The 142,853-nt window shown below is 51.4% G+C and overlaps 1 protein-coding gene across 4 annotated transcripts; it reads right to left on the reverse strand.

Moving 5' to 3' along the window:
- Positions 1-360: 360 nt before the first annotated feature.
- Positions 361-93,182, reverse strand: ACTN1 (actinin alpha 1). 4 transcript variants are annotated; one of them, XM_045901077.3, is made up of 22 exons: positions 92,804-93,182; positions 42,558-42,672; positions 38,512-38,631; positions 31,543-31,629; positions 29,640-29,727; positions 28,986-29,064; positions 25,452-25,533; positions 24,047-24,132; positions 16,711-16,803; positions 15,131-15,361; positions 13,291-13,438; positions 10,329-10,479; positions 9,754-9,862; positions 9,075-9,215; positions 8,079-8,261; positions 7,641-7,775; positions 6,270-6,449; positions 5,455-5,601; positions 4,468-4,548; positions 3,934-3,999; positions 2,552-2,710; positions 361-1,093 (listed from the first exon to the last, which is right to left on the reverse strand). In XM_045901077.3, exons 1-22 carry the CDS (start codon positions 92,906-92,908, stop codon positions 935-937), a joined length of 2,745 nt encoding a protein of 914 aa, XP_045757033.1. In that variant the 5' UTR covers positions 92,909-93,182; the 3' UTR covers positions 361-934. The 4 variants fall into 4 exon arrangements, with proteins under 4 accessions (XP_045757033.1, XP_045757031.1, XP_045757030.1 ...); XM_045901075.3 differs by lacking the exon at positions 4,468-4,548; XM_045901074.3 differs by lacking the exon at positions 3,934-3,999.
- Between the last annotated feature and the right edge of the window lie 49,671 nt (positions 93,183-142,853).

Raw genomic sequence — 142,853 nt, forward strand, 5'->3', positions numbered from 1 at the left:
ATCACAGGAGCCTTCAGAGGAAACCACCTTTTCTTTCTTAAAATAAAGATAGCGACATGTAGGAGGATGGAATGTGCCAGGGTCAAAAACCTATTAAGGTTGGGTACAGTGGGCCCCCATCATCCTTGACCCACGCACCCTTCTGGAAAAGTGAGCAAGGAGCAGGCCAAGAGTGGTCATGGGAGCACTGTTGCTTTAATATGGTGTGTGACAAGTAGTATCGAAATTGTCCACACTCTCCAATCTTACTCATTTTTAATCGGCAATAATTAAAACTAAAGGAAAAAAAGTGCGTTAACCACAACCTCTGGGCTTAAAAACGAGAAGACAAGACACATAAATTCTTTTCCTTAAAAAAGAGCCATTTCAAAAGATTTTCTTTAATATCATAAAATATTTTCATGGACAAGTGAGCTAGCAAACACACATGCACCAATGTGCCTTCTGATGAGATACCCCCCTACCCCACCCCACCCCCCGCTCCCACATCAAGGTGGACATGAGATTGGAGAAATGAATACAGCAGATGATACAGAGAGAAAAAAAAAATCGATAAAAAGTACAGAATAGAACATTGTGCTTGGTTATTGTCCTATGTCACAACAAAACAAAACATTTCGGTGCAAACAGTTAATTTTTCCTCTTTTCCATTTAAGTCTGGTGGAGAAAAAAATACTTTTTCTATAATAAAATATGTGGTTTTTTGGCTTTTTTTTTACTTTTTTTAACATAACTTTTTTTTTCTTTTTTGCAGAAAATAATTTTGTAAACTGTCACTTTGCGGGCAGGGAGGCTCGATGCCACGTGGGTCCCGGCTCGCTGGGCTCGAGGCTGAGCGAGGAGACCAAATCCCGGCGGGAGAGGGGGCAGCAGGGGCGCAGGGCGGGGGGGGCGCACAGCGGGCAGGGTGAGGGCGCTGGCCTGGGCGGGCGCGTTAGAGGTCACTCTCGCCGTACAGCGCCGTGGAGAAGGACATGTAGTCCAGAGCGCCCGGCACGGCATCAGGGCCGCTGTAGGGGGCCATCCTCGCGATGCAGTACTCGGCCTGGTCGGGCGGCAGCTCTCGGCGCAGCTCGTCCACCGTGATGTAGTTCTGCAGAGAGAGCGGGCAGGGCCGCCGGGATGTCACTGGGGGTGGTGGCAGCACCTCGCCCCATCCCCGTCCCCTCCTCCTGCTTCTGGATACAGAGACGTGCGCGCGCGCACCCATGCACATGTATATCACGTATACATTTATATACGCACATGTTTATAATGCACGCACTTGCATACATACACACGTGTGTATATACAAAATGCATGTTCGTTTTCAATCTCCTGTCGTGCCATTTCCATACCTACTTTGGCCTGTGTGCAAGCTAATTCAAGCGCCAACTGCACCTATAATTCCATGTATCTCTCTAGTCTGCAGCAACCACGGGCTGGGGCAACACCAGCAGGGACTCCGGCTGGGACGCACACCCGCTCAAGTGAACACTCTGGAGGTCACGTAATTTCAGCAAATGCAGTGAGCATCCAAGCGTGACATCGCCGTGGCGGACAGCTGTCTCCACCACGGTTGCGAGATGTGGGCCTGCCCCCACCTTGCCTGGTCTCAGCCCAGGTTTCTGTGTGTCCGTGACAGGTCTACTGGGAAGTTGCTTCTTTTAGGAGTTTTAGGCTCCAGAACAGCTCACTTGAGGCTCTGACCCGCAAGGTGGCCCCCCAGCCCCATGCCCTACCTCTGCCAGAGTCCCCTAGGAACCAGTTTCGAGGAGGGTAGGGTTACCCCTAGGTCACTCCAAAAGTCAGGAGCCCAGGCCCCTTTCTGGACCTCAGAGACCCAGAGTCACTTCAAGGAAGTGGTTTCTGAGAGTCATTCCAGCTCCAAGGTGCTAGGACTCTAATAGGGTGTCCTTAAACTTTAGGAACCGACCTTTAGGAACCTCTATTGGCTCAGTCTTTTTCCCTTATAGACTGAGACATTCCAGAAATTATGCTCCCCATTAGCTTTGGCTTTTTATAACTCAATCTTTTCAGTCTGGAGGAAAGATGGCAGAAGGATTATCCTATGAATTTTACAGAAAGGAACTCTGGCCTCTAGACATCCCCCGCTTTGCCAGTTTCCCCTGGTATTCCCACTGTTCCATTGCCAGGCAGGGGACTTGGGAAATTTGGAAACCGAAACTGACTGCTGCTCAGGGTAGACCAGTGCGAGACATGCTTCCCTCCCGCTCCCCGCCTGTGCCCGGCACGACGTAAGGGTGAAGTCTGAGTTCTCAGACGGCCCTTCCATCACTCGGTCACGTCCCCACCCCATTCTACCCACCTCTACTACTCATCGCTCCAGCCCAAGTGCGAAGGAGTCCCGCTCCCTGGCAGGAGACACCCCCTCACCCCCGTAGGCTCATATTGTGTCCTAACACCTTAGCTGATCCCAAAACATTACAGAAATGGGTGGAGGTGGACAGCAGGGGGAGGCCCAGTGGGAGGAAGGGGCCACGGGGTGCAAGTGACCTCCCCTCCAGATCGGAGTGGACCCTGCAAAGCACCCACGCCATAGCAGACCCACCTTGTCCCCAGCCAAGATCTTGAAGGAGGCCATGACTTGGTCCGCTGTGTCTGTGTCGGCGGTCTCCCGAGACATAAAGTCGATGAAGGCCTGGAACGTCACTACCCCCAGGCGGTTGGGGTCCACGATGCTCATGATACGGGCAAATTCTGCCTCTCCCTGGAGAGAAGAGCCAACCCCAGGCCTGTCAACCTCTCAGCCACAGGCTGCTGGGAATGTCTCATATGGACCTGAAGCCCCTGGGGGCTCAAAGTAGCCTGAGGCTGTGAGAGGGGGGCACAGCGGCCCCCTGACCTGACCTGGGCTGTCCTAAGGGCATCACAGGGACATCAGACCCAAGAGCGAAGACCCCGTTCAGGCTTCCCACACCCCACAGGTTCCCGTCGGAGCAAACGACGACAGTCCTGCCAACAGCTGTCGAGGCTGACGGCACGGGGCATGTACCGTGTGCCAGGTGCTCTTCTAATGGCTGCAGGCATTTCGCTTCTTTTCACCCTCCCCACCACTGTATGGCGCAGGTCCTTATTCCTTCCATCGGGTTTCCAGACGAGCAACCGGAGGCCCAGACAGGCTTGGTGACTTGCTCAAGGTCACACAGCCAGCAGGTAAAAGAGCTGGGGTTTGAGCTTGGATGGTCTGGCTCCACAACCTATGACCTCCCCACACTATACTTTGTGTGTGTCAGACCCATGCACAGCACTCACGGAAGTTCCTTCAGTGAGCCCTGACCGCAGTCCTGCTGGGGTCCCCTCACCTCATCCCGGTCCCCAAGCTGGTGATGGCAGAGCTGGGATTTACTCCTGGGTTCCCTGCGTCTCAAGCCTGTGCCCTTGCCCGGCCCGGGGCAGCCAAGCTCTGCCCTTTGCACTGCGGCCCAGGAGCTGCCTGACTGCCCAGCTCAGGCCCCCGCTCTGCTCAGAAGGCCTGCATGAGGGCACACAGCTGAGAAGACTGTGAAGGCCAAGGGGCGGCAGGCGTGGCCGGAGCCACCGCCAAGGCGGAGGCAGAAACCTCTGTGCTTCCTGAAAGATGAAGTCGAGCCCAACCCGACCCGGGAAGTCCAAACCTCCAGTCCTCCCTGCTAGCCTTGGGGTCAGCCCCACCATCCACCACGGGAGTGAAAAAGCCCATCTCCACAGTAAGTGCCAAAGAATACGCCAGCACAGAGACCGAGGTGAGAAGGCCAGACCCCTGGGACACACACAGGTCACGAGGCTGGGCCCAGCCTGCAGGGCGCCATCTTCCCGACAGACCAGAATCGTGAGGCCCCTCCAGTGAGAGCAGCCCCTAGCCTGAGGGCTTCCAGCCTGCCCTGGCCAGGACTCGGCTTCTCTGGCCAGCTGGCGGGCCCTCGTCAGAGCAGAGGGCGGGGTTTACGTTACCATGTTGTAACCCATGGAGATAAGGCAGGCGCGGAAATCATCCGTGTCCATCATGCCTGTCTTCTTCTGTGGGGGCAGTGGCACCGAGACACCGGAGGGTCAGAAGCAGGAGGAGGAAGGGCCGGCCCAGGGCCAGGAGGACAGGGCGCAGATGGCCAGAAGGGGAGGTCGAGGTGTATGGTTGGGGGGTGGTTAGGAAGGGAAAAGGAACACAGGAGGAGACACATCCACAGGAGGAGAGAGAATAGGGAGAGGCAAAAGTCCGTCCACAGGATGGAGAGTGACAAGGAGAGAGGAAGGTGGGCCCCGGGCAGGTTCCCACGAAAGACGACCGAAGGCAGAGGTCAGAGCAGTTGGAGCAGTGGGAAGAGGAGCCCGACATGGGCCAGACAGCAGGAGAGGACGAGCCCCGAGGCCCACAGGAAAGGGGAGACAGGGAGATCCAGACAGAGAGAGAGAAAAGAAAAAGGAGAAACGCGTTATTTCTCGGCCCGGATGCCACCCCTGAGTGTGCTCCATGCAGGAGGCGAGTACCTGGGGGTCGTTGCCAATATCATAACCCAAGCTGATGAGGCAGGCTTTGAACTCCTCGGGACCCAGCGTGCCGGAGTGATCCTGGGGCCGCCGTGCGCCAGGCAGCGAGCCATGCGGTGCCAGGGAGGTGGAGGCCGTGAGGGGAGGGGGTGGGCCATGCCCCGGGTGGAGGGTGGTGTGTGTGGGGAGACACGGGGACAAAGGCATGCGGGTGGAGAGGGTGGAGGGTGGAAGGGGCGGGGGGGGGAGGGGAAATAAAAGTGCACACGGTTAGACACACGGACGAGGTCCAGAGGGTGCCCTCTCCCTGGCACACGCAGCCCTGCTCTGGGAAGCAGGCCAGAGGGGAACACGGTGAGCCACAGGGGTGAGAAGCTCCCCCAGAAGGGCCCGGCCCACCCCGTGCCCAAGGCCCCAACCCGGCTTTCCAAGGAGGCTTCACCCACCCAGGAGGCTGGAGGACAGGGCAGGAGGCAGGGGCGGTGGGCAGCACTGAACCCCATGCTCTGACCCCTCTGGCTGCCCAGAAGCCCCAGGGCACTGGGAGGGCCGGCCCATGTAAAACCCAGCCTGTCCCAGAGCCAGGATGAGAACCTAGGACAAATAATGCTGATGCCCCACAGAGTCTCCCAAAGACTGCTGGGGGTGGGGGGAGGGAGCCTCCCTGAGGCTAGGGGAGCCTTGCTCCCAAGGGCTGACTCCTTGTGGCCAGAGAGCAAGGGTCGGGGCCAGAGATCCTCTCTCCACTCACTACATGCACTCTTGCTCCGCAAAAGCAGGGACAACACACCGGGACAGGCTTTCTAAGGCCCGCTGGGAGGTGCAGTCAGGGCAGGCTGACTCCCTGCTCTCCCTTCTTCTCCTCCTCCTCCTCCTCGCTTGCCCAGGAACTGGCCCAGCATGGCTGCCCACCTCTTGGGCAGTGCCCTCCAGGGCCCTGGGGCAGGGGCTGGGGACTGCTCTAAGTGCGGGCGGTGGGGCTCTCACCCGGTCGAAGTGGTTGAAGGAGGCCCGGAACTCATTCATCTGCTCCTGGCTGATGCCCTTGGCATCTCGGGTCAGGATCTGATTCTCCACTTCGTTGATGGTCCTGGCGATGGTGGTGAGGAGCTGCTCCCAGCCCACACGGATGTGCTGGGGAGCGGGGATGAGGAGCCTGTCAGCAAAAGGGCCCCAGGCCTGGGCCTCGGCCGCTCCCGGCTACTCGTTCCCCCAATACTGAAACGGCCCAAGCAATCAAATCCGGACCGCCAGCCAGATTTACAGCATCACCAGGACAAGGACAACACACCAGGACAGAGGACCCAGATGATGAAAGGGGAAGCAAAGGAGGGCGCTGGCCTCCACCTGAGGCAGCAGAGACCAGAACTGACAGCGTGAGTCAGGTCAGGAAGGAGGGCCCTGCACATCCCCGCTCTAGCACCACACACACACGCCTTCACGGTCCAAACAATTCACCACTTGGAGAGCAGGTGCCTAAGCCAGTGTTTGGAGACCACCTGCATCTGAATCACCAGGGTGCTCAGCCTCATCCCAGACCTAGTGAATCAAATCCTAGAGCTGGAGCCTGCGAGTCTGCATTCTCAACAACCTCCCTGTGAAATTCAGAAGAGCCTGAAGACCCAGAGCTCCAGAGGGGAGCAGCAGCGAGTATCCCCTCACTCCCAAGTGAGAGTTTGTCCTCCTGTGATGAGCACTTCCCTTGGAAGATGGGTAACTGCCCCCTGCGCCAGCCCAGGGGGTGGGGAGCAGAAGGGGATATGGGGCTCCCTTCCCGGAGAAGCAAGGTCGGCGCCACCCACCTCCATGGTGTAGTTGGTGTGCTTGTTGTCGAAGATGAGGGCCTCCTGGATGAGCTGGTGGTCACCCTCCAGCTGGTCGATCTTGGGCTTGTAGTTGACAATGCTCTTTTCATACTGTCGCAGGTGGCTGAGCTGGTCTTCCAGGGTCCCGTGCATCTCGATGGAGATCCGCCCGATCTCCTGCTCACCCGGAAGGAAGTCCTTGTCAGACCACCCCACCTCTGTCCCTGGGGTAGGGACTGGGGCACCCAGGTCATCGGTCAGCCCCTCAGATGATTCTCGGTTCCCACCCCAGTACCAGGGAACCCATCAGTGGTCATTAGTCAACCAAGAACAAGACACATTGAGCAGGGACACACCTTGGTGTGGCAACAGCATCATAAAGGGGTATGAGAAGAATTGTCATTACCAGATGACATACTTCCCATCTCTCGGGTGCCTCTCAGCCTCAGAAAGGGGCTGCAAGGTCAGCTCCTCACCTAAACGTTCGCTCCTCTGCTTGCCATTCAAACTCCCCGCCCAAGCCTTGTTCCCAGCTATCACCCACCTCAGGGACTCTCTCTCTGCCCACAGATCCAGCTTCCTCACAGCCTCAGAGCACCTGACGCGCCTCCTCAGTGGCCACGCACCTGCTGTTCTGCCCCCACAGGGCCTGCCTTGGCCTGCCTCGATCCCACCTGCCCCACGGGCCAGGCCTCATCCCCCTTTCTGTCTTGACTTCATCTATGGAAACAAAACCTGTTTGTAAAAGCCTCAATTGTGCACTCAATTTGACCCAGCAAATATTTCCTAAGCAGCTACTACGCACCATGTGCTAAGCAGGTGGGGGTGGGGTGCAGGAGAGACACAAACATGAGCTCGACATGGTCTCTGCCCTCAAGGAGCTCAGAGGGACACCATGCTCTCTAACCCAAGCAGGGCCCCTTCCCTGATCTACAGCGCCCCAGGATCTGGCCCAACAACTCAACAAAAAAATTCCATGCTCGCCCGAGGCTCAGTTCTCTCTCTGGAAAGATCCTCTCTTTGACAAAGCTCTCTGCTCAGGAGGAAGGGAGACCTGCTCAGTCAAAGAAGCCAAAGGATAAATCAGCTAGTCAGTTCCCCAGGCACTCATCCTTCTGTGGGACTTCCTCATGTGGCTCTTTAATGGCAGCCCTGGGTGGGTCTTTGCTCACAAACCAGAGATCGAGATCAACCCACTGGCCTTCCCTGACAGGCTCCACACCCCTGTAGGGCAGCAGGCCCATCATGGGCTTGGGACAGGCATTCCTCCCGGGGTCCCGCCTAGGAGGAGACAGGGCAAGCCTGACGGCTGGGATGGTGCCCAGAGGGGCAGAAGCCCCCATCCCTGCCTCCCGTGAGGGGACGCACCTCCATCTTGGTCTGAATCCAGGGCCCAATGACATTGGCCTGGGCTGCGAACTGCTTACGTAGCCTCTCATTGTGTTGCTGGCGGGCGTGCTCCTCTGTCAGGGCCTGGTCCCTCCGAGGCACCAACTGCCGCACCTGGGGTGGGGACAATCATGGGACGTGGGCAACGGGCCGGCCACCTGCCCCATACTTCAGATGAGGAAATGGAAGAGGCACGAAGGGAAGGGGCCAGGCAGGTATAGAACAGGAGTGAACACATGGACCTGTTCCAGAAACTCCATCGTTCATTAACTGGACCGATGAGTACTTACCGTGTGATAGTGAAAAAAATAAGATCAATAAAAATCAATAAAAATCAACCAAAAAAGGGGACAAAATCCCTGCCCTTATAAAACTTTCAATGGCCCAGCCAATGCCCCACCCAGCCCTTGCACTCACGTGCTCCCATTTGCCATTGATCTCCTGAGGAGTGATGGTTGTGTAGGGGTTGGTGCCCGCCATGTTGACGTGGTAGGTCTGGACAATCTTGGACACCTCGTTGTGGATACCCAGGATGGCCAGACGCTCCTTGTCGGCATCAGGGAGGGTGGCCTTGAACTGCTCGTGGGCTGTGGTCAGTCCCTGGGTGCGAGAGAAGCACAGTGACCGGTGTCTCCTGTGGGCAGGATGAACTAAGGGAGCCCTACAGGTCCCAGGGTAGAGGGGGGTGGCAGGGCCACTGAAGGCCTGGCCCCACCCCAGCTGGGAGACCCAGAGGCATCAACCAAGGATGCTCATGGCTGAGAACCAGGCGGGCAGGGCCAGCCATGGGGAGGTGAAGGCAGAGCCATCAAAGCAATAGCTTCATGCTTAGGGCTGGTGAAGTCAGGAGCAACCACCCTAGAGTGTACCCCATCCCACAGTCGGGTCAGGGACAAGGGTGCCCCAGGTCTGCTCCCCAGGTGACCCTCCCCAACCCAGGCTTCCTTTGCAAAATCTTTTAAATCCAATCCCCTGCAGCTGTATAAAAGAATGAGGAAGCTATTAATATGCAATGAGCTCCAAAACATTAAGTTAAAAACAAGGATTCAGAATACAGTATATAATTCTGTGTTAAAGAGGGTATGGGGAAGAACACATTAATTAATAAATAAATACATGAAGAACACAAAAATAAATATAAACTAATGAATAAATAAAAAAATGCTTGCATATGCCCTTCCCTCTGGGGAGGGCACTAGGGTAGGAGGGAGAATTTACAGCATATCCTTTTCATCTTCTAGATTTTATACCATCTGCATATATTACCTAATCAAAATACATAAAATGTAATTCGTTCAAATGTATAAAATCCTTGGCCGCTATCCCCATCCCCACAGAGCAGTTCTGCAGGAGCGAGGTTTGCACGGGGGCCTGGGGGAGCCGGCCTCTGGGGGTGAGGGGTCTGCAGCACACCTGGATCTCCTCGATGGTGTGCACGATGAAGGTGTCCTGCAGATCTTCCATGGCCCCCTCCATCCAGTTGTTGAAGGGTGCGGCCCGCTTGGCATACTCCAAGTACAGCTGGTCAATGGTCTCCAGCAGTTTCTCTGTCCGCTGGGGGTGACAATTGAGGGGAAGGGGTGGACAGGGAGATATTCAGCAGAGTCATATCCAGAATCATCACTCCCTGCCCACTCCCCGCGCCCCACCCCGCCCCGCCCCAGGCCTCCAAGACCCTCCTGGCCAGCCACAAGGGGTCTAGGTCTGGATGCACCAGACTAAGTCAGACAGAAAGACTAGGCTTTCTCTGGGACACTGGTTCTTAATGAGGGATCTACAGACCCTCCCACATTTGGAATCACCCAGCCTGGCCCCCGGTCTGACCTGTAGAATAGGAAAGTTCTCAAATGGCTAGGGTTGGGCTGCGAAGTGCACTAGACCAGGAGGAGGAGGTGTGGTTAGAGCCAGAGAGGAGGCATCTCCAGCAAGGCAAAGCTCAATCCAGTGCCAGGGTGAACCTTCGACAGGCAGGCCAGAGCAGGTCCAGGGAACCCAGCGGAGCCTTCTGGCTCAAAGCAAAGGGACTCACAAAGCAGGAAGAGGCACCCAGAGCTGCTAGAGGCAGGCCTCCCTCTCCCTCAGGGGCCCTCACCTCCAGAGCTTCCCTCCGCTTCTGGGTTAGGGCTCCCAGATTGTCCCACTGGTCACAGATCTTTTGGCACCGGGCATTGACACTGGGTGAGTCATAATAGTCCAGCTCACTAGAAGGCAAGAGACAGGAAGGGTCCAGTGACCCGGGTTACCTCCAGGACCTGCTCTCCTCCCTGGGGCTGGAGGTGCGAGAAGCACGGGGGGGCCTTCTAGGTGCCCCTCCCACCCCCCAACTCCTTGGCTTTCAGAAGACTGCTGGGAGACAAATGAAGGCCAGTTCTGTCCGGGGCCCCTGGCACACCTCGGCTGGAGGCGATGCCAGTCTTGACCCCAGTGCCCCACGGCAGGGAGCCTCTGAGGCCCAGCAAGAGCTCTGGCCCTGCACTAGTTCCAGGAAAGGACCAGATGCCCTCAGCAGTAGGGTCACGGGCTCATTCTCCGCCTGGGGGGACACTCAGTCTTCTGTATTGATGCCCTTCCCACTCGGGCGCCCGCTGTACCCCCGTCCTCGCCTCTCACAGCCACACCTCGCCTCCCACAGCAGCCCCAGCCCTTGCCGCGCCTCGCCTCGCCTACTTGAGCTCCTGCGCAATGGCAGCGATCTGCTCCACGCGGTCCTGGTGGGCGGCCAGGTCGCTCTCAAAAGCCTCGTGCTTCTTGAGCAGGGCCTTGATCTCCGAGAGGGTGGCAGTCTCATAATCCTTCTGCCGGAGCATAGCCTCTTTGCCTGGGTTCAGAGAGAGGGGGTACAAGGCTGAGCAGAAGCCGGAGGCCCCATCTTCTTGGCCCCGACTGTCCACCCCTCGGGGCCCCAAGAGCCCCATATCCGGGGGCACGACGTCCCCAGATGTCCACCATACAGCGATCGATCATCTGCAGCTTGAGAAAGCGATGTGCAGCAGGAACATCCACTAAGAGGCCGAGTCGGGGAAGTTCCTACTTTCCATGGAACACGTACGGGGCCACGAGGAGTGGTTACATACGAAGACTACACAGGGCTAGGCCCCGTGGTATAGCCAGGAAAGAACCACCCAAGCACCTCAGGGGTGCCCCATCTTTAGAGCTTCTCCAGCTATTGTTGCTAGCCCCCAGCAGCCCTGCAGGGACCCCTCCCCTTAATTACTCTCACTGTGGTCCGCATGTCCAGTGCACTCTACACAGAATCCAACAGTGGCCAGAACCTTCTCTGTCAGGGGCACCGCCCTCTCTTTAGCAGTGGGGCGGGGCTGGCATGTCTTGGATTTCTGCTTCCCAGGAGGAAACGGGATGAGAAACGAACCTCCTGGGACTGTTGTTACATGATGTCTGACAGCTGTCCCGTGAAGCGTCTGGTACAGGACAGGGGCCGCCCTGGCCTGGCCTGGCCCGTGCGCCCACCCTCCCCATCTGGGCCCATCAGGGATGCTCAGTCCTGCTCAACAAATGAAGGCTGGGCTGTGGAGGCTGGAAGACGGTGCCCGATGTGGCCTTTCTTTCCTTCCCTCTACTTTTTTTTTTTTTTTAAGAATTTTTAAAGATTTTATTCACTTATTTGAGAGAGAAAAAGCATGAGCAGGGGGAGGAGCAGAGGCAGAGGGAGAAGCAGACCCCCATGGAGCAGAGAGCCCAATGCAGGCTCGATCCCAGGACTCTGGGATCGTGACCTGAGTCGAAGGCAGACGCTTAACTGACTGAGCCACCCAGGTGCCCCTTTTTTTAAGATTTTATTTTTAAGTCATCTCTACACCCAAGGTGAGGCTCAAACTCACAACCCCAAGATCAAGAGTCTCATGACAGCAAGGCGCCCCTCCACTTTTTTTTTCTTTAGGTCAGAATAATAATATGACAAGTTTAGGGGGAAAGAAATTACAGCTGAGCCTACTTATCTACTCCATTCCCATCTTTCCTTATACAGATGCTATGTTACAACCAGCAGGTATATGTAAGCTGTCTTTCCTGCCTTTCAAACATTCAGCAGCACATCATCAGTCTCTGCTCCGGCTCCAGTTGCCGCATGTGTCCCCTCCCGTGGCTGAGCCACCACTGGCATGACCACCTGCCACGCTACTGTGGGGCATCCAGGCCCCTCAGCTTATGCTATTAGAGAGGGTCTCACGGCAAATCTCTCTGGACATGTGATTTCCCTACGTTCAGGGTTAATTCTTTAGACAGTCTCAAGAATTCCCGGGTCGGCAGGCAGTGCCACGGCTAGGTGTGGACGTGCGCAGCCACACTGCTTTGCCCAGAGGTGGTGCCAGTGTCTACGGCCCATACACCAGCTGGTGGCGGGCCGGCTGACGGGGCCGGCCCCTGCTCTGTACCTTTCTGTGAGCTGCGCCTTGGCCCTGGAGCGGACATGATCGAAACATGTGGGTGAGCTGGTGCGATCCCCCCTTCCACCCTGCAAAAGACTATTCCAGGTGTGATTTTTCTTTCTTTGGAGTTAACTTCAGCTGCCAACAAGCAGACACCAGACATGGCCCCAAGTGCCTCCAAGTTGGAGTAATGGAGACATGCGTGTGTTAACACGGCAAAGGCTCTGGGTCACTATAACGGGAGGCTGGAAACAGGAAGAGGGAAGGCAGAGGAGGAAAAATGCCCAGGGCTACCATTTACGGAGTGGGCTCTATGTGCCCGGTGCTCAGCTAAGCATAAAATGTCCTTATGATGTTTACTCCTACAACAAGCCTAGGAGGAGGCATGCTGAGTTGAACAGTGTCCCCCCAACTCATGTCAAACCAGAACTTCAGAATCTGACCCTAATTGAAAATAGGGTCTTTGCAGATGCAATTAGTTAAGATGAGGTCATAGGAGACTAGGGAGGGCCCTAAATCCAATCAATGACTGGAGCCTTTATTAGAAAAAGGAGAGACACAGAAGCAGCCATGGGGGGTTGGAGGCAGAGACTGAACTAAGCCAGTGACACCAAGGATGACCAGCAACCACCAGATGCCAGGAAGCAACACGGAGAGCCTTGTCCTCAGAGCCTCCAGAAGGAGCCAACCCTGCCAACCCTTCTGCTTTGGACTCCTCCTGACCTCCTCCTCCTGAGAAAGAACGTTTCTGTTGTGTGAAGCCACCCAGTGTCTGGTCCTTTGTACCGGCGGCCCTAGGAAGCTAACACAGGAGAGGGCGCATGGTCATCTGCATGTCACAGATGAGGGAACGAGACCTGGGGGCTAAATCGCTGGTCCAAAGTTACTCTGCTTCTAGGTGGCAGAGTTGGGATGAGAACCCCAACCTAACGGACTCAGGGAAGAAGACATCATCACAGTGACCAAAACCAACAATGAATTACATATACGTAGCATCATCCTATCCCAGGTATCCATTCATTCCGTTCCCCTAAACCTATGAAGTTGGCACTGTGATTATCCCCACTTTACAGACGAGGAAGCAGAGACACCTAAAAGGCTAATGAACTTGTCTATTGACAAGTACTGGTAAGAGACAAAACAAACAAGCAGCAAGAGAGAAAGAAGCCGTAGCTGGCGCCTCAGCTGGTGGAGCACGAGAGCCAGCACCCCCGGGGGGAAACAGGAGGCTGGGCTGGCCTCACCGTCCGTCCAGGCCTCATGGATTGAGGCCTTCTGCCGGAACTTCTCTGCCAGGTGGTCGAGCCGCTCCAGCCTCCGGATCTCATTCAGCAGCCACTCCTCGTAGCCCTTCTCCGCCTGCTCTAGGCAGCCCCAGGCATTGTTGATGTCCTGTAGGGATGGGAGGCACAGGGTCAGCCCCTCCTGGCCCCCGAGACCCACCACAGCTGCCCCATGCCTTCTAGAAGAAGCCCCTTCCCCATCTCAGCCACGCGCACCCAGCCCCACATTGGTGTTTCCCAGGCTCCTGGGCACCAGGCCTCCTGGGCTGGGAGCGAGGCCCCAAGTCCACAAGGGTCACCCAGCTATAGGGCTTTGGGCGTGCAGCTCTGTGCGGAAAGAGCCCGAGGCCCTCTGTGGCCCAGGATGCTGACCAATCACAGAGAATGTAGGGCCAGCCAGGGGAAAAGAGCAACAATTGAATGAGGCAAGCAGGCATGGGAGCCTCCCAGGCTCCCCACATCTCTGGATCTGCTCATGGGCTCTGGGCAGTAGCCTGGAGCCTGCAGAGACCCTGGTCCGGGCGAGCTGGCCAAGCATCTGAGGACAGTGACAGCTGCTGAGCACAAACCCACAGCCCTTCAGACACGGAGCCACCCACAGGGTCGCTCCTACAATTAGTACAGGGTGCCCGCTGGGCAGATAGGGGCTGAACCAGCCTGCATGCCACCTGGAGGCCCCGGGGATGGGCTACATCCACCCGGAGGAGGGGGCTCTTCTAACTCACACAGAGCACCCTCTGTTAGCAGGGGCTCTAGCCACCTAAAAGTTGCTGTTTTAGCCTGGAATCTGTAAAAAGACAGCCGCTTTCCAAAGTGCAGATACAATGGCCAGAGACTCTTTCCTCTCCTCCAGGGTCCCCCGGGATCCCGCCTCCTTCCAACGGGCTTTGCCTGTCCCCGGCCCCTCCCGCCTTATATGCCCACGCCTCCTCATGACTTCTCATTTTAAAGGGCAAAAGCTCTATCTTGGTGAATTCTTAAATTTTCTTTTGCATGCTTCCCTGGCTCATAACATTTCTTCCCAAGTCTGAGGACAAGGTAAGCGGGAAGCAGTAATAACTTAAGTAACCTAAATGAAGAGAATTTAACAACTCGGAAAGCCATTCACAATATAATTTTAATTTTTTTTTAAAAAGCAACTTATCAAATAACATGCTTTAGGATTTCCTTAAAAATTATATTTACATAGACTAAAAGAATCTTTTCCAAAAATCTTTTCTTTTTCTTAAGGAGGCTCTGTGCCCAGTATGGAGCCCAACTCGGGGCTTGAACTCACGACCCTGAGATCCAGTCCTGAGCTGAGATCAAGAGTTGGATGCCCAACCAACTGAGCCACCCTAACATTTTTTAAGTTGATATTGGGTAATTGAGATTGAGTAATTTCTATTTTCTGTATTTTGCCTATTTGTATCTTTGAAATATCCAACCAAAAAAAAAAAATCCATTACATTTTTTATATGGTAATACACTTTTTTTAAAGTGCTTAAAAAAGATTCCACGGCAATAAAAAATTATCTTAATTGCTATTGAATCGAGCCCTGTTTGGTTCAATATGTCAAGAGGCATTTTGTTTGCCAAGATGGTTTTCTGAGGGGTGGGGGAGAAGGTGGTGCTGGGGGGTCCAGGTGAATATTCTGGGGTCTGGCAGGGCAAGTTGGGCCTGGAATAGTGGGGGGTGTGGGGGTTGAGCCTGGGGGGCAGGCAGGGGAAGACATGTCCTGCCCTGACCGGGAGCAGCTTGGGGCTGGAGGTGGCGGTCCAGCCTGGGGGGGCGGGGGGGGGGCGGGGGGGCGGCACTCACCGAGACCATCCTGCCCTCAGAGGGCATGAAGGCGGGTCGGTTGCTGAGGCGCAGCTTGGTCTGCAGAGTGTTGAAGTTGATCTCCAGCTGGCACTTCTCCTGCACTTTGGGCGGCTTGTGCAGGCGCCGGTAGTCCCGGAAATCCTCCAGCTTCTGCTGCATGGCGTGCATGGTGTTCTCCGGCGCCCGGTTCTCCAGCCATGGGATGGTGCGGCGGATCCACTCCAACAGCTGGAGGGCGGAAGGGGTGAGGATGCTGGGAGCGGGGGCAAGGGCTGCTTCCCTCTCCTCCTGATGGCCGTTTGGCCCTTCCCACGCTGTGGAAGCTGGGGGGAGGGCTCTCCTGACAGCACACTCTGTCCCAACTGCCACTCCCCAGCCACGAGGCCAGGTTCCAGGGTGCTCCTTCATGCAGCCTGGCCACCAGCCTCCTCTCTGCTAGGGGAGGAGGCTAACTCCACCTCCCGGCTCTGCCAGAGCTGGTGTAAAGTCAGCGCGACTAGGAGCAGACCCGAGCTCCGGTTCCAGCTCTACCACCTGGCTGGGCCTCCGTGTCCTCATCCGTACCAGGGAGGGGTACACAGTTGTTTCCCGAGGCCCTTGTCACCTGGCCATCTAGAATTCTAGAATGAGGATCTCTGACTCAAAAGGGAAGAGGCCGGCTTCTGGGGCACAGGCAGGGAACAACCTGGGTAAGGTGATGACAGTGGAGAAGCTGCAGGGGGAGTGTTGGTGGTCACAGGAGGCAGAACGAGCGCCTGCAAGGTACCAGCCTGTCCCCCAAATGAACTCACTGGCATAATGACGGGGACCCCATGGGGTTAGGTGCTGTGAGCCTCCACCAGGCTGCAGAGGGGTGACCGAGCACCGTGAGGTGCCAAGGTGAGGAGGCTAGAATGGAAGAGCAGGGATTAAGCCTGGCACCTGGGTTCTTAGTATGCTGGATGGCAGATCCACCAGAGGCTCAGAAGGCTGAGTTCTTTTAAGGAAGAAGCAAGTGGATCCCTACAGCATCTGCTCCTGGCTCAAAGCCTAAAGTGACCCAAATAGAGTCAATGGCGAAACCCAGAACAGCAGACCCAGCACTATCTCCTCCTGTCCCCTGGGTGGGCCCAGCTGCTAAGCTAGCTTGAGCCAGCACAGGTCCCTCTCCAGGTCACATCCTCGCAGAACCAGGCGTCCTCCTTTTCTAGGCCAAGCCTCTCACAGAACAACAGTATACCAGGCTAGAAAGGCCCCTGAGATCTCTTTCTTGGCTTAGCTCTCACTTGAGAAGTTAAAAAAAAAAAAAAACAAGACCCAGAGAGGTGCAGAGTTTGCCAGGCTCACTGTTTGTTGGTGAGAGAAAAAGCCGGGGACTCGGCTCGATTGGCGCCCCCCTCTGCCTCCTGGGAGAACGAATGGGTGAGGAGCGGAAGCTTCCCTGGATCTGCTGTGCTGAGACCAAGGACTACACCCAGCCTCAGACTGTGCCCCAGGGGTGGGTTTGGGGGGACAGGTTCTGGGGGCTCCCTCTTCCCCCAGGGTGGGGTAGCAGAGCCTGGCTGGAGCCAGGCCAGGAGAACCCAGGAGGTACCCACATCGCTGGCCAGCTTCTCATAGTCTTCCATGAGCTGCTCGTTCTCCTGGTTGACGGCCAACACCTTGCAGATGCGATTGGCTGCTGTCTCCGCCTGGCAACAAGAAAGGTGGGGAGGGGGTGCTCACGGTCAGCCCTGGGTAGCAAGAGCTCTCACCCCTGCAGCTCCACGTGGCAAGAAGGCAGCTCTCAGGGCTTCGAATCCACCGCCTCCTCGCCAGCTTCTGCCAGCCCACGCTGGGTCCCACGGATCAAGGGAGCCCAAAGAGAGATCTTGGTGGCTGAACTGGGGGCCCCTGGAAAAGGACCTGAGTTTGAGGCCAATCATGCATGTTGGGAAGACACTAATGTGATGACTGATACAATCAAAATGTTCAGGTAAAGAGGTGAGAAAATGCACACCCAGCCGAGAATCCCAAGTGGAGGCCCTGGGGATTCTGAAGGCTCAGGCTCTCAGGCTGAATTGGCCAGGATCTTGGGAGATGCAGAAATTCAAAGCTGGGAGTCTGGAATAAGGTGCCTAGTGAGAAGCAGCAGGGCCTCTCAGGATCCCTACAGAATCTGCTCCTGGCTCAAAGCCTAAAGAACATCAGAGAAGACTCGGAGACCCTCTATGGCACGAAGGTGAGATATAGGACCAACCCAGAACAGGCAGAACATCCAGAAAGCTAGGCGCCTGTGGGAAGGCTAAGTGCGGGTCTTGCGCTGAGGGAGTGCTGGGCTAGCAGATGCCCCACATGGGTCCTGGTGACGAGAGGAATGAGAGGGGACTAACTGGAAATCAGAGGCAAAGGCCCAGAAACTCCAGGGGACACTGCCTTCTGGGGCCATGGAGGGCACTGTGGACCCAACACCAGCAAGGGCCACATGTCCCTATATCACCAGGCGCTCCGGTAATTTTTAAAATCTATCTTTTCACATCATGACCCAACTACAAGGGGAGGGGAACTCAAAGCCTTTTTGGGGGTCCTGGGATAGAAAGACAGCCTAGGGGTGGGAGCAGATAATGCCGATGAAAAGACAGATATGGGGCCCTAGAGAAGGGTGACCCTGCAGATGACAAGGGCTTAAGGGACAGAAAGATGGGACCTCACAACTGGTTGATGAACAAGACAAAATGAGTTTTTATTGCAGCAAGATAAACAGAGGCTAGGCATAAGGCAGAATTTCCTGAGAATGAGGGTGCTTTGAACTGAAAAGAAATAATTAAGATGTAAATTTTTTTTTTTTTTTGCAGAACTTTTCAAATAGGATACATACCCACTGATTCATGTACTTGGAGGGCCTGCTGGGATGTGTGTGTGTGAGGGGGCAGAATGAGGTCAGCATAAAGGTCCTTTAAAGCTCAAAGTCAAGAGATTGCACCTCTAGGGTGAGGTGTCAGAACAAGGAGGCCTCCACCAGGTCCAACTGTGGGAATGGCCAGAGGGTCTCCAAGACAGGATGGGTGCTTTGAGTCCCAGGTCTCAAGACACTGAGGCAAGGAGCCACATCCTTAGACCCTCACCCCTCTGCCCTCCAGCCCAACTCTGCCCTGGAGATGCCATGGCCACTTTTCATGTAGAACTCCTGATTGATCATCCTTCCTCTTAAAAACCAACAGGTAACTACAGGGAATCCCAAAAGGTGACAAGGAGGGAAATTCCTTCCCTGTGGGGCCCTGGAAAGAGCAAGGTCATAGGGAACAGGCCGACATGCCCCACAAGGAGGGCTGGGGGTAGCAATCCACCTGAAGTCACTAGGGCCACTTCCCTTGAAGGCTGGGGAGAGGGACCCGGGGGAGCCAGTGGTCTCTGTACTGACATAGGTAAGCTATGTCCAGCATGGTGACCAAGTGGGTAAGAATCAGAGATGGCCACGCATCACAGGCAAGTAGCAGTTACCACTGATACCATAACAAGGATACCATGTATCATTACTGTGATATTTCATGGATAAAGCCCTCCTTGGTTTTCAGAGAGGTACCCTCCTGATTCATCTTGAAATCCTGGGCTCAGTGGTCCTAAGCTTTGACTTGTGTTCACTTTGTCAAACCGGCAGACTGAATGAGGCCTGTGTTTGTGGAATTTTAGGAGATGGATCCTGGGAGCCTCCCTCGGGAGCCCCGCCCATCCCCCCGGAGCCTGCTGCCTGTTCCAGGGTCAAGGCAGGCTCCTTTGGATGAAGTCTGGGGGACTTGCCCAGTGGCCCACCTGGGGATTTTTCACAGAGACCCGCCTCTTTCCCAAGCCTGCAACTCAGCCTGCCCATGCCCAGGTGGCTTTACCCGGAGAGACTGAGAAAACTGATCATTATAACCAGGATATCTGCCTTTGGAAAGAAAGCACAGGCACCACAGAAGAAGAGTACTTTCTTTAGAAACGGCAATGGCCCGTCTGCAAACTCCACCAGGGGTGCCTCCGCCCTCAAGGGACAGCCCCGCTCCCACAGTTCCCTTTAGGAAAGAAGCAGGCTCCTGGAATCCTGATTTAATTTCAGGGGAAAAAAAAAAAAAAGACAGGTAGAAAGTTCAAGACCTTGACCCGTTTCTTTCGCTCACTGTGTAACTCCCCCTGCAGAAGCCTACAAGGTGACACCTGCTTCCACATTGGTCCCTTTACAAAGAAGGGTTTGGTCATCCACCACCCCTAGCCCAGGAGGCCACAGAGGCCATGCAGGGAAGTAAGACCTTTGGGACATACCCGCTGAGGTGGAAGGCAAGTGAGATCCTTGGCTGGGGGGGGATGCCTACCCCAGTTGTCCCACTTTCTAGTTTTCTAGAAATTGTTTCTCCTGTAGCTACAAGAACTCCATCACTACAGGGGATTTAGGAGAGAGGTACCCAGAACCACCAAGTCATGAAGACGGCTCAAAGGAGAGATTTGTTCTAGGGGAGGAAAGATTCATTCTCTGAGAGAAAGAGAAATTGAAGCACCATCAGAACACTGACCCTGGAAGAATCCTTCCTGCAAGAGGAGGGCTGCTTTGGAACCGAGAAGAAGAACCAGACTGCCCAGCCTTTCTGATGTTAACAGAATTTGCATGAGATAAAGGACATAAGCACAAATATCATTAATGGGCTGAGAAAATATTTTTAACGCTAGGCAAAAGGATTACTCCTAAATGCCAAAGGAAGACTTCTAGAAATTTGTGTTTATCTTCCCTTGGTTTGTTTTTTCATGACTTGCTTTAAGTTATATTATTATACAGCTTAACACAGAACGATCTGTTTGGTTTTATGATAGTGTTGTTTTTCCCAAGTTAGGGACTATTATTCCTGGAGTACTAACAACTTAGCTATCCCACATGAAACTCAGCTATCCCAATCCAGGCTGCTACTCTAAAAAGCAACGTCAAATTCGCTGGTCCAGGTAGTTAATTAAGGTGACGTCTAACATCCAAATGTGGCCAAATGACGCACAATGGCTCTGTCACCCACCATCCACATGAATGCCACCAAAATGTCATCTGTGACCTTTTTAGTCAAAATTTCCCAAATCTACCTAGAATTGCCCATTTCCTTCCTCCCACAGCTCAGCCCTTCCCTGTGTCTAAATCAGCACCCAGCCCCGGTGTCCCCACCAGCGGGGCCCGTGGGCAAAGGGGCTCAGCTCCCCACCTGCCATCTCCCACTTCCCCTGGGTGCCTCGCTCTGGGCAGCGGGAGAGCCCCGGCCAGCAGGGCTAACTCGCCCTCCCCTCGCAGCTATGCTGTCACACCTCCAAGCTGTCACATACGTTGTGACTGCCTTCCCCACACTTGCCACCTCTTCACTTGAGGGCCCCTACTCAACCCTGAAGACCCCCAAGCTCAAGTTCAAGAAAGCACGCATGTTGTGCAGCCCTGCAGCCCTCCAGCCTGCCCCGCCCCCGCTCAGTCTGCAGCAAAGCGGGCACTGATTGGACCGCAGCTATTGTTGGCTTCTAGGTGTAAGGGCTTCCCCCAGATGGACCGTGAATCCCTTGAGGGCAGGAATGGGGTTTCTTTCCCGTAGGAGATTCACAATGTGAAAAAAGCAACTGACGGGCCAGAGAGATGCAAACATCACCATCTACTCCTGAAAGCATCCAGAAACACCTACAGCAGAGCTAGTCTGTGCCTTAGATGGTTATTTCTCACGATCGTTCCCAATAGACCATGAACTTTAAAGCACAAACTACATAAACAAAATCTGTTGCTTTCTGTTGATTCTATATCGACACGGGGGAAGAGGAGGGGAAAAGGAAACTGAGAAAGAATCAGAACCCAAACCAACATGTCAAACAGAAGTCGGTCCTCGTCCGACAAGGAAAACCAATGATGTGCACTTGCGTGCCATACGCCTGTACGGGTATGTGGACTACTTGGCACGCTCGCGCGCACGCGTGTGGACACGTGTGTGCATGCAAGGCACTCCGCTGCCTTTCTAGTTCCACCGTCCAAGGCTTGACAAGAGGAAGACAGTGGGGGGATGGAGGGCCCTGGGCATGGGTTTCAGGATATGTCCCCCGGCTGGCACGAGACATGGAGACGGTCAAGACAAGAAGAGTGTGTGAGTCTGAAAGAACCCTCCTTCTTCCATAGGGGAGGGCGAAGCTTCCCCTCCCCCCGCCCCGGCCCGCTTGGCTCTAAGCAGTTGCCTGAATCCTTAGAAGCGTTCCGGGACGACTCTGGGAGAGGCTCTCGACCCAGGACATGAGAGGCACACCACCCTTACCCCACCCCCAGCCCCACACTGGTGACCTTGTCCTTGAATGTGGACAAAAGGAGCGTGAAATGGTTGCAACAAGGATGAGAGGGAGGGAGGAGGGCATGGGGGGAGGTGGCATGAGGTCTGGGAGGGAGGAAAGCAGGCTGCTCCATGCACACGCACATACGCACGCACGCGCGCGCGCACACACACACTCCCGTCCGAGCACCATCATCAGCCAGGACACAGGGAAGGCCAGTGTCAGCAGGCATGAAGCCCAGGACAGAACCCTTGGAGGAGCAGGGGAGGGAGGGGAAGAGCTGGAAAGAGGAAACCCCCACAGCAGAGCGCCCTCTAGCTACGGACGCAGGCAAGCGGGCCCTCTGTTGGTTATCAGGGCTGGGGGCCCGCCCCCGAAGTAGAGATGCTGCTCACAGCCTGGCTGAAAGGTTGGGGGGTCAGAGGGGCCAGAAGAAGCTGGCAAGACAGCAGCAGTGGAGGCGGGACAGAGAGAAACAGGAAGCAAGAGGCAGACCAGAGAAGAGGTTGGAAGGGGCGGGAGATCTTGGGAGGGCCAGGACACCTGTGAGGAAGCCTCCACCCGGGACAGCTCTCCTGTCTCCGTGCCAACGAGGCGAGGCCCGGAAGGAAGGCGGGGAGGGTTCTGGGTGCCCATCCAGCCAGGGAACAGGGCTGCCGCTAGCCCATACGGTGTTTCTGTGGGATGGTTTAAAGGCGCCTCTCCCCAAGGCACTTCTAATGGAAAACTATCATACTGATAGGTTAGGGCCTATTTTTCCTGCCCTCTGCAGGAAATATTCACACCTCCATGGTCTATGGGGCACCCGTGGCACCCCTGTGGAGTGTGCAGCCTGCACCACGCCCATGGCAGGCCTGGCTGGGAAGGGCGCTGAGCCTCTGGCCTGGATACCAGGGAGAAGGCAGGAAGATTTCCCCCTGCCTCTCCTGCTGGGTAATTTCAGAGGGTGGTCTTGCCTAAGCGGGAAGGAGAGAACACAAAGGGGTCCTGAATGTTTCAGGGAGTAGTCAGGAAGCACAGCCAGGAGTTGTGCCGCTTGGGATAAGGGCCCTTGACTCAGGATCCAGGGAAGGAGCTGAGACCACAAGCTCCCTTCTCATCTGTGGCCTCCACTAAGCCCAGCGTGTACGCACAGAGACACGGGGGCCAGCCAGAGGCTGGGGCTCTCGGGCGTCTTCAGGTGTCCTGGCCAAGGTTCAGAGAACACAAGAGGCAGGGGGCCTTCTCAAGTCCCTCCTGTCACTGCAGGGGCCGTGGCCCCCCGGGACTGTTGCTGGAGCATCCCGGGAGGATGGAAGAGGTGGGCGGAGGGTGGCAGGGAGAGCGGGCGAGGCCGAGGGAGAGCTCACCTTCTGCGCACCCAAGAAGGCGTGGCAGTGACATGAAACAATAGGTCACATGGCCTTCCCATCCAGCCTTAGCGTGCCTACACATCTGCACAGAGAAGGAGAAGAGGTTGAGAGGAGAAAGGGGGGTGGCAGCAGCACAGAATAAACCCAAACAGCCATGGCGGCCAGAGAGAACACAGGATGGTCGCAGAGACAGCAAATGAGGGGATTGGCAGAAAGAGGAGAAATGAGATGGTGGGAGGGGAAAGTGGTGGGGAGGGGAGAGCACAGACCGAGACAGGGAAGGGGGAGAGAGGGCAGAGGGGAAGGCTGGGCAGAGGTGCAGGGAGCACCCCCATCATGCATTTGGAGACAGGTCACTCAGACTCCATGCGGAGGGTGGGAAATCTGCCTGAGCACATCCATGTGATGGGACAGGTCCTCGGCCCGAAACCACGAAGCCCGGCCTGTTGTGTTTCCAGGGTCCTGCCTGTGAGAGGGGTCTAGGAGAGGGGCTTCTGCTCCCTGAGCTAAGCCTAGTAACAAAAATATTCAAATCTTCAATGTCTGCAGTGTGAATGGGTGCTCTTTAGTTGTGGTACCCTTGTGCAGTGCGGAACCTGCACAACTGGACTTTAAACTCAGGCCTCCCTGAGCAAAACTGAGCCAGAGCATTTGAAGGGGCTCACAGCTGCCCACCTCCCCCCTCCCCCCGCACTCCAAGGGGTTGTGCTTATGTCTGCGAACACAGAGTACAGAGTGACCCCACATGCGGGTCCCAGGCAGGATATAGAAGGATATAAAAGGCACCAGGGCCCAAAAAAGCTGTGGACAGATTTGCTAAATCATGCCCGTGACTGGGAGAAAGGTGGGGGCTTCGTGACACCTTTGTAAAATAGGTCAGTGGAGACAGGAGATGCCTCCGCAGGGGAAGCCCCGCGGCTCTGTGAAAGCCTGTAGCTTCAACAAAGGTGGGCACAGAGGGGCTGTTGCCCACTGTGCCTCCCAGGTGTCCAGAACCCCCAGCCTGATTTCACACATGTAGCTCTTCCTGCTCAAGCCGGGCCTCTGGGCCCCAGAAGGCGAGCTCTAGCCCAGGCTTCTCAGAGACTGTAGAGGAAGAGGAGAGAAGGAGCGGAGATGCAGGGTGGGAGAGAGCCGAGCAAGAGCGTGCGCCACGTTGGCACCGGGAGCTAACTCTACCAAAGAGACAGACCATCCGGACCCTGTTGCCAGGGAGAGGCGGGTGGGGTGGGGGTGCATGGTTTGGGGCCCGGCATCAGGTGTGCTGCGAGACGAAGGAGCAGGGGGCCCCAGGTACCTTCTGGGCTCCAGAGAAGGCGTGGTAGAAGCTGGACACGTAAGTCATGATGGCTTTCTCATCTGGGCGGGCGGTTCCGACGATGTCTGTCAAGAAATATCTGGAGTTAAAAGCCAGCTGGCGAACACGTGATGCACTTCCTGATGTGACTTGGAAAGAAGTTTACAGAACGTCCAAGTCTTCTTGCCCAAATGCTGAGCCTGAATCCTACCCGCTTCTGGCATCAACCTCCACTTACAGGAATAGAAGAGGTAGAGGGAGCAGAGAAACAGTGTCCCAAGGAAGCAAACGACAAACCCAGAATAAGGAACGTTCCACGAGCAGCTGGCCCCGTTTCTGCAACAAGTTCAGTGGCAGGAATAAAAAGGAACGGAGGGAGGAGGGGGGTGCTACAGACGGGAAAAGACAGAAGAAACAGAACAACTAAATGCTACGTGCAGACTTATTGGGAACCTGATTAAAACAAACCAACTCTCGAAAGAACCAACTGGGGAAATTTTATTTTGAATTGGGCAGTAGATATATCAAGGAATTACAGTCACCTTGCTAGGTATGAAATTTGTTTTACGGTTACATAAGAAGATATCCAAATTTTTAAGTATGTATTCTGAAGTATGTAGTGGTGAAATGCTGTGATGTCTGGGATTTGTTTTAAAATATTTCAACTAAGAAAACAAAAGGGGGAAAAAGTGGCAAAATCTAATTGTTTCTTTGGGATGATGGCTATATGAAAGTTTATATACTATTCTTCCTGCTTTTGCACAGATTGGAAAATGGTCCCAGACAGACATTGTCATCAACTATCATCTCTCCCTCCTAGTCTCCTAAGGGCCCAGTCATCTTTCTAAAAAGTCACTTGCTTTTCCATAAATGCTGGATATCCCCTCCCTTTCCCCTACAAGTTAGGTGTGGATATAGACCCCAAATTCCTAACCACCCCTGCGAAGTACTCATCACTGAGAGCTCTCTGTGAATGCACATGTTAATAGACTTCTCTTTGCTTTTCTCTTGTTAATCTGTCTTTTGCCAGTCTAATTTACAGGATCCCAGCTGGAGTGCCTAAGAAAGTAGGGGAAAAGAGTTTTTCCCTCCCTACAACAAAGGAACACTGTTCCACCCCAGCACCCACCACCCCAGCTCCAAGACAGAAATAAGAACAGGCAGTTGATGCAGATCAGCCTCAAGGGCACCAGCTAGCCTCCCCTCCAAACGGCAGGGAATGAGGAATCCCTGATAGGCACGTGCCCCCCCGGGGCTCCCCAGATGAGGTCGCAGAGCCAGGCCTCTTCCCCTCCCACCTCAGGCCGTTGGGGCCCACCCAGCTTGGTCACGGAGTGGGGGGTGGGAGGGATGAGGGGGAGGGCAGGTAAGAAGAGATGCAGGCACAGAAGGAAACACCTTTTACCTTCAGCATCCAACATCTTGGGGATGTCCAGGTACTTCTCTGCCACATCAAAGGCTGTGTTCAGATTTGTGAGTGGGTCGTCCTAGAGGAAGAAGAGGATGAAGGCATGGGGGGCCCAAGAAGCCACTGGTCACCCACACCTGGGTGATCAAAGACGGGGGTGCAGAGAGGATGTCTATGGCCCCCTGGTCCCCAGGGCCCAGCTCTGGGTGTACAAGGCCGGCTTCCCCTCTAGAGCTTGCTGGGTGGGCGTTTAAAGTGCCATTTTTCCTCCTCAAGTCTCAGTTTGTCAGAGAAAGAGCGTGAAGCACACTGGCCTGCAGCCCAAGAAAGAACGGCTAAGAAGTACACACCGGGAGCAGTTCACAGGCCTGGGCGCTGCTCGTCTTGGCTCCTGGTTTCAGCTCTGCCAGGAGCCGGTGCGACTGCTCAGCAACCCACCCTCGGCTTCCCCTCTGCTATTTAGGAGTCGGACTAGGAGACCTCAAGCTGCTCGCATTCCATGAAATTTTGGGGGCTCCTTCAAACAGCCACAATTTCTGACTTCTGCTACCATCTCCAGAACACAGACTGGGGACTGGGAAGGATGTGTAGAAAGCAGAGCCCATGGGCACCGTGGGTGGGAATGCAAGCTAGTGCAGCTGCTGGGAACACAGTATGGAGGGTCCTCAAGCAGTTAAACCTCGGCCTGCCTGCCATATGACTCAGCAGTCCCACTTCTGGGTATACAGCCCAAAGAACTGGAAGCAGGGACTCAAACCGATATCTGCACGCCCATATTCATGGCAGCAATTTTCACAAGAGCCATGAGGCAAAAATAATACAACTGCCCACTGACAGATGAGCAGGCAAACCAATGTGGTGTCCATACAATGGATTATCATCCTGCCTTCAAAAGGAAGGAGATTCTGACACCTGCTATCACCTGGGTCAGCCTTGAAAACATTCGCTCAGGGAAATAAGCCAGACACAAATACTGTATGATTCACTTATACGAGGCATCTAGGGTAGTCAAGTTCATTGAGTCAGAAAGTAGGATGGTGGCTGCCGGGGGAGTGGGGAGCGGGGCGTGATGGTTTCATGGGTGCAGGGTCTCAGTTGTGCAGGACCAAGAGCATGGGAGACACGTCCCTGCCACCATCCTGTACACCTCAGCATGGCTCAAGTGTTTATATCATACATGTTTTGTGTTTTTACATGTTACATTTTATGTTTTACCAGAATTAAAAATTTTTTTTAACGTGGGGGAAAAAACCACTACATAGCAATGGGAGTTTCTTGTGGTTCCTCCCCCACTATTTCCTGGCTCCCCAGACTAACCTACAGCAACCTGGTTTTTCCAGCCCAGGACTCAGTGTCCCCGTTTGCAAAGACAAGAATCACAAAGTTACAAATAAATAAATACATTCATCCAGGATGCTTTCAGGAAGAAACTGCTCAAAATAGAGAAGGTGGAGTCCTTCTGGGAAAGTTGCTGACAGCTTCCAGAATGATAAAAAAAAAAAAAAAACAATGCCAAGCAGTGAAAGTCACTTCCGTCCAGGGCCTCAAGCAGCCCTCAGGCCCCGGGCTACACCCGCCGGCCACACTCAGCTTCCAGGCACAGCCAGGCTCCCAGGCCCAGCTAAGGCCACAGCGGGAAGGAAGAGCATCCTGGCCAGAGCCCCACAGCTCTCCCCTACGTTCAAACGCCACTTGGCTCCAGCAACCTGTGCTTTCTGGAAAGCATCCATGGTTCAGTGGGACCAGGTGTGTGCTAGGATTTGGACTGGATTTTACTGATGCTATTGAATTAAGGAGAGGAGAGACAGACACAGTGAAACAGTGAAAAGACAAGACATGCGGGGGTGGGCGGCTGGCTGGATAGCAAAGGGCCCTAGACTCTCACCTCCCAGAGGGCCAAGACCCTACACTCTGTGGCATGGGGGGAGGGACTGGAGAGCTACAGTCAGCAGGGCCCCTCTCTATGTGGGGTGGCAGACGGCTATGGGTTAACCGTCTGTACCCCAGCACATGGACACAGGAACAGACACACGCACAACTATCACCTAGGTGCATCAGGCAAACAGTAAGGAGGTGTGTGATGATGTCTTTGAAAGAAAAAGATCGCCACCTCTAGGGTTTCCTGCCTCGGCTGTTTAATTCGGCCACACAGCGTTCGGGTAAGTCAGGGGGTTCTCAACCTGATTTTCTTTTCTTGCGAGGCAGCTGAGCTGGAGTGCAGGGACCCTCCCACCCACTAAGACGGTGGCTTGGGAAGAGCTGGACCCCTGACCAAAGACACGTGCAGGGCCAAGCCATGGGCTTCTCTCCTTCACAAGATGGGCCGGGGGGGGGTCCGGGTGGCTCAGTCGGTTAAGCGTCTGCCTTCAGCTCAGGTCATGATCTCAGGGTCCTGGGATCGAGTCCCACATCAGGCTCCCTGATCAGCGGGGAGCCTGCTTCTCCCTCTCCCATTTCCCCCTGCTTGTGCTCTCTCTCTCTGTGTCAAATAAATAAATAAAATCTTAAACAAACAAACAAACAAAAAAACAAGGTGGGCCCGGGGTCCAGCCTCAGGCTTCGACCTGGCTTCGAGTGACTGGAGGATATGGGAGTCTACTTCTTTTCTCCCCCACACCCTGGAAACTAAGGCCCTGACACCATGATGGACTTGCCAGAGCAGCTCCCGCACTGACAACATCAAGCCTGGCCTCTGGGGGCACAAGCCAGGTGGGGGTCTTCACTGAACACTGTGTTCTCCAAGTGTCAGGGTCAAGTGGAGAAACGTAAGAACAGGCATTCCTAGAAGCTGCCTTGTCAAGAGATTCACGCACGGACCAGCAACATTCCAACTCGAGCTCTAGACCATCAGCTGAGGGTGTAGGGAGGGCTCCACGGGTGGCCTCTTGGCACCGGGATGGGCTCACAGGAGAGCTGGTGAGTGAGGTCAGAGCGGTCCCCGACAGGCCTCTCCAAGGTCTAGGCCAGCCCCGATACCAGAAGAGCTCCCACCGCCTGGTCTGCTCCTCAATATATACACATGCTCAGGAAAATCCCCCAGCAGCTTCAAGCCAAGAGCGTAAGTGAAATTAAGCAGTAGCTAAAGAAAACCCCCCCAGCCAAACTTCAGCAATGAGTCTGGTGGAAATCTGCTGGGACTGTACAGCAAGTCTTGGACCTGGATGGGAGCAAATGCCTCTAACATGCAATAGCTTAAATTATGGAAGTACAATAACCATTTTATAAACCCCCAAAATAGAAGGGGAAAACGTGAGTGAAGATCCCATCACCCCAACAACATGCTGCAGGGTTCTAATACGCTGTGGGCTATTTGGGTCAGCAAGAACACGCATGCTGTGCACACAGGGAACCCAAGTAGCCCTCATAGTGGAGATGCTTTTCTCTGACTTCTACAGGCTGTCTCTGGGGCCAGTCTAAGGGGAATGACACCCCTGACCGTGGCCATGGGCTCTCAGAAGAGGGCCCCAGGCCTGCTCTTCTACCTCCCCCCTACCTGGCAGGGACCTGGCAGCCGGGAGCCACCGCACGTACCTTCCGCAGCTTCCCGTAGTCAATCAGCTCAGGCCGATGTCGGTGGATCAAGGCACAGAAGCCAAGGCCATCCTTCCAGCTGCCCGAGGGAGAGAGAAGGTGGGGGGCAAGCTGGTGAATGGGACTGGGCATTAACTAAGGGAAAGCTCTAAACGAGGATTGCAGGGGAGGGTCCTCCTTTTTTCCAGAGATGAACACACAGTGCTTCGGAGCAGGAGTGAGGAGAAGACAGGATGGGAAGCAGCATTTCTTCCTGCCGCAATCCCAGGCACTGGGGTCAAGATTTTGGGGGCCTGGCAAGTTGAGACACCTACCACATCCAACTCTACTCTCCACCAAGGTCTCCATCCCCTCCCCTTCTCTGCTCTGTTCCAGTGCCCCAGGCTGGAACTTTCTGGACACTCTCCTTGGAGAGCTCCCCAGCAGTTCGAGGAGCATCAACCGAAGGCTTATGTAGCAGCAGCTAGATCGAAGGCACCGCTGGGAGGGAAGGTGGCATCGGAGGGTCTGTGGCACCCGCCCCTCGAAAGCAACTTCTTCCCCAGGGACCTCTGCTCTGTTCTAGAGTTGCAACGAACCCAGCCAAAGGGGGCCGGAGGGTCTTGGGGGAACAGCCCAGGTTCTGCAAGAGCCCCTCAGCCCCCAGCCACTCACCTTATGTGGAAGTTCTGGATGTTGACGTTTTTGTAGGGGGCAGTCTTTCTCTGACACCACAAGAGTAGCCCTTCCTTCGCAGAAGTTTCTGTGAGGAGGGGGGCGGCAGGCAGAGAGGTCAGTGTGCGGGAAGCCCCACCCACTGTGCCCACGGGGTCCATGCTCCGCCACACGAGGGGTCTATACAAAGACCCCTAGATGCCAACCCTGGGGCTACCAGGCCACTAAGTCTGTTTCCTCAACAAAGTCTGAGAAGTTATTTGAGAAACAAAGAAGCAAGTGAGGCAGCGTTTACGAGCTAGCCACATAACACACGTAAATACTGATCTAATGGCCTTTCAAACTTTCAGAATCTCTTCCCCATCCTTCCCTTTTATTCAAAGACAGGGAGCATTACAAAGTAAATCAGCAACCCATGTCAGGTCTGTGTTTGACTGGCCTATGAAATCTGAAGTCCTGGGATCTCCGCATTGGGGTATTCAGGCAGCGTAGAGTGCACACAACCGTGGGGGACAGAAGCATTAGGATCATCTAAAAAATAAAGTTTCCTTATATTTAATGCATAGGTGGACGCCATTGCTGTATGTGTGAAGCAGACACATGTCTGTAAGGTGAAGCAGGTAGGCATCTGAGGGGACCGCAGGAGCTCCCTGCACAGAAGGGCTGTAAACCACTCTGCCCCCATGTGCTCGCATCTGTGAACTGCAGAAATGGAACCCCAGCAAAGAGGGTTCATGGGTGATCTCATTTACTCTCAATTCACAAAATGGACTTTAAAATGACATGACATGATTTCTGCAAAGATAATATTTCAAGCATAAGCAAACAATGAAAAAAATCAGCAAAGCTAATGCTTCTCCTCAGCTCAAGCTCATCAGCCATATTACAAGATTAAAACAACGACAATTTAACCAGAGCTAACAAGAAATCAGCCCCCAAAGAATCAAGTTGATCTCACCAGGAAGGCAATTTGAAAATGGATTTATATCCACCATCACTCACAAGAACCATGTTCGAAGTGACTACTGTGGACACCTTTTTAACCGCTTCAGCCCTAAATACCAAGCATCTATAAACCAAACTTAGGCCTTCACATGGCTATCTCATCATGTGTCAAACCAAAATTTCCAGAAGGAAGCAATTTATTCCACATTCTTCCCATCAAAAGAATTACTTTGAATAAAAATATTTATAAGATTCCTGGGCCATGAATATGAATAAAAATATATTTTGTAAAGTTTACGTATTTATTTATTTATTTTAGGAATCTCTGCACCCAGTGTGGGGCTCGAATTCACAACCCCAAGATCAAGAGTCGTAGGCTCCACCAACTGAGCCAGCCAGGCACCCCATGAATAAAAAATATTTTTAAAATATTATCTCCATCTCACCTTTTTAAAATTTGTTTTGGTATGTGTGTTTCATAATACGAATATCAATACAGAAATACAATTTATTACAAAATAAATATACACATATCAGATAATAAAGCTCAAAAACTGCTGGAGTGTGGAACCAAAAGTTTAAAGAGATCGCGCGGCCCCAGACTATTAGTGGCCTCTTAAAGATCTGTGACGTGGCCACCAGAGGGGGCTATGGGAGCGAAGTGGAAAACCTCGGGTCCACTCAGAATCCTGCAACACAGCCTCCTGGCTGCCAAGCTATTTCCCTGCCCTTTTGGATTTAACAACCCAAGAGCCAATACTTCCCCACAGCACCCTTGGGCAGTCCCAAAGTGAGTGGGATTCCCTGGGGCCAGGATGTGGCCCACAATTGGGCCCCCACTGCCAGGGGTCAGGGGGTTCTCCAGGCTGAGCTCAGGGAGGAAGACGTGATGGTGAGGGCAGGGTTGATTGGGCGGGGGGAGGGGGCTTGGGGACTAATGAAACAGCAGGAGACCCACCTTCCACAGAGATGTCCTGGATGGCAAAGCGGAGGATGATGGTCCAGATCATGCCCAGGGTCATTTTCGCGTTCCCATCCACAATTTCTACAGAAATGGCATCGGGACATGTTAGGATGGCTGTTAGCAGGGGCAGAGTTAAAATTCCCAGAGTGCCCACATCACTGCATGTACCACATAGGAAATCAAAGACCACACAGCTCCAGTTTTAGGAAAAAGTAAGTATGTTTTTAAAAGTACAATTAGATATCACAGGTGCCAGGAGAGAAGTCTATTTGGGGGTGACCCGGGGAACACGAGATAGGTGATCAATTCCAGTGGGTGCATCAGGGAAGGCAAGAGAGACTGACAGAGAAGAGGGAGACATCACAAGTGTTCTGGCAACTCTGTGAGTTGGAGAAGTCTGGGCAATCACAGCTCTCAAAATAGCCATCCGTACCCAAAAAGCGAGTGTAGGCAACAGAAAGGAATCAATCCAACAAAGGTTTATAAACTGACATCTTGAAGGATCCACTAAGTCACAAATCAACCCTTGGGTATCAAATGCATATTTTTTAAAAAATCAAACAACAGCTTCAAGATCACAATTAAGAGATAACCCGCTAAATTCAGTCTAAGTAACACTTTTTAGACTTTAAAAAAATGCTATAAATTCTATGAAGTAATTTCTTTTTCCTGTACCAGGCCCAGAGGCAGAGAATACAAACATAAATACCTGTCTTTAAGGAGCCTAAAACAAGGGAGCCATTTAAGGTCTTGGGGGCTGAGCCTGTGGCAATCAAATGTAGACTCCTTACCCTCACCTGCTTCCAAATCAGGAGACAGTAACCCAGCCCCTGGCAAGGTACTCTCAGCTAACAGTCTGGCATCCAAAGAGTATCTTATTTTTTCCAACCTGAAAAACTGACTATAGGAGAAACCTAACAGAACCATGAGAAGGGGTAACTTGCAGGAACTCCCAATATCCTGAGCCCATGTCCACTAGGGTCTGCTTCCCACAAACCCATTAAGCAAGAGTGGATTCCACTAAGGAAATGATATTCTAAGATCTTATCGCCTTCCTCAAAAGGGAGGGCAAAACTGCGAGCCGCTATTGGCCCAACAAGGTACAGAGCGCTGTTGCTAATTCCCGGCAGGGCGGGCAACTCCGCTGAGCCTGCATCGGGGTGCTGAGGACGAAAAGTGTCCATGTCGGGCAGGGGACAGGATGTAACTCCTCCTGCTAACAAGGGCCTTACATGCCCCTCCCAGAACCGCAGACACCAGTGGGGCACAGACCTGAGTCGGAGGAGGGCCTGGGTGAGAGACAGAAATGAGCAGTACATGACCATCTCCTTTAAGAAGTAAAAAGCCAGCCAGCACTGTGCAGAGCACGCTCGGGGGACGCAGAGGCAGTCAATCAGCTAAGAATCAGTTCATAAAGATCTGGTTTTTAAAAAATGCCCTTTTATTTGTGATTTCCAATGGTTTCATATCTATAATGTTTAAAGGGTTTATATAAATTGATAAGAAAAAGGCCAAATTCACAATAAGCAAAAGACCTGAATAAATACTTCACAAAGCATGAAATATAACCAATTTATAAGTACGTTCAATTTCTCTTGTAATTAAAGAAGATAGTATCTTCCCAGCTATTAAATTAGCAAAGTTAAAAAACAAGGAACCCACACCTTCATGTGTGTTGATGGTAATAAGCCTACCTGGCACACTGTGGCTAGAAGTGTAAATTGGTTTAAAAAAAACACTTTCTGGGGAGCCTGGGTGGCACACTTGGTTAAGCGTCCAACTCTTGGGTTTCAGCTCAGGATGTGATCTCCGGGTCGTGAGATCGAGCCCCACGTCGGGCTCCAGGCTCAGCACAGAGTCTGCTCTAGATTCCCTCTCCCTCTGCCCTTCCTGCTCATGCTCATACCGTCTGTATAAATGTTAAAACAACAACAACAACTTTCTGGGAAATAATTTGGCAACAGGATCAAGCATCTTGAAGTTGTTTGACTTTTTTTTTTTTTAGATTTTATTTATTTATTTGACAGAGGGAGCACAAGCAGGGGGAGTGGCAGGCAGAAGGAGAGGGAGAAGCAGGCTCCCCACTGAGGAGGGAGCCCGAAGCAGGACTCGATCCCAGGACCCTGGGACCATGATCTGAGGGGAGGCAGATGCTTAACTGACTGAGCCACCCAGGGACCCCGAAATTGTTCAACTTTTTGACAGTGAAGTCTCCCTCTAGGAATCTACACCCAGCCGATGATCTGACATACAGAGTTAAGGCTGCTGTACAGAAGAGGGTCATTTATCATGGCCCCAAGTTGGAAAGCGAGAATATACTAAGTACAAGGTGTGATGGAGTTAGATGTCCTGCCCGTCAGCCATCTGCTCAGAACCTCCACGACTTCCCACCTGACTCAGAGTCAAAGTCAGCGGCCAGTGAAGCCCTGACAGTCCCCCTCCACCCTCCCCATAGCTCTCTCCTCCCTGGATATCCACGGGACTCGCCCCTCACCTCCCTCCATCTCCACCTCATCTTCTCCTGGAAACCTCCCACTTTACTCCCTGCTTGATCTTTCTCCACCTGACACCTGTGTGTGTGTGTGTTTTCTCTCTCCCCCTTTCCAGAGCATAAGCTCCACGAGGGGAACAATTTTTCCATTTTGCATCACGGCTTAGAGCCCAGCAGAGTGCCTGGCCCAGAGACAGCCCTCCATCAACATTTGTTGAATGAATGAATGAATGAATGAATGAATGAATGAGTACTGGAGGGCTCTACACACATATAGGTGAATGGGCAGAGGTTACCCAGGTCTGTGGCTGGGAGAACATAACCACACTCAGGCTCCTCCAGGGCAAGACCCAGATCTGGAACAGAGCACAGCTATGCTCAGCAATTAACACAGCCACTAAAAATTACATTCACGAGTTTTTAATGACCTGGAGAAATCTTTATAATATGGAAAGTGGAAAAAACAAGTGTGAAATTTCATGGACGGTGTTTCAAATACAGGGGATTTTTTTTTAATGTCTAGAAGAGGCTCCGGTGAAAGAGGCCTCCACTCTTGACCTTTCCAAGAGCAGAGGTTGCAGCACTGGCCCCCGCCTCTGCCCCATCCTATAGCCCCCTCTTGTGCCCGTGTGAAGGCCAAATACCTGGCCTCCTGTGGCCTTGAGTTCAGTGCCCTCTCAGCACTAAGGGAGACAAGAGTGGCTTCTTTTGGGGGTCTTGCCTACTTATTCCTCTCTCCCTTCCCCCAGGAACTCACTGAATTGCTCACTGAATTCTCACTCATACCAGATCCTGCAGGAAACAGGAGAGCCAAGTACAGGCAAAAAGAGTGGGGTGTGTTGACACCCCATGCCCCACCCCAGCCTCAGGGCTCACTGGCTCCCTGTCCCACCCCCAGAGCAAATCCTTTTCCCAGGCATTTGTATGTCTGGATCAGGGAGGCCCCATCTCACCAGCAGCTTTATGTCATGGGGCTGCCAAGCATGCTGGGTCCAAAAGGAGGGTCCCCAGGCCACACAACTGGGCCCTGTGGACAAAACATGAGAATGGACTATAATGTCTGCTGTGGGTACGAGAAGAAGGGGGGGGCATGTTTCTGCCATTCCTGGTCTATAGCCAGCCAAGAAGCATTCACATCCTGCATTTACCCCCTGCCCCCACCCCAGGGATGCAGTCACCCACCCAAGATTCAGGCGGTAGAATGAAGACATTGCACATGACAGAAACTAGACCCCTGGGGGTCACCAAGCTCCCAGACCCATGCTTTAGCTACTGCACCCACCACCCCCTCCGCCCCAAGGACAGGTGATCAATTATCAAGATCACGCCCAGGCTCTTGACACCCAAAGCCATCAAGCCCCCCCCACCCCGCCCAAAGATCCTAAGACAAAAAATCCTTCCGGGTCCTCTCACCTGATTAAATCCCAACCTTACTCACCTAGGTCAAGCCTCAATTCCATGAAGTCTAGATATTCTAAATCAAGTATGGTACAGGAAACCCTAAGGATCTATTCTAATCCCTCCTGGACATACGGAAATTCCTTGCATTCAGCCTCCAAGCGCACACCTCCAGGGACAGGGCCCATATGCCCCTCCAGAGCAGCCATTCCATTCCCATAGGGCCTCCTGGGCCTGGGTCTGCCCCTCAGGGGTTCACCAGAGTCTAGTCCTGCACCACGTGATAATCCTTTAAAGATCTGGGGTCTTGCCCACGCTGGGCTTGCCCCCCTCAGCCCAGAACGCTCCTCAGCGTAACCGGCAACATCTCTCCCCACCTGGACCCCCACGAGCACTTACTCCAAGGGATCTGCTCCACTGCCTTTTATGTTATAGTCTACAGCAATAAACTGCACTTCATTACAATAAACAAAACCCATTTGTGGCCTCATCCAGTTTCCTGGCACAGCCGAGCAACCATCCCAGCCTCATCTGAGTGCTCAGTTTGAAACAGGAGAGGTGATTTCAAAGTGGAAGGCTCAGCCTAAAGCACGGACTCCCTAGGGCAGTGAGGAGGTCAGGATTATCTCATTTTAAAGGAGCCTTTCAAAATCTTCAGAGAAGTGAGGCCTGTGTGAGAAAAGCTGGAAATCCGAGGCCAGCTAGGTTGACTTCCCGGAAGGTCAGAGGGGCCAGTGGAGTTTATGCCCGAGGTTGTCTCTGCTCCTCGCCCTCTGCCCAGGCAGGCACAGCCAACCTGACCCACCCCTCCGCAGCTGAGGAAAAGCAGACAAGAAAGTCCTATCCTCGGCCCCCGCGCACCATGTCCGCAGCTATGGAAATAGGTCCAGACCTCAGCTCTGGAGCCCAAACTCCCAGGCTCATCCTGGCTCTGCCACATGGAAGGAGTCTGGTCCAGAACCCATGCTCAAGCACACCACAGGCTTCCGCCCTAGCAACTTTCTCAGCCTAAGTTGCCTTGATTATAAAATGTGGCTGGTGATACCCACCCTACAGGCCTGCCCACAGGTGGAAGGGGAGAGCCCATGCCAAGCATCCTGTCTAGCCAAAGAGCTAGAACCAATGCTCTTCTTCTCTCCCATCTTCCCCCTTCCCCTTCCCCTTTGGACCTCAGAGTTAAAAATATATATATATATATTGTTAGGTAGCTGTTTTTCTTTCTAAAAATCTGGATTTCTGGCTTCTTTTGAAAAAATGGGAAGATCTAGCCATGTTGGACCTGTATCTCCCCCACAGCAACAAACGATTAGTAGGTGCCCCACTTAGAAGGACATGCCTTCCCCAGTTCTCCACAATCCCCACCCATCCCTACCGTCACCCCTGGCCCCCCTTACACATCCTTTACTTCCCTGTCCCAGGGGGCATGTGAGCTTGCACCAGACCAGCTGAGCGCCATCTTCTCTGGTTTCCCAGCCCTGCTTAGTTGAAATGTTTTCTGCCAAGTCTTTAATCTTCCCTAAGAGAGTAAACTACTCTTCTAAGAAGCAGAGAATATGTTTCCACTCACAGAACAAAGTACCCCGCTAGGTGCGAGTCCTTCGAACATTTCCTGAGCACCTGCTGTGTGCGCCACACGGATATAGAGACTCAGTCTTTGCTTCACAGCTGAAGATGTGCTGGGTGGGACACATGAGGCAGCACCCACAACTGCCCAAGCATGAGCCTGAGCCCCAGGAAGGCAGGGCTTGGCGAAATTTTTCTGCCAAAGGCTGACAGGAAATATTTTCAGCTTTGCAGGCCATATGGTCTCTGTCACAACTCTTCTGCCCATTGTAGCAGGAGAGCAGACACAGAGAATATGTAAACAGACAGGTGTGGCTGGGTTCCAATATTTACGAAAACCCGTGTCGGCCGGATTTGACACCGCAGACTGGGGGCTGCCGATACTGTGCGAACATTCGCGTTTGATGTAGCAATATAAAATCCCGCAATTTCTGGAAAGAAAGGGGGGCTGGGGAGGGCTTTAGACTCATCCCACCAGAAAAGAGATGCACTCCTCTGATTTGCTGGAGCAAGTCCCCTGCCCTCTTCAAGAAAAGGCCACACTCTAGGGGGATTTCTCAGACACAGACCTGGTCTGAGCTCTGGCTTTGCCACTTACTGACATTGGGACCTTCAGCAAGGTACTTCATCTCGTTAGGCATCTGGCTCCTTCTCATCAAATGAGGATAATCACGAGAGCCACCAGAGAGGCTGTGGGAGGGATCCGCGAGATTGCCAGCACCAAGGGCTTTTGCACAGTACCTGCCACAGTGCGTTGCTCGGGATCACAGCTGTGCGCATACAACAAATGATGAACGAATGGATGGAAACCCTCCCTAGCTTGAGATTTCTGGCACGCACAGCAGGTGCCCAGTGAGCCCCGGCTGAATCCAAGGGGCGCAGTGCTGACAGGGCCTGGCTACCGTGTTCCCTCCCCAAATCCTTTGGGGTCACCACAGTACACACAAAAAACTGCATTGCCTCTCTTAAGCCATTAAGAACAAACAAATTTATACTGAGCTTTAAAAAAATTTTTTTTTCAAGCTAAGGAGAAAGAGTCAAGAAGCTAATCTGCAGAGAAATGCTATTAGGAATATTCCTGAAGGCTTCTGGACATCAGTCTTCCCAGGGCTCCGTGAGGCCTCGAGGCAGCCTTCACCCTCCACCCAGCCCGGGTCTGACACTCTGCAGGCAGCAGAATTCTCTGCCCCGGGCAGCAAAGTGCAGGCAGGCCTGTGGGTGAGGGAGGTGGCATTCCACTCTCACAGGATCTCAGGGCACCAGGATTTGGCTGGTGTTGGGGGCGGTCAGGAGCAGGGAGCAGGCCCTTGGTTTTCCAGGGGGCAGAGACTGGATGGAAAGTGTAGTTGTTACATGAAGAATCCACAGGTCGACCAGATGGAGGTGCTGGTGGCCCCACTTCCCAATGCACCCAGGGGTGTGGGAACCCGGGAGTCGAGCAGAAAAGGCGAAGAGAACAGGGAGCAGAAAATCAGGCTCCGTAGAGCAGTCAGACGGCAGGCCTCACTCACCTTCAGCTCCGATGGACACGAGCTTGACCCCCTTGCTGGCTATGAAATCCAGGGCCTTGTTGACGTTGGAGATCTTGTGCACCCTCATTTTGCCTCTCTCCGGCTTGGCCAAGCGCTCCCCTGAATGCAGACCAAGGGGGGGGGCAGGGAGGATCAGATGCTGTTTCCTGGGAGCAGGGCTGCTTTCATGACACCCTCGTCCAGGAGCAATGAGGGCCACCCTCGCAGGGAACAACAGGGAGAGTCAATCCTGCCTCTTTCCTGCCACTTCTCAGACCTCAACTGCTTGCCTCCACCCAACAGATCTGTAGTAAGCCCTGTATGTCCGGGACCTGGCTCGGTGCTAGGAATATAGGGGTGAACAAAACACTTTCCTGCCTTCGTGCACTTCTGGCCCAGGAGGAGACAGACCTTCAAACAGAGAAACACACAAATATATGCAAATGAACAAACATTAAGAAGGATAAATGCTTAAAAAGAGGATGCAAAGGAGGGCAGGTGGGGGATGGAGTTGTGGGATAGTTAGGAAAGGCCTCCCAGTGGGAGGGCAGCCGGGCCGTGACAGCAGGGAGCGATGATCAAGGCAGAAGGAGCAGCACATGCAAAGGCTCTGAACCCCTTCTAGTCTATACTGTTTGGCCCAGGAAGATATGTGGGCACTTTAGAATATTCTGAAAAAGTCCCCTAGTGTTTAAACGGAGCTGCCCACGGTGTTCCTCTCTCGCTGGAGAACTGCTGCCTCTTGTGGGTTCTCCTTGGCTCAGCTCCAAGCCAACTCCCCACCCTCAGCCCGCCTCCTCCTCCAACGCAGGTTCCAGGGTCAGAAGCTTCAGGAAAAGAGCTGGTTTTCCAAACACCCCGTTAAGAGCACTTTCAGCTCAGAACAGAGGCACGAATTAAAACTCATGCGTGCCCATAGCGGGGGGAAGTGCACATAGCTATAGAGTCTCTAAAAGGCCAGGGACACCAAAAGGCTGAGAACTACCATCCTAGAGCCCGAACTCAGGACCCTTGCACCTGCCACGGTCTCCAGCCCCGCCTCGCCGCACATCCCCACCCCGCCACACCCAGCATGTAAGCAGCCTCGCCGTGACCGCTCAAGGAGCGGGGCTGCCACAATGTGGTAGCAGCACTTCTCCAGGGGGCCTCCCAGCACCACCCTCCCCCGCCACCAGCTTCTCGAGAGCAGACTTCCTGCCACAGATGTGATTAGGCCTGGCAGCTCCCAGGGAAGCACAGCTGGGTTTTTATGATTAAATTAAGACTTTCCACTTGCAGCTCTCCCAAGGCTGTGGCCGCTGCTCAGCCTCCCCAGCTAGGTACCCCACCATCCCCCTGGGCAGATGAAATGCCCCGGGGACTCCCTCCCATAGGATGGATGAGGCAGCACCCCATCCCACCCCCACCCTGAAGGCTCTCCTGCTAAAGCCCCAGCCTTTAGGTCATGCCGAGCCTAGGCTCCCCAGCCAGCGCCCCAGCTGTGCACACTGGCTGGAACAGGACTTCTCCATTGGGACAGGGAAGGCAGTGAAGCCAGCAGTTCTCGCGCTTCTGATGCCCAGCCCCCTTCTCCTGCCTCCTAAGTTTCTAATTTAGGAAGTCTGGGGTGTGCCTGGGATTCTGCATGTGGACAAGCAGTCCTGTGGATTCTGGTGTGGGTGGTCCGGGGACGCTACTCAGAGGACCTCTCGGGACACTAGCCCCTTCTTTCTGCTTTTCTACTCACCTCACGATGCTCAAGGAGGAAAAGGCAATGTCTCAGTGACTTGATGTCCCCCACCCCAGGGAAAGAGACAAGTCCAGTTCACAGATGTGCAAAGGCCCGCCTGTTCGGTGGGGAAAATGCTGCTAGTTATGCAGAAAAGCCCAGTGCAGGGCATCTGGTCACTCTGATATTTGTTGAGCATCACATACATGCCAAGTGCTATTCTGAGCACTTGGGACACAGAGATGAGACCGTCCCTGCCCCAAGCAGCACAGGGTAGAATGGGGAAAAGCACAAATGGGCCAAAAATGATCATGCCATGGGGAAACGGACACAACAGAGGGATGAATGGGGTGTGACAGGAGCCCAGAGGAGGACAGCCACTCGTATGGGGAAAGCCTTCCTAGAAGCAAATTCTGAGCTGAGTTTTAAAGAATGAAAAAAAGAACAATACCAGGTTTGTGTAAACTAAGAAATGTTGGAAGAGGAGGCAGGGTAGGACATTCTAAAAGGCAGTTAGAGGAAAACAGTACCTAAAAATGGTTCCTAAAAAAAATTAAACATAGAATTATCATATGGTCCAGCAATTCCACCTCTGGGTATTGACCCCAAAGAACTGAAAGCAGAGATTCAAATAAGATACCTGTACACCCATGTTCACCGCAGTGCTAGTCACAATAGCCAAAAGGTAGAAGCAATCCCAATGTGAATCAGAAGATGAATAGGTACACAGAATGCAGTGTGTATGTACAATGGAATGTTAGCCTTAAAAAGGAAGGAGAGTCTGACACGTGGATGAACCTGGAAGACATTACAAGCAATAAGCCACAGAAGGACATATACTGTCTGATTCCACTAATATGACGTACTGAGAACAGTCACACAGAGACTAAGAGAAGGGTGACTGCCCAGGGCTCGAGGGAGAAGGGACCGGGGAGCTAGTGTTTAATGGGCATGGGGTCTCAGTGCGGGATGACGGAGAAGTCTGCAGATAGACACTGGTGGGTCTGCACAGCAATGGGAGTGTACGAAATACTCAATGAAATTGAAAATGTTCAAAACGCTAAATCTTATGTTCTGTAGTTTATACCGCACACACACAATCCCCCATCCCCACCCTCCGACACACAGATTTCACCTGCAATAAGATATTTAAAAGTACTGGGGAACAAGTCAGTTGGAGCTTATGCAGAAGCACAGAGAGCAGAGAGCCTGTCCTTGGTGGGGACTGCGTGTCTCTTGGGGTGGCAGAGGGTCTGAGGTCTGATACCTTTTTGGGAAGTTAGTTGAAAACCAAAAAGGTGCCAGCTCACAAAGGATCCTGGGAGCTATGCTACGGAATATGGGCTGCAGGCTTCAAGCCCTGGGGAGGCACTGAAGGGTTCTGGGCAGGGAACAGCGAGACCATATTTGGGCCGTCAGATGGCCCCTCTGGCTGGCTGTGGTGCGGGGGACGGACTGCGGCAGTGGGGAAGGAGCTGGGAGGGGGTTGAAGGCCTCTGGGGATCATCTAGGTGAGAGCTGACGCAGGCCCACGCTGACACCACGGCAGCAGAAGTTAAACGGCTAACAGAAGGAAATAGAATGAACAGAACCTGAATGCCATCTTGGAAAGCAAAGCAAAGGAAGAGCGGTCTCTGATGCCTACATTAGGTTCAGGAGAACAAGATGGAGATTATAGGAGGAAAGAGGTCAGTCAGGGCCAAGGGTAGTCCGCACAGTCTTGGGCATGCTGAGGGGGCGCTGGGGGACATCTGGGTGGAGATGGGGCCTGAGGGAAAAGGCTGGACTGAGACCTGGTCTGGGACTCACTGGTGTCGAGGTAGAAGGTAAAGTGAAGAGAGTAGCTAAGATACCCAGCGTATGAACCAAGGCGAGAATGTTGGAACCACCAACCTCTAAGGCATGGTGGAGGAAAGGTATTCATAAGAAAGTGGAGATCTGCATTCAAGGGGAGCTGTCTCTCCGGATTTCTGGACATCCAAATTCTACCCTGGGGGCCAGATAAGGGAGTGAGATCAGCTGCATATAGGTGGAGAGGTAGTAGTGGAGCCAAGGTTTGGAGATGGTCAGCCATGGTTGACCTTGTTTTGCAAATGAGGGTGCTGAGGCAGAAAGGCAGTGGCTTGTCCAAGGACACGTGGACGGTCAGCAGCAAAGCCAGGACCAAACCCAGTCTCCTAGTCTGAATTCACACATGGCACCCCCAACTTCTTTCAAGAGACCCAAAGCTCACCATGAGCAAAGGCAGAGCAGAAGCCGAGCTGTCGGGGCAGCATCCCCAAAGTGGCCGAACCCAGCAGGCAAGCACCTCGTCCTCGGCCAGGGTGGCCCACCTCACCTGAGATGACCTCTAGCAGCAGCATGAGCTTCAGTCCGTCCCGGAAGTCCTCCTCGATGTTCTCGATCTGCGTCCCCGCCTTGCGGAGGTGGGAGTTGCACCATGCTGTGAACGTCTGGGCAAAGGAAAGACGAGCAAGCGGTCAGGCTTCCCATGCATCACAAGGTCTCTGAGGCCCCCACGGGGGCCTCGGTGGGTCCCCAGGACCCGCCTGCCTCATGCCCTCTCTGGTTGCTGTATGGAAGGCATGGGTGGGCACCGTGGGATGGACCCTCCTTTTATGCCTCCCCACCTGCAGTTGGGAGGGCCAGCAATTTACCTTTTAGGTTATAAGGCTTAGTTTCCATCATCACAGGTACAAGGCAGAATACCCCAGAGGTGACATAGTAAGCCTTAATTAATCAGGGCAAATGAGCTGATTAAATCTTTGTCCACTTGGCAGCTGGTTAAGGAAAGAATTAGTAAGTCTTGTTGGGCTCAGAGTTCAGAGGCGCGGTTTCAGGACAAGGAGACAAAGGTGAGGGCCCCAATGTGCGTGTGCGTGTGCGTGCATGCATGTGTCTGGCATCGGGGTGTGAGGCACCTCAAGCTGCAAAAGTGTGAGGAAGAATTCCAGAAGGGAATCTGAGGAGACTAAATGAAAGACCATCTATACTGTGATTTTCTAGTCTGTGGGGGGAGAGCAGCAAGCCCGAAGCGCCCCCGGATCAACCGAGCAGTCCTGCGCCGACAGCACCAGCTTGCACAAGGAACAGGCTGACCCGACGAACAGAAACAGAAGCGTGTGCTTCCATTTCCCAGGCCCGCCTAAAATTGGGGCAGGGGTCTCTCCCCAGCTGTCACATTCCATGGGAAACAGAAAAAAGAGCTCTCTAGCTTCAGATGCAACCTACTTCTTGGCAACTCCAGAATTCTATGCCTCAAATGGCACCCTCAACGACACCGGGGCTCAGGCGCCCATGTCCAGCCCCCCACAGCAACTCCAGTCAGCTGCCCTCCCACCCGCCCTGCAAAGTTGCAATGGTGAGGGGTGTGTTGCTCAACCCATAACAGCCACACCAGAACCACCCCACCTCCTAAGAAAGGTCACCAGACTCATGACCCCCTTCCCCCACCACTTCCTCTTGCCCTGGGGAACAAAGGGAAGTGGCAATGAAGAGGCCGAAGGGAGGAATGTCACCCCAGTGATCATTAGGGGAAAAGAAACGGCTGCTTAGGTAAGCAAGAGTTGAAGAGCCTGTGAGCAAGAAGAAGGGATGGTGTCAGTCCAGGCAGGTGGGGAGGAGGAGGCAGCATTATGACACCCCCAAGTCCGGGCCTCATCTTTAAATCATGCCTCACGAGGCGACTTCTCTCTCCCTACAAACACTGATCCACTCTGCAGGCAAGTCTGCTCCCATGACAGAGAAGAGGCTCGTGGATGCTATCCAAAAGCTTTGGGAAGACTGGCACACAGATGAGGGTGGGCAGGGGATATATTCTGATCCTCAGCCTGGAATGTCCTCCATGTCACGTGTGACTAGCTCACACTCATCTTCCAAGATCAGGCCAAGCTATCACCTCCTCCCGGAAGCCTTCCTGACAACCCACCGCCACATCTGGGTTGGGGGCACAGAGTCCAAAGCTCGCGCCCACACCATCGTTGCCCATATCCCAGTGCACGGTCCTTGCCTGGCCACTTGTCGGAATGGGAGCTCCTAGGGTGTGAACTCAGTGCTCTGCCTAGAGTCCCAGAGCAGTGTCAGGGACACAGCAGTGACCCAAAAGTAAAAACCCCTGCCCTGTGCAGTGGACATTCTAGGGGATGACAACTGGGTGAAGGAGCCAGTGAGGAGCTCATGCAAAGGCCGGGGGGCGGGGGTTTCTGGAAGACCCAACCACACCTGTGGATGATGCTGGATGGTATCAGGGCAGGGGGCTGATGGGCCAAAGAACGCCCTCAGGGACCCTCTGGAAGTGTAAGACAGCTCAGAGGAGGCCTGTTTACCGGGTGCCCTGCCTCTAGTGTTGGCACCACAACCCAGCAGGGGACCAGACGGTACTGAGCCTCTTTTTGCATTTTGTTAAAACTTTTTTTGTTGTAAAACGTATCAGAGAATTTTTTCATCTTGAAGAGAATTTATCTTGTGGTTCCATATTCTCTCCCAGCTGTGACCTGTCCACATACTCCTGCCCCGGGTGTCATCACACTGTACATAATATGGGGGGAGGGCAGCTTTTTCTCATTTACCACCATCTGGAATTTCCACCGCACCTTGCTCTCATCTCCCTGCCAGGCCCTCACTCAGCCCTTGCCTGGGGTTTTCTACAGACTCGAGGGGAAGTGGATTTCCCCCAGCAGGGGACAGTCCAGGTCCAATGTGGCCAGAGTCCTGGTAAGAATCACCCACACTGGCACAGCTGGGGGCTGTGAAATCTGTTTATCGCTCAGTTGTGAAGAGGGGTTGCGGATGAGAGGAAGAAGAGGCTGGTTTTGAAAAAAAAAATACTGCTTTTGCAAGAGGAAAATGCTGTTGAAAGCAGCCAGCCCCATTTCCTGGGGAAGCCAGGCTCAGAGCCCTGGGAGACAGAAATGCACCTGTGTTTGCTCATGGCTCCCACACAAAGCCCTAGTTCTGAGGCCTCTGGGGCTGCATGGCACTGGGAGACCCCCAGTCTCCCTTCCCGGGCCTCACAGGTAACTGCCTTGAAGGGGCGTCTGAGCACCTCCCAAATGAGGAAAGTTCCACCAATAAGCAGCACCTCTCATGCAGCTCAGGCCGAGGTAGGGAACGGTGGGGGTCACTCGGTGACTGAGACCATGCATGTCAGGGTGTACCACATCTGAGTTCAACTCTTTTCCAGCTGTGTGATTTTGAGATTACCCTCCCTAAACTTTAGTTCCCTGACCAGTAAAAGTGAGATAGTGACAGCACTTTATAAAGTCAGGAGGATTAACTAGAAAACACTTATAAAGTGCCTGTCACTTAGCGCACCATCGGTGGTAAGAAGAGAAAAAGCAGCTCCCCCTGAAACCTCCCAGTGGACTCACCTGCTCTGTGCCCCTAGCCTGCGGCCTCCTCCCTGCCCACAGCCACCAAACTCTGTCACCCTGAAAGTGCTGCCCTGACTTCCCAAGATGACACCTGGTGTGTGTGAGAACTCTAATGTGTTACGGGAAAGGACTAACATTGTGGTGTGGGGTGCAGAAAGCCTGTGACTTGGACAGTGGCCTTGTGGATCCTCACCAGAGAAGAAATCAACGGGGCAAAGGAGTGGGGAGGACAATGTGGGCTTCCAGGCACACCACACAGCCATATTCTCTCCTCCAACGTATAACCCCACCTGTTGTGTCTGAGTCTGAAGGTTCATGGCTCCCTGGCCAGGGCAGCCCTCCAGGAGCTCCTTAGTAAAGGACTTATTAAACTGGATTCAAAGCACAGAGCTCAAGTAATTTCCACCAGAAACACAAAGGGTGGAGATGTCCCCGTTAATGGTGAAGATGCACCAACAGACCTTGGTCTTGACGCTCATGCTCCAACATTATGACAGAGGAGGTCACCTGCCCCTTAGCAGTGCCCCAGGGGTCCAGAAAGGAAGAAACGCCAACAACCACAAGTGATGCCCATGGCTAGAGACCCCAGGGCCCCATGGCCTCCAGCCCAGACACCCCAGCGTGGTGAGCAGTACTACCCCAGCAGGGCTATGGTCCAGCCTCACTCAAATGAAGGGCAGGGGCCATTAGTCCCAACCCCGCCTCACCCTATAGGACCTTCCCGTTGCTCCAAGAGGCCCATCACTGGGTCCTTCTTCAGCTCACAGTCTAAAGAGACAGAAGCTGCTGATGGGGCCTGCCTGGGTGGCAGTTAAGCGTCTGCTTTCAGCTCAGGTCATGATCCCAGGTCCTGGATGGGAATGGAGCTCCCCATCACGCTCCCTGCTCAGAGGGGGTCTGCTTCTCCCTCTCCCTCTCTCTTTGCTCATGTTCTCTCTCTCTCTAATAAATAAATAAAATCTTCAAAAAAAAAAAAAGGAGAAAGAAAGGAAAGAAGCTGCTGATGGGCCTTTGGTGGATGCACTCTGCTGTAGAAATGGACTCAGAGATGCAGGGAGGTCCCAGGAAACGTGCTTGGGGCCCCATGCTGGAAGTGCTCACAAGTTCCTTTTCCCATTTCACCCTCCTCCAGCTGCAACCTCTGAGGGTGCTGGCAGAGAACCCAGACCCCTGTTCAACCTCGCTCTGACCCTGAATTATCTACCCATATCCAATCTGCATATCTAACCCTATCTAATGAACAGCACTGAAAGGGCTGCGAATAGGCCTGGCCAGGCCCCAAGTTGGGGGCGAGGGGACAGACAGACACATCACAGCAGGGGAGACAGGTGAGGAGGGTGCTAGAGCCCAGGTGAGTCCCATGGAGCTGGCCATGGAGAAGCGCCTTTGTCTACCTTCTCTATGGGTCTCACAGTCCTGCTGTCACAGAGAATCCTCTAATACCTTTCCACTATATCTTTAACAAGTATATATTTCCCTTAAAACGTGTTGAGAAAGCAAATGGCTTTTGAGAACATGCTGTCCCCCACTCCCAGCTCAGATGCACTAGAATGTGACTCTAGTCACACGGGCCTCTTTGAGCCTCCGTTTTCAAATCTGTAAAATGGGGATGGATGATAGCATCTACCAGGCAGAACTGTGATGAAAATTAAGTAAGATAAAATTAGACAATAGAGGGCGCCTGGGTGGCTCAGTTGGTTAAGCGACTGCCTTTGGCTCAGGTCATGATCCTGGAGTCCTGGGATCGAGTCCCACATCAGGCTCCCTGCTCAGCAGGGAGTCTGCTTCTCCCTCTGACCCTCCTCCCTCTCATGCTGTCTCTCATTCTCTCTCTCGCAAAAAAAAAAAAAAAAAAATAGACAATAGAAAATTAGAAAAAAGATAATATTAACCTTAATATTGCTAACTTATGTTAATAATGATAATGTATTACTAATATATGTTTGAACTATAGTAAATGTGTAAGAAATAGTCACAATCACCATCATTATTGTCTATATTTTAGGTTCCAAAAGAATATCTGTATAATCACATTCAGCTGGGATGTGGGGTACAGAGGATCACCCCATAAGCATGAGTCAGAGGCTGAGCCTTTAAAGTCAGGTGGTGTTCATACCCTTCATCTTGGTGGGAGAAGGGAGTGTTCAAACATGAGATGCTGAAACACAGGAAGGTCAGGACACTTGCTCAGGATCACTCTAGAGAGCAAGCATCCAAGAGACTGGAAGGATTCACTCTAAAGAAGACGATGCAAACTCCAGGTCTAACCACTTCTGGTCAGGTGGTAACTGTGGGCAGGCGACTCAACATGGCTCTGCTCAAGGCACTCATCTGTGGAGTGGGGGTAATATGATGAGGGTAATAACAGCACAGATCAGAGGATTCCGCAAGATGATCCATTTAAAACACTGAAAAGAGCCTGGGACCGAGTGGCTGCCCAATAATTACCTATTATTACTGCTACCACAATAATTAGAACCACAATTATTACAAGTTCTTGCTGCTCAACACATTTCATCGAAGAATGTTAGAGCTGGAAGCGATGCTAACAGCACCCAAGTCAAAGCCTCACTTTACAACGAAGGACACACGACCAGAGAAGGCAAGTGGCTCTTCCCAGGCCACAAAGTCGGGTATGTTCACAACCCAGCCTCCTGACTCCCTGTTCCACCAGGACACTGTGGATTTCAGGTGCAGGTATGGGTGGGCTGAATCTTACGGAGTATCGTTGCAAATGGGTCACTGTGAAATGATACCACCAACCAGATGGAATCTGGGTGACTCGGGTCAGCGGTGGCACAGAGTCTGAGCTGATCAGTTACCAAGAGTCACACTTAAACGTGTGAGCAGGGCTTCTCGACCTCCATACTATTGATACTTGGAGCTGGTTTCTTGTCAGGGGTTGGGGGGCCTGTCCTATGCATCACAGGATGTTCAGCAGCATCCCTGGGCCCTGCCATGAGATGCCACTAACATCTCCCCATTTCAAGTGGTAACAACTAAACATCACCCTCAGTCAAGAACCTAGAGGAGACAAACATATGCCCTAAATAACAGCAATATTTGCAGCTAACATCTACCAAGCGCATACTATGTACTAGACCCTCTTCTCAGTGTTTTACCCCCTTTAACTCGTATATCTTCACAACACCACTCTAAAGCAGGTCTATTATTCTTCCTCATTTTACCGATGAGGAAACGAAGCGTCAAAGAGGTTTAATAAATGAGCAGAAGGGGCAAGTGTAAGGCAAGTAGGACTGGGGCACCTGGCTGGCTCAGGTGGTAGAGCGAGTGACTCTTGATCTCGTGGTTGTGAGTTGGAGCCCTACATTGGGTGTAGAGATTACTTAGAAATAAAATATTAAAAAAAAAAAAAAAAAAGACTCCTAGGGTCTCTGGCTCCACAGTGGGAAAACATGAAATCCTCCTAAGTCTCCTCACCAAAAAAGTGGCGCGTACAAGAACAGGAACGTACAATGTGTTGACACCAGTACTGAGCACCCACCAGTGCTTATTTAGCACGGGCACCCCTCCTACCACCACAGCGGACGCCGGCCATCCAGGGAGCTGGTAGCAAAAGCTGACAGGACCTCCCGTCCGGGGAAGAGGGGGCTCCCCTCACTCGGGCTTGACTGAGGATTGATACCGGTCACCAGGGATGACAGATGCACCACGCACACTGCCGTCCTGGGGGAACTGAAACAAAGGTTCCGATTTTCATTCGTTACCTTTGGAAAAATAAGTTTCTGCTAATTCCCGTGGCAGCGTGGGTACCGTGACAAGGTGCGCAACACGTCACGGCGGGCGGGCTGACGTCGCGGCGGGCGGGCTGACGTCGCGGCGGGCGGGCTGACGTCGCGGCGGGCGGGCTGACGTCGCGGCGGGCGGGCTGACGTCACGGTGGGCGGGCTGACGTCGCGGCGGGCGGGCTGCCGCAGGATGACCCTGGGGAAAGCTCCTCACCAAAGGGAAGTAAAATGTGCACAAGCCCCAGCCCGATGCCCGGGCGCTATTCTGGGCAAACACTGCTAAACAAAGGCCGTGAGCATGAAAATGTTCTTGTCAGCGTTACTTGAGAGGAAAAAATTAGAAATGGCCCCAAATTATATTAATAAAGTATCAGCAAAGTAAATTATGATTCATCCACTTAATGGAACATTACACGGCCAAAATGAGAGGTTCTGAAACCATGTCTTATTATGGAAAGAACCCTTAGATATGACTAACAAAAAAAGCAGAATACAGAACTGTATGTACTGCAGGTTCAAAGCTAAGTGAGTGATCACAGGAACATGAAACACACCCGAAACAAAACCCATCCGCACGTGAACAGTGCCGGTGCTCCAGGAAGCGAACGTCCGTGACTGTCTCTGCTTCTTGATCAGGCATCCGCAAATATGGCCGGTGTTAACGATCTGCCCCCTCACCCTTCTCCCTGCTAGCACTTTCCTTTCTGATGTTTACTCGCCTCCGAGCACAATCCAGGCCATCCACTCTTGGCTGACCTCACCAGAGAAGCCTCCGTTGACAAAGGTGCCTTTTCTATTGGTCGCGCAACAGAGTAAACAAGATAACCCACCTGCAGCCAAATGAGATGGCGTGGCAGTGGGGGGGGGGGACAGCAGCGCCACCTCACCCAGCCACCACAGGCCCCAGGCTCACGTGCTGACCACACCTTTCCCAGGCACATCCTCCCGCTCCTCTGAGATCATTCCAGGGGACCTAGTGTTCAGAGGACAGGGGTCAGGGAACCTGGTGTGGGTGTGATCCCGGATAAGTCACCTCAACCCCTTCCAGCTATGGAACCCCAAATAAGTCCGTCACACCTTGCAAGCTGGAATCCAGCAACTTTACCCATAATAACGTGCCTAATTCACAGAAGCACAGATGCGAGCTACCCTTGTGGTGAGCATAGCAAAATGTATAGAATTGTTGAGAATCACTATTGTACACCTGAAACCAATGGAACGCTGTGTGTCAACTATACTTCAGTTAAAAAAAAAAAAGCACAACCAAATAGAGCACACAGGGGCAATCTTTTGTTTCCTGTAGGGCTGATTCGGATTGGTAGGCTCTGCTGCTTATCAAAAGAGGCCAATAAATTCCATAGGGACAGTTTCTTCTCAATGAATTCCAAGTATGATCAGTGTTTCCATCTCGAGACCGACAGTTCCCACTCTCACAACCAGACACCTGTTAGTAGTTTACTGGATCATCCACAAAAGCTGTAGGCCAGAATGTCCCTCAAGGACATATAGGGACCTGAGACAGTGGCTGCCTCCAGGGAGGGGAGTTGGGGCCTCCTGACAGAGGAGGGACGGACGTTTCCTTTTTACAGAGTACCCTTCTGTTTCTTTTGAATTTTATACCACATACAATCATTACCTATTTTTAAAAAAAGCTATGCAAATATAAGAAAAGTCTGTCTGCAAGCATATACATTTATCTAAGTCAGACCTCTGGGATGGGATATAGGGAACTTCCCATTTCTCTAAGAATTCTTTTGTGGGGGTGTGGGATCCGTGCTCATGTATTATCGGGGGGGGGGGGAACAGATGTTTCCAAAGTAAAAAAAGAACAATAAAAAAGGAAAAAAACTGTCCCATCTACTTAAAAAAATTAGTAAGAGAATCAAATAAGATATTACATAGAGAATGTGTTCTGAAAAACTTTAAAGTGCCTTATCCCTGTAGAATATTCCCCAAGAAAGTCATAATTAGGGGCCAGGACAGGAGGATAAGCCAGCAATCAAACACACACACACATCCACCCCAATAGTTAGTAAACTGCTAACCATGGGGGAAGATGAAGGGCAGCACCCCCTCGCCAAGAGGCTCCAGAAAACCCCAGTCTAGTTTCTCAGCCTCTTGAAGGTGGTACCTGGCTGCTCATTCTCAGTGCCCCTCCCTGGAGTAGAACAACCAGGGACCGGGTTTAGGCTCCTCAAGTCAAAAATCAGTTCTCTGGCCCCCAGCCCCGACCCCCCTCCCAGTGGGTGCTCCTCCACATGTGTGCGGGGTCGAGTTCTCCGCGGGGTTGAGTTCTCCGCAGCATCTGCCGGCACCACCAGGGTGCCTTCTCTCTCCCGCAGGCCACCCTGCAGACCCCTCTGGTCCCCGCACGCGGCCAGTCTAGCCAGGGTGTGGGCACTGGGTGGTGTGTGTAGGCAAAGAGCTGCCCAGAAGTGATCTCAGATGCCCGCTGCTCTCGTAACATAAATAGGAGTATCTGGTTCACTTATCAAGGGCATGCTGCCAGTCCTTCAAAGCAAGCTGTCAGCTGGCTCACTAGAAGATGAAAAGCAGAGTCCTCAAGAACATCTCCACCCAGGTCTATTTACTTTCCCCCAACCTGGGAGTGGTTGCTGACAAAGTTGAGAACGGCCAGGCAGTTTCCTCTGTTTGGGAAGGGTACCTCTCTCACAGCTTGCCCCCCGGGCCATGGGAATGCTGGGATCCTGGAAACTCAGAGTGCAAGCGGCTGGGGCACCCAAGGGAGCCGGGGCTGCAGCCCCAGCCTACACATCTCACTAGCTCTCTTTGGACAGGATTCTCAGTCTCGGCCTCAGGATGCCCACGTATAAAATGGGTATAACAGGACCTACACAGCAGATTGCCTGGGTGGCTCAGTAGGTTAAGCATCTGCCTTCAGCTCAGGTCATGATCCCAGGGTCCTGGGATCGAGTCCCGCATCAGGTTCCCTGCTCAGCAGGGAGCCTGCTTCTCCCTCTGCCTGCTCCCCCTGCTTGTGCTCTCTTTCTCTCTGACAAAAAAAAAAAAAAAAACCACAGGACCTACACAGCACAGCATCAGAAAGAACCAGGTTAGATCTTATGTACTTAATCAAAGACGGCCTGGTAGTATGTCCACAGCAGACACTTAAAAAGTCTTAATCCAGCCCACCTCTGTCCCTCACTGGCTGTGGGACTGTAATTAACCTGTCTAGGCCTCCAACACTTTATCTGACAAATGGGGACACATAATATCCCTACTTTGCAGGCTGTTGTCAAAATGAGGCCAATGGAAGGAAGCAAACACAACAGAGAAGGAGCCCATAAACATCCGCGGTCGTACTGTTCTCACTTCCCATCCCTTTCTGTTTAATCAAGGTTAATCATTCACAGAGCTCTACAGGCTGGAAAGAAAGACGTCCTGTTGTTTTTTGCCCCACTGATGAGGAAACCTCGAGACCAGCCTCTCAGCCGGGGTGGGGAGACTAGGCGGGGGAGCAGGGGCCTGTCTGTCTCCTCCCTTTATGTCCACCTGCAGCCCACGTTGGGAGACAAAGGAGCAGGGGCCCAAATGGCTCATCCTGGCAGGCGGTTTGACCTGATGAACACACCTGCAGCCTCCCTCCTGACAGCGCCCGCAGCCTCCCTCCTGACAAGGGCCTCAGAAAGCAGACAGAGGCCTGGGCAGCCCAGCGCCTTCCTGCCAGGGTAGGGGGAACTTGCTGGCTCCTGAGAGAATGGGGAACCATTTTTTAAAGACAGGTGGCCTGTGATCCCCGTGAAGAAGCAAAGGCGGTCCCCTTAGCTCCTGGCCAATGAGAATCTGCGCCTCCACCATCCCCACCTCTGCAGCCAGAGGCCAAAGTACAGTGAGGGCATCAGCAGGCTCTGGTGGCCTTTGTGATCCGGATCCACCGGGCCTCAGTTGTCACATCAGGAAGACAAAGACAAAAATGAGCGTCTATTCCACACGGGAGGGTTGTGTGAGCTAATGCAAAGGGCTTAGCCCAGTGCGAGATGCAGATTAAGTGCTCACTAGATGTTAAAAACCAAAAACCTATCTACAGAAACAGAAAGTGAGTCCTGGTTGCTTGGGGCTGGGAGCAGGGGAGAAAGTGGGGTTAAGCTAAGGGGCATGGGCTTTCTTTCTGAGGTGATGAAAATGTTCTCAGGGGCGCCTGGGTGGCTCAGTCGGTTAAGCATCTGCCTTCGTCTCAGGTCATGATCCCAGGGTCCTGGGATCAAGTCCCCACATCGGGCTCCCTGCTCTGCGGGGAGCCTGCTTCTCCCTCTCTCTCTGCCTGCCGCTCCCCCCGCTTGTGCTCTCCGCCCCCCCAACTCTGTCAAATAAATAAATAAAATCTTAAAGAAAAAAAAAATGTTCTCAAACTGACCGTGAGGATGGTTGCACAGCTGTGAGTACACTAACCACCCTTTAAATGGGTGAACTGTATGTAAATTATATCTCAAAAAAGCTGTTATAAAAAAGGACAAAACTAAACTAAAATGTTCCAGGACCCCACTAAGCCTTTTACCGCGGTTTTGTTGTTGTTGTTTACCCATTAGTCCCACTGGCAAGAAACCAGTTGCAGAGGCAGGTCCTGGACCCTCCGCTGGTCCAGGCGCTGAGGGCATGGACTGGAGTAGCCGGCTACTGCCTGTGGCCTGAAAGCAAGCTAACTGGAGGATTCTGAGGTGACAGGGCCTGGCCTCATCTTTTGCCACATGTAGTGGTGGAGCCAGGCCTGAACTGAGCTGGAGGTACCACTGGCCTTCTGGATGCCTCCCCAAGGAGTAGCAACTCTGCAGGGCAGCTCACAGCCCAGAGCACCTGCTCCTCTGGCCACACCTCACACCTCCCTGCAGCAGGGCGACACCTTGCTCTGGAGACCAGTGTGAGAACGGCCTGCTCCCCACGGCTGACCCTGAGCTGGTCCCGCCTGTGACACCTCCCCCACGTCTGGAGTCCAGTTCTGGCCCTTGCAGGTCTGACGGCACACAGGCCTCGGCAGGCTGGAGCTCACAGGAGTAGCCTACACATTCCTTTTCCAAAGAAGGAAAAGCCACCCAAAAGTGAGGTCATTTGGTTTTTCTGGCACCGATGCTTACAGCTATGGGCCACTCAGTTCCACAGAATGCTTCCCTGGATGACAAGGATTTGGCCCAGCCTCGTATTCCTAAAATATGGGAATCTGTGGTCTGGCTGACTTGACCCTAATTGGACTCCCCTGTGTAGCTGAGGTGTGACCGTCAACTTTACCTCTCGAAGCCTCCATCTGTGAAATCACACTCGGCAGGAACGGGCCTGCAAGGGGACATGAACTGTGTGCGAAACGGGCAGCGGGCACCCTGCGGGAGTTAGGGAAGTCGCCTCGGTGCCGTGTGTGTTCCCGAGTCTGGGTCAGCAAGCTCCAGCAGGCCCTGCGACCCAGCTCCTCCGGCCCCAGACTCCTTGACCCAGCCAAGGCCACATGACCCTCGAGAGGCCCTCAGCACCAGTCGGCCCAGACGGAAGCCAAACGCTGTGATGCCTCTCACCTCCCTCCTGAGGGGACTGCCACCCAGCAGCCACATGACCTCCCACCAAATACAGGTGGGCACACGGCCTCCCAAGGGAAAACTCAAAGCTCCAGGGAGCCCAGAGATGCCCCAAGCAGAAAGCAGGCGTGGTGGCGCCAGCTCAGAGTCCAACAACCGTGGGAGCATCACAAGCCAGGAGGAGTCACCCCGGTGACTGGCACCCTGGGGGGGGCCGGGAGCGGGGAGGTGCAAACTTCCTAAGCAGCAACAGCAGACTCTATAAACTGGCACTCCCCAAGGCATGGGGGCTTTCTGCAGAAGATCTCCATAATTCTCCTCTGTGACAGCAATTGCCCCACGCCTAAGAGGAAGTTTCTGGTTCCTGGAGTGCTGACTGGAGGAAGGGAACGAGAGGCTGGCACATGGAGGGCCTCCTGAGTTGCATACAAAGCAGTAATTGTCCCTTTACACCTAAGAGACTGGTAAGCAATTAGGATGTTGCTGGGGTCGAGGGAAACACGGGTTCTTATGCCCTGCTGGGGAGCAGACTGTGCAGCCCTTCTGGAGCACAACCCAGCACTAGATCGTCAAACACAACGTGCACCTCAACGTGCACCCGCCCGGCTACCCAGCAATGCCCGCCGGAAGTCCCCCTCCCAAAGAACTCCTCCCGTGGTGAAGACCGGGCACTCCCACTGGTGGGAGAATGTTCATCATTCCATCAGCTGTGTTGGCAGGGGAGGGGTTGGGGACGATTCGCACGTCCAGTGTAGGAAGACAGTGGGGTAAAAAGGTGATGGATGCACAGTGACCAGGCCCGGACCTGCAGTGACAGTAGGCTGTGAGCTGAGGGCCTAATTAGGTCAGTTCTCTTCACCTGAGGTCCAGGAAAATAAAGTTTCTTCTCCCAAAACCCAAACACAGATCAGCACATTATAAAGCAACACAGAAACCCCAAAATCCCCCTATTAAGGACCCAAAGACAACCCGTGAGCCAAGGAAAAGCCCACCGAGGCCCAGGCCGATGGAATCCCATGCCACCACTGCCCTCCCGGCCGGGCCACAAGATCTGTCAGGAGTTCGGGGCATTGGCAGCCAGCACGGTGGGCCTGTTGGCCAAGTGGCCAGCCCAGCTCGAGGGACAGGGCGGCAAAGGGATCCGCTGCAGGAAGCAGGAGGCTGAGGAACAGGGATGTGTCTACAGAAACATCCACATTTTCGGAAGGGTGGGAAGAAGTGCAGCCGCAGGTGGATGTGGCCAGGACTCTCCAACTCTGCTGGGATCCGGCAGGACACGGGGCTTCTGTCTGTGGGGGAGTGTGGTCACAGCCTCCCTCAAAGCTGGGAGAGCCACACCCGCTCTGTCCCCCAGCTCTGGGCTTCACCTCAGAAAGCGTGCAGAGAGCAGGGGCAGCTGGAGGGCACCACAGCCCTCAACCACACCACAACCACTGAGAAAAATACGGTGTCAAGCCCCCGCAAAGGGGGCACTAAAGGCAATGGGGACCTCTGGCCCCAAGGAGGGGGGGCAGAGAGGCAATGAGATCAAAGATGTTGGCTATCCCTACCACTCTGTGAGGCACCCACCACCTCAGCAAACCTGCTCAACAATCCCATGCTAGAGGAGGAAACCGAGGGCCAGAGGTGTTCACAACCTTCCCAGGCACACAACTAGTGAGAGACAGAACTGAAATCTAACCAGGTCCATAGGACACCAAAGCCTGAGCCCTTGCCGCTATGCTGGGGCTGAGGCCCCTCCAGGGAAGCCTTCTATCTTCATTCAGGGTGGGAAGCAAATGAGGAATCAGCCAACACCACCCGCCCCAACCACCCAGCTTTGCCCACCATCCTGCACCAGCCCTGGGTCTGTCTAGAGCCACACGGGCATCTGGTGCAGCTGTCCTCAGGTTGTCCCTGGGCCTGGATCAAGGAGGGTAGCTAAAGGGCAGCCCAGGACACTAGGCTAAGAGTCACCCCCAGCGCTCACATCCAGCCACGAGAGAAGGTCCTGGACCCGGTGGCTCCCTGGGGATGCAAAATGGGCCAGGCAGGTTTTTCTTCTAAGTCTCAGTTTTAGGGAGGTAGAGAGAGGGTTTGAACTCTGATCTCTTTTGGCTTTCTGAACACAAAGCCCATTGAGAGAGATCAGGTATAATTAGAGGGGCAGCCAAGTCGGGGGTGTGTATGCCAGAGTGTGGGCAACTGGCTTGTTTGGGCTTGGACTGGCCTGATGTCAGCAGCCTCCCCCACAGCAGTCCACTGCAGATGCTCCTGACTCACCCAGGCTCCAGGATCCCCCACCTGTGAGCTGGGAGCCAGATTCACACAGGGCCTGGGGTTACACGCTGGGCTCCTAAATCAAGGAGCCTTCAGTCTGCTGGGGATGACAAATGTTAATCAGAGACTCATATAAATGACTATATATTTGCAAACTGAGTTTAAATGCATACAGGAAAAGTTCCAGGTCTGGGGCTAAAACAGGGCTGGTCGTGTGTGGGTAGGAGCGTGCCTGCACACACACACACACCTGACTGCTGGCCTGAGGAAGTCAGTGAATTTTTTTCTTTTTAAGATTTACTTATTAATTTTAGAGAGTGAGAGAGCACAAGCGGGGGGGGGGGGGGGCGCGGAGGGAGAAGGAGAGAATCTCACGTAGACTCCACCCTGAGCACGGAGCCCAACATGGGGCGGGATCTCACAACACTGAGATCATGACCTAAGCCTGAGATCATGACCTGAGCCAAAACCAAGAGTCGGACACTTAACTGACACGCCAACCAGGCGCCCCAGTCAGTGAATTTTTAAAGCTGAGGAATTTTAATTAGATGAAAAGATTGTAAATGTGAAGGGGGACCATATAATTTATCATCCAAACCAGGGCACTTCAAAATAAAAGGAGGTGCTATTAATAATTACATCAGGGCATCCATCGATCGATGAATGGATAAAGAAGGTGTGGTATACATATACAATGGAATATTACTCAGCCATCAAAAAAATGAAATCTTACCATTTGCAATGACATGGATGGAACTAGAGGGTATTATGCTAAGTGAAATAAGTCAATCAGAGAAAGACAATTATATGATCTCACTCATATGTGGAATTTAAGAAACAAAACAGAAGATCATAGGGGAAGGGAGGGAAAAATAAAATAAGATGAAATCAGAGAGGGAGACAAACCATAAGAGACTCTTAATCACAGGAAACAAACTGAGGGTTGCTGGAGTGGGATGGGGTAACTGGGTGATGGACATTAAGGAGGGCACATGATGTCATGAGCACTGGGTATTATATGCACCTGATGATTTACTGACCTCTACCTCTGCAACTAATAAGACACTATATGTTAATTAAATTTCAATTTAAAAAAATAATAATTACATCAGGGCAACAGGTGCAAACCAAGCCATATGGTCACCCCATGCATGTGTGTGGGGTCGGGCATGCCGCCCAAGCAGAGGGAACGAAGTATCACAGTGCTCAGGCACAAGGAATGAAGCCTTGCTCAAACCACTGGAAGGTGGTGCAGGAGAAAGGCGGGGGGCAGAGGCTGAGGTCAGCAGTCCACCGGTCTTGAGGCTCGTTCGGGAAGTTAGGATGGTTTCTCCTGAGAACGGAAGCCCCCAAAGAGGTCTGTCTGACTTCGGCTGCGGGTCGGGGGTGAGGATGAGGTGGGAGCAGGAGTCAGGTGTTGGCTGACCCATAATTACACCTGAATCTTGGAAAGAGACTCCTAATTTTGGTGTGAAGAACAGATCAGAGGTGGACAAGAATGTCAGCAGAGAACAGTAAGGGACCACACAAAGGTCCAGGCAAGAGAGAAAAGTGGCTTAGACCAGGGCAGCGGTGGTGGAGACAGAGAAGTGGGTAGATGCAAGTACACCTAGAGATCACCCTCAGATTTTGTACCTGGGCCATGAGATGAAGGAATGAATGGATGAACGTGCCATCCACCGAAACCACACTCCCCTGCCCACCCAGACACCTCCAGCAGCTCACCATGGCTACAAAGGAGGGTCTACAGCCCTGAGCCTGACAATCGAATGTGAAAGTCAGAGGAAAAGGATCTGAGAGACCACGATCCCCTCGCAAGCTCACTGTCAAGTGCTCTATCGGCATCGGCATCATTAATCCTCCCAACCTCGGGAGGATCCATCAATCCCATTTTAAAGATGAGAAAGCACACACAGAGCACACAAAGTCACTCAAGGTCACATCAAACAGCACATGGAAGAGCCAGAATTCAGGCTGCAGAGCCCATGCTTCTAACCACAGGCTCGGTCAGCCTGGACCTCCTCTTTCCCGACCCCTCCGAGCACCCAGCAGCAGGTGACATACACAAGCCCAGCGTGAGGCTCCTCCCCTCTCACTGCCCACTGGCCCACAGCCCCCCAGCCCAGGCAGATCACCCTTCAGGAGTGGAGCCTGCACGGGCACACACAGAGGCCTCCCCAGGGAAGGCGATCCTACTGCGCAGATGGGATGGACAAGCGGGGCCTTAGAACAGCCTAACGGAGTAAATCCAGTGCATCCCTCCCACCCTCCCCAAGCCTTTCCACCAAAACCCAGAGACAATCAGGCTGAAATCATTAAAAGCCTCATTAAGAGCCCCTTAACTGAAGAGGGGGGTACATAAAGAACCTAAAAGGATTTTCCTTTCATGGACCAAGCCAACCTTGGGAATAAGGAAGCAGGGAGGCAGTGGACCCCTGCCCCTGGAGGGGCCTGGCAATACCCATTCCTCACTTCCTGCACACTCTGCCCTCCACCATCTGAGCAGGGGGTTCACCCTGTCTGTGCTTCTAGAAGGCTTCCCAGACCTAACCTAACAGGGGGGAAGGGCAGGAGAAGTGGACACTGGCTACCCACAGGACTTGCAGGATTCCACCAACAGCCCTGAGATGGTGTCCGAGTTCTGTCCACCTGGCCCCTCCTGCCTCCCTTACCCTCCTTCCCTCTGTGGATCCACAGTGGCCCCGGGACAAAGCTCACGGCTCACCACGCTCAGCGGGGCCCCGGCCTCCAGAAGGCACACCTGGGGGAGCTCCCACTCCGCCGCCCTGCTGCCCGCTCACTCTGGCTGGTCTCCGCGGGCCTCCCTCAAGGGGTGGCAGCAGAACGCCACTGTTCCCCCTCTGCCACCACCACAGCCGTGATACTCACCTCCTTCCTGTCACCCCATCTCTCTCCATCCCCCACCTTCTCCATGCTTTAGTAGAACGTTGGCAGGCACAATGGACACCCGGCACTGGGAGGTCCGAGTTCTAATTCCAATTCCACCACGAGGGAGCACAGGGTCTGAGTCTGCCCTGGAAGCGTCGCCATCTCCTCACCTAGAAAGTCTTCCACGTTATGGGGGGCCATACGTGCCTCAGAGCTGTCTCAGTGGGCTCTCGTGACATCAAATGATACAGCCACTGGGACAGGAATCCGAAAGCAGCAAATATGAGAGTTTCCAAAATTGACCTCATGACAAAACATGCTGAAAATGCAGATCCCACCCCAACAACCGCCATTCTGGTTCAGGAGTTCTGGGGTGGGACCCATGAATCAGAATTTTCACAAGTAGCAAGTACTCCACGTGAATCCTATAATCGAGCAAGCTGGGGCACTAGGCTCGAGAAGCACAGAGGAAGTCTTTACCACCTCCCCTGGGCAGAGAGGGGCAAGAAGGGTTTGCTAAAATCGCTCCCTGGCTCTGTGCACACATAGGAAATAACAAGCCCTGCCCACACTTAGGGAGCCCACCAGGGGTGGTTGACATCCGTCCTCTCAGTTAGTCCTGGCAGTGACCCTGCAGGACACAGGACGAAGATGGCAGAGCCTCCCTTCACCCCAGAACTGCCGACGCAAAGCTGGGCTCTTCAACACACTGCAGCCTTGCAAGACGGACTCTCCTGCTTGGAGGGAGGGGTGGGACAGAAAGGAGAAGACAGCAGTAAGCAGGACTACCCTCCTGTTCCCTCGCCCGAGCCTAGACGTGACCCATGCACGGGTGGTCCCAATCATCCTATCCTGCTGGAGAAAGGGGCACTCCACTGCCTGGAGGGGGAGGCTGCTATTTCCTGTCCCCAAATAAGAGGGGGCAGGGGTCCTGGAGCCTGCAATCTAGGAAGGTAGGGGGGGACCCACGTAAGAAACAGTCATACGGAGACCCAGCTTAGAGAGAGTGCTGAGCCAGAATGCCTGGCGCAGAAGTGAGGAGTTCTAAGAGGGTCTGGCAGGAGAGGGTGCCGGGATCCAAAAACACGTTGCACTGGAATGAAGCCCAAGGTACCTTGGCCCCCTCCCTCCCCCAAACACGTAATCCCTGCTAAGGGAGCTGCAGCCGGCCCCACGACAGTGCACCGGGAGGAAGTTGCAGCCACCCAGCCAGAGCGCATCACAGCGCCCCTTCCTCCCCTCATCCAGACTCTCCCGGGGGGCTCGGCCTGGGTCCAGACAACAAAGCAGCAGAGGGAAAGCACAGGGCAGCCCCCAGACCTCGCCTTCCTGCACCAAGGCCTCACCCAAGCCTGCTGGCTGGTGGCTCCCCTCCCCCTTAGAGGGCACAGCGATGCCCACAGCTGACGTTCAGTGACACTTACTTACCAAGCAAGCACTCTGTACCAGTTATCACGTGGGCTTTTCACAACAACCTTACAAGTTAAGATTTTGAACCCCATTTCAGAGATGGAAAAACTGAGGCTCCAGAGGGTTAAGCACCACAGCTGGCAAAGAACAAGCCCTCAACGGAAACCCAGGAGTTCCCTAACACCCAATTCCACAGTGCCTCCCCTGCTTTCTGTCTCCCTCACTGAGCCTCTGCTGAGTACACGGTAGCAGAACAGCTACTACCAGAACTACCACTCTCAGGGAGCCAACATGGAGCTGACGGATCACTGTACACCCGAGAGGGAATGATGCACAGATCCCTGCAGGGAGCCAGAATCCTGGCTCGTGGTGGAGGTCTGCACCAGCAAGCAGGCAGAAACCAGTTTGCTCCGTGCGGGGCTCTGGGGTGCAGCCATATTTGAGGGCCTGACTTGAGCCAGCGGTCAACTGCAGGTGCAGCAGACATGGTGAGAGCAGAAATGGGGAGAGGAGATCCTGCTCTGTTATCAAGAAACAGAACTGCCAGGGCGCCTGGGTGGCTCAGTCGGTTAAGCGACTGCCTTCAGCTCAGGTCATGATCCTGGAGTTCGGGGATCAAGTCCCGCATCGCATTGGGCTCCATGCTCAGCAGGGAGTCTGCTTCTCCCTCTGACCCTTCCCCCTCTCATGCTCTATCTCATTCTCTCTCTCAAATAAATAAATAAAATCTTTAAAAAAAAAAAAGAAACAGAACTGCTCTCCAGCGGAAGCTAGGAAATTTTACATCAGTCTCTCTAACTCACTGGCCAAAAATCTATCTCACAATTACCCTCCAGGAGAGCCTCTGGCACAGAATCAGCACAGGACAGGAAGAACAGGAGGGGGGCAGGGGGGTGGCCATGGGGAGAGTGGGCCCTCTGGTTCTGGGTCCCCACTCCTCCCCAGAGTGCCCAGGAGGCTGCAGTCCCCTTCCCAGGATCTGTAGCAGGAGGAAGACTGGGACCTGGCCCAAAAAGGCCCTTCTTCACCAGAAGATGCCAGAGCTTCTCATTAGTTCAGTGGCCCCAGACTTCATGGTACCCCCGTGGTGACCCCCCGGCTGGCCAGCCGGCTCACCTCTGCAGGCAGCTACTGGGACAAGCCCAACGGACCAGGGACCTGGCCCTGGGGGAGGAGGAAAAAGGGCTGGTGTCCAGAGCCCTCTGCTGACCTATCAACCCTGCCTTGGGGGCTCAAAGTGCCTGAAAAGCATAAACAGTCAATACAAAAAACGTAGCAATTGCACATCTGGGTAGATACAGAAAGGAGTCGAAAGCAAGGACTCAAACAAATATTCATACACCCATGTTGACAGCAGCATTATGCACCATGGCCAAAAGGTAGAAGCAATCCAAAAGTCCACCAAAAGATGAATGGGTAAACCGAATGTGGCGGATGCATGCCATGGAATATTGGTCAGCCATAAAAAGGAAGGCAGTCCTGACAAAGGCCACCACAAAGATGAACCCGGAGGACATGATACAAAAGGACAAATACTGGATGATTCCCCTTTAACGCAGTACCCAAAGCAGTCAAATTCACAGAGAAGACAGAGGGTGGCTGTCCCGGGCCGGGGGAGGGGGGCATGGGGAGCTCGTGTTTAACGGGGACAGAGTTTCAGTTTTGCCAGATGACAAGAGTTCTGGAGATGGATGGAGGCGATGTTTGCACAACACTGTGAATACACTTCATGTCATTGAACTGGACACTTAAAAATGGTAAAAATGGGGGGCGCCTAGGTGGGTCAATTGGTTAAGCCTCTGCCTTCAGCTCAGGTCATGATCTCAGGGTCCTAGGGTGGAGCCCCACGTCGGGCTCCCCACTCAGCGGGGAGTCTGCTTCTCCCTCTACCCCTCCCCCCCACTTGTGCGCGCGTGCTCTCTCTCTCTCAAATAAATGAAGTTTTGTAAAAATGGTAAATCTTAAGTTACATATATTTTACCACAAACTCTCTCTCTATATATATAAATATAGAGAGATGCAGATTAAACATAAAACCTTATGTGTGGCATAGGAAAAATAACCATTTTACCTGCAGGGAATTTTTTTTTTAACCATGAGCAAGTTATACTCTCATAATACAATAAAAAGAGACACTGACGACTTATCAACACAAAACATTGCAAATCGTGAGCCATGCTGGTGTTTAAGAGCTGCCCACTCCACAAGCGGGGCAAGGCCATCCCCTGACTCTCTCCTGGCCACCAGCGCCAGCCTGCCTGGCACCGAGGATGAGAAACCACCCCCCGCCAAAAGCAGTAAAGGCAGACTTGGGGTGGGGGCCAGCGATCATGCACAGGGCTGCCCCGACCCTCACCCTTCATGAAAACAGCAGCAGGGAAGTACCCCCAGGACCAGAGGTGAAGGGTAACTGGGGTGTCCCTCCCTGGGCTCTGACTCCAAGGTGACTCCGGCTTTGGGAGGAAATGAGCCAGTCTGCCCCATTTCCCCTTCTAGGAAGGCACGAGGGAATGACTTAGCCTAGTCCCTGCCTGAGAGGGCTCTGGGGAAACCACCTCCCGTCCGCCACCTCCACCTCAGGGGGACAGGAAGCTGCAGGGAAGAGGGAGACAGAGAAAACGTTCCCCCGATGGAGGAAGACTCAGGGTGGAGGAGGCACAGAGGACAAGACGGGCCTTTCCTCTTTCTACCCTCAGCTCCCACCGTGAGCACGCCAGGAGGGCTGCAGACTCGGGCTCAGGTGCCGATGCTCCCACCGACGAGCTGCGTGGCCCCGCCTCAAGTCCTCACCTGTCACTTGAAAGGGATGGAACACTTGCTATCAGCGGCTCCTTTCAGCTCTGAAACCGTGGGCTTCCGAACCAGCTGGGTGATATTCCAGAACTGGCAAAGGGCTGGGGAAGACAAGGCATGGCCTTGGAACAAGGAGAGCCTCGAGACAGGGACACATGCCTGGTATCCAGCCCCCACCGGAAGCAACGCTTCTAACGGGACCAGCACCCCCATCCTCAGACCACACGACTCATTCACTGCATGTTTTCTAAGCTCTCGCCCTGTGCCAGGGGCCGTGCCAGAGCTGGGAAACCGGTGGGCAGCCCAGCCTCAAGGCACTCACAGCCTCCCGGACGTCTCCACCCCACCCCCTGTCCCCAAGCCAGCCCTCAGAGAGAGCAGAGCCTGCAAGAGCAGAAGGGGAAGCCATACAGGGCCCCGAAAAGAGCGCCAAACTAAACTGAGAGCCAGGAAAGTGTGGTTTGAATCCCGCGTCTGCCGCTGCTTCGCTGCATGACCTTGGACTAGCTCCTTCAGCCCTTTGGGCCTCAGTTTCCTGATCTGTCAAGAGGGGCCTGGGGCTGGTCTCTGTGGGACCCTCCAGCTCTGACAGCCTGGAACATCTCTGAGATCCCGGGATCCCAGCAGCCCTGCTGACCATCCGGGACCCTCAGACCCCAGACAGGCCGAGCTGACAGTCGGCCAACTCTGGGGAGTTCTGCGGCACCAGGGACAGACCTCAGCCCCACAATCCCAGCTGCTAGAGGCCGTCTGAAGGCGAACATCTGCTGTAACTTCAGGGATAAAATGGATGTCGGGGAGTTCTCAAAGTTGGTACTGTTTAGCTCAGGGTGGGGGTCACAGGACCAGAAGGAAGCTTTGTGCATTCTTGGCGCCCCAACGCCTGGTAGGGGAAAGTGGCGCCCCTCCCGCACCATCTCTGCCGGATTTGAACCATAAACACAGCCCTTTTCTGAAGGGAAGGGCTTAACACAAACCAGATGTGGTAGGGACTTTCCCCCACCCCCTCCTGGCCCTAAAATTAAACATTCGGTGTCTCCTCTGCCAAATTCACTTGAAGGCTGAGCCTTAAAGAGCCAGCACCTCCGGTTCTCACCCTCACACATTCTCAATCACATCCCTGCTTAAACAAAATGTCAAAGTCCCCAAATGGCAAATGTGGATGGGGTGGCCCCCCAGGAGTGCCTGGCACCCATGCGGGCCAGGGACAGATTTAAAAGGAAAGGTCACTGGAGAAGAAATGCTGATCCTCTACCATCAGCCCAGAAGGGACCAAAGAGCAGCCTTCCAGAGGTGGTTCCTGCGCCTGGGGATTTGCCCCTGGTAGGCACGGAGAGGGCTTGCAAAGGCAGGGCAGCCAGGTCCTGGGGAGCACCAGCCCTGTCCCTAGAGGACTGTGGAGATTCCTAGAAGAGTCCATTTCCAAGACCAGAGTTGACAGTCTCTAAGGATGAATAACAGCATCTTATTTATCTCTGATCTCATGCAAGGCTGTGAGGATCCAGACAGAGCCCACCTCAAGAGAGCTGGAGTCTGCTGGGCTGCCAGACTGGTTGCTCCCCTGTCCGGAAAGCTCTCCTGGTCCAACAGATCCTTCCAACCCCAGCTGAACGCCCAGACCATCCACCTATCCTCCCCCACCTCCCCTTGCCCCCCATCCGTGCTGGGGCCATGCCTCAGGACCTAGCACTAATAAGCTGGCCCAGCGGAGGCACATCCTACCTCCCTAGCAAGGCGACACATCCCCTGCCCTTAAGCTCGGGGGACCACGCTGTATACCTTCTGTGCACCCCACAGCACCTAATGGTATACAGCACACACTGAGCGTGTTCAGGACAGCCCATAAAGTCTCATGGAGCCGCCATTAATCAAGCAAAGGACAGGTGACAGCAAAAAAATATTTGGAGAGGGATGGTGCTCCAGACAGAAATTACCTGACTTGCTATAAAATTGAAATCCTATTTTTTCTTAAAAAATTATTTCATCCTGGGGCACCTGTGTGGCTCAGTCAGTTAAGCGACTGCCTTCGACTCAGGTCATGATCCCAGGGTCCTGGGATCGAGCCCAATGTTGGACTCCTTGCTCAACGGGGAGCCTGCTTCTCCCCTCCCTCTGCCTGCCACTCCCCCTGCTTGCACTCTCTCTCTGTCTCAAATAAATAAAATCTTAAAAAAAAAAAAGTATTTCATCCTACAACCTCAACACATTTTCATTTTTGCTTATTATCTTTCTGTTTACACTAGTTTTGACGGTTGCAACTGATTACAATGCACATACCATATAGTGTCCTTTAATAACCAACAGACTACTGAATATTTCATTCCTGTATGATATTTATAAATGTCATTTTAAAAGCTGAAAAAATGTCCCAGCACTATCAGGTAACAGGAGGGTTTGTGAAATTCCTCCCCTAATGTTACTTAGACATAGAAGCTTTTTTTCCAGATAGCGCAGAGAACATCCTTTGGCGTTTCTGTTTCAACCAGACAGTTTTCTTCAGAAAAAATCCTGGAGGCTGTGGGAGTAAAATGACCAGGCCAAAGGGTATGAACATTGGCACAGCTTTCGCTACATAAATGAGCCACGATGCTGACCCACAGGCCACACCAATCCCAAGCGCCTTCAGAACACGGGGCATCCACTTGTTCAACTAGAACCTTGCCTGGATTGGATTCTTCTTCTTGATAGAACTCTTTCTCAGTGAAGGTGTATTGCCCAGAAGATTTCATCATCTCTGGGCCTCCAGAATAAGTGCTCCACGGATCCTTTGACTTGTATCTTCGCTCCAAGGCCCAACTTCTCCATGCCAATCCTGGTAACCCTAGTCCATTCTGATGTCACTGGCAAGTTGTGGCTCGCCTGAGGCCTGCTCTACCAAACTCGATCTCCCCCACGTCTAAGATCCCTGATCCCCTTCCACACAGCGGCCCCACAGTACCACATCCCCCCCTGAGAAACTCCTAATAGACAGGCAGCTAAGGGCTCCTCAACCTAAAGCCCCCCAAAATGATGCCCAGGGATGTTGAATTGCCCTGGTCAACTGAGTTTCACAGGCCTTCTAGGCTCCCCGTTGCCTGGGCCCATCTCCAGGGGCCAGTCTGAGTCTGGGCCAATAAAACACACGGCTGCTGGCAGCTACCCCCACCCCACCCCTGGCTGAAAAGACCCAGGAGCGTGACAATGAGGAGGCATTCACAGTCCAGAGCCAACCCAAACCTCTGCGGTCACGCTGTCTGCATGAAAGCTAGAACCTAGACAACAGCCCACAGTCAGCATCTGGCTCAATGGACACCAGAGGGTCAGAGGTCACTAAGGTGGGACAGGGCGGGGCAGGATGCAGACCGTTGAAAGGCCCTCTCTCCATAGGAAACCAAACAACAGAGCTGGACGGTCACTGAGCAGGGAGGGCCATCTGTCTGGTAGAGAGGGCCCCTCAGAAAGCCCAGTATGAGAAAAGCATGAGCAGCGCAGTATTGCTTTTTTTTTTTTTTTTTTAAGGTTTTATTTATTTACTTGACAGAGAGAGAGAGAGAGAGAGAGCACAAGCAGGGGGAACAGGAGAGGGAAAAGCAAACTCCCCGCTGAGCAGGGAGCCTGATGCAGGGCTCGATCCCAGGACCCCAGGATCACAGCCCGAGCCAAAGGCAGACGCCCAACTGACTGAGCCACCCAGGCGCCCCCTGCAGTATTGCTTTAAAGCAGCCTTGCAGGGGCACCTGGCTGGCTCAGTCAAGAGGGTATGCAGACTCTTAATCTCAGGGTTGTAAGATCAAGCCCCACATCGGGTGTGGAGCCTACTTAAAAAAAAAAAAAAAGAAAGAAAGAATTAAATTAAAAATAAAATAAAACAGCCTTGCAGATAGCCAACTGGCCCAAAACAATGTACAGTCAGGAAAGCAAGAACAGATTTTCCTTCCTTTCCTTACTTTCCCTCTAACTAATGTGGGTTTAGGGTCCAGAAGAGACACTTGGTTCACATTTTGGGGACACTCCTACCATTCAGACTGAAGCAACAAGATTCTCCAGGAAAGAAGGCACAGAGGTCTCTAGTGTTATCCAAAAAAGATATAGGGAGCTTGCTAGAAATGCAGTTTCCTGGGCTCTGCGCCCAGAGCATTTGGTATGGCAGGTCTGGGCAAGGCTCAGGAGGCTACAGTTCGTACATGAACCCGAGGTGGGCCGTGGACCACCCTTCAGTAAATATGGCATCGGAGTGAAACTCTCTGCATCAGTGGCAGAGAGCCGACATGCCCACTGGAACCAAAAGACCTATAGGAGTTGTGGTCCCCTGGAGTGGGTGCTCAATAAAGTGTAGGCAGGAGGCCCTTCACTGTCCCCTGCCTCCACTCCTCAGAGCAAAGGAACCTCTCCTTCACAGAGCAAAGCACAAGTCTGCTGGCTCCTCAGGAGTCCCTCTCTCTTTCCCAATGACCATGAGTCTTAATTAGACCAGCCTTTATAGTTCCTTGTGGTTTTCTGGGGCAGGGGGGAGAGGCAAAGAGGGTAGAGTGTCTAGCAAGCCAGACAGAACAAATCAATCCCAGCCCGTGCATATGGCCGCAAGCTGGAGCACCATGAGGCCCTGACAGGGAGCTCTTTACCCGAACAACCCGAACAGCAGCTGAGACATTCCAGTGGCTTCCCCCTCCGGTGCCCCCAAGGAAATGTCCCAGCACGAAGAACCCCCCTGGCAAATCCCATGGCTCCGAAGTTCTGGTCCTCCACAGCCCCTGGACACTGGAAGGCTGGGCAATGTGTCGGATGGGCTGGCCACAGGACACTCGGCATTAGGGACACTCAGCATTAACATCCTCTAGGTGCACCTCCGAGACAGCCTGAAAGTTCCACATGCGGGTCCAGGGGCTTGGGTAACTCGGAGACGCCATCATGGAAGCACCACCTCTTCCTCCCCCGAGAAACACCCACGGACCTCCAGGTACGGTGCCCGACCAAAGCGCACCCAACTCCACGTATCGAGTTCTCAGTGAAGAGGAAAAACGGGGAGGGCCAGAGCTGCAGGAGAAAGGAACCTTCTGTGCATCGCCTCTTTTGTCTTGAAAATGACGCAAACATCCAGGGGTGTCACGGGTGCGTGTAAAGCACCAAGTGCTCCCGATGCATCCCCCATGTGGGCATTTGAAGTGGCCTAAGAAATCCTCAGTTGGCTCTTAGAGCTCCCAAGGCCACAGGCCTCATTCCCTATTTCAGGTCAAGTCATTTCATGAACAGTCCAGCTTCCTCTTCCCATCCGAGCGTCTGGGAAATTCTGTCAGATATGTGACTGCTCAGGTGACAGTGGAGCTGCCCGGGGACGGAAGCGGCACTGCGGGTTGGGGGTGCGGCCACCCTCAGCCCAGAACCAGCACCCCAGCCAAGAGTTCAGCAGGGGCCCGGCCTGCGTGGGAAGCAGGCTCTCCCGCCCTGAGGCTTCCTCCTGCGGATGGATGGGGGGTGGGGACAGGAGAGCGGCACCTGGGCCGGGGAAGGCTGGGTTCGGGGAAGTGAACGGGGAGAAGTGAGAGCCCGGTGCAGAGCCAGCAGCTTTAGGTTCTCCTCTAGGACTTCTCCCACTTCCCTTCAATGTTACCAAATGCCCTGGTCCTTCTGACAAGCCTCACAGAGAGACAGGAACTTGGAGAATGTGGTCAGCAGCCAGGTCTGGGCGAAATCTTTCCCACCTCGGATTCCACTTCTCCCTGAATGCTCATGCTCCTTGTGCCCCCGTCCCTGAGACCCAGCCCTGGCATGAAGAATCTGCTAAGTTGTCACTGCGGGATCATATTTCACATCTTCCTCCCAAATATGTAAGTCCTGACAGTTTTCTGAATCACCTTCTACACATCTAACACTAGATGAAAATGTGAACAAGGCCTTCAGATTCGAAATGTAAGCCCACAGCCAGGCAGGCCAGTGGTGAAGATATTTGGGGTCAGAGGAAAATCGGCGGCCCCCCTGCCGGGTAGGGGGCAGCTAAAACAGCCATTAAGAGGGGACTGCCCCAGCTCTGACCCCGGCCTGACAAGGGGCAGTGGGTTCGCTCCAGCAGCGCCCAAAACCAACACCTCCATACTCTCAGCATGGTAGAATTCCAGGTCATCTTTCTTCTCTTCCTGATACCTGGCTGTATTTTCCACAATAAGCATTACTTTCCTTTTTAAGTAGTTTAAAAAAAAAAAAATAGGTTGTGTATTGCTGGTGGCATATTAAGTCAGTCCATCTTATAAAGGCAACTGATGAATATGTAAAATGGTCATCTCCCTTGGCCAATTAACTCAGATCCCAGATATTAACCTAAAATGCAGGAAAGTATCCACATGAAAGTAATATTTACAGAGGCATTAGCTAGGATAGCCCAAAACTGAAAAGCATGGAAATGTCCACCACTGGGAAAAGGAAGAGGAGAATATTTGTCGCCTCAGTGAGGAGTGAAGCAGCCAGTAAAGGTGTCCCACCAGGCCCAGCCCCGACTAGCAAGCCACTTTCTTGCCACTTTCTCCCCGCAGGGCCTCATCCCTGCTCCACGGCAAGGGATGCTCTGGGCCATAAACGCCTGGCTGAGACATGGAGCAAATCCAAAAGTGCTTCTGGAGGACATCCTTGGCCTCCACCACCTTCCTTCTGAAAAGATGGACGGGCCAAACTCTTTTTTTCCTAACAAAAGAGCAGCTTTGGTCCTCACGTGCCTCATACCTAAAGCAACCAGTTCTCTTCTCTGTAAAGGTCTTGGAAAACCTCTAATAAACACAGGGCCCAGGAGTCCACACAGATGGCTCTCCAGCCTCAGACAAACAACTGCAAGTGAGGGTCTCCCTTGACAAGCATCTGCAAGGAGTGAGGCCTCGCCAAGGCTGAACCTCTAGAAGCAGAGGATAAGATTTCATTATTCAGTTTCTCACAGAAATGCCTTCATCTAACTGTGACTTAACATCATGTCTCCTGGGGGTTGATTTAAGAACCAATATGCAGGGGTGCCTGGCTGGCTCAGGTGGAGCAGGTGACTCTTGATCTCAGAGTTGTAAGTTCAAGCCCTCAGTACTTACAAAAAGTGTCTCTCCCATGAACTGATATACTTCCTTTTATTAGAAACAAACGTATGATAATTCCAATTTCCCCTTTTGCTTTGGCTACCAGGAAGCTCCGAACTAGGGTCAAGGCAAACTTACAAAAACTAACCTCTTATAACACTGTTTTCTCAACGATCTCCTCCTCACCCTGACAAAGCTCAGATCTTGCAACTTTAAAACTTTGTTATACATGAGCCTTTTAATGTGCTCTCCTCAAATGCTTTTTGGAGAAAGGCGGAAAAAAGTACAAATAAAAAAATATTCATGAAACAAACTCTATACTTGGCTCTCACTTTCTCCAGGGAAGGAACACAAAGGCTGTGTTCCTATATGGGGGGGAAAAAAAAGACTTTGATAAAATGCCATGTGGAGAAATAAAAAAGCAGAACTAAACTGTATATACATTATGATTACCACTATCAAAATAACGCATATATGAGGATGAAAACAAAAATAGGTTTCTGGAACTATAATTTGTGTGTTTAGGTAAAAGGGTTAAAATGGTCATGCCCCCCCCGACCCCCCGAAGTTGTTTATCTTCTCGAAGGGAAACAGAAGCCCATGTGGGTGAAGGAAGCAGGCAAGCAGAGGCCAGAGCTCCCTGGCCTTCCCCTGTCACCCCCCAGGCTGCCACACTGGGGGAGGGGCTGGGCTACAAGCCCCCATCTGGCTCCTTAGGGACTGGAACACAGTGGGTGTGGTCTGGATGTCTTAGGGTCCTGAGGAAGACGCCTGGTGCCCTGAAAGCTGTTGGAGATTCTCGCCGTCACTGTCCACCAGCAGCCATGTGCCAAGCACACCGTCATAAGAACGACAGACTAGACACCTGGACACACGGCTGTGGAGAGAGGCGGGAGCCATCGGCCATGACCCCTGACCTCCAAATGCCTAGGACTTGACTGGCGAGCTAGCGGCCCCTCAGCCTTCCCATGTCAGATCAAACAGCACTCCCCCCAGGAAGCTTTCCTCACCCACCCCCAGAAACTACCCTCACCCCTGACAGACGGACATTTGCAAATGGCCTGCATGCCTCCTTCCACACCCCCGCCTCCGTGTCTGTCCAGCCCAGGGGACCGACTGCGAGCCCAAGGCCAGCACGGTTGCGGTTGGTGCCCGGGCCACAGGAACCAAGTGGCCCGCGGAAGGGATGGTTCTGCCCCTGCTGAGGGCCGAGGTTAGGGCGAGTGGACTAGAGGCTTCCTCCGGCCTCCACTGCAGTCAGGGTCCCCGGGGCTGCCAGAATGGCTGGCGGCTGTCCCTACTGTGTCCATCTCTTCTCCAGTCGGGCAGAGAAGCCCCGGTGGTCTGAGGCACAGCCTCGCCCTGCAGAGCAAGCAGGAGGCTGACTCACCACCTCGCAGGTGGAGTGAGCTCATTCCCTTCCAGGGCATCCTCAGAACTAGAAACCCACAGCAGAGGTGGTGCCCATGGCAACGGGCCAGCACCTCCCCCACAGCCACTTCCCCGGAGTACCCTCCGACCCAGACAGGGGTCACCTACCCCGCCCTCCCCAGCCTCAAGCCTGAGAACAGAGTGAGCAGGGACCTTGGGCACCAGGCAAGGCAGAGCCCTCCTCCCTCCAGCACCCCCACGGGCTTCAACAAGTCTACCCAAACACCCTCAAGACCAGGAAACTCATGACCCCACAGTTCATTCCTTCTCTGGAAAGTTTGACGGCTAGAAATTCTGAGCGAGACTCCATCTCCCACACAACTCCCACCAGTACTTGTTCTCTCCCTTGGGCCTTGCAACTTGGCCTGGAGCCTTCTCTACACAGCCAGGTTCCTTCCACTGCTCCTGACATGGCTCCCACCCTCCCCACTGGACCGTATGGGTCTCCAGCCCTCTCAGCACGCAGGGTCCAGAGAGCCAAGTGCCGAGCAGGTCTCAGGTCAAGCCCAGAGCCCACTGCTGCCCGGAAGATGGCCGTGCTCGTCCCTCTGCTGACTCACCGGGTAGGCTGCCACCCACCCCCAGGCCTCTCTCTCTCCAGCAGCTCCCAGCCCACACCTCCTTGCTCATCCCCTGCCCCGCCCTTCTCAGAGCTTGATACTCATTGCTCATGCCTTTGGTCACACTCTTTGCCTGGCCCACCTCCCCGCCCTTCGCCACCACCACCCTTGGCTTGACTCACCCAGGCATACCAGAGATTCAATTTTTAGCTCACTTTATCGCCTCCTCCAGGAACTCTTAACCTGTCTCCTCCAAGGTGGGTTGAGGCCTCCCTTGGGCTCCCTTCACTATACTGCATGTGACGTCTTTTACTGTGACAAGGTTTATAGGCCTGTCACCCACAGGCCTCTCAAGCACCTGACCCTGACCTGCTCTCAACCACCTGGTCCTGACCTGGAAAGAGCAAGTACTTAATATCTGTTAAATCTGGGTGGTAAGCTCATCGGTCTTTGCTGTACTCTGCTCCATACTTTTTCTTAGATTTAAAATGTCATTTAAAAAAAAAAATGAAATGACCCACAGTAAATGTGAACTGAGTGCATAGACTACCGTTGGCTGCAGTGCCTTTGGCCCCAGAGTATGTCTGGCCACCTCAAATATCTGGCTGAACTCATCCTTCAGAGCCTTCCCGCCCACCCTGGGGCTGGGGCCATGCCATGTGGCCAGGTACCAAGTAGTTCAAGCCTTCTGGAGCACTGCACGTCCATGCCTGGAACGGAGATGACACGAGGCTGAGTTCACGTTAGGGCTATAAGGTCCTCTCGTCTCCGCTTGTCCTTTGTACACGTGAGAAGAGCAGTTCACGAGCACGTTCATCTCATGTAAATTAGCCCAGATGGCTAAATATGACAGGGCGGTTTCGCTAAGTGTTGAAGCTGGATAATGGGTACAAGGGGATTCATTATACTCTTCTCTACTCCTGTATTTGTATTTCCCATAATAAGTTTGTTTTTTTTTTAACTTATTCATGCAACTAACATTCCCTAAGTGCCCACCACACGCCAGGCATGGTGGAAAAAGAGAGAAATAAGAAACAACCCCCTCCCCCCACGATGAGTTGAAAACTTGATTAAATTCTAAATTCTTTGCTATCTTATCCCTCCCGGACAATTCAACATCTGATGGCACATGTGACGTGAAGACAATGCTGATCTCCCCAAAGGGCAGAAGAGCTAGTGAGGGGCTTTTGGGCGCTGTGTCTCCTGGGCTTGTCTCCCCAGCCCTGCCTCCTCCACCTACCCTTGCAGTCTCCCCCTGTACGGGGGCAGCCCCCCTTTTAGTAAGTGGCTGCAGGACACTAAGGGTGGGCCACCAAGGGTGGGCCTTGGGGCTGCTGCAGATCTCACACGCCCACAGGCAGCCAGGCCAGGATACCTGCAAAAGACAGCTTTCGCTCAAAGGGCAGGATCCAAACACCCTTCATTCTATCATTACAACTTTTCCTAAAGCCCTCTCAGTATCAGGTGCAAGGCCAGCTTTGGAGATTGAAATAAAGGCCACACAGAGGTCCCTGACTTCAAGGGAATCATGGTCCTATGGACAGGAAATCCTTGAATTCAAATCCTAGCTCTGCCACTTACTGGCTGCAGGACTTTGGGTGACTGACTAAACCTCTCTGGGTCTCAGTTTTCCCATGTGTAAAATGGGGATCCTAGTGCCCACGTCCCAGGGTCATCGTGCGGATTTTATGGGTCAGCGCGTGGAAAGTCCTTGCCCCGGCCCTTAGAGGTAAAAAGCTAACGACGGTGCCAGGCACGCGGCATTGGAAGAGTTACTTCATGACTCCTGCATTAGTATTATTCACCAGACTCCTACGGCCTGTTAACAGGTCTAAGTGACGACGTAGTTCGAAATGCAAAGAACAAAATCCCAGAGGCAAGGCCAGATTCAAGAGACAGGCTCAGACTGGTTCTGGCTGTCCTGGCACCACTATGCTGGCCCGCCTGAGCTTTCCCGAGCGATGCCCCAGCCACAGCCTAATGCGTAGACGGTGCCCGCAAGCCTCTGGAAGCCTTTCATCTGGCCAGCCGCGCCCTTCTCTTCCCCGGCCTGCCCAGACCCAGGATGCTGTAGCCAGGCTGAGCACTGTTTCCTTGTCGTTTGGGGTTTGGGCTTTTGCCTCTTGGGAGCCAGCTGCCAGTTTCTGCTCACTCTGGGCCTCAGCGGGGCGGGGCACTTCAGCCCCCACAGAGCTGGGTGCGAATCTCGGCCTGCAGCAGTCGAGCCTCGGTGTGTTATTTGACTTGTCAGGGTTTTGATCCCCTCACCTATAAATAGAGTTAATGCCTCCTACCTTGTTGCGGGGATGAAGTAAGAGTGTGATGTGCAACGCAGGGCCTCCAGCCACCATGACTGGGTCAGGGGTGGAGCCTGGAGTACCACCACAGACGCAGGGCCAGCCCACCCCGGACGTGGCCAAGAAGGTGCCACACTCTGGGGTAGTCGGTAGAAGCATGGCCAGCACCCCTGTGCTCCCAGGAAGGCAAGGACTTCCACCTCTCCCCAGAGGCAAGGCCCAGTACAGCCTCATTCCCAAGACCAGCCTTAGGGATGGCCAGAGCCCGGGGTGCCACACAGGGCAAGAGGGAAAGAGAAGAGACATGGGGAAGAAAGGGAGAGGCCAAAGAGAAGCCCCCATCTAGCCCTGAGCTGCCCCCATGTCCACTGCTTGACATAGCACTGGGCCCTGGAGTGTCAGGGACCAGAACTCCAGCAGCAATGACAACGGAGCACCGCCCCCAATCCTATCACTCAGCCCCGCCCCCCCCATGTTGTAGGTGAAGAGCAGGTGTGGCGCGTCCAGCATCACCCAGCAGCCATAGGCAGCTCCAGATTCCGCAGGAATGTGCAGGAATGTGTGTGTCAGCAGAGAGGTATTTGGGGCCCAAGGAGGGTGGAGACCCAGTTTTGTCTCTAGTGAGGGGCTTCCGGTCTCCAGTCAGGTCAGTGGTGAGGACTGTGGGCTCTGGCCAGGCAGCCCTGGGTTCAAAGGCTAGAACACCGCTCAAGAGCTGTGTGGGTTGGGGCAAATTACTTAATCTCCCTAAAGCTCAATATCTTGTGTAAAGTGGAGATGAGAATGGAATAGTACCTTTACTGCACAGTGTGGTTATGAGGATTCATGGATTGAAAGCACATCACGGACTTAGCACAGGCTGGGCGTGTGGGCATGTTAGCTGTAAATACCGGACCGCGACCGCTAGTCCCACCCGCACCACCAGCCTTGACCCTTTGGCTCATTCCTCACTCCCTTCCTCAACTGCAGTCTCGGGAGCCAGTCCCAGGAACATCTGAGTATAAGGGCAGCCATACAAAGAACCCACCTGTCCTTCACCACCTCCAATCTGGCAGAGCTCTGCTGCCATCATGTGTGAAATCCACCTGAACTTGACCACCCACACACTAGCCGGAACCCCAGCAGCTCCATCCCTCTGCCTCCAGAGCACAGAGGCTCAAGCTGCCTGTCTATCTGCAGGTGTTCTGGAGCCCACCCACAAGCATGACCTCAGAAGATGGTGCATATGGGCTTGAATAAACAGTCCTTCCCAAAACCAGCCCCACAAGGAATGAACCCATGGCTGAGCATCCTTGCACAAGTCAGATCACCATTATGGACCTCAGTCTCTTCATCTGAGTCGGGGGAGAACCTGGTGACAGTATAGTCCCCTTCTGGCTCCGGCATTCTGATTTGATTTCTTTGCACTGCTACAAGGGAAAGAAGGGCCAGAGCTGGGTTCTAGAAGTAAACAAAGTGAAGGACAAGGCCGCCTATTGACACCCGTCCCTTGGGCAGATTCCAAACTGAAATCCTTGCTCCCTGGCACAGCTGGAGTTTCTCCTACCTTGCACCAGTCCTGTGATGCAGCTAAGCCTACACAAAAGACGGATTATGAACGGTCCATCTTGCTGTAGGCAGAGATGCTCTCCCCACCCCCGGACCACACCTGGAGCACCCAGATGAGAAGGTGGAGCTAAGGGACGCTTCACCAATCCCAAATAAGGCTCCCTACCCTCCACCGGCACCAGGCTTCCCACACGGCCACACCCCAGGCAGGCATTTCCAGAATAAGAGTGCATGCAGGGCCCAAAACACAGAGCACCCCTGGATCCATAAGGGAAACTCACTCACCTGGCGCCACCCACGCCCTCCCTAGAGGGTGGGAACAAATTCCTGAAAGCTGAGGACACGGAAGACTTCTAAAGATAAGAGTCTCTGTGGGTTGGCAGAATAGTTGTCTCAGGGCCAGGCTGGGAAGCCCAGGAATCAACCTCAAGATCACCTCTAGAAGTGCTTGGCTCTCCGGAGCAATCCCCATCAAGAGGACAGAAACACAGAGTGCTGGCCCTGACCCAGACCTTAGAGATCATCTCCATGTGAAAAGCCAGGTAAGGCATTTAGGACACGCCCCTCCCACCATCCTATAACCCAGGCCCTCATGTTGTAGGTGAGGATCGGGCCCGGCTTGTCCAGCATCACACAGCACCCACTAGCCCTGGGACATCCTGCCCGCCTGCTCTCCTTATTCCCAGAGGACAGAACAGGGTCCTCCCCAGCACTTCCAAGCTCTCTGGAAGCTCTCTCAGAAGAGGACGGTTTTTCCACACCTACTCCTCTCCTAAATGCCACTCACCAGGGTTCCAACAGAAAGGGAGGCAGGTGGACCAAGGTCCTGCTGGACCCCAATGCTGGTGAGCTGGAGGGTCTGAAGCTTCTGTCAGGTTCCACGCCCCCCAGGCTGCTGTGGCTAAAGACAGCAGGCTGCTGACATCCACCGCTTGAGAGAAAACCCTCAGTGCTGGGGCTGGAAGGAGGTTTTACTTCCTTTGAGGCCCACAAACCCACACAAGAGGACCAGAAACTCCCTAAGATTTTCTGAAGTAGGGGCGCTAGCCAAATGCAACAAGGGCAGGGAGCACAGGGACGTGTCAGCATGACTAGGACCTCGGGAGAGGAATCTGAAGTGGGCCACTGGCCAAAAGAGGAAAACACACAGCAGGGCTGCCTAACAGGGAGCTGGGGGGCAGGGGCGGGGGGCGCACAGGCTCCAGGCCACCCTGCAATCAGACACCCCGAGGCAGGGTGCAGAGCAGCATAGCAGGGCCTGAGGTCATCCTAGGCTCGGACCCCATCTCCAGCTGATGCTTCCCCATCACTGCTGCGGCCCTTGGTGACTTGGACTGTCGCCACCCAACACCTGAGCATCCGACAGACATCGCCCTGCTGGACTGTGGCTGCCACACCCCCTCCCAAGGCACCCACTGTCACCGCTCAGCACATCTAATATTTGCTGAGCACCTACCTTGCGCCAGCAGGAGGCTCCTCAGGAGTCACCCTGCTCAGGGTGCAGAAGCACATCTCCCTCCCCAGGCCTGGGCCACCCAAATTGAGAAAGGACCCAGCTTTCCCTTATTTTGGGGGGAGGGTGAGGAGGCACTAGGTAGTGAATATCAGCAAAGTCACCATCTACGTCAAAACCTGTACAGCAGATTGCAAAGTAGCCCCAATTCTTCGCCCCTGCCTGGGTCTAACTCCTTTGCTAGTAACTTTGAGGTGCCTGCTCACTTGTTAAAAATGCACATTCTCGGGCACCTGGGTGGCTCAGTCGGTAAGCGTCTGCCTTTGGCTCAGGTCATGGTCCCGGGTCCTGGGATCGAGCCCCACATCGGGCTCCCGGGCTTCTCCCTCTCCCACTCCCCCTGCTTGTGTTCCCTCTCTCACTGTGTCTCTCTCTGTCAGATAAATAAATAAAATCTTAAAAAAAAAAAAAAATGCACATTCTCAGGCCCCACCCTAGACTGACATAAACCCTGAGGAAGGCGTCCAGCATCTGTATTTTAACAAGCCTTTTGGGTGATTCGACGCCCGGTCACGTTTGAGAACCACCCTTCCAGGCTTCAAGGCTCTGGGACGAGGTGGCATGAGTCTGTCTGGATCGCAGTAGCATAGCCTCCAGGAAGCCCAAGCGACAAACCGCCTCCTTGGAGGGCTCCTGAGACGCCCACCCCCCCCCCTGCCCAGACCTACCTCCAATCATCCAAGGAGCCTCAAGTCATTCATAGATCAGTGACATCCCCTGAGAACCCTCCAAATGTCCTCAGAGCCAAGAGTTTCACAACAATGCCCAAAGCGAGGGTGATGAGGGCTGCCAAGGGGCTGCCAACACGCCTGTCCTTTCCATCCTCTACCCAGGCACTAAGTGAGCGAGGCAAGCATTGAGTGGCCGAGCGCCAGCAGAGAAGGAAGAAAAGGCCAGAGCCAGGAAACCAGGCCGGGGCAGGGAGACATAACTGGAATCCCACCGGCTGCCCCTGGGGCCCAGCCAAGAAGGGCTCAGCTGTGGCTCCCCACCTCGGCCTCTTCCCAAACTCTACGTGCCGAGAACGACTAACTTCCCGATGTTGCAAGATGCCACTGCGAGACATAAAATGCAAACTCATTTAGAAGCATTCCCAAATCCACAGTAGCTTTCTGTCATTACATATTTGCTTCATCAAGAAGCAATAAAAGCACAACTGCTACTCTGGGAGGAGAAAAACTGGCAAAGCAGTGAGTCCCTAAGAAGCTGACTCTCGGAGGCCCCAGGAAAGGAGAGCGGCGGGCAAGGGTGCAGGTGCCCCCCAGGAAATGGGAGCCAGGTGCCAAAACACGTGTGGGAAGAAAGAAAAGAAGAAACTGAGGCTGGCTGCTCCTGCCCCTCCCTCCTCAGATACCAGGGAGTCCTTGAACGCCGGGCGAGGGGGGCGGTTGCGGAGCAGAAGGGTGACACAGAGAGCAGCCCGCAGAGGCAGGAAACCCAGCTTTTGGTCTCGCCTCCACCTGTAAGCCCCCTGTAAGTCCCTCGGGTCCCTCAGCCCCTCCAGGCCTCAGCTGTGGTCTCAGCTGTGAAGCTGAGGGGCCAGTCCAACCTCGACAGCTCCAGGGCACAGGAGAGGTGCGAGCAGAAAGGACAGCGCGCATGTGCGGTGCTACGTTGGCTGTGACCCCACTTAAAATACAGACAACTATGCAGGCAGCGACTGCATGATACAGCATACGCTGAGGACAGAAAGCACCAAACACCAGATAGCGGTTACTTCCAGGGAGGACGGCGACAGCGCGGGGGACAGGCATGCCAGCCCCTCACCTCCACCTATAACACACATGGTCTTGGTGCACTGGCCTCCAGAGCAGAAAACCTAGAAATACCAGCTGGAACCGCCTGAGCCTTTGCAGGCCTTTCTAAATTTCCTTATCTCCAGCTAAGTCATCTCATAAGATGCTCTGAAGACTAAATGAGGGGCACCTGGGTGGCTCAGTCGGTTAAGCGTCTGCCTTCGGCTCAGGTCACGGTCCCAGGGTCCTGGGCTCAAGCCCCGCATCGGGCTCCCTGCTCAGCAGGGAACCTGCTTCTCCCTCTCCCTTTGCCCCTCCCCCTGCTTGTGCTCCCTCTCTCTCAAATAAATAAATAAAATCTTCAAAAAAAAAAAAGACTAAATGAATTAATAGCTGGGAAACCCCTGACCGCGCCTGGCCCACACCACCCTATCGGGCTGGTACACACCGGGGGGCGGATGCTCAGGTCCACATCCCCAGACACATTCCCTGGGCCTGGGCCTTCTGAACCAGCAGCTCCCGTGGAAAGGGAATTAGGGGCAGGTCCCTGAGCCTGGCAGCCCTGCGCCCCACTGTGTCCTTACTGTTTGTGCAAGCAGCCCCATTACAGGGGTTCCGGCCAGGCCCCCTGAACTGAGACCCCTGTGCAGCATTCCTTAATATTTTTTTTAAGTTAGTTACATACAATGAACCTCCAAATTAACTACTGTTTAATGTAAACAAAAACAGCGGATTTCACAGAGACTCAAGTCTGGGGAAACATCTAAATTAAAAAGAGGCCTCAGGGTTTCATGCATGCAAAGATACCTCTGAACAGTCCCAGCCAGGATCCAGGATAAAGGGCAGGAAACCAGGGGTCTGGCCCCGCTTCCCCTGCTCCGGGAAAACAGGATTCACAAGCTGCCTCCTCCATCTCCCAGCTCCCAGAGCCAAGTCTGGAAAAGCACTCTGGGTTCCTGGAAAGAAAGACCTTTCCGAAATATCGGGAACTCCCCTGGAAAGTGCCATTATGGATTATCTGGAGGATGTCGGCGGTGTTTGAAAGGTAGCCACTCCTCTGCCGAAGTCAAGACGGTGGCCAAAATCAACACAGGGGCTTGTGAAATCCAGAGAGACACACACGTGTGCCTGCACTCACACATGTGCACGGCCTGCACGCCCAGGACAGACACGGAGGTCGGGAGCACAGCATCTCTGCCAAGCGGCTGCCTCCCCCCCAGCCCCGCAGACCCCACGCTGGGAGGCCGTGGGGATCCCATTTCCTGGCGGTGGGACTGAGAAGAATTGAAAGGCCGACTTCTCTGCATCCCCAAACCCCAGGCTGTGACGGTGGACAGTCCCACATCGGACATAAGGAGACAAGACAGTCTGACTGTAACAGGCCCTCACCCACCCACACGCAGGGCGGGCGGCCTGTCCTCCAAGACAGAAAGCCAAGTTCCATTCGGAGACCTGTGTGAAGGAGGCCACCCGCCTCGATGTACCCACCCCTCCTGGCGTTTCACCTACAGAGGATTTGAAAATAGAGCTTAGAGCACCCCTCCATTCTGTTCCCATCCGTTTATAATCAGCTTTACAGATGGCTTTTAAAAAATAAATCTTCGGGTCCATAAAAGTGCTCCCCGGTGAGCCCTGGCCTGGCCTCAAATCACAGGCCTGTGTCTGCGCTCTGACCGGGCCCCGGTACCAACCAGCACGCAACAGGAAAAACAAGGCAGAGAGCAGGCAGCTTGTCACCGGCTCCCTTCCCCCACTGACCGCTTTTCCGCCGCCCGCTGAACCACTTGGGGCCTCTGATTTACACCCTGAGCCGAAAGGTTCAAAACTGGGGGGTCAGGAAGGGCACCGTCCTCCCCCCGGGGCTGTCCCCTGGCTTGGCCCACAGCGCTGAAAAGCCTGAACAGACTCCAGCCTAAGCCCCCCAACTCTCCCTCACCAACTTTCTTAATAGTCTAAATGCTTAAACAAGAACCTCCAGCTTTGGGTTTCATTTAAAATCAAAATAAACAGTGAGCCTCATGCTACCTGGTTCAAAGCCTGTTCCCCTGGGGACCCAACAAAGGGAAAGATGAGCAGGTGAGGCTGAGGGAACCAGAGCAAGAGGAGGGACATAGTTGAGTCTTAAAGCAGGGAGGCCAGTTCCCAAAAGCTGGGGTCAGCCCTACAGAGGCCACCAGGGACACAGGGACCTTCAGGTTCAGGGGACTTGAGTCTATTCCTGTCAGTTACTCCTTCTACTCAAAAGTGTGGAGAAATACAATTAGAATGTTCTCCTACCTTTTCAACCAAGAAAAGTAACTTTGGATAGGCCCTGCTCCCTTGGCTTAGCCTCTCAGACCCTTCAGTCAAAGACTTGGACTTAAAACCACTCCACCCCATTCAAGCTGAAAGAGAGACACTGGTAAAGTCACTTAACCTTTCAGAGCCTTACTTGCCCTGTCTACAAAAAGGGGATAAGACCTCACAAGTTTGCTCATCATGATTAATGAAGAGAAAACCACGTGTGAAAGCATAAATGCTAAAAACCATGAATCGTGGGGCACCTGGCTGGTTCAGTCAGAGCATGCAACTCTTGATCTCAGGGTCATGAGTTCGAGCCTCACAGTGGGGATAGAGTTTACTTAAAAAAAAAAAAAAAAGCACGAATCCTGGGGCACCTGGGTGGGTCAGTCGGTTAAGCATCTAACTCTTGGTTTCACTCAGGTCATGATGTCAGGGTCATGAGATCAAGCCCCATGTCTGGCTCCACACTCAGCAGGGAATCTGCTTGAGAGTCTCTCTCCCTCTCTTTCTGCCCCTCCCACTCCGGTTCTCTCTCTCTCTCCGTCTCTCAGATAAATAAATCTTTAAAAAAGACCGTGAACCCTATAATGAGTTCTTGATTATAAACCATCTTTAGTTGTTCCTTATGATTTCATTTATATAAGCCTTGTCTCTCAAAACATAAACTACAGAATAGCAAAAGGTTTGTCGGCACTTCTGGTTAAGAGTTGAGTTCCGAGGTCGATCTGCCTGGGCTCATTCATAACCTGGCTTACTAGCGGGTTGATCTTGGCAAGATACTTAACCTCTCTGAGCCTCAGTTTCCCTGTCTGCAACAAGGAAATGAACAGTACCTTCTTCAAAGGGTTGACAGATTGAGGTAATGCAAGCCATACAACCCTCAAATAGTGTGAACAATCAGTCATTTTACTTATTTGGGGAACCAAGACATTCCTAATAAATACTGGCTGGTGGTATAAAGCAGAACACGCTCCTTCCCAGCCTTCCCTTCCTCATCTTCTCTTCCCTCCCCAGGAGGTAGGCAGTGTTTACATCACCTCCCAGATCTTGGGCTTGGGAAATGCTTTAAACCAAAAGGTTCCCCTAAGGACCAAGGCAACCAGCACCTTCTTTCCCAGGCCCTTCTCACTCTGCAGCTGTCGAGCATGTTACTTTCTATCTCCCGGCTTGGGATTTTCATCTGTCAGGAGTGATCATCCCACATCCCTTCCAAGGCTGCCACGGATGCTAAATGGGGCCACCGAAAGAACATGTCTAACATGCAAGCCATGTGCAAGAGGGGTTTTCTCTGTGTCCCCCACCCCCCAGGTCTGGAGAGGACCCCACAACCTCTCAATGAAGAACAGACCCCAGCCCCAAAGTAGCCCCCCACAGCCAAGGACCAAGGCAGTTTCCAGGGTAACGGCATCCTCTGCATCTACTCCCGATTTCCATCCCCGGCTGCTTTTGATTCTCCTCCCGCCTCTGTAGTGGGCTAAGTCACCTCTTCCCACTATTGCTAGGCAACCCTAAGAGCAGTGCAGCTGCCTCCTGAGGGAGGACCCCGGGCCCCCTCCCCTTCCCAGGACTCGGGCCTGGGGAAAGCTGCCCCCCTTGGACACTCCCACCCCTCCCCATTAACCCGGGGGATGGCAGAAGGTGAGAAGCGCTCCCAGACCAACAGGGTTTAGAGGTGCAGGTGCGGTGGGACTCGGCCTTGGGGAAATGAGGACAGCCACCCCCTCCTTCCCCACCCCAGCCTTCTACTTGTCTGTGCTTGTGTGTGATCTATTCTTAAGCAGTTTCCAAGCACGGGGTCACACCAAGCTTTTTATGAAAGATGCCCCTCTTGATTATTTTCCTCTTCTGCAGCTCTCCCACTCACTCACCATGAACATGGATCCCTGACCTTAGAGTAAACAGTGAGCAACAGAGACACAAATGGGGAAGAGGGGCAAGGAGGCAGAGAGCCCCAGCAACTCCTGGGAGGCTGCTTAGCTCCAGAGGTGGGAGGACAGGCAATTGTCATTTTCTTCTATTACTTAGCATGTTCTCAGGTTTTTTAAATTAAGATAGAATTCTACCACACAAGTCACCCACTTGAGTGGGTTTTAGAACATTTATACATATATAGTATATGTATATATTTAGACTATGTTTACATATATTTAGTGTATACATGTTTTGAGCAAGTTTTAGTATATTTAGTATATGGTTTTCGGCATATTCACAAGGTTGTGCCACCATCTCCAATGTCTAATTCCAGAATGTTTTCATCCCTGGGTTTTGTTTCATCTATGTTTGCCCCTGGTCAAATGTTCCCAGATAACACAAGCATTTCTTGAATAAGTGGCGAAGTGGTGAGAAGACGGAGGAAGCCACACTGCCCAGCCGGGGATCCAGGCCCACCTCTTACGGCCTGTGTGATCTTGGAAGTTCTGCAGCTGCTCTGAGCCAGCTCTCTCGTCTGTAAAATGGGGATAAAGTGCCCATCTCACGGGATCAGATGTGCTAATGCGGCACAGAGTCCCCAACACAGTGCCGGATACCTAGCCTGTGCTCAGAAGTGGGGGAGCCCCTATGAATATGATGCGAAAAAGCTTTTTTTTTTTTTTTTTTTTTTTAAGTACAGTTCTGCTCCCAGCTCTGGTCTGGGAAGATGACTGTGCCCAGGCTTTTGGGGACTGCCATCATTTTTGCTTATTTGTCTGGTAGGGCTGAATGGGGCACACAGAGGAGGCAAGCTGGGGTCATGACCTGCCCACATGGCTTTCGGGCTGATGCATCACTATCCCAGACTCCAGGTGCCCAATGTGTTGAGAACCTGCTAGATAATCCCCAGCCAGGACATGGGAGCAGGGGTGAGGGCAGGCAAGGCAGAGAAGAGAGCAGCTGACCACCCCTCTGTGTAAAAATTTACCCCTGCCCACTGAGAAGGAAGGCTTCTGGGAGCTTGGACTTGATGCCTAGCCTGGGACCCAGTGAGAAATCCTGATGTGTTAAGAGGAAGGTGGGGACACTTGGCTGGTTCAGTCAGGGAAGCATGTGACTCTTGATCTCGGGGTTGTGAGTTCAAGCCCCATGTTGGGCAGAGAGATTACTTAAAAATAAAATCTATTTAGAAAAAAAAAAGGAGGAAAGTGGGCTTCTAGGCTGTCTCTGAGCCCCAATTTGCTGGGTCTCCTGCCCCCACCACTCCCAAGGCCCCTTGACTCCAGCAGGACCAGGTCTGGGCAATTAGTGCTTAGCAGGACACAGGTGCCTCAGCAATGAGACACAACCCTGGGTCTGAATCAGGAGTCTGAGCGGGCTGACCCATTGTGGCCAGGACTAAGGAAGCAGGCTAATGGGTTTCCTCTGCCCACGGCTTCTCGGCCATTACCTCTCTAGGGAGCTGCAGACTAACCTGTCCAAATTAACCGGTGGGCTCTGGAACCTCTCCCATGTCCTTGGCGAGTAACCGAGCCCCACTCCCCAGGCCCTTGCAGAGATGCGTGCCCACCAAGCATACTTAGAGAGGAGAAAAGCATGACTAGTGGGGAAGGTGCCCCAAGACCACAAGCCCGTTGGCTGCACACCCCATCCTAGGAAAAGCTTGGGTGGGTTACACATGGGGGCAGCTCAGGTGGGGTTAACTGGCTGGGATGGTCCCCACAACACCTGCACAGGTGTGGGGCTCAAGAGCCCCACCTGTGAGCTGTACAAACAGCCTGGCCTCTCAGAAAGGTGAGAGGTCAGCTCTGCGCGAAGGACAAGGAGCGAGAACAATGGAAGCGGGGGGCTGCCCGGCCTGCAGCAGCTTACACATGGTTGCCCTCTGGTCTGCCCTTCCACACTTCTGGCTCCCTCCTGCCCTGCCCTCCTTTACACACACACACACACACACACACACACACACACATAGCCCAACTGCCAGGGAAGGTGGGGGAGGCTTCCCACAGAGTCTTCAACCGCTGCCTATCCTTCCAGATGCAGCTCAATGCCACCAGCTCTTCTCTCCCTTCTCCACCAGCGCAGGCAGGGAGCAGGGCTGGCTCTGGCCTGACAGCGGCCGGCACCACACCTCGGGCCACTTGGGGCACTGCCTGGTGTGACGTTCTATCTTTCTGCTTCTCTCTCCACCTAAACCATGATATGCACAGCTCCAGGCGGGTGAAGTGTAGGATACCTAACAGGGATTCACCCAGTGCTCACCGATGGACTCCACCGGGAGACACCATGGATGTTCTTACAGTGAGAAGGGACTAGAAGGGAGCAGAGACACCGGCTCTTCCCTAGAGACACACAGCAGCAGATCGCAGGTCTCAGGCTCGGGCTGCCCCACCCTGGTTCCAGAACCACAGGAGGCACCAGGTCTTGTGTGACAAGCCAGGCTTGTCCTCAGCTTGTGTGTCCTCAAGCCAGGCTTAGGGTTTGTGGCCACTGGCCAGGCGCCCAGCTCCAGGCCTTCCTGGAGAAGGAGAAGGGAAGCTCAAATCCCAACAACAAACTACGGGATGCCCGTGTGGTTTGACCTCCTCACACTTAGAACGGCCTGCAAGGAAGGGCCCAGGGGTCCAGGCCTCCCCCCACCCGCACCCCCACTCCAGTGAGCACAGCCTTGGCAGCACCTCCTCAAGAAGTCAGCTTCAGGAAATGACTTTCCTCCTTTTCCTTTGGTGACCACAGACCTTGCAGGAGCCTGCAAGCCTATCACACCCACAAGCCCAACTCTAGTGATTAACAGCCCCTCAAGGTCTCATCATTCCTCAGGCACCTGGGTGGTTGAGTCGGTTAAGCGTCTGCCTTCGGCTCAGGTCATGATCCCGGGGTCCTGGGATCAAGTCCCACATCAGGCTCCCCCTGCTCGGCAGGGAGCCTGCTTCTCCCTCTGCCTCTGCTCGCCACTCCCCCTGCTTGTGCATGCGCTCTGTCGAATAAATAAATAAAATCTTAAAAAAAAAAGATCTCATCATTCCTCAAAACTGGACAATCTGGTTCTCAGTGAGCTCCAGGCCTTCTTGCATCTATCCTAGGGAAGCCTAGGTGGTAGCCCAAGGCAGCCCCGCAGCCCCGTGCTTCAGACCCCCGTCCAGCTCCTTCAGGCTTTGGCAATCGTGTCCTCAGAGTACCCACATGAGACGGGTTTGGGAGAGGAAGCAGCAAAGCAGGGCTGGTAGGCTGCCGGGAGGCATGGACAGGGCCTCAAGAATGCCCTCAGCTACTTGACTGTGGGGCCTGAAGACACTCCAGGCTGTATCCTCTAGAGGAAATTCATACTTTGAGGTCATTTTACCTGTACTGTAACAAACTGACAAAGCTTTTGAGCACTTCACATTCATCTCTTCATCCTGGACACCCAGGAGGTAGGTAAAGGGTAGGCAAGAGATTCTACACCATTCTATAGCGAAGGGACTGAGCAATCAGAAAGGTCAAGTGACGCGGAATGAGCCAGAGTTGACTTCAAGGTCCAAGGTCAAAGAACACAACTCCGCATACTCCTAGCCAACTAGGAGTTGGCTCCTCCTAAGATGGGTTTATATACTACACCTTATTCCCAAGAATATAGGGTAAAGGCCACAGAAACTCTGGCTCCTCAAAAGAGTTAACATGTATTTATTGAGCACTCCCTGTTAGGTGCTATGCTAAATTCCCTACACACATTAACTTGGTTTAAACCTCCACTCAACTATATCAGGCAGGAATGATTAATTTCCTCATTTCCCCATTGGCATCATCAGGCACAGAGCAGGTAAGTAACTCACTGAAGATCACATAGGCAGTCCGTGAAGGGGCCAAGATTTGAACCCAGGGTGCCCAGAGCATGTCTGCAGAGGCTGGAGCCAGGATACAGCCCCAGATGAGCTGGTTTGTCTGGAATGTAAAATATTCCATCCCTATTTCCACCCCACCCCCCCATCCCGGAGTTGGGAGCCATGCGTGATGCTGTTTCTCAACACCTTGCCCTGTACTAGGCACCAGGGATTCAGCAGAGAACAGAAGAGGCTGGGCCCTGTACCCACGGCCACGGGCACAAGGTGAAGCAGGCAGGAGTGCAGAACAGCGAAGGGTAGGAGGACTGAAACGAGAATCAGTTCTCTCCTCCTGCACATTTTACTTCCACCAGGCATCACTCTGGTTTTTGCAGCCCTAACCTTCAAGGCAGGCGATGTCCTGTTCCTCCCCAGGTGAACCACTCCATAGCAGGCCTCCCCCTTGACCAGTGGCCTTGACTAGCTCCTGCAATGGTCCTGCAGTCTAGGAGGGAGTATAAACAAGGGGGCCCATCTTGCTGTGCCCTGGCATGGTGTGGGTGCAGACTCGGGACCGGGGCCCTCATTCACCTGCCAGGTGAATGCCTATTTCAACACCATTAGCTCAACAAATATTGACAAAGCTCCTATATGTGAAACAAAACAAAACAAAACAAAACCCAGGACTGGCATCTGTGGGAATACCCACTAAATCCGAGCCTCCAGGATTCAAGAGAGAAGAGAGAATAAAATTTAACAGCTGAAAGCTGCCATTTTACAAATCTTCGTCAACCCAGCAGGTGGGGATATTAGCTCCTTTTTATAAATAAGGAATTGGAGGCTGAGAGGTTAAAGTAACTTGCCCAAGGTCACAAGCCTGCAAAAGTAGAGCCAGGGTGCTACTCAATCCATGCTCTCCCCAGCTGGCCTGGTGTCCAGCCGGCACACACAGGAGGGTGTGCACAAAACGCACGTGAGCAAATAAACCGGGGGTACCGTCATCCTGCAAAGATGGGGCGTTCAGACCTGCTCCCTTAAAAAAGGCGGCTTTAGAGCTCAGCCTCGAAGGTCAGGAAGATTGGGAAGGCCAGCCAACTCCCCAGGCCACTGCATTTTGTGTCTGGAGGCAAGGAGTCCAGGCCCATGAACTCTGCACGGAAGCATTCTGTGAAGACGGGACAAGCCACAGCCCACCGATGCGGGTTCTTGAGTCATGCCTCCTGCCTGCACCTGCCTAGGCCTACCCAGTCACCAGGGAAGTACTTGCCACCACGTCATTTCATCCGAGGCCTGTCAGAGCCCTGAGGGATCAGCAGGACAGGGCAGGACAGGAATGCAGCCCATTTACAGAGGAGGAAACAGATCGGAAGCACCTGTCTGGAGCATTCACTGCTCCAGCCGCAGCACTTGGAACTGGGCCTGCCGGAGTAGGTGCTCAGAAAGTATTTGCCGAATACTCTAATAAAAGCTCAGAGAAATGAAATGACTTGCCCGAAGTCTCTCCAATTGTTGTGAGTGCACCACAGCTAAAAGCAGGGCCTTCTGCCTCCCCCCCAGAGGCCTTTGTAGCCCACTGCACTGTGTCCTCCCACCCACCCAGCTACGTACTCACTCTCCTGCCTCCTTCTGGAATGGCCAGCCTCCTCTGTCCACTAGTCTCTGTCCTCATCCCTCACCTCCCACGCTCAGCAGGGAGGCTGTCAAAAGCAACACCCAGGTTGGGGCGCGTGGGGTGGCACAGTCAGTGAAGCATCCAACTCTCAGTTTGGGCTCAGGGTATGATCTCAGTGTCATGAGATCGAGCCCCATGTCAGGCTCGGTGCTCAGCATGGAGTCTGCTTGAGATGCTCTCTCCCTTGCCCTCCGCCCCTCCCGCTTGTGCACTCGCTCGCTCTCAAATAAATCAATCAATCTTAAAAAAAAAAAAGCAACAAGTTACTTTAGGTCTCATCTCCCACATAATACCACTTCCTTATATCTCCAGCACCCCGAGAACTAGGTGAAATTTTCAGACAAGAAAACTGAGGCCCATGCAAGATAACAGAATTAACGGCAGAAAACAAAAAGAAAAAAAAACCTTGGATTTTCAAAGTCAGGCCCAGAGCTTGTGCCACGCCCCCACCCCTTCCATCAACCCTGCCAAAGCACATGTTGGCTCCCCTTGGTCCAGAGGTCCTTGCAGGCTCTGGATGCCAAGTCCAACTTTGCTGCCCTTCCCCCCAGCCCCCTGCCATGCACCATTTGGGACTCTGGACTGGTTACTTTCCCCTCTGCCCCTCATTTCCTCAACCTCAGGTGTGCCAGGCTCACATACAATGCCAGCCCTTGTAACTGTTGAGTTTACCCCCTAGATCACCACAGTTCCCAGATGACCTGTTCCCACCTGGCTACAGAGGCCTGGGACACACCCACCACCGCCCACGTCAGAGTTTTACAAGTCTATATATGTGTGTATATATAAACAGAAACAGAGACAATATAATTTTATCCCCAACTATATTTAATATATTCATTCATTCATTTAATACAGAATACTATACGCAGGTCCAGTGACCAACACTGGGGAGACAAGAGTTTCTGCCCTCCCAAGAACTTCATCCCACAATCCTGTCACTCGTGCCCCAACTAGGCATATAATAGGTGCTCTGCAAACAGGGATGTCTCCACTACTGTCCATGGAAGAGCCCAAGACATCCACCGCCCTAATCCCACCCCCTCCTATCCAATTTAAAATCTAGTCTCAAGAAGTCCTCACCCCGAAATTTTAAAAAGGCCCCCCCACCTTGATCCCACAAGAATCTTCAAATTAACCACTCCATTTTGAGCTCCACCAACTGCCCAATTGTCCCAGGAAATAAGCCCAGTGAGTGGGGACTCTCACAGCACCCCCCCCCCGGGGATTGGGGGGGGCAACAGGAAGAGGGGGAGGAATGTTTAAGCAACTGTCACACTGCAAGTAAGTCAACTCCAAGCCGGAGACCTTCTGCCGTTGCCCTACAGGGCCAGGCCCAGCAGAAGCCCCTGCCTGGGTCTCAGGTCACAGGGCTTTGAGGAAGCCCTTTGTGCGTGTGTTTTAAATTACCTCTGTTTGTCTGATGATGAAGTGAGTAAAAGGGCGCCGATTCAGGGTTTAGGATTCCTGAGTGAGCTAATACAGGATGCCTTTGGCTGAAAAAAAAACTTCAGTCGGCTCCCTAAACTCCCCCCCCCTTTTAAGTTTAAAAAAGGGAATGAATGTTACCATTTTTGGACATGAGCGTTCTCCCTCAAGCCCAGCCCTAACCGCACTATCCAAAGGGACGCGCCATCCTGTCCCCCCCCATTCCCAGATCAGCGGGGGGTGGGGGGAGATGAAATGAGGAGGGACCGGATGGGAGCGGACAGCGGGGAGGGGGGGGGCTGGAGGGGAGGGGGGAAGAGAGGAGGGTGTTCAGGGTACGTGGCCGCCTGGGGCAAGAGCTCATAGCTCAGGCAGGAAGCAGAGGCAGGGTTGGGGCGCCCTCCCCTCCCTCCCCACAAGAGTGGTTTCTGACCTCTTCCTGCCACCGGCCACTGTGCCCAGGTCCCATCGCCAGCTCCGAGCCAGCCCCCGTGGCGGGGTGCGCACCCGGTACACCTCGTCTGGGACGCCTGGGGACGGTGGCTAAGCAGAGATTCCCCAATGACTGACCCCAGATATCCCAGTAAACAACCTCTTGTCCTGGAGCCCTTCAACTCAGATCAAGTTGCCCAAATTCGCCTTCTCCCAGGAATAAGCGGGTGCCGGAGGGGCAGGACGCAGACGCAAACCCATCTCCGCCCGCAGCTGAGTTTAGCAATAAAACGGTTTGCCGTCCTGACCCCGCCCCCAGAGGGCCTGCTGGGGAACCGGCTTCTGCCCCCTGGTTTTCTCGGCTCCGGCCCCACTCCAGCAGGTCCCCCTCCAGGCAGACCCGAAGGTGGCTGCCAATCCCCGCGGCGCCCGCTTCCCCCCCGCCCCCCGCGGCCTGCGGGCTGAGGTTGGAAGGTGCAGGGTCCCGCGCTGCTCGCCCCCCGCAGGTACGGAGCCCAGGGCGGCCCAGGAAGCGCGCTGCCACCGCACGCCATATGGAGAGGCGGCCAGGGGGCGGGGAAGGGAAGGGAAAATCGATCCGGAGCAAGAAGCCACCCAGCCAGCGGCTCAGCCCCAGCCTCCCAAGCACCGCCTCCCACCCCCTGCCCACGCGGGGACCGTGCGGCTGCAGCCGGGTGGCCTGAATCGCGGACCCCAAGGCGACCTGCCCGCCGGCGGCCCCACCTCCCCGCGCTCGGGCTCGGCGTTCGCGGGCTCTGGGAAAGGGGCTCTCCCCCTTCCGCCCGCGCCTGTAACCCAACACCCCACCTCGCAGCGGCCGCGCATCCCCCGCCCCCGCTCGTGAGAGCCTGGAGCCCGTTCCGAGCCGGGAGCTGGGAGCGCGGCGGACGGAGCTCGTCGGCCGGGGGGCTGCGGCGGGCTGGGGAGGCTGCTGACCTTTCTCTGCTGCTTCTCCCAGGCCGGGTCCAGGAGCAGGTCCCGATCCCAGTCCTCTTCGGGCTGCATGTAGTCGTTGGTTTGCTGGGAATCATAATGGTCCATGATGGTGCGCGCGTGCTACGAGCTGGATTTCTTCCTCCACCTTCTCTCCCGGCGGCGGCGGCGGCTGCTTGCTGCTCCTGCCCCGGCGTGGGGAGGGAGTCGGGCCGGGCTGGGCTGGGCTGGCGGGGCCGGGCTCGCTCCCCGGCGCCCGGTTCCGCCGCGGCGCTGTTCGCGGTAGCTGCTGCTGGAGGCGGCGGCGGCGGCTGGAGCTCGCGGACTGCCTGCCTGGGACCTAATCTCCACGCACAGTGAGCGAGGCGGACACACTCGCGCTGCGGGAGCCGAGGCGGGCGGGGGCGGGGGGAAGGGGCAGAGCCCTCCCGAGGTTCTCCATTGGCCAGGCCGAGTTGCCCAAACTTCCCCCCATCGCCTTTCATTGGGAATTCCTGGCATCCGTCAGCCGGGCCGCGGCGCATATAGGTGGACTGGGCGGCCCCCTCCCGGCGCGCACGCCCCCGCCCACTCCCCGGGTTCCCACTCCCCCGCCGCTCATGTGACACCAGCTTAAGCTGAACGGGACCGAAGCCGGGGGACGCCTCCCCGGGCTCTGGGACCGAGCGGCAGCGCTCCCCGGAGCCCCAGTCGCCGCCGGGGACTGGACACGCTCCCCGCCCGCGGCAAGGCGGCGAACTCGGGCGCGCCGGCCTGACTGTGCCCCCCACGCTGCCAGGGGCTGGAGAAGGGACGCGAGCAAAGCCGGGACGCATTTCACGTCTCCTTCCTAGGGTCCGGAGAAGTCAGCACCCGAGGAAAGGGGGCAGGGAATGCCGGAATGGAAAGGAATTTCCTGGGAATTTCCTGACTCTCTCCCTCCCGTTCCCGCCCGGCCCCGCCCGTCGCGACCCAGCCGACCCCTGCCCTCCGAGAGCCCGGGGTCTGGCCAGCGAACGGAGTTCGGGAGCCACAGAGCTTTCCCGCCTCGCCACAGGGTCCTTTCCGGCTCAGGGGACCGCTCTGCCTAAGGGCTTCCCGGTGGCGCCTACGTCGCCCCGCTTCCTGGGATCCTTTGCCCGTCCCCGCAGGCGGGCAGGCGGGATCCACCCTCTTACACGCCCCAGCAGCCCCCTGAAAACTGGGCGGGAGGGCCCTGAGTGGTCTACCTACTACACGCCCCGCCCCCAACACACACACACCTGACAGATGGGCAAACTGAGGCTCAACGATTTGAATTGGAAACGGGATTTAGCAGGTTTTCAGGACTCCAAGGCCCAGCCTGTAACCTCAGGCCTGACAAACAAAGCCTTATTGTTGTTCGAGGAGGAAGGAGGGCAAAATTGGCCAAACACCTCTAACTTCTAGGTGCCTGCCTGGGCTTCCTTCTCCAGGCCTAGTACACACCGCCCCAGCGGTAACAGATACTGGGAAGAGGCAGACCTGACCTGGTGGGCTCCTCTAGGGGATCCCGGACTGAAGAACAGTCCTCCAACAGGTCATGCACACAGGAGTGCTTTTATATTTGTGCCCCGAGGGTTGGCTGAGCCAACCGCAGAAACTCCAGCTTGTCAATCCAGGGGCAAATGAAGGAGTGAGAAGAAGAGTGCATTGCCAGGAAGGGCCTTGAATGAGGACACCTGAAAGGCCACAGATGGAAAAGGTGAAGAAAGTGCCTCCGCCTCTCAGAACCGCCAGCAGATGCTGTTGTCAGCTACCTGCATCATTAGTCAACCTCACATTTGTGCAAGTGCTATGGGTCAACGCCCTGCCTGCCACAAGCCCCTGGCTGAGGACGCACTGCCCCTGATTTATGGACTATTTTATAACCATTTCTAAACTGTGGCTCTACACCTAACTAGAGGGTAACATGGTGCTGTAGCCACTCGTTCCCTCAATGAATACTTGCTGAGCGTTGTCTGCGTGTCAGGGGTTGTGCTAGATGTTATGTATACAGAGATGAAAAGATACAATTCCTTCCCCATGCAGCGCAGAGACAGATACAGAAACAAAAATATAGCGGGAGGAGGCAGCCGTGAGCGGGAAAGCTCTGACCACCGAGCCCAGCAGGGGAAAGGAGGCTCCAGGTGTAACTTTTTGGAGTAGGTGAAATTCAAGTGCGCCTTAAAAACAAGAGTCAGCCAGACGCCGAGCATGGGAGGCTCTTCCAGGCAGAAGGATCAGTCTGAGTACATGGGGGCAGGACACTGCCTGGTATAAAAGGGTTGCCTAACACTTCAGCGTAGCTAGACTAGACATTCAAGGCCAGGAGGGGCAAGAGACGGGGCCGTGGAGGTGGGCAGCTGCCAGACCACCGAGGCCCGGTGCGCCATGGGAAGTGCGGATCTGAGGGGACCAAGGCTGGACAGAAGCTGAGAACCAGGTGCAGAGCAGTTTCAATCATCCAGGTAGCAGTGGTGTCTCGGGCCATTTGGGCCACTGTCACGGAATATCGGAGATCGGGAGGCTTCAACAAGAGCATTTATTTCTCATAGTTCCGGAGGTGGGGAAGTCCAAGCTTAGGTTCAGTGTGATGAGAGCCCTGCAGCCTGGTTGCTAGAAGCCATCTTCTGTGTCCTCACATGGTGCAAGGGGCTCTGCCCTCATGACCTACACACCCTCCTAATACCATCACACTGGGGGTTAGGCTTGCAACATAGGAATTTTGGCGGGACATGAACATTCAGTCTATTGCAAATGGAGAAGAGTGGGTAGACAAGAAATACTTGTCTGTATTGTCTGAAACCCTGGCCTCAGGGTTTCAATGTGAGGACAGAGGAGTCTTTGCTCCTCTCGCCCAGTGCCCCATGTGAGACAGACCATGCACTTCGTCTATATGACCTATGTAAGCTCTACTATGAGATGAGAACCGTCTCCACCTTACAGAAAAAGCCAGCTAAGGCTTGGGGAGGTAGCTAACTAGTGCAAGGTTACACGCAGATATGTGACTCCTAAACCCATGCTTTGGACCCAGTGTTTCTCAACCCTGGGACAATTTGACACCCTTCCTCCCAGAGGATATTTGGCAGTGTCTGGAGAGATTTCTAAAAGTTGTCACAACTGGTGGGTCACTATTGGCATGCAGTCACTAGAGGCCAGGGCTGCTGCTGAACATCTACGAGTGGGTCAGGACAGTCTCCCCCCAACAAAGAAAGATCCAGCCCAAGTTATCAACAGTACTAGGGCTGAGAACCCCTGCCTTCACTATTGGCTTCTAGTTGGGATGATCTCATGAATGGTGGCAGTACAACCAGTTGAGATAAAGAATTTCAGGTTTGGGAGTGGAATCCTGGATTGAGTGTGAACACATTGAACTTGAAGTGCTCTGAGAACGTTCAGACTCGGTTGCCCAGCAATCAGTTGACTGCATGGCCCTGACTGAACTCAGGGGAAACAGATCTGAGGGTCAACAGTATACAGATGGTATTGACAACCATGAGATCACCCAGGAAGGATGCCTAAGAGGGGCTGGGAAGGGGACCAAGGGTGGAACCCGGAGAAGCAGCACTTAGAAGGGAGTGTAAAGAACAAGATGCCTTGAAGGAGACAGAGAGGAAGGGGTCAGCAAGAACACAGAGCCTGGACCACATGGTGTCGTGAAAGTCAAAGGTATGAAGTTTCCAAGTGAGGGGAGTCAGCAGCATCAGATGTATCAGGAAAATAAGGCCTAACAGTATTCTTTGCATATGATCATTGAAAATTCACTAGTGTCCTTTGCCTGTGGAATTTTAGTAGTGTGGCCAAAGCTGTGAATTTAAGAGACACTAGGCAGTGAATGAGGGACAACAGTGAATATAGAAGAGGTAAAAGGGGAACAACAACAACAACAACAAAATATATATATATATATGGCATTCCTAGAGGGGGTCCAAAAGAGGAATTTTTTTTTTTTTAATAGGAGAAACTTGAGCTATTTGTAGTCTGAGAGGAAGGATTCAGTTGAGAGGAAAGAATTGAAAATGCAAGCAAGAGAAAAGTGAGAGATGGCATAGTTCTTGAGGAGACAGGACCATGTGGATTCAAGAACACGGGCTAAAGTGTGGGCCAATGAGAGGAAAGGGGGGGTGCCTGGCCGGCTTTATCAGTAGAGCATCCGACTCTTGATCTCGGGGCTGTGAGTTCAAGCCATGTTGGATGGACAGATTATTTAAAAATAAAATCTTAGTGCCTGGGTGGCTCAGTCGTTAAGTGTCTGCCTTTGGCTCAGGTCATGATCCTAGGGTCCTGGGATCGAGCCCCACATCGGGCTCTCTGCTCAGCGGGAAGCCTGCTTCTCCCTCTCCCTCTGCCTGCTGCTCCCCTTGCTTGTGCTCTCTCTCTCTCTATCTCTCTGTCAAATAAATAAAAATTAAAATCTTTAAAAAAATAAAATAAAATAAAATCTTAAAAAAAAAGAGAGAGGAAAGGCCCTGGTGCTCTGAGAGGGGGAGGGGTTCCGAGGATGGGCGTGGGTGTCCATAAGTGAATAGGAAGAGGGTCTTAGGTTTCTCAATAGGGAGGAGTTCGCAAGGGATGGACCAAAGGTGATGAATTGACTAGTCTTTCCATCCAGGACTCACTAGTGGCCATCACACTGGTGATACTAGTCCCATATAACACCACCTTCTATAGAGAGAACAGAATTACTAAACGGGTTAATTTTTTAGGGATACTAAGTTATATGCATGTTTATAATATCCATTCTTTTTTTTCAGTTGGCGTATAACATACAGGGGCGCCTGGCTGGCTCAGTCAGTGGAGCGTGTAACTCTTGATCTCGGAGTTGTGAGTTCGAGCCCCACACTGGGTGTAGAGATTCCTAAAAAAAAAATGAAATCTTAAAAAAAAAAAAGGGATATAACATAGAGTAAAACACATTCCCCAAGGGTGCTAATGTTCAGCATACAGCTCAATGAAATTGCTCCTGGGTTTACACCCAGGAAACTACTACCCACATCAAGATAAAACATTTTCAGCACCTCAGGTTTCTCATGCCCCCTCCCAATCTATACTCACAATCAACATAGGAAACCACTATTCTGACTTCCTACTGCCGATAATTGTTCTTACTCGTTTTTGAACTTCATATAAATGGAATCACACAGTATGTACACTTTGGTTTCTGGATTTTTCACTCAATTTGATGTCTATGAGATTTGTTTATGTTGTGGCTTGTATCAGTAGTTAATTTGTTTTTGTTTTTCTGTTTTTGCTGTGTAATATTTCATTGTGTAAGTATATCCTAAGTAATTTATCCACTCTCTTATTGATGGGCACTTGCCTTGTTTCCAGTTTGGACCTACTATGAATAAAGCTGCCATGAATACTCTTTTTTTAATTTTTTTTTAAGTAGGCGCCACACCCAGCATGGAGCCCAACTTGGGGCTTGAACTCATGACCCCAAGATCAAGACCTGAGGTGAGATCAGGAGTCAGACGCTTAACTGACTGAGCCACCCAGGCGTCCCTGCCATGAACATTTTTATGTGCATTTTGGTAAACATATGCATTCATTTCTCTTGGATATATACCTAAGAATGGAATTATTGGGTCATGGGGTGGGTTTATGTTCACTTTTAGTAGATATTGCCAAAAACTTTTTCAAATTGGCTGTAACAATTGACTCTCCAGCAACAGGTGTGGGAAATCCAGTTGCTCCACATCCTCCTACCACCAGGTATTATCAATTTTTTTTTTAATTTCAGCCATTACTGTGGGTGAGGAGTGCTCTCTTTTTATGGGTTTAATCTTGCCATAGGCTTATCAACCTTTTGAATAAAAAACTTCCATTCCCGCTGCCATTCACTTTAATAGCAACTGATTCTTTTTTTTTTTTTTAAGATTTTATTTATTTGACAGAGAGAGACACAGCGAGAGAGGGAACACAAGCAGGGGGAGTGGGAGAGGGAGAAGCAGGCTCCCCGCAGAGTAGGGAGCCCGATGCGGGACTCGATCCCAGGGCCCCGGGATCATGACCTGAGCCGAAGGCAGTCGCTTAACCAACTGAGCCACCCAGGCGCCCAATAGCAATTGATTCTTGATGTATTAGCTGCTTGAGGGGCACCTGGATGGCTCAGTCAGTTAAGCATCTAACTCTTGATCTCACCTCAGGTCTTGATCTCAGGGTCGTGAGTTCAAGCCCCGTGTTGGGGCTTGGGATAAGGGACAGTGGCATGCATATGATATCAATTTCACCAAATTAATTCATTCAATATTTAGCAAGCAATTTCTCTATGCCCAGCACCATACTGGATAAAGATGCAAGAGTGGTCATGTCCTTCTTAGAATAGACAGTAGATGCTTAATAAATTTCCAGGAATGATTGTTTGGAAAGGCTGTTTGGGCCCCCACGGGAGCTGTTTTGTTTGGGCTTGTTTTGGTGGGAAGCCGGAACATGTCCATTTCATATGACTTTTCAATTAAAAGTTTAAGAGAAAACAGCTCTTGAAAAACAAAACAAAATCCCTGGAGTCATGTGGGCTGCCAAAATGGAGTGAGGTAAGATCATGAAAGAAAATGAGAGGATTCATCTGCAAAGCAGTCCTGACCGCTTTCTTTCCAGAGGCTCAGCCTCTGTTGCCCCTTTTCCATTCATCCTCTGCATTTCTCTGGGTGCAACAACAAAGGAACCAAGACTGTGGGCAGAGTTCTTGCCATTCTACAGGCCAGTGGGCAGGAACGGAGGCTCAAGAAGTTTGCTCAAGTCAAGGCAGGGAAGACAACATTGATGCCCCTTCAGGCCCCAGTCAGGCCTTTCCCTGGAGCTGCTCGAGGAAGGGAGATCTCCTGACTCACCAGCAGCAGGCTCTGAAACTAGCCTAATCTACCACCAGCACGGCAGGCAGCTCTTTCTGCCCCAATCCAGTCGGTAATGAGTCACCCAGAAAGCCATAGGTGCTTTGCTATTGAAAGAACCTGGCTCTGGAGTAGATGACCCAGTTTCCTTAGAAAGAAGGAGGAATTCTCAGGTCTATGAGTTCTGGGAGTACTTACTGGGTACCCACTCTGTGCCAGGCAGGATGCTAGGAGACACACAGAAGAGCCCTATTCCTCCCAAACCTTCTGGTCTAGCTGGGACCAAACAATGGGCTTCCTCCCCTAGCATTCATTATCTAACAGATACTTACTGACAGGCATAGGCCGAGAGAATAGAAATGAATTGGACTGCCACATGAGGTGACATCAGGAGTGTAGAGTGCCAGCCTCGTGCCTGGCATGCAGCAGACCAACCACTTAGATGCTCAGAAGTTCCTTTTCTTTCCCTACTATGGCCCTGCAAGTCCCTGTGGGGAAACACAGAAAAAGTAGGATCTGCAAGATTCTGGAAACTAAAAGTACCCTGGACCTCCCAGCCCAAAGATCTGGGGGTTTCCTTCATCGTGTCCTGAATCTCTAACCCTCCCCCCTAATGGTAATAGGCTCCTTCTCGGCTCTTCCTAAGAGACCTAAGGGCACGGTAGTATCTGTAGAAGGCTAAAAGGAGGGAGGGAAAATCACCATGGTTTCTTGGGTTTCTAGCTCAGTTGGTCAGAGACCTTAGTTTTGTTGCCAGTCCCAGTAGCAATTTAATTCATGATCGCTTTTTCTTCTGAACTCCCATAGACACCATTTTTTGACTGAGGTAACTCCCTCTGCTTTATTGTGTTCCTTTGTCCACATTTTCTTTCCTACTGTCCCTCTCTGGTCTTATCCCTCTTCTTTCCCCCACACAGCCTAACGCAGGGCCTAGAACACCATAGGTGGTCCAGTTCAATCTTTGCTGAATGAAAAATGGCATTAGGCACATTCTATCTCTGTGCCTCAGTTTCCCTCATCAAGCTGTGGGAGGCCCTGGAAGGCCAGTCCTTTGACATGGCCCATGTAGGTATCTCCTAGGTCTTCTGACCACCCAAGAGGTTAGTGCTGGAGACACTGACTTGGCCATCTTGCTCACATGCCTCAGCTAGCAGCTCTCAGCCCTCACCAGGCCCACGTCTCTGCCACCAGTGAAAGGCTGTTTGCCTCTAGGCCAGTTCCTGCCCCTCCCACCACAGGCTGCTCGGGGGAGGAGAGAACACGGTCAGTTTCCCTCTTGCCCGGTCTCTGGTGAAGAACTGGCCTGGAGCAGGCAGAAGTTTTTGGTTCCCATGCTCTGCCCAGTTCTCCAGCTTTGGGTGTCAGGTTAAGGAACATCTGGCCTCTCTGGGGCCCTCTTTCTCATCTTTTTGCATATATCTCTACCCCAAATTCCAGGGGTCAAATCCAAGCAGGGCCCTCAGAAATCTCCAGCTCAGAGTTACCCTGAGGTCAGCTCCGGGTGCAGAGATAGTCCTACCTGATAGCTGCCCCACCTGACTCCAAGGAGGGCTGCAAGCTCACCCCCGGCTAGCTCTACTTCCCAGCAAATACGAGAGCAGAACACCCAAATCACAGCTGGGACATTCCCATTGAGTAAGACACTCCTCTGCCCCGTTTTAGGAGCTGGCCGGCCGACTCCAGGCCCGGGGAATGAGTTGCTGCAGGGGAGCCCGATTAACCTCAGCTTCCCCCTCTTAGCAGCTGGGTCCCACTGGTCTTCAGAAGCTCAACCCTAGAGGCCTGCCCAGGGCACTTCCTAGAAGTGATAGAATATCTTCATGGGGGGTGGGGGTGCACCTGGCTGGCTCAGTCAGAGGACCATGCGACTCTTGATCTTGGGGTCATGAGTTCAAGCCCCATGTCACATGTAGAGATTACTTAAATAAATAAAACTTTTTAAAAAAAAATCTTCTGGAGGCCAGGTGTCCTTATCTTGCTGGCAGGATAACCATCAGAGAAAGATCCTTGGGATCAGGGGACCTGTGCTCCCTGGGTCCATTTATTCACCTGCACAGTAAGAGGGCTTGGTGGTCATTAAGCCCTGAGCCCTGTCCTAAGAACATCCTTCTCAGGCTCCTCTCTGCCACCAATGACAAGAGGGTTTGAGTCTTCTGAATCCGTGCTTCTCAATCTTCTCAATCTTGAATATAAGCAAGTTCCTCTATAAAGGATACAAGTTCTCACAAAGTTACTTAATTTTTGTTTTCATGTTTCTCAAATGTTTACGAACATAAAACTCGGCACACACTTCTTAAGGTTTTAGGTTTTTTACAATTAAAATCAAAACAAGCTTACAAATTCCTGTCTACAAGAAACTATGAAACCAGTAAGACTCAAAGAAGCCATGTTAATTTGAATGTGACTGTTGCTATTTGGCGAAATGCACCTGCTACCCCCAGCAAGACAGAGGCTGCCGGCCGACTGTGATCCAGCAGGTGGACGCCCGGCATCACCACCTACCAGGCAGTGACTCGGTTCTCCTACTGCTTTCTCGATTTGAACCACTGCATCAGGGCACCATTTAACCTTCACTTGGTGGGAACACACTATAATGCATTAAGTTCCCCTCTGCTGTGTTCTCATCACTCAACAATTAAAGGTTTTGTTTTTGTTTTTGTTTTAAGTTCTTTTTAATCTTTTTTTAATCTCTCAAGTTTCAATATCCTGGGGTGGGGGATGGGCAAATAGGTGAAGGGGAGGATGAGGTACACACTTCCAGTTATAAAATAAATAAATCACAAGGATGAAAAGTCCAGCATAGGGAATATAGTCAATAATACTGTAGTAACTTTGTGTGGTGACAGATGGTAGCTCCACTTACCATGGTGAGTACATAGTAACGTATGCAATTGTCGAGTCGCTACGTCGTATGCCTGAAACTAATACAATATGTACACTATACTTCAGTTAAAAATTTTTTAAATTTTGGGGTGCCTTTCAGCCTCAGTTGGTAGAGCATGCTACTCTTGATCTCAGGGTCATGAGTTTGCGCCCCACGTTGGAGGTAGAGTTTACTTAGAAAAAAAAATTTTTTTTAAGATTTTATTTATTTGACACAGAGAGAGAACACAAGCAGGGGGAGCAGCAGAGGGAGAGGGAGAAGCAGGCTCTCCGCCGAGCAGAGAGCCCAACACAGGGCTCAATCCCAGCACCATGGGATCATGACCTGAGCCAAAGGCAGATGCTTAATGGACTGAACCACCCAGGTGCCCTGAAAAAAATTTTTTTAATCTAAAAAAAGTTTCAATGTCCTTATCTATAAAAGAAGGAGTATCACTGGGCCATCTGGGTGGCTCAGTCGGTCAAGCATCCGACTCTTGATTTCGGCTCAGGTCATGATCTCATGGCTGGAGGGATGGATCCCCACCTCGGGCTCCATGCTCAGCAGTCAGTCTGCTTGAGATTCTTTCCTCTGTGACCCCGCACTGCCGGCCCACGCACAAGCTCTCTCTCTCTCTCAAATAAATAAAGAAATCTTTAAAAAGAGAGAGAGAGAGGAGAATCACCTCGATTCTACCTACTTCCCAGGATGACTGTGAACATTCATTCGTTCATCCTATCATTATTTATTGAGTACCTACTATGTTCTAGGCACACAGGGTGTAGCAGTGACCAAAGTGGACAAAAATCCCTGCCCTGTGGAGCTGATATTCCGGTAGGGGAGACTGATAATAAGATAAATGAGGAAAATAGTATGATAGTATGAAGGAAAAAAAACAAAGCAGGGAAGGGAACAGCGTATAGGGATCTGATAATGTGGGTTTTCCGACATCACCAAGCAATTCCCTGACACCATTGGAGTGTCCAACAATTCAACTCCATTCCGACCCTGTCTAACCGTGCCAGCATCAGGCCCCCTGGCTAAGTACTCACACCCGCAAGATTTGAGATGCTAATCCCAAGTCCAGGATGTCACCTCCGCTTTGGACTGACTGGCTATAGATCCCAGGTTCCCACAGCCCCCTCCATGGGTTTGATTAATTTGCCAGAGCAGCTCACAAAATTCAGAGACATGGTTTACTTACTAGACGATTGGTTCATTATAAAAGGATATTATTCAGGAACAGCCAGATGGAAGAGATGCCTATGGGGACAGGGTGCCATTCTCCTGGGTTCTCCACATGTTCACCAACCCAGAAGCTTTCCAAACCCCATCCTTTTTTGGGTTTTTATGGAGGATTCATTACATAGGCATGACTGATTAAAGCATTGCCCACTGGCAGTTGATCCAACCTCCGATCCCTCCCCTCTCCCCGAAGGTCAGGGGGATGGGACTGAAGGTTCTAACCCTTGCATCACATGGTTGGCTCCCCAGCAACCAGCACCACTCAGTGCTTTCCAAAAATCACCTCATTTACATAAACTCCAGTGTTATTGAAAGGGGTTCAGTAAGAGCACCTTCGTTGCTCTTATCACATAGGAAATTTCAAGGGTTTTAGGAACTTTGTGCCAGAAATGAGCACAAAGGCCAATATATATTTCTTATTATAAATCACAATATCAGGGCACCTGGCTGGTTCAGTCAGAAAACCATGTGACTCTTGATCTCGGGGTCGTGAGTTCAAGCCCCACATTGGGTGTAGAGATTACTTAAAAAAATAATAATAATAACCTTAAAAAAAATCACAATATCTCAGTGGAGAAGTAGAGGGAGGTTACATTTTTAAAATGGCATGTTCAGGGGAGGTTTCACTGAGTAGGTAACACTTAAGACCTAAATGAGATGGAGGAAGCTAAAGCATTTTGAGGAACCGCCAGGACGTCAGGTGTCTATTGTGGAATAACACATAGCAGACGCGCGCGCCCGCGCACACACACGGAAAAGTACAATGCAAATGTGGGTATAATAGATACCCATTGTTTCACTGCCCAGCAACCATTTCCCCTCCTGGCAAATGAACCCTGATTTTCCTCTAGGGAGGCACCTCGCTTGCCCCAGGCCCCAACCTGCTGGTTGGATGGCCCCACCTCTAACCACCAGGGCGGGGCAAATGATGGGACTGGCCAATCAGAGCACAGCAATTGGTTTAGGAATGGGCTTGGGACCCAATCAGAATGAATGACGCACCCTTGGGGGAGAGAGACACAGTATCCTCCCCTGGAGATCCTAGCAGTAAGGATGATAGGAGCCTGGAGCTTTCAGGAGCCACCACACGGAACCTGAGGAAAAAAGCCAATGCAGAGGAAGACAGATCTAAGGGCTGAAAAGAAACTGAATCCTGGAGACATATTTTGATCCCCTGCATCAAGTGGTACCTACTTCAGAACGTCTCAATTTATGTGCACCAATGAATTCCCTGTTTTGTTTTGTTGCATAAGCTGGTGTATTAGTTACCTATTGCGGTACAGTCAATTACTGCAAGATGTGGTGACTGAAAAGAACATCTCTCATCTCACTTTCTGTAGGTCAGGGATTTGGGAGCGCTCTTAGCTGAGTGGTTCTGGCTCAGAGTCTCTCAGAGGATTTCAGTCTGGGTATTAGCAAGGACTCTGAAGGCCTGACTGGGCCTGAAGGATATGGTTTCCCAGTGGCTCGAGGTGGTGCTGGTGGCAGGAGCCCTCAGCTCCTTGTCATGTGGGCTCTCTGGAGGCTGATTGCGTGTCCTCACAACATGGCAGCTGACTCCCTCCAGGATGAGATATCCAAGAGAGCAAGTGAGGAGTGCCTTTTGAGTTAGTCTCTGATGTGCACGTTGTCACTTCCACTTACTATGTTTGTTAGAAGTGAGTTAAGCCTATATTCAAGGTGAGGGGAATCCTTCTCAAAGGAAGGAAGAGCAAAGAATTTGTGGACATATCCGAAAACCACCACACCTAGTTTGATTTGGTTTTCTGTCACTGGCGACCGATAGAGTTCTGACAATTATTCAGGAGTTCATCACTATCGTATTATTGCTGTTATAACATGGCTCTTGGCAAAACAAAAAACCAGCAACCAATAAAGTGGTAACAAAGTATATCTTAAAAATGCCAATTTGGGGCGCCTGGGTGGCTCAGTTGGTTGAGCGACTGCCTTCGGCTCAGGTCATGATCCTGGAGTCCCTGGATCGAGTCCCGCATCGGGCTCCCTGCTTGGCGGAGAGTCTGCTTCTCCCTCTGACCCTAACCCCTCTCATATGCTCTCTCTCATTCTCTCTCTCTCAAATAAATAAATAAAATCTTTTTTAAAAAATTAAAAAATAAAAATAAAAATGCCAATTTGACCCTGTGCTACCTAAGCTCAAAAACCTCCAGTTGCCCTCATTGTCCAAAAGTTCAGAGCCCTCCCCATCGCTTTCCCACGAACTCCCTGCTTCAGATTCGTCAAGCTGCTTGCTCTTCTCTGAATATGCTGTATTTGCCCATCTTCATGCCCTGGTCCATGCCTTTCTGCCTAACTTCTCCCTGTAAAGCTCTGCTCAAAACCCAATTCAAGTATCACCCCTCCTGTGAAGATTCTCTGACTTCACCTCAAAATTGGTGATACTTCTGAGACTATTGCTGCCTACTGAGCATCAGGCCCTTCATATTTACTAGGTCCCAATCACAAATCCATAACCCTGAATTTACGTGCTATTTATATTATCCCCATGTACAAGTAAGAAGATTCAGGCCCCTCTAAAGAGGTTGAGGAAGCTGCTCGTGGTCATCCAGCTGGTGAGTGTCAGAGCACTGGTTAGTTAGCGCCCTGGTTAGTTAGTTATTCCAGCCTCTGCTACCAAAGACTGTTCGTGTACGCTGCGTGTCGTTATTGATGGATCTGGCTCTGCTGAGAGACCAAGAACTTCTTGGGCGCCAGGCCCTCCTCTTAGACAGCCACCTTTCATGGAGCACTCACTATATGTGTGAGGCACAGGGATTAATGTTGCCCACTTTCCAGATGAGGAAATCAAGGCTCAGAGGATTCAATGGCCAAGGTCTGACTCCGAACCCCGTGCCCTCATCCCCCACCTGTGACAGTGCATGAGACGCAGTAGGTGCTCAATGTGCATTTGTTGGAAGGCTGACTGGAGTGCACGAGAGGGGGGTGGCCCCGGGCTCCCCATCCCCCACCATCTCCAGCTGGGAGCTTCAAGGCCGCGGTTTACTTGCCTCCAGTGGGGCGGGGAAGCTGCAGACAGTGGAGTGGAAATACTCCGGCCAGAAGCCAAGGGCCGCAGCTTCTGGTCCTGGCTCAGCCTTCATCTAACTGGGTGACCTTGGGCTGGTCTTGGCAATGCCAGGTGGGATTTGAGATGACCCCAGATAAAATGGGCAGCCCAGACCCCTGTGGGCCTAGCAGCTGCTCAGGAGGCCGGGGCCCCTCTACAGCAGGCAAGCTGCATGTTCTGGTGACCAAGGCGGGCCTCTGCCCCAAACCGGGCGTGTGCCCATCCCTGTCAGGACTCGGCCCCGTGTCCTCACAAAAGAAGCAGAGATGAGCTTTCACTCCTTGTGCCTTACCTTGAATGTGCTCAGGTTCAATTTTAGCTCCCCTCCTTGCCTGGGACACAGAGGAGATTAACTCCATCTGGAGTTTCTCACGACCTTGCGGCCGGCCAGCCAAAACGTGTCTGGATCAACAACAAACTTCATCAGCTCATTTCCGCCTCCAACCCTCACTAAATGGATTAGGCAACAGGAGCCCCAGGGTTGACCTTTGCAGCATCCATTGTCATGGCTGTTATTGCAGACAGAAATAATAGCCAGGATAATAATTCGTTGTTAATGGTCCTTTAACCAGAGGACTGGAGGGCTCTGGGAACATTACTTCATGGCCCTCTTGGCACGCCCTCCACAAGCCTTTTCTTCAATCCATCATGCTCCCACCTTCTGGAAAGCCTTCCTCCACCTTCCCTAACTTCACTGTGCTACAGCTTATGACCCAGCTCCCAAGCCCCAGCCTTGAGGAGAAGCCTCACGGGGAACACTGTCCAGGCCTCAAGGATCTTCTTGTCTCCCATGTTGGTCCACCAGCCTGAGCAATCCCCTTCACCGACCTGTTTCTCTGTATGCTCAGAAGGAAGAATTGATGTGCCAAAGTGTTTTTGAATAGGGATGGGAACAAACCTGGGCAGATATAATCCTGTGGTTGGTGAACAGCTTGCCGGGTGTGGGTACCCCCCCCCCCCCCCCGGCTTCCTGGTTGGCCAGAGGCTAAGTTATCTCCAAGTACAAGCTCTTCTTGCAGAATTATTACCATAATGTGCATATCAGTTTGGCTGTTGGGTGTTGCTATTGGTTTCTTTCCTCTCCTTTGTTCTTCCTTTCTTTCCTTTCTTTCTACCATCTAAAATTCAGAGTACATTTGCTGTAGCATGAAAATTACCCAGCCTATGGCCAAGAAGAAGCTAATCTACCCCCTAGATTTTGGAAAACACAGCAGGTCAAAATGTATGGGCCAGTGGAGCACCTTTCCCTGAGTTGTTTTGGAAATAAACCTGCAGGCACGAGGAGATTGTCTGGAGTGAGAAAGGAATGTGTAAAGAGGTGGGGAAAGAAATGGAGATTAGGCACAGTCTCCAGGAAATACAGTCTGCTCTCCAAAACAATGATGTGGCTTGACAACCAAATGGAATCATGTGGGTCCTGAAATATTTCCAACTGTTTAAAAAGGAAGTGACTGCAGAACCAGCGAAGGCCAGCAAGTGTGTTTTAACTCCCCCAGGAATATTGACTTGCCTCTGAAAGAAGCAGGGAAGAGTCACAGATCCTAGATCCAGGCACATCCTGGCCCAGTTGGCCAGAGAGATGGAGGCGGAGCTTCGGCCGAGACAAGGTGAGAAGGAGAGGGGAGGGAAGGAGAGCAGAGCTGGAGTGAGTGGGATCCAGGTGGTGCTGCTAGAGAGGGCAGGGCAGTGTACACCCGAGTGGGGGGCGGGGGGCGGCCCTTTTCTCCATCAGCAGAATGGGAATATTAGCAATATCTGTGAGGCAAGGTACATTGGTCAGGGTCTCCAGAGAAACAGAACCAATAGGATGTAGAGAGAGAGAAAGAGATTTATTATAAGGAATTGTCACACCTGATTATGGAGGCAGACAAGTCCCAGCATCCGCAGGGTGAGCTGGTCAGCTGGAGACTCAGGAGAGCCAGGTGGTTAGTTCTAGTCCGAGTCTGAAGGTCTGAGAAGCAGGAGAGCTGATACTGTGGTTCCAGGACTAAGGGCCAACAGGCTCAGGACCCAGGGAAAGCCAGTGTTTCAGTTCAGTTCAAGTCCAAAGGCAGGAAAAAAGCTGACATCTCAGTTCAAAGGCCATCAGACAGCATGAATTCTCCCTTACTCAGGGGAGGGTCAGCCTTTTTGTTCTATTCCGACCTTCAAGTGATTGGTCGAGGCCCACCCACATTAAGGAGAGCAATCTGCTTCACTCCGTCTACTGATTTAAATGATAATCTCATCCAGAACCACCCAGCATAATGTCTGACCAAATATCTGGGCACCTGTGGCTCAGTCAAGTGGGCCCATAACATTAACTATCACACAAGGTTATTTTGATGGCAGACCACATGAAATCACTGTGTCTGTGGAAGCAGTTCATTTGTATTCATGTAAATAGATGGTCGGCATTTGATTAACCACTACAACCGTGCCTCGCTCTTGGCCTGAAATTCCCTCCTGTCGTTTCCAAGCATGTCCTTGATGTGATGGAAGGGAGTGGGGACAACCATGGAAGGGAAGTGGAAAGGGGGTAGCAGCCCAGATAGGGGTCTCTGTTAGCAGCAGAGAGCTAATAGAGAGCTGGGACCAGAACGTTTAGGGAGACTTTGGGCTTAAGAAAAAAAAGACCAGGGGCGCCTGGGTGGCTCAGATGGTTGGGCGTCTGCCTTCGGCTCAGGTCATGATACCGGGTTCCTGGGATCGAGCCCTGCATCGGGCTCCCTGCTCGGCGGGAAGCCTGCTTCTCCCTCTCCCATCTCCCTGCTTGTGTTCCCTCTCTTACTGTGTCTCTCTCTGTCAAATAAATAAATAAAATCTTAAAAAAAAAAAAAAAGGCCACTGGAGAGGCTGAAATAGAGGGCCTACAGAGAGAGGGACCAGGGAGGCAAGGCCTGGCTAGTGGGCAGACTCCGGGAGGAGCCGCAGTGGAGGCAACCCCAGCCCATCCCTGCCTTGGTTCCTTTAGGTCCGTTATTCCTATCAGGCTCAGGGCGAGGGCCAGCAGGCCAGCCCGCCCTCATGTCCCCAGCTAAAGGTTATGGGGACTGATGCTACACTCGATCCCTGTAAGGCTAGGTTAAATTAAATTAGAGAAGGACTCAAAATCTTATCAGAAGAAAGGCAGCGACAGAGATAGCATAGCTCCGTAGCTTCCTTTGGCCCTTGGAATTCTGGAGGGGGTGGGGAGGGGTGCCTGCCTGCCTTCATCCCTGGGAGGTAAGAGCTCACTGGAAAGTTGCATTTCTTACCCTGTTACAATGGAGCTTACATCACGGTTCCAGAGGATGCACTTCTAACAATCCAGTGCGATCAAGAGAATGTCCGCAAACACGGGCCACTCCTGATTCTGGACCCAATCCGTGTCGCTGGGGCTGCATCCTCATGTGGGGACTGAGCAGAGTCAGAACCCAGGAGCACCTGAGCATTGTCTGCATCCAGCTTTCCAGCATTCCAGACAGCACATCCCACACAGATGCCTTCCAAACAAGGAATCCAGCATTGTTGGGGGGTGAAAAGCACGGCCTTCAGAACGGGGCACACTGCGGAGACTGTTTCTCCCTTGTTGTCCCTGCTGGGACCCCAAGCTCAGGGAACCCTTGTGGGTCACAGAGGGTGGGCATGTCCAGAGGAAGCAAGGGGCAGTTGGACGGTGGCTCGAAGCCCAGCTCTGGGGCATGGTTCCTGTGACGCCTTGGGCTAGTAGTTACTGAGCTGCTCCCGGTTTAACTTCTCCTCTCTTCTTAACACAGTGGTTCTCAACCCTGTGTTACAGTCACTTCAAAAACTGCAAAAAACGGGGTGCCTGGGTGGCTCAGTTGTTAAGCATCTGCCTTCGGCTCAGGTCATGATCCCAGGGTCCTGGGATCGAGCCCCACATCGGGCTCCTTGCTCCATGGGGAGCCTGCTTCTCCCTCTCCCACTCCCCCTGCTTGTGTTCCCTCTCTCACTGTGTCTCTGTCAAATAAATAAATAAAATCTTTTTTAAAAAATAAAATAAAATAAATTTTAAAAAAACTGCAAAAAACAACTATGCTTTTATCCATCAGACTGTTGGATAAAGCTGGACTCTCTGGACGTTGTAGGTTAGAGACATGCCAGGTGATTGTAATGTGCATGTTCATCTTTTCTAATTTGCTGCTTCTAAACCAGGTAACAGAGCTTGGGAGGATGGAGCAGGGTGTGGAGAGTGGTGGTGATGAGGCCGAGTCTGTGGCTCTAGGATTCAAAGTGGAGCAAATTACAAGGAGGCAGAGTTTGGTTCAGACTAGAAAGCAATTTCTAACCATTCCTGAAACGCCTCTTCTGGAATTGCCTTCAGGACCAGACTATGAACCCCACAAGACGATCAGTCTTCCGTAAATTTATACTGAACGTGCCGAATTCTGCCAAGTTGGATGAATTACCTAGATTAGTAGACTTGGCTCCAAATAGCTTTTGGCTGCTTAAAAAAAAAAAAAAAAAAAATCCAGTCCATTCCCGAGAGTTATTGCACTGCCGCTTCCTGCAAGTTCCTTACCCTCTCTGAGTGTCCTTGGCTTCTTCCCGAAGATGGCTGGGGGCTGGGATGATTGTCCGCATGCCTCCCCTTGGGGAGATTTCAACACATAGCAGAGGAATGTGAAAGTTCCTGATTCCCTGGGGCTGAACCTGAGTGAAGGTGAATCCTCACATCATCAGTGAGGATCTGAAAGGACAGCGGTCATTCCGAGTTCTCAAGGTCATTCTAACCCTGGAGTGGAGAGCTTTGGGCCAGGGTTTGACTCCCAGCTTCATCACCCTCTGGTCACATGACTCGATCTCGCTAAACCTCAGTTTTTTCATCTGGTAATGGGACTGTGAGGGTCAAATGAGAAATACCCATAAGGTTTTTAGCCCAGAGCCTGACAATTGGTAAATGCTCCATAAATGTTGGTACCTTGCTATTAATGTCACCTTGGATATAAATCTGTAGCCCACCGAGGTGACCGTGTTGCAGGGGACGACACTTAGGTGGATGTGTAAGTCTGGAAGGTTCATTATGAAGGCAGTCCCACTACTCTGTGGTCACAGCTCGTGGATAGGCTTGTTGAGTCCCATTCAAATTCAGGTCTCAGGTCCTTGGCTCAGGACCTCCATTCCCACAGAGCATGTCTGGGCGTGAGAACAGAAGCCAAGGCAAGTGTTTGCTTTGGAACAAAGAAGGGACGAGGATGGATTCCTGGAGGCACTCGCCATTTCAGAGCAAGGAGTCATCTGTTTCTCATAAGGTGGAGCACAGGCAGTGGAATCCATCTTTCTGAACTCTCTAGGATAGCTCATTACTTGTCTGGCCCCAGCTCCTGTGGGTCGGGAGAGTGGCTGAAGTAGGACCAGGCCCTCCCACAGCCAGACCCAGACTTTGAGAATAGACTTGACTTTCTTTTGAGTCTTTCAAGTTTCAGCTAAAAGCATTTCCAAGTTGCTCCCATCCTCTCCTCCATAACTAGATGTGGGCTGGCAGGGAGGTTGGATTTCGGTGGGGAAGATGTCCAGGTGAGCAATCCTGAGTCACTGGCTCTGGAAAATCCTGCCATCGCGCTGATTTAAATTCCTAAGAATGCTTTAACCAACTTTGTCCCTCACTGTGGGATTCAAGAAATTGCCGTCCTGAGGCACCTGGAAGTGTCCGCCTGGTTGCAGGAGTCATGACACAGAGCCGCGTCCCGACAGACCCGGCCATCATTCACAAGGCAAGGGGGCTTTCCCGTGGGGGCTTGGTTTCTCCCCATCGAACTCTCGGCTCATGTTCTGCTCCTTGCACCACCGGTTCATTAAACTTTCCTCTTTAAAAAAAAAAAAAGGGCATTTGCAGCTCAGAGGTTTGTTTTCACTTTATTTATTTATTTTTATTCTGTTGTTATTAGAGTCAAGGCATAGGCGAAGTGAGGCGCAGAGGCCCTACCGGATGCCCATATTCCCAAATCTGTCTTCCCTGTTTCATGGCACCAAGGGGACAGTTCACGGTAAATGAGGAAGGCTCACCCCCACCCCCGCCCCCACCCACGCGGTCCCCTCCCAGCAAAACAGAGGCAGCTGGTGCTGGTGGGGGGAGAACATGCAGCTGCCACGGCTTGCTGCTAGTGGAAGGTGGATGTCAGAAGCCCTCAGTCCCACGTTGCTCAACAAGCCCAAACTACTGCCCCGAGATGTACATGGAAGGGACCGGGAAGTATGGAGAGACAGAGCTCAGAAGAGCTGCTGCTTAATAAGGATTGTGTGCCTCCTTCCATGAGGAGCTACTGACCTCACTGGTATGCCCCAGAGGTCCACGGGAAGGTCTGGTCAGGTGGCCTTGCCTGCCTTTGCCAAGAATGAGCACCTTGCTAGGGGAGCGCAAGAAGCGAACATTTAGGGAACTCCTCCCGTGACCCGACATTGAGCTCAGAATCTGACACCCATCCCCTCAGTCTTCACCGCAACCACGTAAACTAGGTGTCATTCCCCCCAGGGGAGGGGAAACTGAGGCTCAGTCTGTGCGTGCGTTAGGCTCGGCTAAGCTGTGCTGTAGTAACAGACGGTCCCAAGAATCTCAGCCGTTTTATGCAGTTAGAGTGCACTTCCCACCACACAGCAGCCTTTGTGCCGTGGCGCAGCGATCCCAGCTGCTTTCACCTTTCAGGACACCGGGTCCACGCCAGGCCTCCTCCACAATCGCCGTGGCAGGGCAGGAGAGAGCCCGGAGAAGCAGGCATGCGGTGTTCGCTCGCCTGGACCCCATTCCATTTGCCAGAACTAGTCCCATGGCCCCAGCCAACGGCAGGAGGGCTGAGTCTTCCAGGCCCTGCGAAGGGGAGGAGGCCCAGATAGTGGTGAACATAGGGCACGTTGACCACAGGGACATTTAATGACTCGCAGGGAGTAAATGGCAGAACGAAGGTGTAAACTGCCCCACAGCTCAAGAAAACTGACACCGGGGAGGTGAAAAGACTTGACATGCTCAGAGCTCGTCACTGAAATACTCCAACTAGAACTTAGTTCTTCCACAGCCTAATTTGAAGCTCTTCCCAACATGTACAACTCTCTGTGAAAGACCACCCTTTCCCCTCAAATTAGCTTGTCTCTACCTACTCACTAATGCCTCAGATCCCACCATCAGGACATGGTGCCTTCACCGGGCCCTTCACCGGGGGAGGTCATCGTCAATGCAGACAAAACCATCAAAGGATCATATCGTGTAGCTTTAGGGTTAAGAACGTTGGAGACAGAATTAAGAGAATGGAGAGATCAGGATGAATGGGAGAGTCCAGGAAGGCTGCTCTGAGAAGCTGCTGGCTTTGGTGAGATGTGATTAAAGGGGAGTTCATTCCTGATGGAAATTCCTTCCTAATTCTCTTTCCTCCTCCATTCTGTTCTATTGCATTTAAAAATCTACAGAGGGATGCTTGGGTGGCTCGGTCAGTTGGGCATCACACTCTTGATTTCTGTTCAGGTCATGATCTCAGGGTCCTGGGATCAAACCCCACATCGGGCTCCCTGCTCAATGGGGAGTCTGCTTGTCCCTCTGCCCCTCCCCCCGACTCATGTTCTCTCTCTCTTTCTCAAATAAATAAAATCTTAAAAAGAAAAAAGATTCTCTCTCTTTCCCTCTCCTTCTGCCCCTCCCCCTCAAATAGATAAATCTTTAAAAAAATAAAAATAAAATAAAAATTTGCAGAATGCCTTCCATTTACTATTTTATTTAACTTCCTGAACAATTCTGTTAGGGAACTGAGAGGTTAGTCAGATCTTTCTTCCCATTTGACAAAAAAACTGAAACCTACGGAGTATAAAGTAGCTTATCAGAGCAAATCAGAGCCTAAACCCGAATAAAGAAGCAAAAATGTTAAAAAGGAATAATCATCAATCTTCGTGTGTATATAGTGAAACTGTCACATTTAGAGCTACCTGGTGGTGTATAAATTAATACACTTTATAAAAATCAGGTTTTTAGTATGAAATATTTCATACTAATAATGGGATTCATATAATGCATATATGATATTTAGAATAATAGAACACTATATCTACAACCCTGCTTATTACCAATGTTCTAAAACATTAGGTCACTTTAAGTTTTACAAATGATATATACCAAAATATATAGCCAAAATTCAAATCATGCAGAAGATGGAAACTTTATTTTTTTATTTTTTTAAAGATTTCATTTATCTGTCAGAGAGAGGGAACGAGAGAGAGACAGGCAGGAGGAGAAGTAGGCTCCCTGCTGAGCAGACAGCCCCATGTGGGGCTCGATCCCAGGACCTTGGGATCATGACCTGAGCCAAAGGCAGCCGCTTTAACCGACTGAGCCACCCAGGAATCCCAGAAGATGGAAAATTTAAAGCCCCTCTCATCATGTCAACCTCTGAATCCCACACCCCAGGAATAACAACTGTTAGCAATTGGACACATGATCCTATATATGTTCATTTTGGAAAACAAGCCAGCCATATATATGCATGTGTGTGTGTCAAAAGTCATACAAAAAAGTCCATAACTGGGGAACCTGGGTGGCTCAGTCAGTTGAGCATCCAACTCTTGGTTTTGGCTTGGGTCATGGCCTCAGGGTTGTGAGATCGAGTGCTGCATGGGGCTCTGTGCTGGGCGTGGAACCTGCTTAAGATTCTCCCTCTCCCTTTCCCTCTGCCCGGCTCCCTGCTCTTTGTCTCTCTTTCTCTCAAATAAATAAATAAAATCTTTAAAAAAAAATCTATAACCTTTGGTCCTGTCACCCCACTGTGGGAATTTATCCCAGGAAAAGACCTCCAAGGCTCCCGTCTTTCCTAGAGATGGCCAAATTCATTCCCACATGAGACTTTTCCCTTGTTTCCTCTGGAACTCAGTTTCCCCAGATTTGCTTATGGTTGGATGTCCATTCAGGTCTCAGCTCAAATGCCACCACCTCTGAGAGGCTGCCCATGGTCACCTGTCTAAACTTGCTCCCTCTCCTCACACAACCTCCTGGCACACATTAGGAATGCACATTTTAGTCCAGAGGATAAATGTCCACTTGTGAAACCAGCACCTGGTCTACTTAAGGGATGTTATTCGACTTACCTTGGAACACTGGCAGCTACTTCTGCAAAGAAAGAGCTCTTGCTGGCTTTCAAGACTCTAAAAACCTGGCTGAGTGGGAAGTCAGGCCAGCCTGGGGCCAACCTGACTGTCATTTCTTCCAGCAATCTTTCAGATGCAGATACTGCAGGCGGGAAAGTCGCCCTCCCACTAATACGTTTTCCTTCTTGGCTTCTAAAACAAAGAAGAGGTAAAGAAAATTCAATGGGTGAGAGACTCTGTCAAAATAACACCTAGGCAACACTTAATTAAGATGAATAATTTCAACACTCTCAAGTCAGACAATGGAAATATTAAGAGTTTCCACCAAAACATAAACTGGGCCAAGTGGGTGGGGTCTCCAGAAGTTTCTGAGAACATTCCCAGGTGGGGGAGTCAGGGAGCAGCTTCTTGCTTAGGGGCGGGGGGGGGGGGGGTAGTTAACTAATGACTTGGTTACGTCACGCGTTAAGCTTGTGCATTTGTATTTCAGATGTGCCTTTTCTGGTGGACACCGATAACTGCCTGCCTGGGAGCCTTTCCAGCCCTCTTCTCCATTTTCTGCTTCCCGCTATGGACAGTGAAAAACCCCAAAATTCACTTTCCCAGTCTCCCCAGCAGCTAAGGGTGACCCATCTTTGCCCAATGAGAACCAAGGGGACATCTGTTGCAAGGATCTAAGAACGTTCTTTCCCCGTTTGACAAAAGGAGAGAAGTCAAAAAACAAACTCATCGCATTGGCCCTGCACCTCATTCCCAACTTTGACCCCTGTCATGTGGGTGAATGATTCCAGGAGCTATGACAGTCATCTTGCTACCATGAGGTGACCAGCCTAAGGATCAAAAAAAACCTCTAATAATGGTTTGTCCTCAATTACATCTCGGGGGGTTGCTGAACCTACCCTGGAGGTACCCTGGAATCTAACTCCCAAAATAAATTTCTTTACAATTTAAGTTAGTGGTTCTCAAAGTTTGTGGTTAAGTTAGCATGTTAGAAGCACCTGGGAAGGGCGCCTGAGTGGCTCAGTTGGTTAAGCAACTGCCTTCAGCTCAGGTTATGATCCCAGGGTCCCGGGATCGAGTCCCACATCTGACTCCCTGCTGAGCGGGGAGCCTGCTTCTCCCTCTCCCTCTGCCTGCCACTCCCCCTGCTTGTGTCCTCTCTCAATGTCAAATAAATAAATAAAATCTTTTTTTGTTTGTTTTATTTTTTAAAGATTTTATTTATTTATTTGAGAGAGAGAGAATGAGAGACAGAGAGCATGAGAAGGAGGAAGGTCAGAGGGAGAAGCAGACTCCCCGCTGAGCAGGGAGCCCGATGCGGGACTTGATCCCGGGACTCCAGGATCATGACCTGAGCCGAAGGCAGTCGCTCAACCAACTGAGCCACCCAGGCGCCCTAAATAAAATCTTTAAGAAAAAAATTTCCTTTAAAAAAAAAAAAAAGAATAACCTGGGAAGCTTTTAAGATTCCTCATGCCCAAGCCACAGCCCCTACCGGTAAAAATCAGCATTTCTGGGAGTACTGCGGAAGGTAGGGTGGTACTCAGGCATCAGGACTTTAAAAAATCTGGTGATGCAAAGGTGTAGCAAATTTGAGCCCCAATAGCATAAGCCAGTGTTTACGTGCTTACAAATCACCTGGGAATTCATTAAACTAAGACTGATTTGGTAGGTCTGAGCTTCTGTATTTTTAGCAAGTTCCCAGTTGATGTGGATACTGCTGGTTCAGGGACCATACTTTGAGTATGGAGCATTACTGTTACAGTGACTGAAGGCATCCTAACTGGTACATCCTTTTTCTAGAGGCAGAAGTCCATCCTCATCATTTCACTGGTGTGGGTGGAGGAAGCCCTCTGGGAATGGCGAGACAGCAGGAAGGGCCTCTCCCTGCCAGGGGTCTATTAGCCACTCTGTGTCACCAGGCCCACAGCCAGAGCTGATGGGTTCTTAAGTCAATGCTTCATCCAGTAGTAAGCAAAATCCTGGGCTGGGAGGCTGGCTGTTTGCTGGTGTCCTCTCCGGGGTGCGGCCCCAGCCAGGCCAGCTCTCATGACCCACCCAGGCCTCTGCAGCCATGGGCAAAAGGGCTCTAACTGAAGCTCCCCCTTTATTTGGGGGCCTTCCTCCACTAGCCTCCATCTCAGCTCTGCTCTTGGCTGGTAATAAGGGAGTGCAGCTTAAGGTAGCATCTTTCTCTTTGGTTGCTAAAAGTCAGGCTTCCAAAAACAGTCAAGGTGAAATTTCAGGCCAGAGAGAAAGAGCCTTGGCAGAGGCCCTCCGTCCCCTTCAGAGTCATCTGCATATTTACCCTTCTTTACCTCTTTCCTTCCAATCTCCAAGACGACATGCCAGCCTCCCGACTAACACAGCAGTCCCCGGGCTACTTCTGCAGCTCTGAAAGCTCTCAGCAAGGTCATCGGTGACCCCCGCCTTCTTCTCCCTGCACGTCCGACTGGCTAGTCTACAGCTCCATTTCCCTGTTCCCTTGTGTAGCAAACGCCCTCAAGGAGATCTGTCTGCCCTTGCATCTGGGTCTCCCTCTGTCCCATGTGTGCCTGCGCTCAGTCTCCTGAGGCCTCAGTCCCCACCAGCCCGCTGAGGCTCTCTCGTCCAGGTCACCCATGGCCTCCAACGTGCCGGTCTAAAACATTCTCCCCATGAGCAGCTTTGGGCACAGGTGAGCCTGCCCCTTCTCTGCCGGCGTGCTTTCACTTGGTCAGCATGCCTCACCCGCTTGGCTTCATCTGTCCTCTCTCACTCCTCTTGTTCGGTCTCTCGGGCTGGTTCAGCCTCCTCTTGCGGACCTCCGTGGTAAAGGCCCGGGGCTCGGTGCTCTCTTCCCTACTCCTCCCTTCTAAGTTTCTCCAGGGACCCCATCTCTCCAATAGCTGTCAGCTCCACCTGCAAGCCATGCCTGACCCCACCCCAGATCCGGACTCACGGCCTCCCATCTCCAGCCGCACGCCATTATCTCCCTGGGGGTGGTCAGCGGGAACCTCAAGTGCCACATGTCCCAAGCAGAATTCTTAACTTCCCCTCGCCAGCACCGTCGACTTGGAAACTCAGGAGGCAAACTAGGAACCAGCCTTGCCTCTTCCTTCCTAACACCTGCCTCCGTCCCAGCACCGAATCCTCCCGTCAACTTTCCCAATGGTCGGCAGCTTTCAAATCCCGTGCTCCTCGCACCTCCCAAGCCAACCTGTGGCCTCCTGTCAGACACACAGAAAAAGCGGGGCTCCGTGGGCCACAGAGATGCGGGCCTGCCTACCTCTGCACCCCCATTTGCCGCCACACTCTCCTTCCCAACGCGGGAGCCGTGCTGACCTCCTTGTCACACCTCAAGTTCCTCAAGTTCCTTCTGGCCGCAGGACCTCCATACCTGCAGCTCCCTCCCTTAAATCTGCTGGTCCCACTCCTTTCCCTCAGGCCTCTGTTCAGTGCCTTCTCTTCAGAGGCTTCCCTGGCGCAGGAGCAGAAAGAGCTTACCTTTCCACCCCAACCACGCTGTCTCTCCCCTTATCTCGCTTCATCTTTCTTCCTGACACCACTGACTTGATTAGGTTCTGCACTGATGTGCTTATAATGGTTTTGTTGTCTGTTGCCCTTCTTGTCTGTAAACCCCACCAGAGCAGGGCCTTATTTGTGTTGTTCACGGCTAACTTGCAGAGCCTAGCACAGTGCCTGGCCCATAGCAAGGGTTGAATGAATGAATGAACATGTCTTGCCTTAGCCACTTGACGCATACTGTGAGGAAGGTGCCTCGGCTCAGGCTAATGCACCTAAGAGACCACATGTCTGCCTCAGAGCTGCTTCTGGAGTAGAAGCAGGGGCCCGTTCCCAGGATGGTCCTGTGGTCACCTGATCCATGGCTGCCGCCCCCGGGGTCAGCCTCCCAGGGATCCCTCAGCCAGCCCTGGGGGCCATTTAGACCCTGGTCTCTTTCATTCCTGGTCCTGAGGCTCCGAAGGCCCCAGGAACGGTTGGGTCAGATCTGTGGCCTAGGCGCAGGAGCTCCCAGAGCTCTCCTGGGACTGAAAGCCACCCCCACACCTTCTCTGTCCTGCGTCCAGCTTCCCTGGGGGTTGGTGTGAGTTCCTGCACTGGTCCTTTCAGCCCAGGCTGGGAGGTTAGAGAAACCGACCTTGGAGGCTGCCCCAGGGCGAGCTGATTAGCCCCCGGAGTACATTAGAGGAAGTAAATAAATGGATGGATGGGTGGATGGATGGATGGATGGATGGATGAGTAAAGTAGTAAAAGCTCCTCTTGCCTCTCTGTTTACCACCCTGGAAATTCTACCCTTAGAAATTCATTCTTTTGGGGCACCTGGGTGGCTTAATCAGTTAAGCATCTGCCTTTGGCTCAGGTCGTGGTCCCAGGGTCCTAGGATGGAGCCCTGCATTGGGCTTCTTGCTCATGCTCTCTCTAGCTCTCTCTCGTGCACTCACTCACAAATAAATAAAATCTTAAAAAAAAAAAAGGAAATTTTTTTTTTTTTTTTTTTTTTTTACTCTCCACACCCAGCATGGGACCCAACATGGGGCTTGAACTCACAACCCTGAGATCAAGATCTGAGCTGAGATCAACTGTTGGACACTCAACCAACTGAGCCACTCAGGTGCTCCAGAAATTCATTCTTAAGGGACGAGAGGAATGTGGCCCTACCTCCTGCAAGAAGTCCCCCAGCCCCCACCCTCCTGCCCTGCCTGGGCCCTCCCTCAGCGGAGGTGCCTCCTCATCCCTCCAGGGCCTCACCCCCTCCACCTCTACACCATGCCAGGTACCCCCCGCGGGCCGGACCTGCTTCTTCTTCACCCTGGTGTCCTTCAGAAGTTCCTCCACCTTACTGTGCAAATAAAATCATGAGAAAATAAGAAAAAAGAAATCCCTCAGGGCTGGGTCAAAGGATACACTGATCTGGTTTGGGGGCTATGCCTGGAAGCTGTATGGTAAAGCTAACACACACACAAAAAAGCTAACACAAAGACCCTCAGGTAACACCGGCAGGGACTGTGTAAGCGACACGGCTGCCTTGATTTGGCTGGTCTGGGGCGCCCTGGGCCTCAGGACCCGAACGCCCTCTGCACCCCCCCCACTGCGCCCCCCACGGCGCCCCCCACGGACTCTCCCACACAGCCGGCCCGAGAACCACTGGCTTTCCGGGCTGGCTAATAGGCGCTGACTGGTACGAAGGCCCCGGGTACGTGGGCATCTCTCCGGACAGTCTGAGTCACCGAGCCGCGCCACCAGCCGTGAACAATTCAGCATGGCGAGCGCTGCTGAAGAAGCCCGGTGCCAGGCGCTTGCTGGTTGCTGGGGAAATGCAGAGAGCCATGGTCCCTCTCAGACTTTCCACTCACCATAGACGGTCAGAGCTTGGGAAGTGGCTCGACAGCCGGGCTGGGTGCTGGTGATGACGCGCAGGGTGAGGGGAGGAAATGGCTGGGGGCGAGGGGCGTCGACCAGTGCCAGGCTGGCTCCAGCACTATCTGCCGGCTGGCCCCGACTGCTCGCGCCACCCCGAACCTGCCAGGAGGGCCTGTTATGGGAGGGGAAGCGGGGTCCACAGAGGTGAAGGTTCTGGCCCTGAGCCCCGTGTGTCTTGACTGCTCTTCTGTCTCTGTCCCGACGCTATGTGGGGGCAGAAAGAGAGCCCAGGCAGCCAGCCTCTGACATTTGACCCTGAGGGTCGGAGGGGTCTTGGAAGCTTGCTGCCCAGGGGTTAGGATCCCTCCATCAGCTGGGAGTCAGGAGGAGCCCCAACGCCCTCAAATCCTCTGTGTCCAGGTGTCCCCCATCACCCAAGGTCCTGGCTCGCTCTGCCTGCTCTAAGAGCCCCGGATACTCTGGCCTTCTCTCCCCTACCAGACTGTGACACCCATCAGGGGTGGGGGACAGGATTCCCCCTTCCCCACCTTTATTGTCCACCCACCTCTCCGGGGCAGAGCAGACACCCAGCCAATCAGGCACTGGGGGCTGTTGGTGGCACAAGACTTCCGAGGGGGCCCAGGGTCTGCAAAATTGGAGGTGGCCTTGGATTGGAGAGGCAGCGTAGAGAAGCCAGGGGTCGGCTGTCCAACCCAGCCTAGCTGAGTGACCCTGCACTTAACCTGTCTGTGCCTCAGTGTCCTCAGTTACAAACTGGAGAAACACACTGTCGCACCTACCTCCAGGCATCGCTGTGAGCGACGCCGCTGGGAGAGAGAGCGGCAGACACCATACAGCTCTATCCACTACCATCAAAGTACTGTCCCGTCGCCGTCACTGACATCATGTTCCCATTAGTGGTGCCTAGTTCCCCGGTGGGCTCTGGGCCAGCCCCCGATACAGACCTTGGACTTTGAGCTTGGGCTGCTGCCTTGGGCTTCTCTGGTCTTTTTCTTAATCCTGGGGGTGGTCAGGTGGTGGGCTTGGTATCCACAAAGCCAGTGGTGCTCAGGCTCGGCTGCATGTTAGAACCCCCCGGGGACCTCGGGAAAATCCTGATGCTCCATTAAATAAAAATCTGTAGCAGTAGGAGCCCGGCATCAGTACTTTGTGAAGCTCCCCAGGAGATTCCAACCGGCAGCAGAAACTGAGACCCAGTGCTTGATGCTCATTTCTCATGCACACGAGAGAGAGTACTCCAGCGGCTGGAGGCTGGTTTGAGGATCAGATGAGTGACTCTTGACCTACTAACCATATAACCTTGGGCAAGTTCCTTAAGACTTCTCTGACTCAACTTCCTCATTTATAAAACGGGAGGGCAGTAGCAACCTCACAGGTGGGTTTTGAGGAATAGCATCAAGTTAAATAGGGTGCCTGATACGTAATGGGAATTTAATATGTATTATTATTTATAGCCATAGCTCAAAGTTCCCCTCATTGGTTAAATATATCTTCCAACATGCCCAAGAAATGTTACCTACCCTCCCCACACACATACATTTAAAATTTTTCCCCTTAAAGCTGCATGAATCCAACTGTAAGCCTCGTCAGTCCCACTCTTGCCTCACACCATTGCCAACTAGTTTCTTGGGATTATTGTAATGCTTATAAGGCTGACCCTGGGTCCCATGTAAGAAGGTTCTTTGTGTCCTCCTTAGGTCTGATCTGTAAGGCACTGCTCTTACTAGGGGGTCCCCCCCACGGGGACAGGACTTTCTCATTTGGAGTCTTCAAATCCCTGGGTTAGGAATGGGGAGAGGGTCCCCCATGCATTCACCCGGGAAAAGCTGCACAGCCTGATTGAAATGTTGTTTCCTTGCTTTCGGCTAAAATTATCTTACCTCATACTGATTGGAAGCCCTGGCAGTTAAATGCCCTTGATTAATTAAGATGCAAAAATAGATCAATGATTACCTCTTACATGCATTTTTCCTCCACAAACCTCTCAAAAATGAAGATTTCTAGAGAAAAATCCTGGCCATAGGAGGGATCACTGGTAATGGCATGGTCAGGGACCCCTAGACAGGACAGGATCAATCAGAATGTGGTGGTTTTGCCAATTCATATCCAGGTGTTGGGGCTCAGGTTAAAACTAAGATGCTGTTCTGGCGGGAAGGGCTGATTTTTGTCCTCTGAGGAAGGATCAGGAGGCCAGACCCCCAGAACTTGTCTACCCTGCTAGGCCAGAACTAATGTCTGAGCTGAGGGGTGGGAGCTGAATTATAGGGAAACCATCATGGTAGAGCCTCTGCCTTAATAGACATGGTTACTATAATAGATGCCGTCTCTGTGCTCCTACCATATAGCAAGCATCTGACATATCTTCTCTTGCTAAGTTCTGCCAACAGTCCTATGAATTAGATACTAATGTCCCCAGAGAGAATTTCTTCATTCATTCATTCAAAAATATTTATTGAGCTCTCACCATATGCTCAGCTCTTTTTGGGGGCGAAAGCCAACACAGTCCCTGCCTCATGGGGTTTACAGTCTAGTGAGGGAGACTCATATTACTTGGACAATACACAGATCAATGTATCAGAATCTTTTTGGCAACATGTCAGATTGAGCTATTTCAGGTTGCCTTTCCCTTGCTACCATCTGTTGCATAGAGCATGAGACAACACAGCTGAGCTCAAAAGAAAGAAAAGAAAATCCTCAGATTCCAGAGATAGTGCATGAACTCAAACCCAGAGTAAGGAATGGGAGCTCAGCCTATGATTCATGGGGTTTTGACTAGACAAAGGCTCTATGGCCTGGAGCCTGGAGTTCTAAGGCCCTTTTAGAGACAGGAGGTAGCCCCAGGCTGTCTGAGGCAGGAGAGCTGGAATTCATCCCCCTGAACTTATCCTTTTAAGGCTTGGAGCCTTAAAAAGAACGCTAGTCAGGGAAGGAGGGGGCTGGGAAAATTCTACCAACCTGGCCTGCAGAAGGAGCAACACTTCCTCAGCATCCTGGGCTTGGGTGGGAGAAAAGTTCCTATGAAAGATGGAAGGTCTGGGCCTGACCCACATGGAAGACAGAGGTGGACTGCTCCCACTGCATCCCTATCCCTCAGTGTGCCACCGGTCCTAGGACTCTTGTGCCAAAAGTTAACATAAAAATTAGTTCAGAACTTAACGCCCTGACTGAAGCAAACCCCAACATACTCTGTAAGAACATTTTCACAGTGTAGGGCTCACAAACATCCCAGAGCAAAAACAACTGCCAATGAAGATGAGTTCCCAATCAAAATTACAAACCACACAGGGAAAGAAACTATCGATAAGAGATCATCAGTAAATACAAAAACAAAACAAGACAAAAAATTTGGAAGAATTCACCCTCTCAGAAATAGAAGTAATAGACAAATCTAAAAGCAAAATAAACATTTTAAGTGATTATAAAGAATTTTTTAAAAGAAGGGACACCTGGCTGGCTCAGTCAGTGGAGCTTACAACTCTTGATCTCGGGTTTGTGGGTTCAAGTCTCACATTGGACATAGAGATTACTTAAAAATGAAATCTTAAAAAAAAAAGAAAGAAAAGAAATAATAATAGAGAACAGGATAATATGAAAAAAATTGATGGAAAACAAGCCAAAGAGAAGTTCTAGAAATGAAAAATATAGTTTTAATAAATTATTGATTAAAATTAATTGGTGAAACACCAGAATAAGACATTTAGCCAGTTGGGTTATACCTCTGGGAAAAATCACTCTGCTAGTACACAGTGAGAAAATGAAGAGAAGAAAAATATGAGAGCAACCATGGCTAAGAGATATAGAGAAAGAAATGACAAGATCTAGCCCACCTTAGCCGGCATATCCAGGAGATTGAAGAGTGTATGGGAAGGGAGCAATATTTGAAGACATGATGGCTGGGAATTGATCAAAATTGAGGAAAAACCTCAATCTTCAGTGAATAAACACCCAGAGTCCTGAGAAAATAAACAACACAAATTCACACCTTGGGCACAGAGTGGAAAATCTGGAGAACAGCAAAGCCAAGCCCATAGTATTAGATAGTATGGTAGTTCTATGAAGGAGAGGTACCTAGTTTGAGAATAGCATGTAAGTATGGAGTGCGGAGGGAAGGGTGTACTCATCTTCCCTAGGGGTCAAGGAAAATGTGATGATTAATTTTACATGTCAACTTGACTAGGCTGTGGTACCCAGCTATTTGGTCAAATGCCAGCCTAGATGTTGCTGTGAAGGTATTTTTTTAGATGTGATTAACAATCAGTGGGCTTTAAGTAGAGCAGACAGCCTTCCATGAGGTGGGTGGGTCTCATCCAATCAGTTGAAGGCCTTAAGAGCAAAGGCTGAGGTCTCAGAAGACGGGATTCTGCATCAAGACTGCAACATAGAAACCCAGCCTGCAGTCCCCGTGGAATATGGACTCAGGACTGCAACATGAATTCTTAACCTGAAATTCCACTGTAAAAAATCTCTGGTTTGGTAAGTATGTCGTTTCTCTCCATTGCACAGGAACGTAAATCCCTAACTATTAACTCCCTAGAGCGATTCTGTGTTCACTAAAGTTTGAGAACCACTAAGCAAGAGTATGGCAGGTGTCTAAGCAGAAGTCTAGGGCCTTCGGAATAACCATCCACTCTGAGTTGGCCATGATCATGCTTGCTGCAGGATTTACTCAACCCTCTTCAGTGTGAAGCCTGACTTGTTCATGGATATGTTTGCTGCTCGGGAGTCTGAAGGAGACAGTGGGGGACTGAGTTCCAAAGCCAGTCTGAGGGGCCTGTTTACCTAGCATGTCTGTCCTGGAAAACCTGGGATGGTGACACATGACACACCTCTACAGCCTAGGATTGGGGCTGGCTTTCTGAGAGCATATCTCTTAGAAAAGGAGAACAGGAGCTCCTGGGGCATAGGCAGAGATCCAAATTTTAATATCTTTTGTTTCTAGCATTGTGCTCCCTAGCACTAAAGGGCTCAGTCTATAATGCAAGGGAGTGGAGGACAGAGGAAGGGAAAGAGGAACCGCCTCATCTTCTACCTCTAAGAAGAGTCAAAGTACAGAAATCCTTTTGCATAAGGCTGACATGCAGCCAGAATGTGCCAGAATTATTTGAGTATTGACGTGCTTCCATTCTGCTTGGTAATTAGTCCCAGTCCTGAGCTTGCCCCCACTTTAAGTGTCCCCAGTGCTCTGGCTGCCCCTGCCCTTCCCTGGAGACCCTCACCCTCAACCAGGACCTGCCCCAGCCCCTCAAGCTAAGTTAGATCTGTTTGGTCACTGCCCTGGTGTGCAGAGAGCTGTGTGGAGTATCATCCCCAGCATGGGTTTTCTGTACCCGGATGGAAATGTGCCAAAGAACTGCTTAGCCAAGACCACGGGGGCTGACCCATATGAAAACAGCCACAGTGAAATCAGGAGACACTTGGCGTTCTTGCCTCTCATGTCCAGGGAGTGGACCTGCACCATAGTGGAAAAACCCTTGACCTTAGAGCCAGAAGACTTGGGTCCTGCTCTGGTTCTGAATATCCTAGCTGTGTGACCTTAGGCAATTTACCTAACCTCTCTGAACTCCTGAAAGATATCCCTTGCACAAGGTTGGTAGGGGGATGAACATATTGAAACCTTGGGAGCTCAGTCCCTTGTCTCAAGGTCCTGAGCTAAATCCAGACCTATAAATATAGCAACAGAGAATCTGCCCCCGCCTGCCGGCTCCTGCTGTTCCCAGAAGTACTCAGTCCCTGGTGATGGTTACCAGGATGCTGGCTGTAACCAGGTGCTCCCTTGGCCAAGGACACTCTTCCCTCCTCCTCCAAGGGCCTGTGGATAACAAGCAGGGAAGTGACTGGAGGGGCTGCTGGCCACATGCCTTTTTTCTGCCCTGCATGGCTCCTGGTGAGTGGGGCTCATTGCTGGGGGGCAGGGGGAGGTGGTCACCCCCCACCAGGACTCGTCATTATGTGGATTGTCTAGTCTTCCTCCAACTCATCCCACCTAACCCCCACAGCCCTACACCTCCAGGCACACTCAGGAAAACATCAGCACATTCAGATATGCACCTGCATATTCATGCACACTCACACATACACCCCCACACACCTACACTCACCTACCACACCCTTACACACATAGTCATGCACATGCTCACACATGCACACGTACTCACACACACCTTCAGATGCAAACATACATGCTCACACACCCTTACACCCATATTCCCAAGAACATATAAAAAATGCAGTACATGGGGCGCCTGGGTGGCTCAGTTGGTTAAGCGACTGCCTTCGGCTCAGGTCATGATCCTGGAGTCCCGGGATCGAGTCCCGCATCGGGCTCCCTGTTTGGCGGGGAGTCTGCTTCTCCCTCTGACCCTCCTCCCTCTCATGCTCTCTCTCTCTCATTCTCTCTCTCTGAAATAAATAAATTAAATCTTTAAAAAAAATGCAGTACATGAAATAATTTTAGGTTATTCACATATTTTCAAAAATCTTTAATAGTTAATGATTTATTTTAATATGAAATAGAGAAAAACGACAAGCCTATCAAACTAGGGACTTCATAGCAATGATGGTTTATGAGACAGCTAAAGAAGGTAGGGCAAGTTTAAGTCAAAGGGCGTGAGTTGTTTTAAAGGAAAATGTTGAGTAGATCGTGGCAAAGTTGCATGAATGATCCCAGAAGGCCCTCAGTTTGGGGAAACACGGTAACAGTGGGAGTGGAGGGCTGGAGGCTCTGCATGGGGCATGTGGGGAATGTCAACACCTCAAGAGGCAGAGGAGGCGTGCCAGCCATGGAGGGAGACTCAGGGACTCTTCTAGAAAGAGGGAGAAATTTATCAATTTTTTTCTTTTAGGGTTATTACTTTCTGTACCTCATCTAAAAAATAACTTGCCTCCTCCAAGCTTGTGAAGATGGTCTCCTACATTTTCATTCAGGAGCTTTAGAGTTTTGGCTTTTATGTTTAGGCTTGTGATACATTTTGAACTAACTTTTGTGTATGGTAGGAGATAGGGGTCAAGGTTCATTGTTTTCTATAAGAGTAACTTGTTGTTGGGGGCGCCTGGGTGGCTCAGTCGTTGAGCGTCTGCCTTCGGCTGGGGTCATGGTCCCAGGGTCCTGGGATCGAGCCCCACATTGGGCTTCCTGCTCGGCGGGAAGCCTGCTTCTCCCTCTCCCACTCCCCCTGCTTGTGTTCCCTGTCTCGCTGTCTCTCTCTGTCAAATAAATAAATAAAAAATCTTAAAAAAAAAAAAAAAGAGTAACTTGTTGTTCCAGAATGCTTTGTTGATAAAACTTTCTTGTACCCACTGAATTGCCTTGATGTCTTTTTCAAAATCAATGAACTATATTTTGCGTGGATCTGCTTCTGGACTCTCCTGTTATGTATTTGTGTAGTCTGCCAATACCACACTGTCTTGATCATCATAGTCTTATCATAAGTCTTCAAATCAGGCAGTGTGGAGTTCTACTATTGTTTTTCTTCTTTTTAAAGATGTTTTTTGGCTATTATTGGTCCTCTGCATTTTTTAAAAGATTTTATTTATTTATTTGAGAGAGAGCATGAAACCGAGCATGAGCATGAGCAGGGGAGGAACAGAGGCAGAGGGAGGAGCAGGCTCCCCTTGAGCGGGCTCAATCCCAGAACTCTGGGACCCTGACCTGAGCTGAAGGCAGCCGCTTTACTGACTGAGCCACCCTGGTGCCCCGGTCCTTTACATTTCTGCATAACTTTTAGAATCAGCTGTCCTGATGGGTCTTTGCTTAGGACTGCGTTGAATCTATTGCACTGATTTTGAGGCACCCTGATGTCTTCACAATACTGATTCTTTCAGTGCATGAACAGGGCATATCACACTACTTGTTTTGTTCTTTAGTTTCTCTCAGGAATGTGCTCTCATTTCCAGTGTACGGGGCATATATATCTTCCACTTACATGATTCCCAGGTGTTTTATGCTATTATATATCATTTTATTTTATTTATTTATTTATTTTTTATTTTTTTTTTAAAGATTTTTATTTATTTATTTGAGAGAGAGAATGAGAGACAGAGAGCATGAGAGGGAGGAGGGTCAGAGGGAGAAGCAGACTCCCCGCCGAGCAGGGAGCCTGATGCGGGACTTGATCCTGGGACTCCAGGATCATGACCTGAGCCGTAGGCAGTCGCTTAACCAACTGAGCCACCCAGGCGCCCCTATATATCATTTTATTAATATATGATACATGTATAATTACATATATATATATTAGATTGTATGCATCTTTTAGAGTAATCTCTGTGCCCAGGGTGGGGCTCGAACTCAGGATCCTGAAATCAAGAGTCACATGCTATACCGACCGCGCCAGCCAGGCGCCCCAGCCTGTATGCATTTTTAAAATGACGTAAATGGCATCGTGCTTTGGATCTCATTCTGTTTCTTAGGTTTTATTCTCAGTCCTATATTTTCAGACCCATCCGTGTTGCTCCGTGCACATCTAGTTCATTATTTGCAACGAGTGCATCACACTTCTGATTGATATTCTGCATTTGCCCCTTCAGCTTTACTCTCCACCTGTCTCCTTCCTGCTCCCTGCCCTGGGTTCCCTTGCCCTCCAAATTCCCAATGGCTTGGCCGGTAGGGGCACAATCAGGAGATCAGAGGGCAGGAAGAGAGAAGAGAGATGTCGGGGTATTTGCCTCCCTCCTTGCTAGTCCACAGTTTGTCCTTAGCTGCCTTCCTCTCCCTAAGGCCGCAGCTTCTGCCAGGTGGCCCACCCTTAAAGCTACAGTTCTGGTTGATTTAGGTTGTTCTCACCACTGGTCCCTCTTATTAGATCTTGGGGCTCTACCATTCCTTATTGGTCTCCCTGAGCCGTGCCCACACCTTGTAACCAGTCTTTTCCTTAAATTATCTTCATTCACCCCTCGCAAGCCTGCATCTGGTTCCTGCAGGGACCCAATTGATACGGTAATCCGTGGTGGACATGGACCACACTTTACCTCTTCACCCCATTGAGATGGACCCTCAGATGCCTCTGGTGCTCCACCATCCGGATGTAAACACTGCTGCACGGAACGGTTTCCTGCAGCCTTCTACCAACTTAGGCACCGGCTTGAGAATCCATTTAGGATACTTGCCAGGAGCATGTCCTAGGGAGCCTTGGCCTCAATCGACTAGGCACTGTCTGGTTATGCTTCAGAATAGCAGCTGACCTCCTCACCAGAAGTTCATGGGCGTTCCTGCTTACCCACCTCCATACCAAAGCCGGGCATCACCTAGCTCTCCCATATTGCCAGTTGATTAGGTAGGTGTAAAAGGAGATCTCATTGTTCTTCTCATTTGCATTTCTCTGATTACTCATGAGTTTGAACATCTCTTCAGATGGTTTTTAGCCTTTGGGTTTCCTCTTTCGCAAATTCCCGGTGTACACTACTTTATCACTTTTCTTGGGAACTATTTAAAATGTAAAGCACCAGGCATCAGTGGTCAAGCTTGGCCTTTGCGCAGACTGTTTATAATCTTTATATGGTGCCAAGGTTTTCCTCGCCTTTCCTCCACCCTTTACTCCCTCTCCTACTTTGCTGCCTAACCCTCTCCCCTGCTCCTCAGCATTGACCTTATCAGTACAGTGACCGGCTGAAAAGTCACTCCATTGCAGACACTCAGCATAGGAAATTGGCATCTAGACCTTGACTCACTAATTTATTCATTTAAATAAGGTGGACACTAGGCAAACCTCTGGGTTACAGATGCATGCCCTTGAGAAGCTCCTACATAAGTATAATCCAGTGAACTCATACCACGCAGGCAGACTGGGCTAGATATGGTAGGGACAGAGAGGTCACTGTGAGATAAAATATGTGAAATCATTCTGGGGCGCCTGGGTGGCTCAGATGGTTAAGCGTCTGCCTTCGGCTCAGGTCATGATCCCAGGGTCCTGGGATCGAGTCCCGCATCGGGCTCCCTGCTCCTTGGGAGCCTGTTTCTCCCTCTGCTTCTCTCTCTCTCTCTCTGTCTCTCATGAATAAATAAATAAAATCTTTAAAAAAAAAAAAAAGAAATCATTCTGAATAATAAATAGAATCACTTGTATTTATTAAGCCCTTAGAATGTGCCAGGCACCATGCCGACTGCTTTACATACATTATTTTGTCTGATCCTTACAACAACCCCAGAGCAGTGTCTCTCAAATTGTAGTCTGCTGGCCTCTGGGGGATCCCCAAGGCCCTTGCAGGGGATCCCTCAAGATTAGGACCATTTGCATAATACTACTAAGATGTTACTTGCCTTCTTCCCTGTATGGACATTTGCACTGAATGTACGAAAGCAGTGGTGGGCCCAAGGCGCTGATGTGTTAGCAGGAGACGAGGCAGTGCCACCAAAGTCTACTAAGGGTCGTGGCTTTCTCGCCACCACACATTTGCGGAGTCCAGTTTCGCAGAGGAGTGTCCCTGACGAGGCAGTAAGAATTATTATTTTGTTAAATCTCCCCCTGAGTGCCTGGCTTTCGACTATTCTGTGTGACAAAATGAGAAGCACACAGAAAGCACTGTGATTGCCTTCCAAAGTACAGTAGCTGTCTCAAGGAAAAGTACCTGTGTTTTTGAGTTGTGACCCCAATTAGCCACCTTTTTCATGGAGCATCATTTTGACTTGAAAGAGAGGCTGACAGACAATCATGGTATTCATATTTGGATATTTGGCAGACATTTTCTCAAAAATAAACAAAATGAGCCTGCCACTTCAAAGAGAACAAAAGTAAGAATTTTGGAAAACTTGTATCTGCCCCTGTGAACTTGACAGCTTCCTGATGCTTAAAGACTTTTCTGATGAAATTGGTGGTATTAGTCATGTGATTTTTTTTATGTTGATAACAAATGTATCACCTTTTAGAAGATTTGCAATAAAACAATACTTTCCAAATGACAAATGCACGGAATTGCAAGATCGTGCATGGGTAAAAGATCCACTTAAAGTACAAGATAGACCCATGGATTTCAATGGGACAGAATATGAAAAGATTTTTGGGTAGCTTCAGGTTGCACTTTGCAGTTGACCTTTAAGAAATTCCCACTTACTGATTTTTGGTATAATATCAAAGAAGAATATCCACAATCATTTGAAAAGTCCACTCTAATACTCCTGCCTTTTCCAACTGCATATCTGCGTGAGGTTGGACTGTCTTCATATACTTCAACCAAAAGTACGTATCTCAGCAGATTGAATATAGAATAAATAATGAGAATCTAGCTATCTTCTATTAAAAAGATTTGCAAAAATGTAAAAGAACATCGTTCTCATAAATATTTTTGTTTTGGAAAGCACAAATAACTTTTAAAATTAAAAATAACATTGTTAACATGCAATGGGTTGGCTATTGTTATATTTAAAGGAATAAATAAATATGTTTTAATTTCTCAGTTTTAATTTTTAATATGATACATATGGATACATAAAAATATAGCTATAATAATAGAGTAAATTTTCGGATAAATAATTATTCAGCTATAACCTGCATAAATAAAGTTCTTTGTGGGTCCTGAGATCAAAACATCTGAGAACTGCTGCCTTAGAGGTGGGTGTTTTTTTTTTTTTTAAGATTTATTTATTTATTTATTGAGAGAGAGAGACAGAGAGAGCACAAGCAGGGGGAGAGGCAGAGGGAAAGGGAGAAGCAGACTCCTGCTGAGCTGGGAGCCCAACATGGGGCTCAATCCCAGGATCCTGGGATCATGACCTAAGCCGAAGGCAGATGCTTAACCATCTGAGCCACCCAGGCGCCCCTTTAAAGGTGGTTATTAACCAAAATCTACGGATGAGGGGACTGAGGTTTAGAGGTCACACAGCCCATGGGAAGCGACGCCAGAATCCAAGCTTTGCTGACCCACCGCACAGGGCTGCCTTACAGTATGTCAGCAAACAAGGGAAACACCTCTCACAGCAGAGAAAGATCTACAAGGAGATTCTGTGGGTCCCAAAGAGACAGCAAGTACATCTGAATTGGGGTGAGGGGTCTGCATAAGGAACTAGGGAAAGCCTCTCAGAACAGGCAACACCTGAGCTGGGATTTGAAAGACAGGTAGGATTTTGACAATTCAAAAATTATGAGAGACTCCGTGAATCAGCTTGTTTTATCTTAACGAAGTCCAGACTTGGGATCAATGAGGACAATCCGATGAACTCTGGCTATTGGAAGGTGTGACCTGAGTTCAAGAGTCACTGGCTCCTTCCATTTGTGTAGCCTCTGCCACTCCCTGATGAAACACTTCTGCACGTATTCTTTCACTTGATCTCTGTAAAAGCTTTGGGTGGGAGGCTGGCAAGTGTCACTATTCCCATTTTACAGAAAAGGAAATTGAGGCTCCAAAAGGTTAAGTAAGAAAGTGATCACTGTAGTTAGTTAACTCCCATGCGGAGACTGATGACTTAGGAGACAGGGGTGGGAGGAAATTATGGTTATTGTCTATCCTTTTGTCTTCTGAGTTTTATACTGTGCATGGACTAACGATTCAAGCAAACACATGAAACGGCTTTTATAAATGAGGTCACATAACTTTCCCAAGGTCACAGAGCTAATAAGTGGTGGAACCAGGATTCCAGCTCCAAGCGTTGGGTTCCAGAATCACATCTTAACCATAATGCTTTCTGCCCTAAATAATGCTATTTTCCAGCTTTAAAAACTATGAAACACGGACATAAATGGAAAATATTTTTATCATTTTTTTTAAAGATTTTATTTATTTATTTGTCAGAGAGAGAGACAGAACACAAGCAGGGGGAGAGGCAGGCAGAGGGAGAAGCAGGCTCCCTGCTGAGCAAGGAGCCCGATGTGGGACTCGATCCCAGGACCCTGGGATCATGACCTGAACTGAAGGCAGCCGCTTAACCAACTGAGCCACCCAGGCGTCCCTATTTTTATCATTCTTAATAATAGAACTGGATAGAGGACTTTGTGAGAGGCTGAGACTTGGGCCTGTCAGGAGCTGCTTTTGTCTAATCAATAATGGGAAGTCAGGCCAGTTAAAAGGGGAGGGGACACCATCCTTGGAGACCAGGGAAGGACAGCTCCTCTTCAGCCCTGTCCTGATCAGGCACAGAAAGAGTGAGAGCAAGTGAGAGACAACTGACCACTGAGACCTACCGGCAGGGGGAGGGGCCTGCAGTTCACCAACTTACTAGCTGGTTCCCAAATCCAGATTCCCTTCTGTGCTTTTAACCACCCTCTGGACCTGACCACCCCCCCTTTTTTTTTGAGAGTGAGAGAGCATGCTTGCTCATTAGTGGCGGTGGGGGGGGACGTAGGGGGAGAGAATCTTTTTTTTTAAAATATTTATTTATTGGGGCACCTGGGTGGCTCAGTTGGTTAAGCAACTGCCTTCAGCTCAGGTCATGATCCCAGGGTCCTGGGATTGAGCCCCGCATTGGGCTCCCTGCTCAGTGGGGAGCCTGCTTCTCCTTCTCCCGCTCCCCGGCTTGTGCTCTCTCTCTCTCTGTCAAATAAATAAATAAAATCTTAAAAAAATATATTTATTTATTTGAGAGAGAGAGAGCACGCCCGAGCGGGGGGAGGGGCAGAAGGAGAGGGAAAGGGGAAGCAGAGTCTGCTGAGTGGGGAGCTCATTCCCACAACCCTGACTCTCAACCCCGAGATCACCACCTGAGCTGAAACCAAGAATGGGACCCTCAACCGACTAAACCACACAGGCACCCCGAGGAAGAGAATCTTAAGCCGGCTCCACGCTGAGTGCAGACCCTGACCCGGGGCTTGATCTCACAACCCTGAGATCACAAACTGAGCCGAAATCAGGAGTCCGATGCTTAACTGACTGAGCCACCCAGGCACCCCTATTAAAGATTTATTTATTTAAGTAATCTCTAAACCCAGCGTGGGCTCAAACTTATAATCCCGAGATCAAGAGTTTCATGCTGCACCGACTGAGCCAGCCAGATGCCCCTGGATCTGACTTTTTTTTTTTTATGTTAATCACCATAAATTACATTATTAGGGTTTTTTTTTTAAGATTTTATTTATTTATTCATGAGAGACAGGGAGAGAGAGAGGCAAAGGCAGAGGGAGAAGCAGGCTCCCCGCTGAGCAGGGAGCCCGATGCGGGACTCGATCCCAGGACCCTGGGATCATGACCTGAGCTGAAGGCAGACGCTTAACCGACTGAGCCACCCAGGTGTCCCTACATCATTAGTTTCTGATGCAGTGCTCCATGATTCATTGTTTGCGTATAACACCCAGTGCTCCATGCAGTACGTGCCCTCTTTAATGCCCATTTAAAAAAGATTTTTTATTTTTAAGTAATCTCTGCACCCAACATGGGGCTTGAACTCATAACCCCAAGATCAAGAGTTGCAGACTCCACTGAATGAGCCAGCCAGACACCCCTGGACCTGATTATTTTAACTTGTGACAGAGTGAATGGGTTTCTGCTCCTGGAAACCAAGCCAGTCCTGACTGAGTCCCTGCCTGAGGTCCCTGCTGGGCCAGTCACTTTGCACTCATGCTTGATATGCTCCTCTAGCTGGGATTGTCGCTACGGTCTCCCAGCTGGTCTTCCCATTTCAGACCTGGCCCCTTGGTTTCTTCTCCCGGTGGCGGCACACACAGGGGATTCTGTTAAAATGTCAACCGGGTCTTGTCATTCCCTTGCACAAAATGCTCTAGTGGCTCCATGTCACTCGGAGCAAAGGCTGAAACCCTTCCCGCGGACCGCAAGGCCCATGCAGTCCGACCTCATCTGCCGCCACTCCTCCCCCGCCCTACAACAGCCACAGGGGCCTCCTACTCCGCAAACACCAGTTGTCCCCCTGCCTCAGGGTCTTTACACTTGCTGTTCCCTCTGGCTGGAACCCTCTCACTCCAGAGGCCTGCGTGACTCACTCCCCCACCTCCTTAATCTTTACTAAGGCATCCTCTTCTCAGTGAGGCCTTCTATAACCACCCTGGTTGAAAATGAACCTCCCAGGGCGCCTGGGTGGCTCAGTCGTTGAGCGTCTGCCTTCGGCTCAGGTCATGGTCCCGGGGTCCTGGGATCGAGCCCTGCATCAAGCCTGGCATCGGGCTCTCTGCTCCGCGGGAAGCCTGCTTCTCCCTCTCCCACCCACCTGCTTGTGTTCCCTCTCTCGCTGTGTCTCTCTCTGTCAAATAAATAAGTAAAATCTTGAAAGAAAGAAAGAAAGAAAGAAAGAAAGAAAGAAAGAAAGAAAGAAAGAAAGAAAGAAAGAAAGAATTGAACCGCCCAACATTCGAAACCTCCTTACTTGATTTATGTTTTTAATATAGCACAGAGTATCATGGAACATACCAGAGATTGTTATGTTTATTCTAAGTCCTCCTTTACTATCACATAAGCTCTATGAAGTTGGAGATTTTTGCCTGTTTTGTTCTTTGATGTACCTTAGTTATCTAGAGCAGTGACTGCTATATAGTGTGTGCTCAATCAATATATGTTGAATTAATGCATTATCTCATTTAATCTTCACAACAACCAGGAGAGGAAGGTCCTGGCCCCTCTCATAACCCGTGGTTAAGTGGCTATGTACTTGTCGAATAAGCCCACAGAACTTGGCTTATTGGATCAGAAAACTTTCCTTACTGGTCACTTCAGGAAGGGGTGAAACTATGTCTCAAATGCAAATATGTCACCTGATGATAGGTCATCAGTCATCAACACCTTGGCAAAGATTCACTTATAAACTGTAATTCAACTTACTGGATTTTTTTTATGGATAAGCTAAGAGCTGTGAGAATTCCCAGAATGAAGCAAAAACATAGAGCTATTGAGGCAACAGTGGAGATACTATTGATTCACAAAAATAATCAGAAAGAAGGCAGGAAAATGAACAAAGAAAAGTAGAAAACGGGTGCCTGGCTCGCTCAGTCGGTAGAGCAAGAAAATCTTGACCTCAGGGTTGTAAATTCAAGCCCCACACTGGGGTAGAGATTACTTAAAAATAAAATCTTAGGGGCACCTGGGTGGCTCAGTTGGTTAAGCGACTGCCTTCAGCTCAGGTCATGATCCTGGAGTCCCGGGATCGAGTCCCGCATTGGGCTCCCTGCTCGGCGGGGAGTCTGCTTCTCTCTCTGACCCTCCCCCTCTCATGCTCTCTGCCTCTCATTCTCTCTCTCAAATAAATAAATAAAATCTTTAAAAAATAAAAAAATAAAAAAAAATAAAAAAAAATAAAATCTTAAAAAAAATAATAAAAAAGAAGGGGCACCTGGGTGGCTCAGTAGGTTAAGTGTTCGACTCTTGATCTCAGCTCAGATCTTGATCTCAGGGTCTTGAGTTCAAGCCCTACATTGGGCTCCAAGATGGGTATGGAACCTACTTAAAAAAAAAAAAAGAAAAGTAGAAGACATGTAGTAAAATGATACATTTAACCCCAAATGTATTGATATTTACATTAAGTAAAATAGTCTAAATATTCCACTTAAAAGGCAGAGATTGTCATTTTATTGAAAAAGAGGAAGAAATCCACTTTATTGTTTCTTTAAGTTTATTTATTTATTTACTTATTTTAGTAATCTCTACACCCAATGTGGGGGTCAAACTTACAACCCTGAGATCAAAAGTTGTGTGCTCTTCTAACTGAGCTAGCCAGGCAGCCTTAGAAGTCCACTTTAAGGGGCGCCTGGGTGGCTCAGTTGGTTAAGCCACTGCCTTCGGCTCAGGTCACGATCCTGGAGTCCCGGGATCGAGTCCTGCATCGGGCTCCCTGCTCGGCAGGGAGTCTGCTTCTCCCTCTGACCCTCCTCCCTCTCATGCTCTCTGTCTCTCATTCTCTGTCTCAAATAAATAAATAAAATCTTAAAAAAAAAAAAAAAGAAGTCCACTTTAAATATAAAGATATAGATAAATTAAAAGTGAAACAATGGGAAAAGACATACCATACAAACACTGTCAAAAGAAAGCTGGATTGTGAAGATAGTTTCATGGGTGTATACATATATCAAAATTTATAACCAAATTGTATTCTCTAAATATGTACAATATATTATATGTCAATTATATCCCAACAAAGCTGTTAAATTAAAATAAAACTTGGGGTGCCTGACCAGCTCAGGCAGTTAAGCATCTGACTCTTGATTTTGGCTCAGGTCATGATCTCATAGTTGTGAGATTGAGCCCCACATCCAGCTCTGTGTTGGGCATGGAGCCTGCTTAAGATTCTCTCTCTCTCTCTTCCTCTTCCTCTCCCCACCCTCTCTCTCCCTTTCAAATAAATAAATAAATAAATAAACCTTAAAAAAGAATGAACACTGAAGCATTTTTAAAAAAATAAGCTCTACACCCAGCATGGGGCTTGAACTCATGACCCTCCAAGATCAAGAGTTGCATGCTTGGGTGCCTGGGTGGCTCAGTTGGTTAAGCGACTGACTTCAGCTCAGGTCATGATCCTGTAGTGCCAGAATCGAGTCCTGCACCGGGCTCCCTGCTCAGCGGGGCGTCTGCTTCTCCCTCTGACCTTCCCCCCTCTTATGCTCTCTCTCCCGTTCTCTTTCTCAGATAAATAAAATCTTAAAAAAAAAAAAAAAGAGTTGCATGCTCCACTGACTGAGCCAACCTGGTGCCCTGAAGCAATTATTTTAATATCAGACAGAGTACACTTCAGAATAACAAATATTACCAGGGATAAAGAGGGACCTTTCAAAATGATAAAGGATCAATTCATCAAGAAGACATAACAATCCTAAATGTATATATACCTAATAATAGGGCTTTAAAACATATCAAAAGATAAAAGGGAGAAATTAGAAAATCCATAATTACAGTTAGAGGTTTCAATGCTTTTCTCAGGAATAGAATAAATAAAAAATAAGAATATGGACTAACTTGATCTGATTGATATTTATAATACACACTTAAGAACAGCATTATATAAATTCCTTTATAGTGCACATGAAATAGTCAACAAAACAGACCATATTCTGGGCCATAAAACAGTCAGATAAGTGTAAAGTGATTGAAGTCAATCAGAGTATATTCTCTGACCACAGGGGACTTCAACTAAAGACCAATTTGCAAGATTTCTGGGAAATTTTTCAAATATTTGGAAATTTAAAGAACACTTCTAAATATACCTAGGGTCAAAAAACCCCAAACCACAAAAAATCCAAGGGACACCAGGAAATACTGTGAATTGAGTGAAAGTATAACATCTCAGAAGTTATGGGATACAGTTAATGCAATGCTTAAAATAAAACTCATAGTGGGGAGCCTGGCTGACTCAGTTGATAATACATGTGACTCCTGATCTCAGAGTCATGAGTTCGAGCCCCACATTGAGTACAGAGCTTACTTTAAAAAAAAAAAAAAAAGATTTGGATATGTCAATTATATCCCAGTAAAACTGAAAAAAATTATAAAAACTCATAGCATCAAATGCTTATATTAAAAAAATTAAAGGATCTCAAATCAATAAACTAAGTTTGCACCTTAAGAAACTAGAAAAAGAAGAGCAAATTAAATTAGCCCAAGTAAAAAGCAGGAAACAATAATAATGTGGAGATTAATGAAACAGAAAATGAAACAACAGATTAATGAAACAAACAATAGAGAAAATTGATGAAATCAAAAGCTGGATCTTTGAAAAGATGAATAAGATTCATAAACACCTAGGGCGCCTGGGTGGCTCAGTTGGTTAAGCGACTGCCTTCGGCTCAGGTCATGATCCTGGAGTCCCTGGATCGAGTCCCGCATCGGGCTCCCTGCTCAGCAGGGAGTCTGCTTCTCCCTCTGACCCTCCCCCCTCTCATGTGCTCTCTCTCATTCTCTCTGTCTCAAATAAATAAATAAAATCTTTAAAAAAAAAAAAGATTCATAAACATCTAGATAGCCTGATCAAGAAAAAAGAAAGGAGACATAAATTATTTCTATAGGAGGGGTGCCTGGGTGATTCAGTCAGTTAAGCATCTGCCTTTGGCTCAGGTCATGAACCCAAGTTTCTGGGATTGAGCCCCAGATCGTGCTCCTTACTCAGTGGGAGCCTGCTTCTCCCTCTCCCTCTGCCCGCCGCTCCCCCTGCTGGTGCTCTCTCTGTCAAATAAATAAACAAAATCTTAAAAAAAAAATTATAAACAAATAAATCAATAAATCCTTCCTGCCAAAGTGCAAGACTTACATATTGAAAACCACAAACAATGTAGAAAAAAATTAAACAAGACCTAAATAAAATTGAAAGATATTCCATGTTCATTGATTGAGTTAATATTGTTAAGCTAGCAATACTCCTCAAATTGATCTACAGATTCAGTACAACCCTTGTCAAAATTCTGTTGGCCTCTTTTGCAGAAATGAACAAGCTGATCCTAAAATTCATATGGAAATGCAAGGAACCCAGAATAACCAAAACGATTTTGAAAAGGAAGAACAGGGGGTGCCTGGGTGGCTCAGTAGGGAGTCTGCTTCCCCTCTGCCCCTCCCCCCACTCACCCTCTCTCTTTCTCTCTCTCTCAAATAAATAAATCTTAAAAAAAAAAGAAAGAAAGAAAAGGAAGAACAAAGTTGGAAGACAAACACTTCATGATTCCAGAACTCACTACAAAACTATCATAATTAAAGCAATGTGGTATTGACAAAGGATAGACATGTCTATCAATAGAATAGAACTGACAATCCAAACATAAACTTATACCTCTATGATCAGTTGATTTTCTATAAGGTTGTCAAAACCATTCAATGGGAGAGAAAGTCTTTTTTTTTTTTTAAGATTTTATTTATTTATTTGACAGAGAGACACAGCGAGAGAGGGAATACAAGCAGGGGGAATGAATGGGAGAGGGAGAAGCAGGCTTCCCGCGGAGCAGGGAGCCCGATGTGGGGCTCGATCCCACACCCCTGAGATCATGACCTGAGCTGAAATCAAGAGCCAGAGGCTCAACCAACTGAGCCACCCAGGCACCCCTATGTAGTAGTTTCCTAATTATGATACTAAAAGCACAAGCAACCAAAGGGAAAAAATTGAATTAGATTATTATGCATCAAAGGACACTATCAAAAACATGGAATCACAACCCACAGAATGGGATATTTACAAATCATGTGTCTGATAAAGGTCTAGTATCTAGAATACATAAAAAACACTTTTATAACTCAACAATAAAAAGAAAACCCAATTTAAAAATGAGCAAAGGATTTGAATAGACATTTCTCTAAAGAAGATATAAATATGGCTAATGTCATTAATCATTAAGGAAATGCAACTCCAAACCACAATGAGATACCACTTCACACGAACTAGTATGACTATAATAAGAAAATGGAAAATAACAAGTGTTGGCAAGGATATGGAGAATTCAGGCACCTCATATATTGCCGTTGGGAGTATAAAATGGTGCAGTCTTTTTGAAAAACAGTCTGGCAGTTAGTTCCTCAAGAAGTTAAACAGAGTTACCATGTGAACTACCAATTCCACTCCTACCCAAGAGAATTGAAAATATATGTTCACATGAAACTTGTACATGAATGTTCATAGGAGCACTATTAGTAATAGACAAAAAAATGGAAACAACCCAAGTGTCCATCCTGATAAATGGATAAACAAAATGTGGCATAGCCATACAATGGAATATTATCCAGCAATAAAAATGAATGAAGTACTAATACCTGATACACATAGATGGATCTTGAAAATATTATGCTAAGTGAAAGAAACCAGACACAAAAAGCCATATATTATAAAATATCCAGAATAGGCTAATACATACAAACAGAAAGTAGAAGTGGTTAAACAGAGGATTGGGTCGGGGGTGGGGGGCGCCTGGGTGGCTCAGTCATTAAGCGTCTGCCTTCTGCTCAGGTCATGATCCCAGGGTCCTGGGATCGAGCCCCGCATTGGGCTCCCTGCTCCGCGGGAAGCCTGCTTCTCCCTCTCCCACACCCCCTGCTTGTGTTCCTTTTCTCGCTATCTCGCTCTCTGTCAAATAAATAAATAAAATCTTTAAAAAAAAAAAAAAGGATGGGGGAAAGAGGGAATTGGGAGGTATGAGGTTTCTTTTCAGGAAAATAAAAAAGTTCTGGAATTAGATAATGGTGACAGTTGTACAATGTTGTGAATGTAGTAAAACTGAATTATACACTTTAAGATGGTTAAAATGGTGAATTTTATGTTACATGGAATTTATCTCAATATAAAATTGATTTTAAAAAAATCTTCCCACAAAGAAAACTCCAGGTCCAGATGGCTTCAGTAGCAAATCCTACCTAACATTTTTAAGGAAGAAATAAGATCAATTCTACACAAAGTCCTTCAGACAGTGGAAGAAAAAGGGCCACTTCCAAGTTCATATCTTAAGGTCAATACTACCCTGATATCCAAGTCAAACAAAAGATTTGATTAGAAGATTACAAGGAAAGAAATTAATCCGTAAAGAACATAGACCCTTAACAAAATTTTAGCAAATCAAATCTAACAATAGATAGAAAGGGAAATGAGGCATGTCCAAATCAGGTTTACCCCAGGAATAAAATGTTTGTTTACCATTAAAAAATTAATCAATGTAATTCCCTATACTAGCACAATTTAAAAAAAAATCCTACATGATCATCTCATTAGAGTCATAAAAATGTTGACAAAATTCAAAAGCCATTCAGTAAACAAGAAATAGAAGGGGATTTTCTTAACTTGATAAGGACATCTTTTTTTTTTCCTTTTTTGGTGGG

This window comes from Mirounga angustirostris, unplaced genomic scaffold (genome assembly GCF_029215605.1).
Source record: "Mirounga angustirostris isolate CCGP_5_RB_7025 unplaced genomic scaffold, mMirAng1.0.hap1 SCAF_9, whole genome shotgun sequence".
Lineage (NCBI taxonomy): Eukaryota > Metazoa > Chordata > Mammalia > Carnivora > Phocidae > Mirounga > Mirounga angustirostris.

Bases quoted from the DNA above. Each gene is read 5' to 3' on its own strand.
- ACTN1 (XM_045901077.3), bottom strand. From the start codon at position 92,908: ATGGACCATTATGATTCCCAGCAAACCAACGACTACATGCAGCCCGAA. The intron at 16,804-24,046 runs GTACCTGGGGCC...TCTTGTTGCCAG, and splicing joins CCTTCTCTGGAGCCCAGAAG to GCGGAGACAGCAGCCAATCG. The intron at 5,602-6,269 runs GTGGGTGGCGCC...CCCGCTCCCCAG, and splicing joins ACACCAACTACACCATGGAG to CACATCCGTGTGGGCTGGGA.